General features: G+C 36.6%; 2 protein-coding genes and 1 long non-coding RNA gene across 8 annotated transcripts; 2 read left to right on the top strand and 1 right to left on the bottom strand.

Annotated features, from left to right (window-relative positions):
• The first annotated feature begins 27555 nt into the window (after positions 1–27555).
• Positions 27556–42907, top strand: SMNDC1 (survival motor neuron domain containing 1). Of its 3 annotated transcripts, none has more exons than XM_087872882.1 (7): positions 28121–28226; positions 29195–29509; positions 32321–32440; positions 35578–35720; positions 38267–38428; positions 40126–40279; positions 41031–42907. In XM_087872882.1, exons 3-7 carry the CDS (start codon positions 32321–32323, stop codon positions 41166–41168), a joined length of 717 nt encoding a protein of 238 aa, XP_087729008.1. In that variant the 5' UTR covers positions 28121–28226; positions 29195–29509; the 3' UTR covers positions 41169–42907. The 3 variants fall into 3 exon arrangements, with proteins under 3 accessions (XP_034295964.1, XP_087729008.1, XP_034295965.1); XM_034440074.3 differs by having other exon boundaries at positions 28126–28226; positions 29440–29509; XM_034440073.3 differs by lacking the exon at positions 29195–29509 and having other exon boundaries at positions 27556–28226.
• Positions 42908–47731: 4824 nt separating this feature from the next.
• On the bottom strand, positions 47732–121152 carry MXI1 (MAX interactor 1, dimerization protein). 4 transcript variants are annotated; one of them, XM_034440071.3, is made up of 6 exons: positions 120775–121152; positions 108699–108831; positions 95360–95389; positions 56570–56684; positions 54389–54560; positions 47732–51707 (listed from the first exon to the last, which is right to left on the bottom strand). In XM_034440071.3, exons 1-6 carry the CDS (start codon positions 121007–121009, stop codon positions 51547–51549), a joined length of 846 nt encoding a protein of 281 aa, XP_034295962.1. In that variant the 5' UTR covers positions 121010–121152; the 3' UTR covers positions 47732–51546. The 4 variants fall into 4 exon arrangements, with proteins under 4 accessions (XP_034295962.1, XP_034295961.1, XP_087729007.1 ...); XM_034440070.3 differs by having other exon boundaries at positions 47732–51710; positions 120775–121117; XM_087872881.1 differs by lacking the exon at positions 120775–121152 and adding an exon at positions 109464–110202.
• On the top strand, positions 119463–122417 carry LOC148113113 (uncharacterized). The gene is made up of 2 exons (XR_015728651.1): positions 119463–119638; positions 120803–122417. It is a non-coding gene; the product is annotated as an uncharacterized LOC148113113 (long non-coding RNA).
• The last annotated feature ends 6134 nt before the right edge of the window (positions 122418–128551 follow it).

Below are 128551 nucleotides of genomic sequence, written 5' to 3'. Positions count from 1 at the left end.
CTTCACCCACTACTACTTCTTTCAAGATTGATAGTGTCACTACCCCCTTGAGGAAGCATTCAACCCTCCTGTACCCATCTCTTTGCCTACTCTTTGATAGTTCTCATCTACAAGACCCATCTAAGTTGGGCCCCACAGGTTGTGGATTTCATCAAACAGACAAAGCTCCCTATTTCTGTAGAATGCAAAGTTTCAAAGGAATTCCAGGTAATTGATCAAGGCTGATTATCCCTCTCATGTTATGAGCTATGTCTAGTCTGCTGCTAACTTGAAATCAATGGGAGCAATTTTTATATGCAAAATTCCTAGCAAAAAAATCACAACAATCTCACCAAAGTGGCATTCCACTGTGCTTTGTTGTTAGTTTTTTAAAGAGCATATTCTATTCTGCAAAACATGAGCTTCTGTTGTGCACACTGGTACTGTTCTCATTTTTTTAAATATTCTGTTTGCTATACATTCACCTGCACTCATCACTCCAGCTTGCTATTAAGAATGACATTAAATGTACTCCTCTGCAATCCATTGTATTCATAAGGTGTTCTCAGTGAAGCATCAACCTAGTCCACTGATTCTACATGTCAATGTCATCTCCTGCAGTTTGCAATTCATGGGTTGGGAGGCAGACAACATAAGAAGTGATCAAGAAACAATGAGTCGGAACCATGTACCCAAAGCAGAGCAGTGACTTCATTCCTCCCAAAGCAGAGCAGTGACTATAATAACAACAGAAAAAATAGAATAGAATACCAAGCAAGTGGGACCTTTAAAATTTGCTACACGTCACCACTGCTTTGTTACCTATGACAGATGATCCACAGAAGATTTTCATCTATCCAGTTATAGACACTTAACCCAGCCTTGTGATACCTTGGTATCAACTGGCACAAGGAGGTTATTACAAGATTGGATGAGTCTTAGGGTCTTCATCTCACTGACCTAGACAATGCCCTGGGGCAATTGACAAGAGACTCAATTACATTTAGAACAGTGATACCAGTGATTTTGAGTATTTATCCTATAACAGAAAAATATTGTATCTCTATCTGCAGTGAAAAGACTGTCCCTAGGTGTTTCTTTTTAATAGGTAAGGTGAAAATTAACCCTCAGATGGAAAATGGGTTAGATAATGGTGGGTAGTTGTGTGGGTATTTGATTTAAAGAGGAGCAGGATTGATTGGCCAGTTTGATTTGTCTGAAGTGATTTGAATTATGGGGACAAGTGAGGTGAAAGATGGATGGGCAAGAGAAGGAATATATGAGTATTGGGGGTGGTGTGATCAGCAGCCATATTCTAATTATGTTGGGGCAAGGGAAATATGGCAAAATAGATTAAATATACCATTTCAGATTAAGGATAACCACTACTTGGCAACCTCCACTTGGCTCCCTCTACTGAAGAACTAGTGGCTAGGAACCAAACTTCTTGATTTGAATGATAAACACCATATCTCTCTGCAATAACAGCAAATTCACATAAGATTTAGTAGTGGATGATATGCATTCACTCCATCCACTATTGCATTATTCTGTAAGATCTGAGGCATCAAATTGCACCCCTGTGAGGAAAGCTGTGCCCCATCCTGGTGAGCAAATGCTTAACTTTGATGTTACCTCAATCCAGGGGACATTATGGAAAGTTAATATTCAGAAAGCAGCAGACCCAGATAATATGCCTGGGTGTGTTCTTAGGAAATATGCAGACGAGTTGGGTTGTGTTCTTACAGATATTTTCAATCTTTCATTGCAGGAGGCAGTGGTCCAATCGTGTTTTAAGACTGCCATTATTTTGCCAGTGCCAAAAAAGTCTATGATTAGAGGTCTTAATGATTATTGTCCGGTTGCACTTACATCCATCATTATGAAATGTTTTGAGAGGCTGATAAAGGCATTCATGTGTGAATTCTATTTATCAACTTCAGTTCGGCATTTAATACAATCATTCCTCAGCACCTAGTAGACAAACTGGGCCTTTTAGGCTTTAATATTCCTTTGTGCTACTGCATTCTTGGTTTTCTTATTGATAGGTCGCAGTAGTTTTTATTTATTTATTTATTTGTCGAGTACTTATTAGATAATATATATAAGCATGAATTGAATACATAAAATGAATACAATTAAAGGGAACATTAGGACAGGGACGATAGGCACGCTGGTGCTTGACACAGCATATAAGCACTGCTTGAGCAGGGTCTGCAGTGTTGTCTGAGACACTACACATCCTCTTCATGATCTGCATTCCTTGTTTCCTTCTGGGAGGAGGTTTTGTGGTATCTGAAGCAGAACATCTAGAGTCAGTCACAGTTTTGTCCATATAGGATCAACAACCTTGTGAACTCTTACGTTTCCTGTTTCCTCTATGTATTCATGGACAGTGATTAATACACACACACATATACACACACATGTGTGTATATATATATATATGCATATATGTATATATGTATGAATGTAAATATATATGTATGTATATAGCATGTGTATACATGTGTTATTTATGTGTATGGGTAGATATATACTTTCTTTTGAGAGCAGGTAACAGAATTTCATTTTTAATGTGTACCAGTGTTCTCACAATGAAAAATGATAATAAAGGTTATCTTATCTTATTACTGACTCATGGTGAAGTGAGGAAGACAATGTCATCCTCTCAGGGAACTGCCTCTCCAGGTTTCATGTCCATTAGCAACCTTGATGCCATGGCGTGGGTGGTGAGGCACTGTGTTTTTTATATTTTCTTTCTCCAGTAGAACTTCATATTTTTTGTCTTTTACCATATCTATGTTTGCATTAACATTTCTACTGGTTACCGTAATAGACCTCCTGTATTTCCCATTTGATTTTTTTATCAGTTTTTCACAAAGCTTATTTAGGTACAGCTCCTTTATCTTCCTTCTATTCCAGAGTTAGCTGAGTAGATTTACATCTCTTTTGTTTTTTGCTTTTCGTCTTTGACTGTTTTCAATATCTCAGCACAGAATTATTTTATCTTCCTCTGCTTTCTGCATTTCAGGATTATTTTATTTGCTTCATCTTAAATGGTATCTTCTATTTTAGTCCAGAGTTAATTAGGCAATCTGTCTAATCTACTAGTTTTTTTCCTTTACTATTTTCACATATTCATAGGAAATATTGCTAGGTTATATTCTGTTGATTTCATTATTTGTTTTATTTAGTTTTAATTATACTTTTGCAAGGAATTTGAGCAGCAATCAATGCTTCACTGACTGAATAAAATTTCTCCATTTTTGCTTATATACCCAATCTCATTTGAGTGTGATGTCTCTGTGTAGAGTGTTCTTTTGGGTTATAAGATATAACTCAAATATATATAATATAATATATAATATATATTATATTATAACTTATATTAGTTATAATATAAGGTCCAGACCACTCCCTCCATATTGGCCTTCCAAAAAGTGGTGAAGACCTGGCTTTTCTGGCAGGCCTGCGTCCGTTGATCTCGCTGTTGCGATCTTATGAGATCCAGCCATGAATGGTGTGAATGGGTTTTAATATTTTAATTTTAAATGTTTTTATAATGTTTTTTTAAATGCATTGTAAGCCGCCCTGAGTCTCTGGAGAAAGGTGGCATATAAATTGAAATAAATAAATAAATAAATAAATAAATAAATAAATAAATAAATAAATAAATAAAATCTTATAACTAATATAGGAAGATATTTGCCATAAACATTGCATTTTCATGGAAGAAATCTATGTCTTACCTTTATTAATACACAATGCTAAATTTCCCCATTGTTTCTACTTCTATAGTATTCCACTTTCAACATTAGTATTCTAGTTTCCTATAATTATTTTTGAATTATTTCAGCAAGTTGCCAAAGAACTTCCATTTTTTCTTTATCTGTAATTTAAGCAGGATAATTTAGGTCATCCAAAAATTGATACTTATTTTGTTAATAATATGGCTACTCCATTTCTTCTGTTAATTTCTCATCTGCAAAAGAAGTTCTAATATTCTTCTGATATGAAATTATCCATTCCGGTCCATTTGATTCCACTGATTCCCAGAATGTCAATAACCAGTATAAAGTTTGCTTTGGTGTGTAGTTCTACCAGTCAATAAACCTTTTAAAGGATTAAATTTTACTGGTGACATCATCAGCTAGATATCCTTGCACCTTTAATCCAGTCACATTGTAAACATCAGTGCTGTTCCCTCTTGTTTTGTGATCTTGAGAAGTTTGTGGGATATTTCCAAATCTGAGAATTCACTTGCAAGCATCATGTAGACATTGTTCTGATTGGAAATGTCCATTGAAGGTTTTTGGGCAGAATACTGGGATGAGTTGTCATTTCCTAATTCAATGGTAGAAAATGATATAACCTTGCCTCTTTATATATCAGGCTGTTACAAATATTCATTGTCCTGTTGGATTTCTTCATATCAATAACTCCGTTTTACAGTTGCATTTGTTTATTGTACCAATTTCTCTATTCAGAATGGTTGAGGAAGCTAGGTATGTCTAGCCTATTGAGGAGAAGGATTAGGGGTGATAAGGTAACTGTCTTCTTGTACTGTCACAGCAAAGAGAGAATTGACTTATTCTCCAAAGCACCAGAGGGTAGGGCAAGAATTAATGGGTGGAAGCAGGGCCGGATTTTCCTATAGGCTAACTAGGCTTCAGCCTAGGGCCTCAAGATCAAGAGGGGCCTACACAGTGGTGGGATTCTGGGGGTTCTAGGGGGTTCAGCCGAACCCTTTGTTAAATTGCTGGCTCGCCCGCCCCTCGCCTCCCACCCGCGCAGCGCCAGCCTACCGTAGCCAGGGGTGGGCAATTGTGGCTCTTTTACAACCTGTGGCCTTCAACTCCCAGAATTCCTGAGACAGCCAAGTTGAAGGCCACAGGTTGTAAAAGAGCCACAATTGCCCACCCCTTCCCTAGCCTGAGTTCCGCTGCCTGGGATCCACGTGGGCTCCGGACGCAAGAGAGCAGGATGGAGAAAGCAGCTTCCACGCCTTCACTCACCCTCACTCTCTGCTCTGTTGGTTTGCTTACCCCGCCCACTCCCAATCTATTGCTGCCTCCGATGGCTAGAGGAAAAAAAAATTCAAATTCTTGCCGCGGGGCTTCAAAGGGCCGCCCTAGAGCCAGTGGTACAGCCAAACCCTTTGTTAAATTGCTGGCTTGCCCTGCCCCTCCGCATCACTATTTATTGCCAATAAATAGTGGTGGGCGAGGGGCGGGCGAGCCAGCAATTTAACAAAGGGTTCGGTGTTTTTTTTGTAATTTTATTGGCCCCCGGAGCTTCAGCATAGGCTAATTGGCCTCCCGAGGTTGGAAAATTAGGCAGGCAGAATTCTTTTCTTTTTCTTCACCAAAAAAGGTAGGTCCAAACAATGGGAAATTTAGGGAAAAAGAGGAGAGTTCAGGATTTTAAAACACAAAAGAAAAAAAGCTCTCTTTAACTAGGGAATTGTAATAATTGAGATACTATTAATTGTATATTTCTGAAAGCAGAAATGGTTAAGTTGTGGTTTGGAGGAATATATGGGGGAAATTATTTGGTTTATTATTATTGGTAAATATAATTAATTGATTTGTAACAAATTGGATTGCATGGAAATAATTGGAATATTCATGTTCATATTGATTAATATACAAAAAAGGTAGTTATATAACTAATTGATTTATATTAAAATGTTGAATTTATATTAAACAACTAATATTACATAATTAACCAATGTGAGGATGGATATAAAAATAGATGACAATGGGAAGGGGTATAATATAGAATAGAAGGGAAAAATTGAATTTGATTAAGATTAGAGATGAGGATGAAGGGTAATATTAGTTTTTTACAAAAATAGATGAGGAATAAATAAAAAAGTAGCCTTGGTAGTACTAGGGTTTAAGGCACCCTGTTATTAAGCTGCTTAAGACCAGCTGCCTGCAATTACTGCAGGGTTCGAATCTCGCCAAGGCTCAAGGTTGACTCAGCCTTCCATCCTTTCTAAGGTAGGTGAAATGAGGACCCAGTTTGTGGGGGCAATAAGCTGACTTTGTATAAATATACAAAAGGATGAAGGCTATTGCTGAGCACATTGTAAGCCGCCCTGAGTCTTCGGAGAAGGGCGGCATATAAATCAAATAAAAAAAATAAAAAATATGGCAAAAAGGAAATATAGAAATTGTAAATTTAATTGAAATGACTAAACACTGTTTAAATTTGTGAACCAGCCAAATACTCTGTTCAAAGAAAATACATTGTATGTTTGTATCTGTGTTTCTAATTATTGTTATTTATTCATATTTGTTCTCTTTTATTCTTTAAAGTTTAACAATTCATTCTTTATCTTAATATCTTTATATTTGTTTGGGGTTGGCTTTCTTCCCTTTCATCTTTTTTATTGTACAGCAATCTTTCTCCTCAAACCTACCACCTCTCTCTTTCCTTTCCTTCTTACTTTCTCTTCCTCCCCCTCTTCTTCTCCTCCCTACTTCCTCTTCCTTTCTCCTTCTCCTCCTCTCTTCCTACCTCTCTTACCCTCACTCCTACTCTAATTTCCCTTCCCTTCCTTCATCCCTCTCTATTGCTGTATCCTTTTATGCATATGGACTATTCAGAGGGCTGAAAAAGTTATTTCTGACTGGTCCTCGCACTTTTGACCAGTCCTCGAACTTACGACTGTCCTCACATTTTACGTTTTTGCCCTATCTTGTCACCATGGTGAAGAGAAGCAGTTGTGAAATGAGTGACATGGTTGTTAAGAAAGCTGCACGGGCATAAATGTGAGGATGGTCATAAGTGTGAGGACAGGTCAAAAGTGTGAGGCCCAGTCAGAAATGACTTTTTTCAGCCCTCTGAGTAGTCCCTATGCACATAGCCATGCCCACCCGGTCACATGATGAGCTAGCCACGCCTACACAGTCACGTGACCAGCTAGCCACGCCCACCCAGTCACATGATTGCCAAGCCACACCCCCAACTAAGCCACGCCCACAGAACCTGTTGTTAAAAAAATTGAATCCCACCACTGGTGAAAGGGCCTCATAAGTGGAATAGCCTAGGGCCTCTTTTCATCTAAATCCGGCCCTGGGTGGAAGTGTGTTAAAGAGAGATCCAACCTAGAAGTAAAGAGAAATCTTCTGACAGTGAACAATTAATCAATGGAATAGTTTGCCTCCTGGGCTTGTGGGTACTATGGTACATAGCTGGAAATTTTCAAGAATAGATTGGATATTTGTCTAGCAAAGAAAATTTACATCAAAATAGAGTATCATGCTATATGGTATACTATATCAACATGACTCGGTTACAGAGGACAGAAGTAGACCATCTTTACTTTGTCAGTCCAAGAAACAAGGTTGAAAACTCTGAGGGACAAAGCCAGTTGGTAAGATTAAAAACTTTTGATTAATTTCATTTAAAATATAGTATTGGGCATCTTTCTAGACTATGGATGGTGTTTACAACAAGCTTTCTTTCTTGAATGCGGTGAGTTTAGTCTAAATGCAGTGCCAATAAACAAAATGGTATAGATATAAAACAGAAAATCATATATTTTGAATTCCAAAGAAAAATATTTTTCCTGTGGCAACATTGGTTCAAACTCATATAAGAAGATGATCAAAAGATGAGAGAATATTGTTATCAATAAATCACTTGTCCAAAATGTGACCCCACCATTTATCTGAGGCAGCAACTGATACAATTGCTGAGGAGTGAAGAATGACTTGGTTCTTTGTAGTTGAATGAGTGTAGCAATGTGTTGCATGATGGACAAAGTGCAAGTATCACTTAGTTTTTTGTGATAATGATGCAAACATTTTGCTAGCTGTTAAAATCCCATTAGGTGATCAATCATTTAACCTTTCTCCAAGGATTTAAACTTTTTATTGAAAAATATACTGTATCTCCTCAATTATAAAAAAAAAATCCAGGAACCTGAAGGTATCTGTGCATACCATCATTATTTTTCCTACTCAACATTGGTAATCCTGTTATATGTGTCATACTATCATACTGCTCTGCAGTAGTTATTTTTCATTAAGCTAATTTCTACTAAAATAATGATCTGCAATCAGATTGAATCATAGTTCAAACAGTAGACTCATTGAATTTAATTGGTCTTAAGTTCACTGCTTGAATTACATGTAGCTTTATCCAGAGTCACAAATCATTTGCATGTAAATTTTAGACAGAGGAAGTGACCCTCTTTTAGAATGCTAATTAGTCTAATGTCTCATTATTAGATTAGCCTGTCCTCTTTTGTTATATCTCAGTTTCCATGAGATCATCTTTCTTCAATTTGATGAAGAGATGCTTCATTTTCTACCACTCTAAGTTTGAAAGTGGCACAAGGTAGGAATAATGAAAAATTTAAAAGCTAAGTAGAGGAGACAGCATGTTAAGACATAAAATGACAACAGTCTGATCAAAGTACAAGGTTATTAGTTGTTTAGTACAAATGTACTGAAACAAAAACAATGTGCTCTTTTTGCTATTGCAGGATGAGTAAATGTTGCTTGGGGTAGTGATGGTTCAAGAGCCAGATTTCCTTCAGACTAATTTTTCATTCTGCTTCAGGGAAGATGCATATCTTACACCAGAGTTTCTGGGTTACTTACACACAGACTCCCCCACACAATCAACATCACTGAGGTTATTTTCATTCCCTCTACTCAAACTCCATATGACTCCAATGTTGGGAGAGTCACCGTTTTCTTGCTGTTCTTAGCAATGATCTAAGCATACTCATTTTCAAAAGATGGGAGGGAAGAAAGAAAGAAAATAAAACTTCTTTCCAAATAGTTTTATTATTTTCCCTGTTGCTAATAGTAAATTACTATATATATATTGCTTAGGCTCCACTGAAAATGTTCTGTTCAGAGGCCCAATAATGTGGCATTCAGTTCAAATGTTTGCTGTAGTCATAATAATGCATGATATTCTAATCTCTTTATGCAGGGTTCTAGCACAGTCGACTTTAAAAATATAAATGATTAAACACAAAGCATTTGCTCTTTTACTCAATTCCAGTCCTTCCTGGAGAAAATGGGCACATATCAAGTTTTCTCCGTATTATTAACTCCCTATATTTCATTACTTGAGACATTCCTCTAAGCCTGGCCATACACACATTATACTTTTAGTTGTTTGGAAGTTGATGCCTCATGTGCTGTGAAGGATTCCCAAAGTCGAACTGGTTCCGGTGACCGACCCAGATTCGTTCACCTATAAAAATACACAATTTAATTCTAAGAAGAAAGTGCTTTGCAGTACCTGTGAGTAAGAATGTTGTTTCAAAGCAGCCATAACTTTTCTAGGGATGGGGAAATTTTCAAAAATTTAGGTAACCACCATAGCGATATAGGGAACTCTTTGTTGCAATCAAATGATCATCTTGATTTTTGCAGCCCAGATCAGATAACCTCACCTCAAGGACCACCAAACATTTGATTGAATTGTAAGGAGTCTCTTTCCATTAGGCTGACCATGCTAAGAATCCATACCATTCAATACTGCAACCTGGATTTTTAAAATTTATTTTCTCCTTAGTTTATTAAGTTTTAGATTAATACCATATCCACACATTCCAGTGGCTTTCATTGGGACTTTTCAGTGCTACTATTTGAACTAAATATTGATTGGATGACAATGAACCAAATTTAAGGACACATAAATAACAAACAGAAAGAGACATTTGATTCTTGCTCACATTCCCAGTCACATACACAGATACATATACTATATTTGCAAATCTTTTAGGTCAGTAAAGCTTACTCAGAGCTTCTTTGCACGCTCACATACCTTGAAGGTATAGAATAACAAAAAAAAAGTTGCTGTCACTATATTAACCATGTTGTTTGTTAAGTTTGAAAGCTCTATGAGACGTGATTCATACTGGGAAATTTTAAAGTTTATTTACATTTCCTGTTTTGACCATCAAAGATCATTGCATGAATAGGTCATAGTCACAATACTTTATAGAAAATACTGTAATTGAAAAGGAATAGGGCAGGGTAAGAAACTTTGGACACAAATTGAGCATAACTATGGATGTATTGTTATATTCACTATTGTAAATTTCTAATGTATCTTTCCTCCATACAACTTAGGGCAGCTTACATAGTTTTCTCTTTCTATTCCTCCCATATTATTTTTACATCGTCTTTACAAAATATGAATGATCCAACATCTCTAAACTGGATTCCCGGTTAGAGATGGATTTTGAGATGTGTTTCCAGTTTTAGTTCAATTCTCTAAGAGACGGCAAAGTAATTTTTTTAGTATATGTACATAGTGACTTTTTAGATAGCCATTGGCCAAACCAGGCAAGAAGTAACATAAAGTGGATGAAATTACATCAGAAACAGCCTGGGATTTTCTTTTTCCTGCTTTACTTTTGGTTGGCAGTGGAGTTTTATCTTTCCTAAATGTTTGTAAGCATTTTAATCTATTTTAGACTTATAGTTTTCAAGTTTTTCTTAGCTGAAAATGAAAAGGAACTGAAATTTAGTTCAACAAGATTTCAGGACCCACAGAAATGATACAGGGGCCACATAATGTCCTTCTATTATAAATTATTCACCTTGCTGAAATTACAATGAATACTGACTCTGGATGTCTAGCAGGTAGCAGGTTCTCATTTTAGTAGATTCAAAATGGTTTATGCTTTATATCTTATATGCATTTTAAGAAGCTTTAATATACCGATTAAGATTCATCTATCCCCTAGGATTATTTTCAAGTAACATGTGCCATTCTGATTTTTTGGAGTGAACATTATACTTTCTCCACATTTTTCAGAATATGACAGTGATTAGGTTGACAAACAGACTGAGACAAATGGAAACACTTTGGGCCAAATGCAATCATAGAACCTCAACCCTCAGCTCACAGCACCAGATGTGGCATCTCTGCTCCTTTTTTTTTGGGCCATCTCCACAGTCATCCAAATTCATATTGACAAAGTTATACAAAAAATAAAATGTGTCACTTGGACACATTGTTCATCTATAACCTCCTATAGACTGATCAAACATGTCTTCATGGTTATTAAGCATGTTTTTGTAATTCTGGAAGTCCCAAGACAAGGAGTTCAACATGTGGGAAGAACTGGTGCCTAGTTTGGTGGTAAATATCTTTGTGCCATCACTATAATTTCCCATCTTTCTAAATTCCTCATCCACAATGTGTGAAAAAATTGGAGCTACTTCTCAAGTTCAATTTGATTTGTTCTAGCCGAAGCTCAATCACAGATTATAAAAAATTAGGTTCCTTTGTTTTGCTTGTTCCAACACAAAGAGGAAAGTAGACCTCAGATTTATTAGCAGAGGATTATTTGAATATAGAGCAGAGATAAAAGCGAAGAGATTCAATGAGTACTAATCTATGCCTGGCAACCCACACATTAATCACATGCCGATTACTTTATTAGTCATCTCTTTATCAATGCTTTCAGCCCACACTGGCTCCTTCTGCTGTAAACTTTAATTAACCAGAGAAACATTGTGTAGGAGATACTTAAACTAAGAATGGTGAAGAAAGATGGTGATGATGGGAATACAAAGACATTCAAGATACTTGGAGTATATTTAAGAGAGAGAAAATAGTGCATGTAATCAGTATTTTTCTTTTAACAGCACATAGAATCTGCAATGTAAGTTTCATATTGTATTTTTCTCATCAATATTTCACTACAATATTGGAGACTACATTTAAAAAAAAACCAGCTACAAGAATGACTCACAAGTCAATAAAATTATGGTTGTTTGCTGTTAAATATTATTTTTCTTACTCCAAAAGGACAATTGTCAGGTCAAAATCAAAACAGCATAGCATAATATACTAGAGTGTTTTGCATCTGCTTCTACATGATTGTTGACATCTTAACACAGCATCATAATTTTTCCTTTAAAAAATATAACATTATTTCACTGTTATTTGTTTAGTTGTAGGGATATTTTTATTTTGTCCTATAAAGGTAATCCTCAATGTATATCCCTTTGTTTAGGGACCATTTGAAGTTACAACAGCACTGAATAAAGTGACTTATGACTGCTTCTCACACTTATGACCATTTGCAGCATCTCCATGGTCAATGATCAAAATTCCTGGTCATGTGATCACCTTTTGGAAACGTCTGACAAGCAAAGTCAATAAGAAAGTCAGATTCATAATAACTGTGTTACTAACCTATCTACAGTGATTCACTTAACAAGTGTGGCAAGAAAGGTCATAAAAAACTAAAAACATAAAAAATTTAACAAGTGTCTTGCTTGACAAGAAAAAATTCGGGGGTCAATTGTGGTTGTAAACCAAGAATTACCTGTAATGCAAGATTTGTGATAACATTATTCACATTGTCCTTAATGACAACAATGATAAAATCTAACCAGAATAGTGGAGGATGGTTATTGTTGCTGCCTGTGAGTTGGTTTAAATTACCAAAGGAAAGTTACTTCTTTAGAATTGTCCAGGCAGGAAATCAAATAGGCAAGACAAGACAGCTAGAATTAAAAATGAATTTGCTCATGCACAGGAAAGCAATGGGCTATGCCTCTTCTGTGCCAGTGAGGGAAACCAAAAAGACATTTCATTCTCAAGATGTTGCTTTCCAGACGTTCTTGATGATGAAAGGCTTCTGGGCAGTTGCCTAAAGCATTTGCTACATTCTTGAGGAGAAATTTGCTCATATCCACTTGGAATTTGACATGTTTAGAGCAGGACCTGGAGAGGTGTGTGGCCAAGTTTTACTTTGGGACACCTGAAGTTGTGGAAATCATGTTTGCATTTATCTTGTCCACTATGTAAATAATATTGATCAAATTGGTTATTAAGATCAAATAGGTAGATTGATAGGTAGATTCAGGCAGTGATTTATCACTGTTTGGGATGGTTTCCCTTGCTTTGAATGATGGCAATAGTGCAATTCTTCTAAAGGACTCCAATGAGAGTGCCATCTTATGACAAAATTTCCTGTATGGGGCTTGAAAAGACCAACCAACTTTACATGTTCCTAGAAGTTATTCTATGGTCAAGTTTCAAACTGGGTTTCACACCAAACTATTTTGGTTGCCTGGCAACATACACTCTATGAGAAAGACAGGTGGGATGAAATTCTTTTGATTTTTCCTGGGTAACAAATAAATAAATAAATTAAAGGAAGATCTAGGCTGACCATGAGAGAAACGAGAGTTTTCCACATTTCTGGCCACACAAGCTTGTCTTTGATACTATTCCAGAGAACATCCAAGATGTCTACAGCAAATATTAAGAGATTTTGCCCCTTGTTATTTAATGCTGATGCACCGTGATGTAAAGTGGTATCATCTACAAAAAAATGAATTGACCATCTTTCTGTTTGAGATTAAATGGGAGGTATTCCCAATATATTTTCATTTGGGTGTGCGTGAGATAGCAATATGTCACTTTAAAGTGCAGCTGTGAATTTAATTACAGCACATATAAAAAGCTGTTAGCAGTTAGACTGCTCACTGTTCCAGAAATTATTGGCATTTAAAGATTTTTTTAAAATCAATTTCTAAATCAAAAAATACTTTTGGGATGGGAAGATTTATTTTTCTTCCATCTGGGTGACAGGAAGATTACAGATGACTTTTATATTAGAAAAGAAAGCTACAGAATGGGACATAAATTGAATCCTAAAATGGAACAACTTATGCTGGACCATACAACAACTTGTATGGGGCAATATTTCTCATTTTGATATTTAAACTATTACCTCCAGATTTGATTGCTTTCAAATATATCACTAAATTATGATTTTGTTAAATATAGTTTATTGAATAGACAACCAGCAGCGATGCATCAATTGTATGATTTTATAAATCATAACAAGCCACAATTGTTTGATTCACACAGCCTGCTAAAACAAATAAACCATATATAGTTTTGGTGCATCCAGAATCCAAGTATTGTTGGACAACTGTTCTTTTAATTCAAGGTAACATGACAAATGATGAAGGGAAATGAGATTTGTAGCTTAACAGTATGTGGGCCATGGGCTCCCTATTGTTGATTGAAAATGTTCCCCAACTGCCTGAGAATGTTTTAATCCATAGGTTTATAGGGAAATATTACATTAAATGTTGCATTTTCATTTATTGGAAAGAGGACTATTGGACTAAAGGAGACTGCTGAGTAAATTGTATGTATGACTGCACTGCATATCTACTCATGAGAGCAGCTGGTTACCTAAAGTGTTTCTTATGGATTTCATTTTAGCTACTGTATTTTGTGGCTGTATTTTTGGAAAAAGGCCATCACTCTCAGGTCTTTGAGAAGTCATTGAGATACATAGGACCTCCTCATGGACAAATGTCTCTGCAGGGAAAGGATAGCCAGGTTTTTTTTATTATTGTTGTTATAATTAGCACTGAGCCTATTTGAAAGGTATCTACAGTATTGCCAGAGTCAAAGTATTGATTTTATAAGGAATTGCTGAGACTCAAACATTTTCCAAACCACTTGATCAAAATGTGAGATTTTACCATCAGTATATTAAAAATATGCACATCGGTGTTTATGACATTCAGACTTGAGATTAAAAAATGGGAACAGGGGTGGAGAAATAGCATCTGATATGTAGATACATATGTATGAAACTTACTGTTTCATGCAACTGCCAGGAGGGAAATAAATTCTGGGATTCAATCAGATTGAGATTTTTTTAAAAACAGTGTGTTAACTGAAATGCTAGTTTGTCTGGGAGGTTTCTGATGATGCATCACTGGGTGAGTCACTGCGCAGTGAATTAGTCATAGCTGTAATACCCTCAATTTCTTCTGGACAGAGATTTACCTGATCTTGCTGAAAAATTATATGCTTGTGAATTCAAAATGATCAGGGGGCCATATAGCTTTGAAACCCTTGAGCTATATTAATCCAGGGTATGCCAATTACTTGCCTGGAGACTGCATAGAAATGTACTTTCTGCACAGGGATCACATCAGAGTGGCTTTGCACTGTGGAAGCAAACAGACCAGTGCAAGAAGACAGCTTGTCTACTGACACAGATGATGAATGCCACAAGGGACAAAACAAACTGTTCAAGCTTATTGCTATTTTAGATTCCAATCAGCAAACTAGAATACTGCCAGCTATTCTTCCATATAGAGAATCAGCATATGGACCATAGGGCGTTTCAGCAAAAAGATTCATTGTCTTGAGGGACACATTGTCCCTAAAACTCTTAATTGATTTTTCACAGATCAGTCAAATAAGTTTGATAATTTAATGAAGGCACAGTAAGATTACATTATTTACCCAAGTATTGAACTACTGTATTTTTTGAACTATAAGACACACATTAGCTTTAGAGAAGGAAAACAAGTGGGGTGGGGGAAATCTGCCTCCCAGCAATTTGCCTCCTTGCAGCAAACAGCAAACAGCCTGGTCAGCTTCAGCACAGCCTGATTTAGAATGAGCAGCTGATTGGCGGTTGGATCGTCCTCCTGGAATACCACCTATCAGCTGTTCCAGGTGGCGGGGATCAGCGGCAATAGGCAGGGGCGATCCCCACTGCCTGGAACGGGCCATAAATGGGGAATGCGGAGACCGAAAATGGGAGGCACAGAGACTGAAAATAGGAAGCACAGAGGCCAAAAATGGGATGCACAGAGGCTGCGATAGGTGGCGGTGATGGGTGGTGATGGCAGCAATGGACGGCGGCGATCCCTGCAGCCTGTAACACCTGATTGGTGGTATTCTGGGAGGCTGATCCAACGCCAATCAGCTGCTCGTGCTAAATCAGGCTGTGCTTCATAACAATCTCAAACAATAGTAGATGAGAGAAAGTATATTTTATTAATAAAAACCTAGTGTCTACAGAAAAAAAATACTGCATGATTTAATTATTACACAGGGATTGGTCATGCCAGTTACTTTTATTTTTCAGTGGTTGGACAACTACATCATTTTTAATATTTGTATTGTCTGTATTTTATCTTGGCTGTTCACCGCCCTGAGTCCTTCGGGAGTAGGGCGGTATAGAAATTTGATTAATAAATAATAAATAAATAAATAAATTTCTTTCAATTATTTTATGTTACTCACTGAAGGTATATATAGATATTAATGTATATAGATACATACACACAAAACGAGAATGTTTACATAAGATGGCAGAAACTGCTAGAGTAAATACAAAATAACTCAATTTTTCTTCTGCTCCGTTGCTTCTTCTGCCCATTCTCTTATGTTTATTATTAAATATCACATACTATGACTCATTCCTGGGAGTGGCTTCTTTCAGATGAATATGGCCTGTATTATCTTTGTTCCTTTTAGCTGTACAAATTGGTCATCAGTAGCTCTGTGGGAAGAAACTCCTTTATTAGTCATATAACCAGATAGGCAGTATTAGTCTATTAATATCTAAGGTAGAATAATCTCTTTTGATCAGGGGTGGGTTCTACTTATCTTTACTACCAGTTTGCAGTGGGGCTACGCGCACGCTCTCGCTTTGCTCACACGTGCACGCGCTCTTCTGTGCATGCACAGAAGCGTTTTGATGATGTCGGGGTCGGTGGGCGGAGTCTCCCTCCGGTTTTACTACCAGTTCTATAGAACCAGTGAGAACTGGGGGCCACCCACCACTGCTTTTGATCAATAACTATATCACAGAGTAGAATGAAGGAATATTTTCATCTTAATGTATGTGTGTGTTTGCCTTCAAGTTAGCCTTGATTCTGGGCAACTGAAAGTTTCTTGGCAAGATTTTCAGACATGCTTGCCATAGCCTAGGAGAAAGGGACTGGCCTGATCACCCAGCTGGCTTTGTGCCTAAGACAGGACTAGAATTCACAGCTTCTAGCTTGATGTCTTAACCATTGCATTAAACAGGCTCTTATGTATGTGTATATTCCTGATTTTCTAACCAAGTTTTATTTGTAATTTTCTGATACTTTTTTTTACTGAAAACAAAATAAACAAATAACATAACAGAAACCTACAATTTGAAAAGCATTTTCCACCTAATTAATTTTATTGTATCTAAGCAATCTAATTGCCACAACATACCTATATACCGTGATATAGACAAATATTCTCATCGCACTGCCATTTAAGATTTAATTTCCAATCTATTAATTCTTACTTTCACATTAGTCTAGTTATGCCAATTATTTGACATATATTTTCATTCATTTAACCCACACTTTTCCATACCTCACGGGTGTCAAACTCGCTGCGTCATGTTGCCATCACATGACGTTTCACAATGTTTTTCTCATTCGTGGAGCTGAGGTGGGCATGGCCTCTGTGTGATGCATCCGGCCTGCAATTTGACGCCTCTGCCATTAATGATCATGGTACCTCTAAGTGTATTCATCAATTCCATTCCTCAAGATCAGACCACCTTCATTCAGATCTACTGCATGCTTGCCCTTTAAGTTTTATGATTCATTTGTTTATTCGTTCATTGTATTCCTATTCCATAGTTGACACCAGATGGGCCCACATATTGGTATCTGCCACCTATCATAGGTTTGGTCAATTAAGAGTTTCATGCAGAGAAATATAACCTAGGCTATCATCTTCTATCATACCAGCACCATTTCCTGCTAAGAGTAAAGACAGTGCCAACATGTTTTGGCATATTTTGACTATTGTGCTGAAGTACAATCACAGACCCTTTTTTGAAGCATATTCATGCTATTCTCTGTAATCTAGAATCTTTAATTGTATAAAAACTATCTTACAGACTATTACTCACATCCCACCAATTAGGAAATATATACAAAGCACTGACACATTCAGGATATTTACTGTCTTGTGGCATTTTCCATATGGAAGGTTCATCAAACATGCAGGGTTACGTGGCCAGTCTACTATAGCATTCTTGACTAGAATGCAGTTGGTTGAGATTATGTCACAAAATAAGGGTCAGTTCCCCTGACCAATATGGAATGATTAATGAATATATTTAAATATATTAGTCATGTAGTTATTTCACCCAAAATTACCAATAAAGTTGCTTAATTCATTTGCGCTAATTGTGGTATAGGAAAACTGGATTCACAAATTGTGCAAGTCATAATGTACTTTATTGTTTTGGTTTTATGTGCTATGTAAATGTAGTCACTATTGTAAGTCATGATTTGTGGCTTGTAACCAGATGGCATAACAAATGTATATGAAGCCAGCTTAAATACAGACTGAGGTTCTAAGAAACAATCAGATTATTACTGGTATACTAAATAAACCTGGTTCTAAACTATACCATTCTATTTCCATAAAAATAAAGAAAAACACTATTCACACAATTAAATTTTGTCATGAAAGACGGTTTTCTACTAGGTTCTTCTTTAATATGCTAATTTTGAGAATTCTTTGCGTAGAATGAATTCAGTTACCTAATGTACCTCTCAGCTGCAATTCTGTCATCACGTGGCTGTAGGACAGACCAAAAACACCTCAATCACTTTCCTGGAATGTGATTTATTATTTTGAATTCATTTACATTGACTGAGTTCCATGGATTCTCTTACCCATGATCGCCTTAACTATTAACTTAAATTCAGTTAATCCATTTCTGGGTAGTAATCATGTTTCCAAAAACTATTGCAATAGTTTGCAAAAATTATTAAGCTGAAATGTGATTGGCTAGTTTGTGGTTCAGAGTATTCAGGCACAATATAACTTGAGGGTTACGATAAATGATAAATAATATTAGGCGTGGGTGGGTAAAATGGAAGAGAGCATCCACATTAGTCAGCAGGTTGATATTAAAATGACCAAATGTTGTATGATCATTAGGACAGCCACATGAAACATTTAAACCCAGCATCTAAAGGTTGGTTTTGTCTGGCTTGTTTTGGCTTAGAACGTAATGCAAACTGTTGTGATTTGTTAACCATGGTGGCAGAGCAACCTTTGTTTCTAAAGGAGCTTTTTTTATTGAACATCTCTTTGAATAAAGGGGCATATCACAAAAAAAAGGGATATTATGCATATCCCTATATATGCATAATATCATATGGATAGGGATATATTATAGCTGATAATGGAGATCAGTTTGTCTTTGTTTTCTAGTAATTGTCACCTCTGACTAGAACATCTTGTTTAAGTAACTTCACTTGAATTTTTTTTTACACTGCCAACTTTCTTCAACCAACAAAACTGCAGTCCAGAAGAAAACTAATTTCCTGTTTATATATTACGTGGATTACTTTTCTTGCTTTGTTCCTTCTATGATTCCAAAGTTCTCTTGATTGCTTAAAGTAATATTTACCAAATCTTTGTCCATCCTTCCTTTGGCCATGGTGGCTAAAAGATTATGGGACTATAATCCAACATATCTGGGTGCTCACCTTTATAAAGAAAGGTAGTTTAAAGTCATATGGTACTGTACACACTCACACAAATTAGTTTAGCAATTGAATAGAGTGGAAATCTATTTTTGATATGAGAGTCTGAGAGCGAGTGAAATCAGAATGATTGAAGAATTAAGTATTCAAGATATTTGGAGACAAAGACATTCGAAAGAAAAACTATACACCTTTTATTCAAATAGACATTTGTCATGGTCGAGGATAGATATGATATGGATTTCAACAGAACTTATAGATAATATACAAGAAGTAAACATTGAAACAAGTATTTGGGTGGACCACAATCCAATAACAATAACTTGGAAAGGACAGAAGAAAAAGACAAGATGGACATTGAATCAAGTAATATTAAATGAAAAAGAATTCCAACAGACAATGGAAAATGAATTAGAGTTTTTCTTTAAAATAAACAAAAAGGAGGATACGTCACTTCAGAATGTATGGGACACAATGAAAGCATATATTAGGGGCTTGGCATATCTGGGAAAGAAAAATAAAAAGAAAAGACAAATACAGAAGAAATTGGAAGAGGAGTATAAGAAACTAGAGGAAGATTTACAAAATGACACACAAAACAACAAAATTAAGAAACAAATGGAAATGAAAAAACATGAAATAAACTTGAACGAGCAAGAATTTTTGGCAAATAAATTAAGAGCATCTAAACAAAAATTTTTTGAAAATGCAAATAAACCGGAAAGATGGTTAGCATACAAAATAAAAAAAGAAAAAGAGAAGAAGATAATAAAATACTTACAAGATGAAAAGGGAAAAATACATTATAGAATTGAAGAAGAGAATAATTCAAAATTATTATGAAAAGCTCTATTATCAAGAGAAGATATCTGAAGAGAAGATAATACAATTTTTAGAAAAATCAGACCTACCTAAAATACCCGAACAATACAAAGGGATGTTAGAAGACAGAATAACAATGATGGAGCTAACAGAAGCAATTAAAAAACAAAAAAATGAGAAAACACCAGGTCCAGATGAACTATCAGCGGAACTATCTAAGACATTTCAAGAGGTGTTAAGCAATGTAATGCTGGAATTATTTAATGAAATTTAATTAAAAGCAAAAACTCCAGATTCCTGGATAGAGGCCTATGTAACACTTATACCTAACAAAGATTCAGATTTGCAATTTATAAAAAACTATAGACCGATTTCTTTGTTAAATGCGGATTATAAGATTTTTGCTTCAATAATGGCAAATAATAGACTAAAGAGACTATTAAATGAATTAATTCACATGGATCAAAACGGGTTTCTACCTAAAAGGCAAATTAGAGACAATATGAGGATAATTTTGAATATGTTGGGGTATTATGAGACACATCCAGAAAAACAAATGGCAATGATATTTCTAGATGCACAGAAAGCTTTTGATAATGTGAATTGGCAGTTTATGATAAAGCAACTACAGATAATGGACTTTGGGGAGAGATTTATGAATACTATAAAAACAATATATGATAACAATCAGCTAAGATAATGATGAATGGAGAGATGACAGAAAAAGTTAAGATAACAAAAGGAACAAGGCAAGGATGTCCATTATCCCATTGTTATTTGTATTGACTCTAGAAGTGCTAAATAGAAATATAAGATGAAATGAAGAAATAAAGGGATGAAAATTAAAAAAGAGGAATATAACCTACAAGCCTTTGCAGATGATTTAGTATTTATTTTGGAGGAACCCAAAAAAACAGGACCCAAATTATTAGAACAAATAGAGGAATATGGAGAGGTAGTAGGTTTAAAAATAAATAAAGAAAAAACAAAAATATTGGTAAAAAATATTACAGAAAAACAAAAAAGAGAATTAAGGGAGAAATTGGATATACAAATTGTGAAAAAAGTGAGATACTTAGGAATACAATAAACTTCAAGATGTGTAACAATAAAAGAGGATAACTATTATAAATTAAAAAGACAAATTGAGAAAGACTTGGAAAAATGAAAAACTTTGCAACTATCATTTGTGGGAAAAATAGCAATAATCAAGATGAATATATTACCGAGGTTATTGTTTTTATTCCAGACAATTCCTATAAAAATTGAAAAGATTTATTTTCAATATATAAACAAGATAATGAGGAAGTTTATATGGCGGGAAAAAAGGCAAGAATTAATATAAAGATGCTACAAGATGCAAGAATAGGGGGAGGATTTGGACTGCCGAATTGGGAATTATATTACCAGGCAGCAGCATTGACGTGGATGAAAGAATGGATTGAATTAAGAAATATAAGATTACTAACTTTGGAAGGACATGATTTGCATTTGGGATGGCATGCATTTTTATGGTATGGTAGAAATAAGATACATACATATTTTTATAGACATTATGTAAGAAATGCATTGTTATTAGTGTGGGAGAAGGTTAGAGATAAATACTATGTGAAAATTCCAATATGGTTATCAACAATGGAAGCATTGATACACCCAAATATGGTTAATTTTAGAAATATTTTTAGATATAAAGACTTACTTACAGACAAGGGGGAATTGAAAGGGAAACAAGAAATGGAAGAACAAGGGATTGTGATAGACTGGTACATGCATATGCAAATACAAGCAAGGTATGAAAAAGATGCAAAATTATAAGGTTTTTATTTAGAAATGACAGATTTAGATAAGATACTCTTGGGAACAGAGGATAAATAGTTTTTAAAATCTATAGCTTTCTGATTAGTATGGAATTAGAGGAAGAATAAGTAAAGGAAACAGTGGTTCCTTGGGCAAAAAATTGTGGATATTCAATTGAGCTCAATAGATGGCAACAGTTATGGGAAAGGAACTATAAACTAACAATGTCCACTGCATATAAAGAGAATCAATATAAAATGTTTTATAGATGGCATATGCCTCCGGAAAAATTGGCAAAAATGTTTAAAGACAAATCAGCTAAATGTTGGAAATGTCATCATATACCAGGATCTTATCATATGTGGTGGACATGCCCAGAAGCTAAAGATTATTGGAGCAGAATTAAGACATGGTTAGAAGCAGTGGTGGGTTGCCCCTGGTTCGCACCGTTCTATAGAACCGGTAGTAAAACCGGCAGGAGGCCCGCCCACTGACCCTAACGTCATGAAAATGCTTCTGTGCATGTGCAGAAGAGCACGTGCGTGGCCCCGTTGCGAACTGGTAATAAAGGTAAGTAGAACTCACCCCTGATTAGAAGAAATGATCCAACAACATATTGATTTAAAACCTGAGCTGTTCCTATTGGGTATACTACCAGCGAAAATTAGTAAAGAAAATATATACTTGATTATACATATAATAACGGCAGCGAGGATAGTATTTGCACAAAGATGGAAAGCAGGAGAAATCCCTTTGGAAGGGGAAGTAATTAAAAAAATCTTAGATTGTGCAGAAATGAACAGATTAACTTTGATGATTAAAGAGAGAGAGGATATGGACTATTATAAGATATGGGGGAAATTTTATGATTGGTTAAAAAAAAGATATAAGAGGTTCTTTTTTTAACTGGACAGTGACAATTGATTAAACCTTTAGCCGGAATTGACAGATCATATTAAGTCAAAACCAAATCTATGAATGCACTGCTTTGCCATATGACAGGGATGGAGTGGTCATATCTGCTTATCCATCAGAAAAGTGAACCTATGGCTGCCTGCATTTGAATTGTTTGTGTGGCTGGGTCACAATATTTAGCTCAAGAATTTCAAAAATAGTCAGACAATTTGGTTTTCTGAGCTCAACAGGTCAACAATTTATTAAAGAGTTACTATGCCACAATTTCTTTTCTCTATTAGTCAAACAACTTTCATTGCAACACATTCAGTAGATTCTCTGTATTATCACTACCAGTGTTTTAGAAACAAATGTCTCAAAGTGATAATGATAATAGGGATACAGGATGTATCTTCCTTCCAAATCTGCTGGTTTCCATTGTAGTTATTTTATTTTAATTAATGTACTGAAGGAATACATTAAAAACCACACCCATAGATCTACAAAAAACAAACAAACAAACAAAAAAAAAAACCAACCCACCCACAAACCCAGGTACAGAAAAACTGAGACGGTCAGATGTTGAGGTAAGAAGAGGGATTTTTTTCTTTAAAAATGCAGCACAGGTGCCATCTAGTGCCCTGAAGAAATATTTATTAAACGACAGAATCACAGAATGTAAAAACTGAATTTCTTTTAAATCATCCAGCCCAATTCCTGATACAGTACAGGGATCCACTGTGACTGCATTGCTGACAGACGAGCCTTTGATTAAAAACCTCCTTCAAAAAAGGATTTACCAGCTCTTGAGCTAGTCTATTGTACTTTTAAACAACTTTTACTGTTACAGTTTTTTTCTTGATGGCCACCCAAAACCTATTTCCTTATTATTTAAATTCATTATTTCTTGTCCTGTCTTCTGGAATAACTCCATCATCACAGCCCTGTGTTCTACATGAGAACACTTCAGATTCTTGAAAACAATTATCACGCTTCCCTGCACTTTTCTCTTTTCCAACACTACCAACCATTCCTTTGTTTTCCTTCCTATCTATTATCATCTTGGTTGCTCTCTTTTGAACAAGCTCTCTTTTGTCAGTGTTATTCCTAAAATGTGGCATCCAGAATGCAATACAATACTGTAGATATGATCTGACTAATGCAGAACAGAGAGGAATGTCATTTCTCTTGATGAATATTTTGTTGAATTCTGTTGGCTTTTTTTGCAGTTATCTCATACTATGGACCCATGTTCACCTTGTGACTGACCAAGACAAGCAGACCCTTTTTACATGTACTGTTTTCCAATATGGTCTTCCCATCATGCCTTTGAGTCTTCCTATCGAAATAAAGGATTTTGCTTTGCTCCCTGTGAAATTTGTTGTTCTGGTTTCTGCCCATTCTTCCGGCTTGTTAAGATCCACCCATATCTTGGTATCATTCACTAGGTTGTTTGTTCCTCTCTCTCTTTCTAGTAAACTGCAGAACTGATAATCAAATTTTTAACTTTTCATTCATATTTTCTAACCTCTCATCTAAAATGTTATAAATATGAAAACAGAATGGGCTAAAAATAGAAGCTTCCAGTATATTCCCTTACACTCCTTCCATGTTCATTCAGTTCCACTGATGTACCTTTGTTCAATCAGCTTTGTACTGTATGTATCTGATGATAGCAGAGCCCAGCCTAGATTTTTTTCGTTTTCTTCACTTGGATCTCAGGAAGACTTGGTTGAAAGTTTTGTTGAAGTCAATGTACATCATGCCTATCATATTACCATGGTCAACTATATTGGCTATTCATCATCCATTTCCCCAACTTTAATAAACATAATCTAATTTCTAATGTACAGAAATTCATCTATTTGCTCTACTTTTTCGCCATTTAGGCATAATTACTGTGTTTCCCCAAAATTAAGACCCAGTCTTATATTTTTTGGAGCTCCAAAATAAGCAGTAGGGCTTATTTCAGGGAAACATGATATCAGGGTGATCAGCCCGGCTGGGCGCCCCACCCCCGTGCACACACAAGAGGTGGCGAGTGGCAGGGACTGACAGTGTTAGTCTGCTGCCAGTGCCACCACACCAAGACGACCCTCCCATGGTTGCTTGCCCGCTCCAACCCACTGACTCTCGTTTTTCCCGCATCCCATGGCATGTCTGGATTGCCTGCCTTCCCCCCCCCCGGGCCTCTGCATCTGTCTGCTGCCAGTGCCGCTGCACAAAGCCTCCCACGGCCACCTGCCTGGTCCAGCCCACCAGACTCTATGCTTCCACCTGCTGCCTGGGCACCTGCATTGTGTGGGCTGTGGCTGGACACCGTCGGCCTCACCACCTCTGGTGCTGGCCATGCCCGCCCACCCACACACCCGGCTGATGACAACCTTAACTGGGGTTATTTTGGGGGGTAGGTACGGCTTATATTAGCAGCATGCTAAAAATCAGGCTAGGGCTTATTTTCCGGTTAGGTCTTATTTTCATGGAAACACGTTATTACATCATTCAATTTATCATAACATGTAATTACTTTGGTCTTTGATACATTAATTTTCAGATCCTTCTCACTGTATCATTCAGTGTACTTAACATTTGTTGCAAATTGTTCAGTTCTCAGTCACCAATATAGCATAATCTGTAAACAAAGGTATATATTCAGTCAATACATCTCATCACCCTAATTCCTTGTATATTTATCATAAATATGTTAAAAAACCAACAGGGCATTACACATCCCTAGCTTAATCTTCCATCAATGATGAATCATTCACTAAGTATTCTATTTATTCTTATGCATGTTTACTTCCATAAAGTACTCATAATGCATTCAGTAACCAACTTTCAACTCCATTTTTGCACAAAAATTTCATAACCAAACTTATTCAATACAAGAGGATAATCGAATCTATTCACTTTACAATATGCTTCCTCTGAATCAAAGCATACAATAAACCTTCATGTCTATACTTTTTTCAATGACATGTTGAAGAGCAAAGACCTGGTTTTTACATCCCCTGTTAAAACAACAGTATATCCCCAGATTTGCTCATTATTAACTTTTCCATTCTTTCATCAGAATTCTGCCAGATACTCGCCCAAGTGCATATTAGTTATTGCATTTATTCATGCTATTTTCCCTTTTAATATGAGAATACATTCTTCAATATTTAGCATTAGAAACAGCCTTCAAGCAAGTTAAAAGACACACAGGTACTCTGTAAGTAAACTTCATCCATATTTTAACATTTTTCCTATAGCTTTACTATTTTTCAACATTTTTACAGCGTTTAGGACTTATTTTTCATATATTTCAATTTCAAATTCTATCCATTATTTTTTCAACCATAGCTTTTAGATCATATCTTTGAATTCAATTTTTCAATTATTAAATTATCTAAAAGTTTCACTATTATTTTATTAAAGCTTGGGTGGCCAAGAGTAATGTATACATTCTTTATTAATAAGCTTGGCTTTATCTCCCTCATATATGTGTAATAACCTCAATTCAAGAGTACTCTTTATTCATGTTCTTGTAATTAAATATATATATTCATTTCTCTGCATACATTCTATTTATGAAATCTGATCTGTAAGATCAGGTTTCTCTCTTCAATTTTTATGCCCTGTTAGCTTCAGAGAGACTTAGTGTATCTGTTGCGGGAGTGTAATTTCCTTGCCATCTCGCAGAACTTAAAGACATTCCCAATATACATCCTCTCAGGCAGATTTCAAAACTGACATCATCCTGAGGGAGAGATGCTGTGTGAATTAGGAAACTGAATTTTTAATGTGAATGTTGGTACATGTTCTTGTTGATGATGATAGTGATAATAATAATGAAAAATACTTATCTTTTCACAGATGGAAATAGAGAAAGTCTATTTATATTAGACAAAACCTCCTATGATCTACTTTGAGTACTACTTTGTCCTGTTGCAGTTTTCTTTTTTAATCAAACTGCTATTCACCTTAATTTAAGCAGCTCTATAACTCCTCATCAGCACTGAATATTTTCACTTTAATAGTTCAAATTAAACATTTATTTTTACACTTTTAACTTCCTTTATTTAAAATTAAGTTTGGTTTTATTTATCTGTTGGGAGATTAGTCTAACTCCCAAGAAGAGAAGGACAGAAAGTTGATTTCCTTAGTCACCTGCCTCAGTGCCATATGACCAGGAGGTGATACTGTAATAGATATTTACCTTTCAGCTTTTTGACTTTTTATCACAATAAAAGCACTACAGATTGTGAGGGCCTACTTCTGTCACACAACTGGGTTAGAAGATCAGGGGTGAAATCCAAAATTTTTCCCTACTGGTTCTGTGGGCGTGGCTTGGTGGGCATGGCAGGGGAAGGATACTGCAGAATCTCCATTCCCACCCCACTCTGGGCCAGCCAGTGGTGGTATTTGCCAGTTCTCCGAACTACTCAAAATTTCCACTACCGGTTCTCCAGAATCTGTTAGAACCTGATTTCACCCCTGGAGAGGATGGCAGAGGGGACACCCTGTGAAAGATGGATGGTGGCTCTGGAAGAAGCTGGTGTCCCACAGCAATTCAACCTCGAAGCTCATCCAGTCCACTGCAAACTTATTTCATTCGTTAATTCATCCTCCTGCATTTCAAATCAGTGCAATGCATTTAGGGCAGAGCTGTCAAACTCCCGGCCCATAGGGCGGATGCGTCACGCCCTGGCCACGCGCATGCGCGGTTTAGCGAAGGGGAAAAAGGTCCGATACGTCACGTGATGCTGACGTAACGTGAGTTTGACACTAGATTTAGAGGAATAACGTTAAAATGCCTTTTCTTTTTTCAACGGTAGAATGATCTTTTGACAATATTAAAATTTCGAATCAGCACAGTTTAATCCAATCCACAAAGCTTTTAGCACCCCATCAAGGCGGCCATAATAATTTATTAAATATAAATTTATTAATTTATATCCCGCCCGATTCCCACGATTGGACGGACATGTGACATCCTAGCAGACATAAACAACGTACTGATCCTGTCTCCCTCCCTCCCATTACTTTTCTATTTCTGGATGTCTAAAAACACCGCAAAGGGACCGGGGTGCTTTTATTGGGCACATCGCGTATAGTTGTTTCTTTTGGGCATTCGCCACCCCTCACAGGAAGCGCTCGACAAATGGCGACCTGAATACCCGAAATACATTGGGACGGAGCGGAGAGGGACACCCCCCCCCCAATTTGCACTTCCGCCGAGTCACGTGACCCGAGCTCCATTTGAACGCCGATTTCTTGGCCTCGCTTGCTCTCGCGAGCGTTGGCTTCCGTCCTCCGGTTTGTGGTGCGCGGTCGCTAGGAGCCGCAGGAAGGCAAGCGCGCGCAGTTTCCGTGAGGCCTGCCGGGAGTGAGGAGAGAAGCCCGTCTGCGTGCGAAGCCAAGGTGAGAGGCCTGCCCTTCTTCTCCGTCCGCTTCCCCCGATTTTGGCGCAAAGGGAAGGGGACGAGGGGGAGGGACTAGCTCTGAATGCCTGTCTTTCTGAGAGCGGGAAGCCGTCTTTGTTCTTCCCCAGTTTTCAGGCCGTTCCTTCTCCTTCTCTGCCTGTATTCGGTGCTTGGCGCGTTCCCTCTTCTGCCTAGGCCCACCCGTTGGGCTCCCATCCGTGACGGCTAGCCCTCAAGTTTAGCTCAGGAGTAACACTATCCAGGGGCAGAAGCTTCCGACCCTGTTCTTGGTTTTTAGGTTTATGGGGGGAAATAGGCGTCTTTTCTCCATCCTTAATCCCTTCCCCCGTGTTAAGCAGCTCCTCCAAGGCGGTTTTTATTCTCCGAAAGATGCCTTTGGTTCCCTCTCCCTTGTTTTCTTCTTTCTCCCACTGTGTTCTCGGTGAAATCTTAGTTGTCACAGCTCCTGGTGTTCTGCTTTGGTTACATAAATTTGTAACTGGCTGTACTAGAAATAATGAAGGGCCTTTAATGCACTCACCTAGGGCGACACGTTTGTTTTCTATGGAATACGATTCCGGCATATAGCGTTTAAAATGGGTGCGTTGTTTTTTGCCCTCTCCAGAAAAAAAGCAGTAATCCTGGCTTAAATAAACTGCAGGTTTATGTGTTTCAGAAAATAAACAGCTAGGTTTGCTGTAAAGCCAAATCTGTGTAAATGAGAATTGTACAGTTATTTTTTTCACAGGCAAATCCCCTTTTAAATGATTAATATTAGCTATATTAATTAATTGTTAACTATATATTAACTATATATTAATATTAATTTAACTATATGTAATAACACTTTAGATGCTGACACAATTAACTGTGCAGCCTCTCTTATCAGTACATAATAATTCAGCTGGTTTTTACTGATTTTTTATTTCTAATAATTCTATATTTTATTCTTGTCATTACTATAAGGACTATTACTACTACATTCCTGTCGGACATCCGGGTTGAAAGGAAGGAGTGCTACGTTTTTGTGTTATCTTATAAAAGATTGATGAATTTGAATTGCTACTGGGTTTTATGTTTTCAAAGTGGGCAGTGCTTTTTGAAACAGGTGTCTCAGTCCCATCTATTACCTACATGCTAGTAGAAGATTTTGTTGAAAATGAAACATTCCTAGAGACAGAATGCCAGCTTTTTTATCTTTTACTTATCAGCAACATCAGGAAGACATAGGTTCCCCACATCTATGCTTGGGAAATAAGATTTCTGTGGATTGCACAAAATGTAAGAGTTTCTTCCTTCTGAAGTACTTTCTAGAAATTTAACATTGGAAGAGTGGGGGAATAAAAAACTCCAGTACTGTATATTTAGGATTTCTTACTGTATCTTTGACAAATGACTATACACTGTTTTTAATAATGAAAAGCAGACAATCCAGTGTCTGTATAAACTTGTGATAGATAGCTTTATTTCTCCAGAGGTTTAGAACTCCTATAACACCTATGACCCCAGAAAAATTATATTGTTATATAAAGGTACTTTCAACTAATGTAGGAAAACATGAAGTATCATTTTACTATGTACAATGGAGTTGTGAAACAGCCAAAAAATTGGATACAAATACATATATTTGTATATATTTGTATATGTATTTGATGCAAGGAATATTAAAGATTAACATTGAAATGAAACCAGACTTTATGGATAGCCAATTAGAAAAGACTTGTGAGAGATTAGATTTTTACCTGGCAACTGCAGCAAGATTATGAGCAAAGTTTGAAAAATACTGAAATATGTAGAGTGGAGAAATGGATTGTCAAGATAATGGAGTTAGCAGAAATGGTAAAATTGATCTGTTTCATTGGGGTGAGACCAGGGGTGAAATGCTCCCCGTTCGGATCGGACTGCCCGATCCGGTAGCGATGGTGGGTGGTTCGGAGAACCGGTAGCAAAAATCCTTGCGTCTCCCCATGCCCAGCTGAGCCGCGCGATCATCAGAGGCTCTTTTTTAAAATTTTAAAAGCATTTTTTCTACAACCTCTTTGTCCGAAAAAATGCTTTTAAAAGTAAAAAAAAAAAAAAAAAGCCTCTGATGATCGCGTGGCTCAGCTGGGATCGTCAGAGGCTTTTAAAAGCATTTTTTCTACAACGTCTTCGGCCAAAGCGGGTGCAGAAAAATATGCTTTTAAAAGCCTCTGACAATCCCAGCTGAGTTGCCTGATCATCAGAGACTTTTAAAAGCGTTTTTTTCTGCTCCCTCTTCGGCCGAAGAAGTTGTAGAAAAAATGCTTTTAAAAGTAAAAAAGTAAAATAAAAAAAAAAAGTTGGCCACGCCTTCCCAGTCACATTACCCACCACCACCAAGCCGCGCCCACAGAACTGGTAGTAACAAATTTTACATTTCACCACTGAGTGAAACTAATATTTTTGGACTTTTTGTTCAAAATGGTGATTTCCTGATTTCAAAGAGTTAAATATGGGAAGAAAGGAAGTATGATGCAACCTTATAGAGGTAGGAAAAATAACGTTTATTAGTGACTGCTCCAAAGAAAATGGGAAGTTACTTATTTATATATCTTCTTTTTCCTTTATTTAACCTACTTTTCACACATTTTTCTCTTTTCTTTTTCTTATCTTTACTTCATAAATCTTTAATAGCATGTAGCCTTTCGTCATATTTATAAGTGTAGTCTAAATCATTTGGAGAATATTAGGTTGTAACTTGTGCTATTCGAAGTACATTCATTGCAAAATTACATTCTGCTCAATATTGTAGTTCATTGTTTCTCTTTTCAAGTTTCTGTTAATATTAAAAATAGTAGCCTATCAAGCAGCACTGTTTTCATTTCTAGGCAGAAAATGTTTGTGTAGGCAAAAGGCTTTTTATAGATCTACAAATTGGTAGTAGAAAGGTAATTCTAGGTTTTGTTTTTGTGGTTATTACTAAAATTAAAAGAATTGCTCTCTTGTAGCCTAGTAAATCTGTGTCTCAAATCTACGTCATATGAAACTTGAGTCTAATTAATATACAAATGGATTTTTCTAATATCTTCTGAAACAAATGTCTGCTTTACCTATATTTTTCTCTTAATTGTTTTTTTTTAAGAAGATAAGTTTGCATGTCAAACTTTTGATCATCTGTATAGTGCTAATAAAACTTATTTCTATTGGGATTTTTAATAGCCTATATTTATAGATTTGGTTTAAATGAAAGATGGGCAAGTCATACATTAACATTACAGTTCTGCACCTTTTTAAAATTTGATACAACATTAACAAATCATGATAGCAAAAATGGTAAAGAGGCCTTATATTTTTATTAATGCAATTTGAGACTGCCTTTGTAAACTTCAACTCTAAGATAATATGACTGCTGGGTAGTTTTTCAAAATTTCAATGTGGCAGTTTTCATTTCTTCTGTATGTAAGCTTTGGTGGTCATAATCTTTTTTGTACTTTGTTAATCTACATGAAACATATTTTTGACAGGACAGTGTAAGATCCACTAGGTATAGGTCTTCTTGAACTTTAAGAAACTACTCAAGACAATTATATTTTCTTGTTTTAATTTGTTGTCCAGTTTCTTTGTTTACCCTTAAATCTATGGATATTTTATATTGTTGCTTAAAATATTTACAGTTGTTTGGCTTACCTTTAATATAGCCTGATGAAGTAATACAAAGTATATGCCCAAAATGTTAAATGTTATGACTAGGAAACCATTAAGAATCTTTTCAAAGATTAGTTTTGAAAGTGGAGATTGAGATTAGACCAAAATAAATGTATATTTAAGACCAAAAAGAAAAAAAAAACATTTTAATCACGTCCAGTTGTAGTTCAATATCAACATGCTGAGGTTGATGTATAAATAACCATACAATAATATATAAATTTATATTACTCTTTCATGATTTCTTGGGTCATGCTTGCATCTTGCTAACTGAAGATTTATAGTATTCTCAATTCATTTTATCTTATGGTCTCAAATACAAAAAGATGGGCTTAAAATAAAATTCTTAATAAATGAATAATCTGGCCATTAAATTGTACATACAATTAATTTGGTTTTTATTATAGCTTCTTTTTATTTTTGTAGATGTCAGAAGACCTGGCAAAACAATTAGCTAGTTATAAAGCTCAGTTACAGCAAGTTGAAGCTGCTTTGACAGGAAATGGAGATAATGAAGATTTATTAAAACTCAAGAAAGATTTGCAGGTGAGAACTGAGAAGAAATAAATTTGCTAATTGAATGTTTCCTATATAGAGAACAGCTCTGCAGAATTGCATTTGACTGCTTCTGAAGATCATCTGCTAGGAGACTAGTGGATGTCTTTGTGAAGTTGGTTAGCCACTATGAGAACAGACTGCTGGACTAGATTGTCCAGGGGTCCAAACTAACAGGGAACTGCTTATGTTTTTATGTTTGTTATAGTAGTATCTTAATCAGAATGTGTTCCAAAATAAGATTAAGGCTTAAGTATAAAGTAGTAAATTATTATGTAAATATTAATAAGTTTTTTCTTATGGATTAAATTAGCTTCAGAAGAACTAGGGCTATCATCTGTTTAAAGGGATTGTAGTCTACAATCACATAAGTATGGTTATAAATAAAAATATTTTGAAGTCTGGTTTAGTATATATACGTTATATAAAGTCATTTTAAAGTAATTTTCTGTGTAAGAGCATATTGAAAACACATTTTAAGCTAGTATTTGCCATCTTTCTGATCTATTTTTAATGAGTCATTTTTCACATTTTCTTTCTTTTTTTTTTTTATATGCCGCCTTTCTCCGGAGACTCAGGGCGGCTTACAATGCGTTAAGCAATAGCCTTCATACTTTTGTATATTTTTATACAAGATATTTTTATACAAAGTCAGCTTATTGTCCCCACAACCGGGTCCTCATTTTACCCACCTTAGAAAGGATGGAAGGCTGAGTCAACCTTGAGCCTGGTGAGAATTGAACTCGTAGTAATTGCAGGCAGCTGGATGTTAAATGCTGCCTTAGTAGGAGGCATTAGCCTCCTACACCACTCAGGCTCCTTGTTAAAATATCCCCAGTACTATCCTACAGCAGTCATTTAAGCAGGGACTGTTTAATGTATGATGTATTCACTAAGGGAAATATATTCAAATGGTAGGGTTCTGAAACTACATAGGCTTTGTGAGTTCTTTACAAATTGTTTTTTTAAATGCTCTGTAGCTTGTAATTCAACGATGACTAACATTTGAATTAATTGTAGTTCAACTTCTGTGTGCATAAAAACAGCAGGGTGAGAGTCATAATAGAGTAATTTTTTTTAAAAAAATGAGTAATAATGAAGACAAAATAACTTAAATATTTTTCTTTAAAAATATTCTGTTTATATCCATTTTTGCATCACAACCTATTCCTTTTTTTCTTTTTTTCATTGGGTCAGATTTAGTCAATATTTCAAAAACAGCTATTTGATGTTTAATTTTTTTCATACACTATAGCCTTCCCCAAATTGTTATCTTTTAGGAAAAAGGTACACAAATCTTGTGATATTCTTCATTCTTTAAAATAATAACAGGAATCTCTGTGATCCCTGCTGAAAGAAAACTCATTATTTCATTTGAGTTAAAGCTTGGCAAAATATACCACTTTTAATCATTACAGTTTAACCAATACATCAAATAAAACAACTTCAATTGAAACCATTGCATTGGAAATAAGCAAAAGGATCCAATAAAATTTAAAGCCTTATTTTTGACGAGAAGGGTGACCTGTTTGTTTCATAATTGGTAAAAGCTGGGTTTCATTTTGAAAGCAGTCATTCTAACTCAAAAATTGGGGAAAGGAAGAAAGAAATAGGTTTGTATTGCCTTAAATCAGTTCTGCTACATTGCTGTTATTAATGTTTCGATTTTCAGAAAGCTGGCAAGTTACAAGTTTCTTTTTATATTCTCTCCCAACCCAATGACAGTGAGATAAGACCAATATTGATATTTCCTTTTTGTATTGATTCTTGTAAATATCTCCCCCACTCCTGTAATAGGTCAGAGTTTTGAATAGAAGTCTTGGATCTTCAGACCTGGTCAATCCTCCTTTTTTAAAAAACAAATGAACAAATGCAGTGGGTCATTCACAACCTCTGGGTTGCAACCCACACTTTAAGAAACACTGGTGTAGATAAGTAGCCCCAACATAGCCGCACCCCACTAGTTGTGGAAAGGTTATGTTGTGTACCTTCAGTAGATAATGATAATCTCTTAAAAATGCAGGTACAATAGTTTTTTACAGATGTTCTATTTAAAATTATATTTTAAAACTTTTTTTTATGTGACATATACACACACATATACATACACATACAAACTGTTTTTTTTCGCTCATAAGACGCACTCCCCCCCCCCCCAAAAAAAGGTAGACGGTGCTGGTCCTTTGGTGAATAGCAGCCGGGTGGTGGCGGCAGGGTCCTTTTACAGTGCTGAACCCTGCCTCTTCTGTCTTTGTCATTGCCCGCCTCTTCTGTCTCTTTTCCACAGTGCAGGAGTCAATAGGCAGAGTTGGCTCATGAGAGGACACCTATCTGTGGTCCTCTCAGGCTCCACCTGATTTTTTTTTCTTGTTTTCCTCCTCTAAATCTAGGTGCATCTTATGGTCAGGTGCATCTTATAGTGTGTGTGTGTTTGTATGTATGTATATATGTATGTACATATGTATGCGTGTGTGATGTACTAATTTAGGCAGTTGTGTTTTTAAGTTTCCATTTTTTAGCCTTGTAGTGTTACTAAAAGTTCATTTATGCAGATTTATACAGTCCAAAATACTCTGGCTAACATGGTTGGTATCATAATTCATCTTGCAGAGATTGTGTTCATTTGAAAATTTACAAATATTTTTAAAATCTTGCATTTAAAAGTTTGATTATTCCTGCTTTAGCACAGAATCTGGAAATCCCAGTTTTTTTACCTATTTTATTGAAGTATGTTTTGCATATATTAAAATTGTATTTTGCTGCTTCCTGGAATACATAGATATTTTGCGCCAGTAATTATTTTTAATAAAAAATGTAAAAAAAAAATCAACCAGGAAAATGTTTCTTATTTTTATTTCTTATTCTTTCTGCTTCTATTATGTTATCTGAAATAAAGTCCTTAAAGAGATGCGGCTACTTTAAGGGCTGCAGGCGAGGGCTGTATTTGCTATCTTACTGACTTTGGGGTACCTTTTAGGGATGACTTCGAAATATTGTACTGTAAATAAAGTTTTTGTGTGCTTCTCAGACTGTTACTGTATACATTGCAATTGGTAAATACTTTTCAAAAGTTATGGGAATAGGGGGAGATACTTAATGTTTAAATTGTTGCTTTTTTCTGCCATCAGGAAGTTATAGAACTAACTAAAGACCTCCTTTCAACACAACCATCAGAAACTCTTGCAAATTCTGATAGTTCTGCGTCTGCCCTCCCCAGTCACACTTGGAAAGTTGGAGACAGATGTATGGCAATATGGAGTGAAGATGGACAGTAAGTGTAGAAAACAAACTTCTGTACAGTTACATGAAATAATACAATTTCATGGTAAGATACTTCCCTTTGGTTTATATTCTCCCCGTCTCCATAATGGTAAACACCAGCTTGGCAAAAATAGTAACGTGCAGTAGTCAGTCTTGGTGACTTTTAAATTATAATGTGTAATCAGCCAGCATAATGACCAAAGTATGGAGAGTACCAAGATGAGGATGGCTAGTTAAAGGGAGTGCAGGTATAAATATGTATCTTAAACAAATATGTTATTTGGGAATATATAATGTTAGTAAACTCCAATTTTGCTTAGTCTATAGTCTATTTTAGTACAATCTCTAATAACTTAAAATTTGGAATACAGTAATCAAAATGGAGTGAGAATGCTTTTCATTACTAATTGAGAGGAAAATGCTAAGAATATCATTTGGAGAAAAAAATGGAGCCTTGGGAAAAGAGTAATATCAGAAGGGAAGAAGCCAAAGAAGAATCTGCTGTCCATACCAATCTTTCTTTCTTTATAACAAACACATTTTTAAAGATGAGAGGATTGGGCTCAGAAATGGCAGATTACTTTGTTTACTGTTATGTTCATATAGAAGACTGTTACTTTGGTAAATGTCTTCTCTCTGTGTTGCTTTGGAGTCATAACGGCTCAGTCCTTCTGCGACTCCCAGGTAGTCCTAAACTTACAACCATTCATTTATAACCATTCAAAATTACAACGGCACTGAAAACAGTGACTTACAACCAGTTCTCATGCTTACAATTGATGTAGCATCCCTATAGACATGTGATCAAAATTTGGATCCTTGGCATCTGGTATGCTACAGTTGCAGTAACCCAGGATCATAAAACAGTTGCAGTGTCGTGGAACCATGTTATCCCCCACCTGCAATCTTCCCAATTGGCCTCTGACAAAGTCAATTGCAGAAGTCTGATTCACTTAACAACCACATGATTCAGTTAACAACTAAGTGATTTACCATGTCAAAAAGTTGTAAAATTGGGTGTGACTCATTTAACAATTGCCATGTTTAACAAGGGAAATTCTGGTCTCAATTGTGGTCATAAGTTGAGGACTATCTACATTGTAGGGAGCAGACATATTTAAAAGCATCAAACCAGATCTCTGACAGGATTATTTATGTCCTTCAAAATAATTAGGGAAGGGAATACTGCAGCTGGAGAGTATTCTTTTTACAATAATAGACTGGCCTTATGATGGACTAGCAAAAGGCAAGCTTTATTCCTGAGCTTAATGCTAATGTTAATGAGCTGCCTTTTTAGTGGTATATGGAATTCTTCCATCTGAAGGAAATTACTGTTTATTCATTTTATTTATTAAATATAATATGCCACCCATTTTGCATGCTTTTCTCTCAACAGTAACAATTCTATTATGTGTTGGTTTCCATTTTTGTTGCTTAGATGCTTGTGATGCTAAACACAGTTTCACTGTTCAGTTTTCTTATGGCCACTGAAGCATAGACAGCATTTGCAGTTTCCAAAAGCTGCAGAGAGTGGAGTATCAAGTGTTACTCTAGCGTGTTGAATTAAACTGTTTAGACTTTTGAAATGGCTTAGTGGAGTAGGAGAGAAAAATTGGTGCTTTGCGGAGTTTAAAATGAGAATGACTTGATTTGGGAGCAGCCAAGATTTTTCTGGGGCTGAAGTGGGCTGAATTTTTTTGAAGCTAGAGTCCATTTTGACCAGGACAATTTCTGCAACCTTAACTAAGACCAGATAGACTACAATTCCTCAGGTACTCCTGAGACCAAAAAAATTGGTATTATAGCCAGTTAATCTAGTGGTTAAGGCACCACACTAGAAACCAGGAGGTTGGATTATAGTCCTGTTTTAAGCATAAAAACTGTCTGGGTGACTGTGGACCAGTCACAGACTCTCAGTCTAATTCACCTCACAAAGTTGTTGTGAGGAGGAAGATAGGAGGAAGGAATATTAGTATGTTTGCCACCTTGAGTTATTTATAAAGTAATAAAATAGGATATAAATAAAATAGGGAATCAGTATGCAGTTTGGAGTATGAATTGTACACTTACAAAATATGTGTATACATATTTTAATGTATGATTATATTAGATTATTTTGAGTCTCAGGTGATGTAACTAAAAAAAACTGGATAACCACCTTTATAATCTATATTATTGCCACTAATAGATCACAATTATTGTCATGATTTTCTTAAGTATGTTCTTTGAATATCGATAATTCTGTCTTTATTTTTAGAAAGAGATATGTCATTGGGATAGTTGTTAATTTAGAGTTTAACAGTGCAATCATATATATATAACTGCTCAGAAATAAATCCTATTTTATTCAATAGGGTTAAATTCAATATGAGTTAACCATGCTGAGAAAATAAGTGTAAAGAAATGCCATAAAATAATAACTCTCAGAATTACATTGTCAATTTCAATCCACTGTTAATCAGAAATATATTGAAATGTAATCATTGCATGTTTAAGTTTTGCAGGGTTGAGTCTTAAACCTTTACTCACATGCTTACAGCCATGATATCTTTACAGGTGTTATGAAGCTGAAATTGAAGAGATAGATGAAGAGAATGGTACAGCTGCAATCACGTTCTCAGGATATGGTAATGCTGAAGTCACGCCTCTACTCAATTTGAAGCCTGTGGAAGAGGGAAGAAAAGCAAAGGAAGATAGTGGCAACAAGCCTATGTCCAAGTAAGTGATGGAAATTGTTTCTATTGTTTAATGTGTGATATCAATCTAAAAAAAAGTACTGTAATTGAAATATTGTTGATGGGTATTCTTATTCAGAGATTACATGTAGATAAGGATAAGTGTTGAAGACATATTTTTTTAAAAAAAAAAATCCAAACCCATGTAGGTATTCAGGCTATATATGTAGCAGACTGTGCTGAGTCTTGAATAATTAAGCAGGATAATTTGGACTGAATTTATGGCTGCATGAGGCAAAGTAGAATCCCCATGAATCACCTTCAAATGAACAGGGAAATTTGTGAATTGTTTGCAGAACTGCAAAAGGGCTGCATTGCTTCCATGTCTTTGTAATATACAGTTTCCACCCAGAAACTATTGACACTATAGAGGCCTGCAGTGTGTTGTAAGTTAATCATTATGTAACATTAGTCTGTTCTTTTTGCCACCTTCTCTATTCTGCCATAGTGCCAGGTAGACATTGAGACCTGTTGAAGGCATTCCCTTTGGAAGCTGGTTGCAGCCACCCAAGCAAACATGGGGAACAACTATACAGTTGTTGCCCACTGCAGTGCGTTAATCTTCTCCAAAGAGCCATGAGGTTTCCCCTTAGAAAACTCCACTCTTAAATCACCAGTTCCTGATATAGGAATCCATTAGCTTTGTCAAGAATATGAGTGTGGATTGGGAAGAGAAAATCCTTATTGTCATCACATCACTTCCATCTCCTTCTTTTTGTAAATATTTCTTTTTTATCAAATACCCTAACATAAATAGAAGTTGGCAAAATTTAACCAAATAGTAAGCTGCTATTATTATAATCACTTTTTTTAAATAAAATAAATCAGTATTTAAGGAACCTACCTGTAAATTTCCTACATGTTTCTTTAAAATTAGTTTTCATTATTTCAGTAAACATATGTAACTGTGAACAAATCCCATGCCATCCTGTAGAGGTAAAAAGAAGTTTCAGCCATTTGTGATTTTTTCTCCAGTGGATGGCATATGTTTTACATTAAATCAAAACAGACTTCTTCTACTTTGGTACTGTGAATGTGCAGCACCTAAATACAGGATTATGTTGACTGTTTAAATCAGCCTTCTGTAATCTGATTCTGCCTGAGGATAATGGAACTTATTCCAGGTTCAGAAAGATTGGACTATAACATATACTATTAAATGTAAGGCTTGTGTTTGCTCTATGACTGAATTTTTTAATATGAATTTGATGAATAAAATAAATCCTGTAATGCTCAACCAGGATCAAGTATTTTCTATACAAAAGTGCTTTAGGCTTGTGAAAAAAATTACTTATCTTGGAATAAATTTTGAATTAGTTCTAGAGTTATTCCATTTGCAAGAAGCAAGCTAATTTCAGCTGACTTCTAAAAGAGCTGTGTTAGTAGTGTATGAAAGTAGGATTGCTGTGCTTTATTGAAACTTGCAATGCACAGATTGCTTTACAGAAGGAATGACAGCACTCTCTGCAGCTGGAGAATGAAATAGGCGTGGACAGCTGAAGCCCATTGTACTGAGAGTTTGTCTTTACATTCACCTAGTTCAAGGTGAGACTCTCTTAATCAGTGTATCCTTGCTTTTGTCTACATGTTCTGAGAATAAAAGTGAATTTATAACAAATTAGGTTAGGTAACTAGGTTATGAACTACCTAAGTAACCTTCAATGACATTTTACTTTTTAGAAAAGAAATGATTGCTCAGCAAAGAGAATATAAAAAGAAGAAAGCTTTGAAAAAGGCCCAGCGTATCAAAGAACTAGAACAGGAACGAGAAGATCAGAAAGTCAAATGGCAGCAGTTCAACAATAGAGCATATTCAAAAAACAAAAAAGGCCAGGTGCGTATATGATGCATCTTAGTGTATTGGAGATACAGAGTTATGACAACCAAGTTGCTGTGATGGTCACCAGGCTGGAAACCGGAGCGTGGCCCCTAGTTCTTACCTTAGGCACAAAGAGCCAATTAGGTTACTTTGGGCCAGCCGTTCTCTCTCAGCCTTATAAGAAAGGAATGGTAAACCATTTCCTGAAAATCTTTCCAGAAGAAATATGAGGGATTTCGTAATAGTATTTTTCATACTTTTAACAGTTTGGGGTAATTTGCAATTTTACAAGATAAATTAATAGAAAACTTAAAGATGCAGATTTATAAAGCTTTAGGGCAAAAAGGTAGGCAAAATATTTTGAATTCCAGTAGTTCTGAGACTAAAATAGATGTAGTGATCACCCCAGAGTTGTTTGGTGTTTAGAATAGCTCTATAGTTTGAATTTGAACCCTGTTATTTTGAGTACAGAATATTTCCAAAATAATCAAAGCAACCTGTTCACAGAATATTTTGAATTTGAAATAACAAGGTTTTATGCTGTTATAAACCATAATGATGTTTTGTGTATCTCAGATTGTTAAGTTTTTTGTGGCCCAGTTAAATATAATTTAATCAATCTCTTTGTATGGAAATAAGCCAAATAGATAAAATTTATATGATTCAGGAATGCTTAATCACTGATAAACTGCATTATTGATATAGTAATTTATTATTTGTTGCATTTCAAAAGTAATTAAAATTGAATTTTTAATTTGTTCCATAGGTAAAGCGGAGCATCTTTGCTTCTCCTGAGAGCGTTACAGGGAAGGTTGGCGTTGGGACATGTGGAATTGCAGACAAACCTATGACACAGTATCAAGATACATCAAAGTATAATGTCAGACATTTGATGCCCCAGTAATTAAGGGGGATATTGTCATATTTGCAGGGCTTTACATTTATCTTTTTATTGTTATATTTTTCTAACAGTAAACAATTGGTGCGTAATGAAAATGGTGTTGCCATCACTTGGCTTTTGCTGGTACAAGCCTTAATTATTACAAATATTCAGATGACCCCGTTATTGTTTTAAAATTTTGTATAGATATGCACAAGTTAGAGTGTTGAAGAAATGCCCTTTGCAATATTTTGAAGCCTTCAATCTGATACAGTGTCTTTACTCAGGCACATACTGAGAATACTGCCAAGCAAAGAAGTAATAAAATAATTATCCCATATTTTTGCTCTGTTTGATATCTAACAGTCCTGTTACCTTCCTACAAGAGCACTATTGTTTTTTATTTGTTCAGAAATAATTCAGTTGAAATATTTATTGGGATTTTACTCTGATTAAATACAGACTGGAATGTGCTGATAGGAAGGATTTGTCATCTGAAAAAGCAGAACCCTAGACATACAATCTTGGAAAAGATAGCTAAACAGAATTTATGCTTAACAATGACTGTTTCCTCAAGATGAGGGTTTGTTCCCAAATCACACATCCTTTCATTAATGCTGTGTGATTCTATATCCAGTGGTTTAGCTAGCATCGAAATGTATCATAACTTCCTAAGTCAGTCCAAACCTGGTACAAGAATTTGGAGATTCCCCCGCCCTAACTACATATGAGACCTTAATATTTCAGTATGGAGTAGCTTAGAAACCTGCCAAACGTTTTGTTATAGTTAAAAAAAACCTCATGAGTGAAAGTGAGTTTTCTTTTCTCTCTCTGGAGTGAAAAAATATTAGGAACTGGCTGATTTTATTGCGTTTCTAAATACCAAATTTTATAAGTCTGGAAAAAAGCAGGATATCTCATCAGAAAAAAACATGTTTAGCACTGGCAAACTGGAAAGTGTATTTATAGAAGTTAAAGTTAATAAGGATTTAGTTATGAGCTGCATAAGTTTTTCTCAGTAATTTTCAAGGATGGACTAGCACTTTAAAACTGGGAAATATTAATTATATTGGAAGTTATTTCCAAAACTTAATGGCTTATTATGATGCAGTTACTTAACATACTGCAAAGAGTCATTTAGTGCTTACGCAGTTTTACAGTTGATCCAGCTATACTTAAGTATAGTTGGTGTTGTTTCCCAATAATGCCACAATCCAACTGTATTACTTTAGCTGAACATTCTTGATTTTATTTGGAAAACCATGTGTAAATGTTCTGGCATTCTTGTCTCTTCTGGATGAAATTGCTTCCCTTCGCTGTGTGTAATGCTTAGGGTAGTAATGACATATTTTAATCTTGCAAATGTGTTTGAGAGAAAAAGTTAATGTATAGCCCTGTATACAGTGTAGATAAATATTTTTGTAAAATATGGTGTTAATGAACAAGAGTGAATTTAGTTATTACTCTTATTAAATAATTCAGAAGTAATTCTTGCTCATTAATCTGACCGCCATTGCTTATGTCTGTTACATTGTAGTTCCCTTTTGTAATTTGTTTTCTGAATTAAAATCAGGTAACATCAATACTTGTTGATACATTCATTAGTGAAAGTCTGCCAGTTTATCTGCATTTAAATCCATAACTAGTAGATTATAATCCACCTGTAGATTCTTCCCATCAACAAAAAGGCAAAATAATTTTTATTACTGTGTTGATCTCAGTTTTGTATGTAACTTTTATTAAAATAAAGTGTTTAAAATCTGTTTGCTATGTCCCTAAAACCTTGTTAAAATGATTTGATATAAGTTGATATAGCATTACTAAAGAGGAGGAGAAATGGGTAATCCGGGTAGAAATGTGCTAGTTTTTCCATTTATGAGGAAAATGCTCATATAAAGGTATGTCCTGGACATAATATGATTATATTTTGAACCTTTGGGTACTAACTGAACAACCTAGTTGCAAACTTTGTGTTATATTATTTTATGGATAAATAAGTACCTTCTTTATTTGGGAAAAGTTTTTAAAATACATAAAGCTAGAATTGTTGGAAAAGAACAAACACAAACTGAATTCACTAAAGGAGCTTAGGATCTGAGTCTGTAACTAATTCTTGTATCCAGAATAGGTCTTGAGCTATTGCTTCTTTACAAAATTTTATTATATCTTGGAAACCACTTCAAAAGCAACTTGTGATTCATCATGAAATTTGCTCCTCTGAGAATGCTGAACAAACAACAACTTGTAATTAATCTGTGTTATAGGTATTGAGCATGCAACCCAACATGGGCAGGAACGTCCAGCACAGATGCTGCTGCACCCATTTGAAATGCTAGGATGTAATTCTCAAAGTATGTGAGCACTGGAGTTAAGCACTGTTGATTGTGTTTTGGAAACTTCTATTAATATAGGTCCATGATGCCGAACCTATGGCACGCGTGCCAGAGGTGGCATGCAGCACCCTCTCTGATAGCACGTGAGCCGTCGCCCTAGTTCAGCTCCGCTGCGCAAGCGCGCACGCTTCCTGCCAGCCATCTGGTCTTCGGGTCTCTGCCGTGCATGCCGGGGTAGGCGCATGCATAGGGGGCAGAGTGTGTGCGGGGAGGCAGTGCGGGCATGAGCAAGGTGCATATGGGAGCCGCATGTGCATTGCATTTTGGGGGTTTGCGCACGCTTTGGGCACTTGGTCCGGAAAATGTTAGCCATCACTGATATAGGTGATACCAGAAAGTAGAAAAGTAACAAACTTATTTGAAAAAAAAGTCATAAAATTTATTTATATATTTAAACAAGTTAATATAGATGGCCACAAACAAAAGAATTATGTTTACAATGATGAAAATGCAATAATGTTGTCAGCACCATCCCTGCACCATTACAGATAGAGAGATGCAATCAGCATTTCGGTATTGTTTTATAGACTAGCACTGGTCAAACTGCGTATTAAATATTTATTGGGATGTCTTGTAGCATTCAAATCCTCAAAAAATACCAGTTGGCTATAAAGTCAATATATAACTGCCATAGTTCAGGCAAGTTCAAAGGAATTGAAACAATGATAGAAGACATCTTAAAAGTGAGCTTGCACTGAAGTTCTTACGTGGTCAAAATAGACAGTATTTGTTCAGATACATTTATTTAAGATTGGAATTGCATTCTCAGACTAGTGCAATATCATAGTACTATGTAGAATCACAGCACCATGTGATTTCCCCCTTTAAAGATTGCAAAAGAATTCCATGATTTATTAAAAACTGAAAAAATTTCCTGATTTTTTTCTTCTGATAAATATCTGAGTAACATTATAGTGGCACAACCCTAATTTTTGCATTAGATACTGTCTAACATGATAGAAGATAAAATGAGTGCATAAGGTCCTGCATTGTATTTACTTTCCTTCATAATAGCTACAAACTTAAATGCTAGTAAGATTCATTGCAATTTCATTAGCTTGTTTAAGTAGCAAAACAGTAAAAGCTCGGGGTTTTCCAACTAAGATGTCATACTAGAATTATATCCTTTCTATGAGTAGGTTTGAAAATCACAAGCAGGGTTTATATACTTCGGTTTAGTAAGAATAATCTTTACAAATCCAAGATCTACATGGTGTGGTACTTAAGGAAAATAATACATGGAAAGTAATTTCTAGCAATTGTGATTTTAAAAAGCAAGTTAATGCAAGTAATATGATAGTAGTGCAGAATTGTGCACCAGATAATTTTAATAAAAGCACTGTCAGCACTGCCAGAGTAGTTTTGTCTGTAAAAATAACTATCTTGCTATTTATTTGAATTATATATTTATTGTAATAGATAACATTTTATACATACATGATGCTAGCTTGCATCTCCTTGAAATGTACTCCAAATGGAGCTTAATAAGCAATTTAAAACAGCCAGCAAGCTACTATAGAGAAAAAAATGCCTGCATATATTCCCCTCATTATGACCAATTGCAGCTTTGTATACTCTCCCTTAATAAATTAGCTGAAATTGGTAGTGTTGGATCCAGTAAATTGGCTTTCATCTTCCTGACTTGTTTGCTATGTGTATTTAAGTACTATTAGGAAGTAGCCTAATGAAGCTCCTTCATGGGGGTTTAATAATTTTATTATTCTATGACTATATTTTTAGGGATCATTGTATTTGGTTTCTTAAGTTTCTTTTGCTGATAGAAATAAAATATACAGTGGTTAGAGTTAAGGATGTTCAAGTTATTTGTAGTCATAGGATCTTACCCTGTTGGTATTTATTTGCTTTATTGTTTCAACATTTATACCCTAAATAAAAATACAGATTGAGTGAGCTGACCAGTGCATGCCATAGACTCATAGTAATAACCACTAGAAAATCCTGCCAGACTATTTCTTCAGACTATTTCTGCCAGACTGTTAATAAATTCAACCTTTGGCATAGCACAGGATAGTAATTATTTTTGAAAGCTTCTAAAGGCAGAACCATTGGCTCATATCTTGAAAAATTGATCAGTGTATTTTTTTAGTCACGTTGTCCAGTGCTATTGTGAACTGGCCCTGAGATACAAACTCCTGCTTATTTTGCAGACAAGATTTACTGTTTGCAGTTGCTGTTAAATTCCTAGAAGAACATTTCAAAACAAAACCCTGTATTCTACATGTTATTACAGGATGGAGAAGAATACCAAAGATGATAGCAATATCTGAAGCATAATAATAATAATAATAATAATAATTTTATTTCTATACCGCCCTTCTCCCGAAGGACTCAGGGCGGTGTACAGCCAATTTAAAAACACAAGACACAACAATAATTAAAAATTAAAATAATTAAATAGATTTGGCCGATTTAAAACCCCAAAAATTTAAAATACCCCAATTTAAAATTATCATGTCGATAGCCCGGCCTGGCGGAACAATAGGGTCTTCAATGCGCAACGAAACACCCAGAGGTCGGAGATGTTGCGTATTTCCGGGGGCAGTTCATTCCACAGGGCTGGGGCTCCCACAGAGAAGGCCCTCCCCCTGGGTGTCGCCAGCCGACATAACTTGGCTGATGGCACCCTGAGGAGACCCTCTCTGTGGGAGCGGAGGAAGCATTTACATAATAAAGTGAGGTACTTCCAACTGATATTATCTAGAACTACTTCAGTATACTGTGTCTTAGCTATTTTTGAAAAGATGTGCACAATGTTTAAGGGATCTTTAGAATCCCTTAAAAAAACTTTTTAGCATATGTCAAGCATTCTTTATATGTTTTCTGATTTGACCAGCTAAATAATACAATCAAGATTCTAATTAGTAAAACAGCTGCAAAAATAAAATAAAATTCTAGTAATGCTGACAAATCTTTTTTTTTAATATTCCTTTTTTTGTAAGGAAATGTCAGCCAGTATACACAAGGAAATAAACTCTTCCAAATTATTTTTTGTAATTTGGATACCGGTGGATATTATATTTACCAACTGATGTAGGACAGGTACTCCTCAATTTACGAGCACAATTGGGAACAGAACTTTAATCACTAAGCAATGTAGTCATTAGTGAGTTGCATATGATTTTATAATCTTTTTGCTGTGGTAATTAAGCAAATATGTCTTCCATCTTGACTTTGCTTGCTGGAACCCCCTGGGAAGGTTGCAAAGGACAATCGCATGGCCCCAGAATACTATAGTTGTCCTATATAAGTGCTGGTTGCCAAGTGTCCAAATTTTGCTCACATGACTGCATGAACACTGCAATGGTAAGTGTGAGGGCCAGGTGTAAGTCACTTTTTTCAATGCCAGTGTGACTTTGCTTAGTCTTTAAATAAATAGTCATAAGGTTAAAAACTACCTGTACAGAGTGAGATAAATAGAATGGATATGTCAGAATGAAAAGTGATTTAACTATTGCTTCCAGTAAGTCTGTTTAATAAACTCCTAAAAAGTATTGACCCGATTAAGATATACCAAATGTTTCTGCTTTCTGAAGCTTTTACTTCCTTACTTGTCTTTGCTTCTTTTATTTCACATAAGTATATAGCCCTATTTCCACCTTTTTGGTATATGCCCAACTGAATTGGTAAATGGGTATAACTGAATTCCCCAATTCTTCTGTACAAGATGACTAAAGAGAAAAAAAATAAAATAAAAGCCAAGACAGGTTTCAGGATTCTAAAAATCAGAATTTTTAAATAATTAAACTTGTTGGTAAAACAAGTTACAATATCCTAGAATTTAGCATTAAAAACTTTTTAAAAAGTTAAAATTTAGCCACTAGTTTGATCCAAGATATCATGAAAGAAAAAGTACCCAATAGCCTGCATTACATAGTAAACCCTTCCTTTGACTCATTTTTGAAGTAACAGACAAAATTTTTCATTTGGACTCTTATAATTTATCTAATAAACTGAAGTTTTTACTGCAAATTATACCATTCACTTAAATTGACACAAATGATGTAAATTTGGATACAGAGGACACCTCTCCAAATAATCCATAAAAAACATCCAAAATACATATTTAAATAAAATGTATATAAATTCTGTTTCAGTCTTGGAAATTTTCTCTTAGTAGAACTAAGAAATACAAAACATCTCAGTCTGAAGCAGTGTAAGCCATATGGACAACAATTTTACTTGCCATAAGTGAAAATTTAATAACTTTATAGGAATCCTGGTTTTCTTTTTGAATGTAACAAGTATAAATGCCCTCTTGCATCTTTATTTTTCATTAAAATACAGAATCATTCTTCTCATACACACAGTATTGCCAAGTAGAAGATAAGGGCACAGATTTGGAATGATGTATCAGTGAATGTGACTTTTTCAGATCATACTAGAATGGCTGTCTGAACTGCTTATTATAAAAGCATAGCATGTTAGAGAATAGCATTTCTTATTCAGCCTTTTGAGGTGGCTAACATCAAGATGCATAGATGATTTTGAACTGGTGACATTTTTTTCTCTCCAAAGCTAATGCCACCTTCAGAAGAGATTTTCCAAAGCAGAAAAATAGGGTTTGCCTCAGACTGCCCTGCTTGGATGCTGATACAACCACTCCCATTATATAAAAAAATTACCCTGCATTTTAAATGCAAAAGTGTATACAACCTCATGTCTGAATCTAAGGCTTAATTTGATGCAGATACAAATGGGAGTAAGTCCCATGGAACATAGCGGGATTTATCTCTAAGTAAACTTGCATAGGATTATATTCCAAACCAGAATCCAATTTTTGTATGGTGGAAAAAAAAATATACAAGGTTGTGAATTGAAGATAAGGAACAAGTATAACATCCCAAAACGTAAAAGGCTAATGAAGGATATGGTTTCACATTTATGAAAAATATATAGTATGTCCTCGCAATAGATTATGACAGGCTGGCTGCAGTACACCCTACTCAATAAATGACCTAACACTTTTTTTCCACTTTGTAAAATGGAAGGAATATTATCACCAGAGATGTCTATCCTGATTATAGTTTCTTATTTACCAAGTCAAATACACCAAAGAAGGTTATGAACAGAATAGAACAGAACAACAGAGTTGGAAGGGACTTTGGAGGTCTTCTACTCCAACCCCCTACTCAGGCAGGAACCCCTATACCATTTCAGACAAATGGTGGTCCAATAACATAAGGTGAATGATTAAATGTTTTTGCATTAGGACTAAACATAATTTATTGGGAATGAATTGGTGCAGAATCATTTTTACACAATCTTAATTTAAGATAGTATTAATCAAAGCTGAGCATTCTTTTGAGGCAAACTTTCCAGACTTTAAGTCAAGGCTGTTTCTTCAGTCTTTTCCTGAAATGATTTTCTCATGCAAGCCACTATATCAGGCTTCTCATCAGGTTCCTGCCTGTCCCCTGTATTGATAGTGTGTTAGAACTGATTATCCAGCCCTGCCTTTCTAGTTCTAACACACTAAGACCCAGTGGGCTGGTGAAGACATCATTAAAATTTGAAGTCAGGCTGCTCTGCTTAGAGAAAACACACTCTTTTAAGTAAGTTTCTGCAGCTGAATTCACAGAAACAAGTTTTTTGCTGGGATAAGAAATCGTAGATTGGGAGTGACATCTCATTTGAGTTTCCAGTGATCATTCTTGCAATCTCACCAAATTGCACTAAGACACTAGTCAAATTAACAGGCTTCAGAATTTTAAAAAGTTCTTACTGAAATCTTTACTCTCATTAACTAAAACTAACAATTCCTATTTCAGCCACAAGAGGGAGAGGTTACCATATAAACTGGTGTTACTTAGTTTTAGTTCCATAGGAGAGAGATGTGTAACTGCAACCAGATTTTAATGAACAGAAGAATTAAAACCCCAGCTATGAACACACTATAAAACCTGGCAGCATGATGTCTCTAATACATGACACAGGTCCTAAAGTGGTACGTTATACAATATAATAATAGCTCTGGGGTAAATGCCTAACACATTGGAGTTAAATCACACAACATAACAGTACTGAGACAAGATCTACAGGAGAAGTCATTTGGGGTATCTAATCACATGGCCAATGGAGGGGTTTTTTTTTCAGGCACAAACAACATGAGTATTCTAAAGTCTCATGAGTGACCAACATGGCAGAACAAACGTATTTCAGATACAGAAATGTTTAATGGTATTAAAGTGCTACTATTAAGCAGAAACATATGCTAACATTTAAACACAATTTCACTGTACTGCTAAATGAGGTTATTTTGTTTTATTTTTTTTGTCACCCAGTCCTATCTAAACAATAAAATTAAAGATCTACAGGACTGAAATTAACAACCAGTAATTATAATCAGCAATAAGTTATGAGTTTATAAAGCATTTTTTTTTTACTTTTCAGTTTTTTCCCTTAGTAATTGGGGGACAGGCAAATTACTACCCCTCCCAAACAAAATCCTCAAATAAGTGTCATAAATGAAGTCTCAAAATAAAGAATAAAGTTTAAACTTGGTAAAGGAACAGTAATAAGTATCTCTGTGGTTAAAAAGCTTAAAGAAAAGCAAAGACCTCAAAGTGCAGGTTAGAAAGTTCAAAATAAAAACAATGATAAAAACATTGGATACAATCTTATTCTTTAACTGCAAAACAACAACAGTTTCTGCTCAGGAGATACTGAAATCAACCTAGCAGATTGTTAAGTTGAGATGCTTCTTAGCTATGGATCCAAGATTATATTAGGAATCCAGGTGCCAAAGTCTGCAAAGGGAATCCAAAAGGTAGAGCCATCAAACCCAAGGAGTCCCTGTTCCTCTTGTGCATGGCAACAGGAAACAAGTCCCTTTCAACTGGTGTTAATTATAAAAGAGATTTGCAGGATCATGCCTAGGAGATCTAAAAATACATTGTCACGTATAGGTTATCTCACCCAAACAACTTTTAAAAATGTTCATCAAAATAATTTGCAAAAGAAAAAAAAATAGGTAACTGTGGCTCAGAATGGAGACTTGTGTCTTTTCTGCACATCATCGCTTGTTTTACAGGTTGGTCTGTCTCTCACCCTCTATCAGGAGAATCATTCTAGCTCAGCCACTGAATCCAGAGCATGGTTGCACCTGTGGTGGCCTGCTACAACTCAATAATCTAGTGGTAAAATCGTACAGCCCAGTTTCTTGCCTTGAAACCAAGTCCAGCTGAAACATTGAGCTATAAGCAGAACATTTTGCTATTATTACATTTCTCAGATGATAATGATCAAAGATGGCTAGAGATACCCAGTTAATAAAAGATGCTGACTGGACTAACTTTTGCTGGTGAGGCTACAGGAAAATTGTTTAACTGCTTAGTTATATTGAAGAAAAACAAAATTTAAAAAAATTGAGGGAATTTAAAGAAATTTAAAATGGAGCTTTAAAAAAAACCAAACTTCAAAGTATTGTGCAAATGCATTGGAAGTGGTTCATCCAATGAACTACTTTATCCCATTATTTGGGAAAAACATACAGCTATTCCAGATATGCTAGATTATCATAGATATTGGACATACCTTATATTATTTATTATTAGCACCACAAGGGTCTTGTAACAAGTTTGTTTAAGTTTGAACATGAGGAGGGAAAAAAACCCAATGGTGACAAATTAAAAAGCAAGCACCTGAACAGCCAAGTTTCCCATCCAAGCCATCTTTCAATATAGGTATCCATTACTGATGGGAAAATCTCAGTCCAGCTATGTGTAACTGGAATGGTGTCCTGGATTTGAAATTAACTGAAGTTTAACACTAAGTCAAAAATTTTGGGTTATGGTCAGTTAAAGACTAATTGGTTCCTCTGCTAGGTCCTCACTCTTCCATGGACCCATGGAGCTATTCTAAAGTTGTGTCTGTCCAAGCTTAGCTGTTGAAGGGTGGGTTGGGTAAGAAAAATACTGTATCTTAAGAGCTCTGCCATATGAAACTCAGTTGCCCCAAAGAAACCAGTTGCTCTGCTCTAGCACCAGGCTCTAGGAAGTGAAGGAGAGCTTGACACTAGCGCTGGAGTAACCCTCATCACTCCCAATGCTCTGCAAGCTGCTGTGATCATCAATGTCACTTGTACTGGTTGTGCTGATATCATCCACGTCTCCATGGGAGAACTCTGTGCTTTCCACATCCACTTCAATTTCTTCTGGGGAAAAAAAAAGAGTCCCAAGTTAGTATCAGAGCAAATTTATTTAAAACCATCCCTGCCTGAAGAATCTAGATCAAGGGTGTCAAACCCGCTCACATTGCAGGCCTTATTGTTTTTTGCCTTCGTGGAGCTGGGGTGGGCGTGACCTGCATGGGTCATATCCAGCCCACGGGCTGCCAGTTTGACAGGCCTGATCTAGGTTCATTCCAACCATGTCCTGAGGAGTTATTGTAAAGTTGTGCGGTGAAATCTTTGAAAAAATGAAGAACAAAAGAGAGAAAAGTGCATTGTGATAGTGATAAGAATTTTGAAAGAATTACAAGAGATTGGACTCGACTCATTTTTACAAATTTGTATTAATAGCCAGCTATCATTTGATTGCTAATTCAATATTTATATCTAGTCACTGTGCCTTGGATTAAAATGATAGATACTAATTCAATATTCTATACATGAATAGACCTCTCATCTACCCACTCAAACAGATTTCTCAGTCTACATTAAGGAGCATTACCGCACACCAAGATAGATTTGCTGTTCATATAATAAAACCGCTTTGAGTAGTTGAAGTTTTAAAGTTCCACATTAAGGATTTGAAGAAGTAATGCAAAATAACAGAAGATTATAGAAGGAAATCATGGATCATTGGGATTGTTTGTGAAACAGGAAGGGTAGTGTTGCCTAAATTCTCTTGATTAACTGAGTTTTCTATTCCAGTAAAGCTTTAAACTCTGTTGTTGCAGTGTCGTCTAGCTCTCTCAAAAATATTCTGGATCTATGTAGTCTCAGATGTATTTTAGGCCAAGAGAGAAGAATGGCTACAGGCCCAAGTATCAGTTTATCAGTTGCTCAAAGTAATTAGAAATACTTTCTGAGCAGATTTTTAAAAAAAATGTTTTTAAGGTGGTTAGGGCAGATGGCCTTGACAAAATCTGTAAAAATGCAGTGGCATCTGGACCCAGGTAAGCCCAAATGTATACTGTATTAAAAAAAAAACACCCCACATTCTTTTGGTTTATCGAGCATGGTGTCTCAACACTCTCAGAGGATAACAAAAACTTCAAGGGGAAACACTTACTAATATGCATTTAATTCCTGAATCAAACATTCATCTAAAAAGCAGCAGCAATATGTCTTTCTGAGAAATTTGTGTAAATGAATCAACGTTAAAATCAAATATTATAAGACAGGGATATCATCTCACATAATTGTTGACTTCTCTTTTCTCTATTATCTCAGTTTGAGTATACCACCTGAAAGCAAGGTATTTTATTATCCTAATTTCATAAAGCAAGAATCCCAATATACTGTATAATTGTTAAGCTAAGAGAGGCCTCTAGCCCTATTCAGAAAGAGAAAGGGGAAAAAAACCCTACACATGTAAAAAAGTTCTCTCCTCACCCCAAAGGTAATCCTCTCCATGTATTCATAGTAGGGGAAAGTCTTTGCCTATAGAATTATGAGCACTTTCTTTCTTGTACTACCATATTTTTGCCAGTGCAGAGCTAAGTATTCATACATAAAGACTTTTCCTACAGACATTTGCCTATTTGCATGAACATTTTGAGTCCATGCCATTGATTTGAATAGCTTTTGATGGGTGTAATGTTTACCATAAGCACTCTTTCATTTGAATGCCTAAGTTGAACTAAAGAGAATTGTATTTATATCAGTCCCATAATTCTAGTGAAAGCTGTTTCTGGATGATGTGCAAATAATCTTCTGATGTCTTAGCATTTATGCCTTTCCTGTCAAAAAAATCATGATAGTATCATGATAGACAAGAAAATAAACTGTATCCAAATAGGTTTCTACTACATAATAATTTGAAAGCTCTGCTAGAATATCATTAGTGTTGTTTTTAACTATCAAGAAAATCGAATTTATATCTTGGCAAATTTGGAGGATTAAACAGAGGAGATGAGTACAAATGACAATTAACCAAGCAATAATATTCCAGGGTGTAACTACTTTGTAAGATAGTTTGTCCATTTCAGGTCTACCACATACGTTTTTAATCAAGTACAGATACAGAGTCTTCATACTTATGAAATACATATGATTAAATTATTTTAAGTAGGTATACTGTAGACCTGGAAGTTGCTGATACTTTTTTTTTTTTAATTTGATTTATATGCCGCCCTTCTCCGGAGACTCAGGGCGGCTTACAATGCGTTAAGCAATAGCCTTCATACTTTTGTATATTTTATACAAAGTCAGCTTATTGACCCCACAAACTGGGTCCTCATTTCACCTACCTTAGAAAGGATGGAAGGCTGAGTCAACCTTGAGCCTTGGAGAGATTCGAACCAGCAGTAATTGCAGGCAGCTGTGTTAATAACAGGGTGCTTAGACCACTGTACCATCAAGGCTCCTACGAGCCTTGTACGAATTCAACCCAAATGGGCAAACATATCAAATATATTTTAGACAGAGAGCAAAATTAAACAACTTTAAGATCTGTTAAATCTAATAGGGATATTAAAGACTCCTAAGCATCTATGAAAAATTTAGATGACATATGTTTCCAAACAAGAGTCACTCAAGTTGTGCCTCCTTCGTGGATCTGAATGAAAGTACGGTTACTCATAGATTGAAGCAAAGAAATTGTACGGAGCAAAGAGAATTGAACATTTTGTGTCTTTAATCAACATATGGAGGGATCAAATACTGACCTCGCTCTGAATCAGAGCGATCTGAGGACATGGTTGATCCAGTGCTGTCCATTCGTATTCGCTCAATGTCCTGAGGGCTTTGCAACTGCTCCAATCGTCGCTTTAGGAACCTTTGCTCTCTTTCCAGGTTCTCAAGCTGATGCTGGCTTCTCCTGTCGGCTTCTTCAAGTTTCTGCCATGATAAAAGATTGTTTTTCATTGTCTGGATTTCCCCAGCACTTTTCCCATTTTATTTACTAATATTCTCTTCGGATCTTATTCTGAGAGCTTTGTCAGAAGGTCTCTTTATGACTATAGAGAAAATTGGAAATACGTTTTGGCAAAGTTGGAGGATCAGAGATGAAGAATATGAATGATACATCATAGAATAATGTGTTGCTGTGTAATTATGTGTGAGATATATGCCCTTAAATGGCATCCTTGCAAGTAAGGAAAAATAGTGTCCTTACTCCCTACAAAAACAAGCAATTTGTTTCTCAGTCCAATCTTAGAGTAATGAAGAGGAAAGGATCAAGTAGAGCATGGCTAGTTCTTTTCCATCACTGCCCTCTCTCCATTCAGATAATTTAATAGGAAAAGGCATCACAAGTAAAGAAGCGTATGTACCTTCACCACTTAATTTATCAGCTATTTCTTTGAAGCAGTTCCCCATTTGACCAGTCATTTATGTAATCTACTGCAGACTCCTTTCATTACAGCTGGGAAATCTTACCAGGCCAATGCACAGGGTTTCTTGATGGCCAGCAAGTTGCATAACTCCAAGTCATCTCAGGCTAATACCATCCATTTAAGTAAGCAGGGTTTCCCTCCCTGCTAAGCTTGAGCTGTTCCAAAGTGTTTAAGCACATCCTGATCCCTGTGAGCCTGGCACTACTCTATTTAAAAAAAAAAAAAATCAGGAAAGGGTCAGAAACACTGTAGCCAGGGCACCTGCTGTGCTCTTTTTAAACTTTCTTTCTTTTTTGTTTGTTATTAGGTACTGTATTTATTTTCCAAATGCAGTTCCCATATATTGTAAATGGAATGCAAAGAGAATATGTAGATTTAAATAATTAACACATGCTACTAATGACTCTTGGTCATTAATAGTTTCTTCCTGATGTATTTGGCCTGCTCATGGCACATGGAGCTGTGCAGAGAATGATTTGAATAACTGACTCTCTGGATGAAGCTCCATATGGTTTAGATTTTATTGCTTGACGTTTCACTAGTAATAAGCATAACCTAAAATCTGGAACATTCTTTCTTTAACATGGCCTTTCTGAAGTTCAGGCCCTCTAATTAAACTGAGGACAGTAACATTAGTAGGTTGAAGAAAGATGGTACAGTACGGCTGCTAGTCAATTAATAATATTTTCAGCAAATCTACCAATCATTAAGGCACGATAGAACTCTTGCACAGTATGTTTTATATGATTTCAGACACATATTTACCATTTCGCTTCTATTATTATTTCACAATGGTACTGTATAATATATTTAGGATTAACATTTTCTGAATAATGCTAATACTATCATATCTTTTGTATTTAAAAAATTAATCTACGATCATAAAGTCATGAATAACATGAATGAAAAACGTAACACTTCAAATCCTGGTATGTATTTGTCAGATGCTTGAATACAGTTTAGGAAAGAAACAGAGAAGTAAAACTTCTTTTAATTTAGGAATTATCTTGATAGCTGTGCCATAAAATTTGGGCATTCAAATATAGATACATCTATCTATTCAAAAGTTATTTCAATAAACAATATTGAACTTCAAGAAAACATTTTGTTAGATGAAGCCCAATGACAATTTATACTATCAATGATATAATATAAATTCCTATTAATATTTCTTAATTGTATTTTGTGGAACTATACTATTCTGGAATTTTAAATAATTTGTTGACATTTAAAAGATGGTATTTAAGCAACGATGTGTTGAACGTTAAGTCAATGATTTCTATACCAGATTTCTGATTTCTATCATTTCTATACCAGACTTTCTTATAGAGCAAACAAATTCTGCAAATTTACCAAGAAAAATAATGCCACAAAAATGCTGGGACATGCTTTTAAAGACACTATATCAACATCATGTATGAACCTTCTGAGGAAGATAATAATCTTATCTGCAACTATGATTGGTGGGCTAACTGAAACATTATTATAAATGGAAAGTGATGCTCCTCTTACCTTAATGTGTGCTTTGGCTTTGTTAAGCAGCCCAAGGGTTGTGTGTCTGGTGCAGTCAGGTCCTAATGGTATCAGAACTTTTAAGCGCTCTAAACACAGGCGGAGGTGGGCTCGTCTGGGAGGAAAAGGTGTACAGATACATTGTGAACTGGAACTCGCCTTTTCAAATAGCTTCCTAAATAATATCACACTGACTTCTACTGTAAAAGGTGGAAACACTTTGAGGTTGGTGTTCTAACAAGCATAGCTGGTGAGTCAGTTAATAACTCTGACAGGTATTTGAAAAAAAATGTAGCATATTGAATTATTTCACCATTGATATTCCACATCATTCAGCTTAACTGGCAATTTCTGATAGTTCCATAATACTCCAGTGGACACTGCAATGCTCAAAGAAAAATAAATTTTGCCTATCATGCATTCCTTTCTTTTTTATTTTACACTGCAAATTAAAATGGTTGACAATCTCGGTTCCACTTTGTTCTCACCCACATACTGTACTTGAACTCATTATTACTTTAACAAAAAAGGGAAGGTTGAAGCAACTTGCCACTCCACATTTTTAATACAACCCACTTTTCCTAAATTGACAGTCCCCAGAATAATTTGAACTAGAATTCCCACTTCCACCAGCCATCTTGGCCAACGGATCTGTGAGTTAACAAATTTGAGCAAAGCTGCTGCATCTTTTTATGCTTTCTTCATTTCTAACCATACAGTGAAAGAACTGTGATGTAATCTATCTATCTATCTATCTATCTATCTATCTATCTATCTATCTATCTATCTATCTATTAGTTTGATTTATATGCCGCCCTTTTCCAGAGACTCAGGGCGGCTTACAATGCGTTAAGTAATTAAAACATTTCAGCAAGATGAGTGCAAAACAATTGTTAAATTATTTGGCTTCTTATTTATTTAGGCTATTCCATGCATAGAACTATGCAACTACCCAAAAACATGCTAGCTAGCAATCCTCCCCGCCCTCCCAACTGATTTCCAAAATCCCAGCTGCCCAACTGATTCATACTCAGCTGCATCCTTGTGCCCCCATATTTGGAGCTGATAATTAGGATATGGTGTGTCTCTGAATTGATAGCTACAGTTTTTACATGTTAACTATAGTTAGAGGACAGAATGATCTGTCATTTAATTGGTTCATGTAATTTGGTGTGAGGGGCAAAAATACAAAAACTAGAATCTTGTGTTTCAACACATAAACATAGAAGATAGGGAATTCTTTTTCATGTTGCAGAGAACCATCTATAAAATACATTGTTCTACATTGACTAAGAAAATAATATACTTAATTAGAGACATCCATTCAAATAAAGCAACAGATTTGCTCCATATATTTGGAGAATATTAACCTGCCAGCTTCCTACAATTATGGTACTATCCTGAATCAAAGGAACATCCTCTTTCATTGTAAATGTCATTATTTGTGCTAGTTAAGCAAGAGATAGCCATTGTATAAAACTGTTGCGAGAATTTCTATTATTTCCAACTTTAATTCTTAGTTAAAGTATAAAGAAACCTAAACACGCAAGAATTTTTAAAAAGTTAGTATAGGCCAGCCCTATTTTCTCTACATCCTCTCGCTAACTTGTAACATCCAATTATTGTTTTAGAGAACCAGTAGAAGATGTTTCCTTTTAGAAATAATAAGGAGTCTGGATATTGTATGTTAATATTGTCATGCAGTGAGTAAAAGGCATACATTAACTGCAGACTGGCTTTTCAATGTGCATATAAATTATGTTAATTATGTGTGTCATATGCCCATCTTTCAGAATTAATTTCCACTAGTGGTTTCTTTGCTTTGATCATCAGCTGACACATTTAATCAGGTCCTGACGATAACTGAGCAGAAATGAACACTTTCCCATATCCATATCAGAAAATCCAAAACACAATTTCAGATTAGAAGTCTAATGCATTCTTCATATGGAAAATAAAGTGAGTTTGAACTCTTAATATAGGAAGGGAAATACGACTTTACACATATAATTCAGTGTGTCTCAGCCTAACCTACCTCACAGGGTTACTATCATTCAAAAATGAGGATGAAGCAATGGGTTGCTTTAAGCTGCTTTGAGCCCCGAAAGAAAGGCAGCATATACATTTAATAAAAGAGTAAATAAACTGACATTTGGAAGAATGAGTCTCCCATGACTAGAATATAGCAACTGAAAAATACCATTTGCTTTAAAGGAGAATAAGCAATAAAAAGGGAAGAGTTCTAAAAAGTGTTTAAAAATATACACAGCTGTTCAGAAATTAACAGATTAACAGAGTTGGAAGGAACCTTATAGGTCATCCAGTCCAACCCCCTGCTCAAGCAGGGGACTCTATACCATTTCTGACAAATGGCAGTCCAATATTTTCTTGAAAGTCTCAAGTGATGAAGCTCCCACAACTTCCAAACGCAAGGTGTTCCATTGGTTGATTGTTCTCACTATCAGAAAGTTCCTCCTTATTTCTAGGTTGAATCTCTCCTTGATCAGTTTCCATCCATTATTCCTTGTCTGGCCTTCAGGTGCTTTGGAAAAGAGCTTGACCCCCTCCTCTCTATGGCAACCCCTTAAGTATTGGAAGACGGCTATCATGTCTCCCCTGGTCCTTCTCTTCACTAGACTAGCCATGCCCAGTTCATGTAACCATTCTTCATATGTTTTAGTCTCCAGTCCCCTAATCATCCTGGTTGCTCTTCTCTGCACTCTTTCTAGTCTCTCAACATCTTTTTTATAGTGTGGTGACCAAAACTGGATGTAGTACTCTAGATGTGGTCTTACTAGGGCTTTATAGAGTGGTATTAGTACCTCACTTGATCTTGATTGTATCCCTCTGTTAATGCGATTTAGGATTGCGTTGGCTTTTTTAGCTACAGCTACACACTGCTGGCTCATATTTAGCTGATTGTCCATTAAGACTCCAAGATCCCTCTCACAGTCACTGCTATTAAGCCTGGTTTCCCTCAGTTTATATGTGTGCTTTTGGTTTTTCTTACCTAAGAGAAAAGACTTTACTTTTCTCTACATTGAATTTCATTTTGTTAGATAGGGCCCAGTGTTCAAGTCTTTCAAGATCCATCTGGATCTTGAGCCTATCTTCTAGGGTGTTAGCTATTCCTGCCAGCTTAGTATCATCTGCAAATTTGGTGAGTTCTCCTTCTATACCCTCATCTAACTCTTTTTTTAAGATATTGAAGAGTACTGGGCCTAAAACGGAACCTTGTGGCATCCTACTGCTTACTTTTCTCCATGTAGACTTAGACTCATTAAGGACTACTCGTTGAGTATGGTTTGTCAGCCAGTTGTGAATCCATCTAGTGTGAAGCTATCTATCCCACTTTTTTCTAGCTTACGAAGAAGTAGGTTCTACTTCTACTTTGTTGAATGCCTTGCTGAAGTCTAAGTATATTATGTCCACAGTATTTCGCTGGTCTACTAATTTAGTCACTATGTTGAAGAATGAAATAAGATTGGTTTGGGATTATCTGTTTTTAACAAACCCGTGCTGACTGCTAGTATTACTTGTTTCTAGGTGTTGGCAGATCTGGTTTTTTATTATCTTTTCCAGTATCTTCCTGGTTATTGATGTTAGGCTGATTGGTCTGTAGTTTCCTGGATCTGTTTTTCCCCCCTTTTTGAAGATGGGAACCACATCAGCTCTTTTCCAGTCCTCTGGTAGTTCCCCAGTGTTCCAGGATTTTTGAAAGATGTGGTGCAATGGTTCTGAGATGACATCTGCCAGCTCCTTTAGAACTCTGGGATATAAACCATCAGGTCCTGGTGATTTGTATTCATCAAGATCAGACAGGTGTTCTCTTACTATTTTTTTTGCTTATTTTAACTTTTATTTCCAAGTCTGTTTTTTATAGTTATGTTTCTGGTAGGTTTGACTATAGTTTCTTTTTGCGTCTAAGAATGAATTAAATCTAAGAATGAATTTTGTAATATTGTTTGAATAATTTTTATTAAACAATATTGTGATAGGTTCTATTACTGATGACCTAATTAATAGAAATTGCAAGAGAGATTTCTCAAATGCAAACTGCAGATTTTTCAAACCAGTATGAAAACATAAAGATGGAATAGCTGAATAATTATAACTGTTCAGTTCAGGACATTCCTGACATATCCTGCTCACAAATTTCTTATTTAGGGAGAAGCAACATTCATATTCAGAAGGTGAAGAAAGGTACAAAAGAATTAGCTATTCTGGACTAGGTTTAAATAAAAGGGAAGACTTAATCAGCAAAGAGGACGGATCACAATCCTTGGGGGAAACTGACTACATATTCTTTATACGCACGCATATTGGCAAAGTGCAGGCAAATATACATTTTGAACTTCATAAAAGTGGATTTTAATATGTAAAGTCACATGTTTAATGTTAAATAATTTCCTATAGCAGAAGAAACAAATAAGAAAATGAAGCAAAGATGGGAAGTGAGATGTTTCCCAAAATAAGAGGCACTAAAAAATTGTTATTCCAGCAAGAGAGAAAACAACTGGCAAAAATCTAGTGACATTGCACAAACCTTGTGATGTTCTGCCAATAACATAAAATGGCTCTCTTACCATTGAACAAGTCACCAGTGAGGAACCCATACTGTTAGCTTGGAATTGCAAATATGGTATCAGAAAGACTGAAGCTTACAATCATCTAAGTTGGGTAAAGGATGTTAGGAATAACAATGTTTTTTTTTCGGGTAGTATTTTTTTAAGGAATAGAAAAAGTGTACCACTTGCACAATAAAGACAGCAAAATACTAAGACACAAATAAAAATAATTCAATTCCTATTTTCATTCCTAGTGAGATTTGTTTTCTACCATAAAGTTGAATATAGCAAAATGAAGAGATTGCTTTGAATTTCAGTGAAACTAGGAATGATGTGATCAGGGAAATACCTGTTTGAATCCCTGTAGAGTTCAAATCCCTAAAATTATATTGTTCAAGAACAAATGTTACCAAACTAAGATCATCTAGTTTTCCGATTCAGTAATTTTTTTTCTATAAACTACAGGAATGTTATGGTCATAATATATTTTCATTTCAACCAAGTGTTTGGCAAAATACTTGATGATATTCGAGAATGGGCTGGGTGGCTCAAACATCATAACTAAAATGCTCAGATAATCTGTCAAAATAGAGAAAGTAAAAGTGACACCCCAAGATTCAACATTTCAATATGTTAATGGCTTGGATGACAAGATAGATGGAATGTATGTTCAAATTTAAAGATGACACAAACAATAGAAGGTAGAAAAATAATTCAAAATGATCTGGATAATTAAGAAATAGGCTGAAAATAAAATAATGAAATTTAGTTGGAACAAATGAAAAGTCCTTAAGAAAAAAGTAACTAAATGTATAGGTAGGCAATATAAAAATGAGGGTGGCAACCAGGCATCTGATCTGGGCTTAGGAGCCTACTGGCAACAAATGCATTGACTTTGAAATCTATTTTATCCAACAAAATTGAGTTTGGCTTCCAAGCAGTCTGGTTGCTACATTCTGCACCAATTCATCTTCAGAGGCAGATTCATATGAAAGTGTGTTAGAGATAATAAAGGTCATATCTCTTTCCAGAAACAGATCTTTATAACTATCATACAACCAAGTTAGTAACCACTGATATCTTAACTATGTTCACATGCAAGTTAGAACTGAAAACATGCCAAAATGAGAGGAAAACAAATTCACTCCCAGTTTATGTTAATTGATGCACTCTTGTCCTGGATCTCTGCAGCATAAGAAATTTTAGTTATTATGCCCCTTTTCATTTCTGTTTTTCATGTAAAAAAAACTCCTAAAACAATACAGCCAAATATGTATGTATGTATGTATGTATGTATGTATGTATGTATGTATAAAAACAAGCATTCCTTTAATGCTCACATTGCAAATAGGGAAGCCCAGGTTCAGTCAGTCTAAAAGGCTATCTGGTTAAGAAGCCTGCAAAACAATGTGACTTTAGCCTTCTATGCAAATCAAATTACTGCATCAAGACACACAAACAAGAGCGGGTCACATAGCCTCCTCATAAAATGTTCTCTTAAACCAGTTACACAATCCATCTCCATCTGACATTTGTCACATTTTCCAAAAGCAAATAATGTAAAACCTTAGGTTAAAATAATGCCCTTCCTCAGTACTGAATACTGAGATTCCATAATGAACTGGAGAACATATAAACTGAAATTCATTTTGATTTCAATGAGGTGATTTGCTTTTTAACTGACAATTAATGAAAGTATTTAATACACTTTTAACCAGCTGCATGGTACTTCAGAGTAAGGGCAAAGGCTTAATCCTTCTGTTGAAGAATTTACTACACGAATTTCTATTTCAACCCTGAGGAGGAAAAGACAGGGGAAAATAGCTCCTTCCCCACTCTCTCCCGAGTGTGGACTGTTATCCTTGGGATTCATTCTGGTATCAGCTAATCCAGATGTTCCACGCTGATCTACGTGAAGTTTAAAACTATTCCTTCCTTCAGCTTTCTTCCTTCCGTCTTCCGAAGAAATCTCCCCAGGACTCATTCACAAACTACAGCTGAAACTGAATCCTCCAAATCAATAACACAAAATGATGTCAGTCTCTGTTTATGTTCCTAAAAGCCTTCATCGGTCTTGTCCACAGACAAAGGAGAGGAATATGAGAGCTCCATCTACCCAAATGAAGGCTGAAAAATTAATCTGGCTCCTTCACTTACATGTGGCATTTAACAACTGCTATTGTTAATAAACTGAAGAGTTGGAAGGGGGGAAGGGACAAGAATTGTAATTATACCACTGACAAGCAAGAATGATTAAGAGTTTTAGGGTCAGAGGCTTGGCAGTGGACTGTCAGAAAAAAGGCAACACTACAAGGGAGACCAGCTTATCAGTATTTCCATTCTAAATGCCCCTCTATTATAAAAGGGCCGTTAGTCATTTTTTTTAAAAAAACCCCAAACCTTTGGTAAACAATACTTTATGGTATATTAAAGACTACCAAATTGATTATCATATACCTTTTTTGTGGTTGTTGGGACATTTCATTAGATGCTCAGGAATATCTTTGTATAATTTTTAAATGTAACTTTTTAAAAAAGGAAAATTCTATTAAAAGTGTAACTTGATTATTTTTCTGAACCGAAGAGATTCAGGCCATTTAATCCATATTGCTGTGAAGAAAGCCTCTTCTCATGTAACACATTTAAATTGATCTGAAAACTAGTGACCTCAATAAATCATATAGTTGCAAGCCAACATACCGGATAAGGATCCTTACTCAACACAGAAATCCGCATTACAGCATCCTGACAGATGGATGGATATCCAGCTTCTGCTTCAATTTCCAATAAAGGAAAAGTTACTACCTCTCCTGATGACAGGTCCCACCATCCAACTCCTTTCCTTTAGGTAGATTTCCCTAACATTTAACTGGAACCTGCTTTCCTAAAATAATCATTCCATGTTTTGCATTCCCGGACAACCAAATCAGACTCTGGATATTCTGTATGAACAACATTTTAGGTACCATGTTTCCTTGCGGTCTTCTCTTCTTAAAGCTAAATATATCAAGTTCCCTCAGTTTCTCCTCTTAATAATTAGTTTTTATCTGATCATCCATGTTGCTCTTCTTTGAATCTGTTCCACTTTCTCTTTCTTTTTGAATCAGTGTGAAGAAATGCATACAGGTCCTTCAAGTGGGATTTGACCAATACAGAAAAAAAGCAACATGATTGGTTTGCATGATTTGGAAATTATACTTCAATTGATGCTGTTTTAATATTCACATTGCTGGCTCATAGCTAGATCAAATACTTTTTCAAGGCTTTTTTTGGAGGAGCCCAAGATGGCTCAAGCAGGTCTCGCTGCTTTAGCAGACTAAGAAAGATACTTAGAGAGGATTCACACCCTGGTCAGTATGTCTTCGCATTTCAACCATCGGGCAGAAGACATCAAAGCATAGCCAGCCGAACAAATAGGTTTAAAGATAGTTTCTACCCTTAGGCTGTCAGACTCTTAAACACAACCACAATCACTCCACACACACACAGAAACGTATGACTAGTTTATTCTTTATACTATTTATGTTGTTTATATTTTTTGTCATGGATTGCACCAGTGAGGCTAAAACCAATTTTGTTGTATACATGATGTACAATGACAATAAAGGCTATACTATGGTGATAGTGAGCAGCAGCTTTGAGCTTTGCTCTCCTTTTCTCTATTTTTACTCTTTTTTTAAAATACTCTTTCTACTTTTAAATCAATTTTTAACTTTTAAGTTTAAAAAGTTTTAATTTCACCACTTGAGAGATTCAGCTTTTATTCCAGCTTTTATTCCAGCTTTTTACTTCAGTTAGTAAAACATTTAGTGAATGAGAGGAAAGTTTTCTCTACTAAGCAAACAAAACCAGCTAAACATGGCTGCGACAACACCTAGACAACCCAAGACTTTTTTCAGATTCCCCCCTTGCAACCCTGGCAAACAAACCTAGCCCCCTTCTAGATTGGGAAGAGGACGACTGCTTCTCTGTGGAGGAGGGAGTTGCAATTCCAGTAGGAGTTGGAGGGGAGAACAAGAATAATATTAGGAACAATTTTAAAGGAGACTTGGATTTGGTTGCTAAGAATTGCCTACTAACAGCACAAACAGTCTCTGCTATATTTGACCAGCTCCTGGAAGCAAATGGAGGGATTAAAGAATTAAAGTCTCTAATGAGAAAACACATCAATAAGCTATCTGAAGAAGTAAACAGCAAAGCTCACATTCCAAAGCTTACCCATGATGTTTGGCCAGCCTATGTGGACTGGGGGTCTCGGGGCGAAGAGGATGCTGTGGAGAGGCTGGTCTTGCAGAGAGACAGGATCCTACTCCAAGTTGCTAACACTTCTCTGAACAGGGGCAGGTGGCATAACAGGAGAGTGGTTTTGATCTCTCTATCCCAATTCTTACGCTGTAGGGTTTACGCTAACGAGCTAATAGAGATATCTTGGCTCCTCGACAAACAAGACTGCAAACCTTTGCTAACCTTTGGGCAGATTGTTCTGCCATCAATGTTATTCAGACTTGAGGTCTCACTAAAGAAACTCTGTATTTGACCAAGACGGGTATTTTAATAGTAACAGAGTTGGAAGGGATCTTGGAGGTCATCTAGTCCAATCCCCTGCTCACGCAAGAGACCTGTACTAAGGATTCGAACCACTGAACTGTCGATTTTTCTGATCGACAAGCTCAGTGGCTAAGACACTGAGCCACCTAGTCAGGCTTCACACAACCCAAATTCAGTCCCTGTTGAAGTCTGAGCAGAGAGCCAAGACAGTGAGGGAGGTCAACATTAATCTTGGGAATATACCAATGGCCAGACAAATAAGCCCTCAACTAACAAGGTTAGGAAAAGATAAGGACAATAAAAAAGAATATTTAACTCTACACAACGGAAAGCTTCAGTTCATGGATGACGAGGAACAGCTAGTCCACCACTTTGCTATCCTTTGCCCAGGAGCCCAAGAGATGATACTGGAGAAGACTGAGGTAATTGGTCAAGTGTTGAGGTTGGCAGCTGGTGCAACAGAAACCTTGAATATTTTGCTTCCTTCTGGCAGCTCCTCCATGGAATTGTTATCAAGTCCGGCTTCTGAAAGCACCCAAGCCCCAACAAATGAAAAGAGAAGGTGTACCAGTCCAAAACAAAAAGAGGAGGAAAGGGACGTCCAATGGGACTTGGTAGTACAAGTTCAAATTGACCATCCAGTAGGACAACTAGACAAGGAGAGGGAAAGACGGAGTGCCCGCCCACCTGAAGAAATGTCAATATTAGAGCAAAAACAGAGGCACATTGGCAATCAAGTTAAAGAGGAGCAACAACAAGTTCTGCAACTCACAAGGAGAAATATCAAACCTCACAATAACTGTGTTTATATGGGAAGCATTGTTAATATGGACCCAGCTCCAACATCAAGTTGACATCCAGCATTCTTACCACCTAGCCAATCAACGAACCCAGACCACCTTGTCCCTGGGAATCCCATACAGATGCAGACCTGAACCATGGCTGGCTGGAAAGGGATGGTTGATAGTGGACTAATGAACTTCCTCCCTAGATTTGATTTAATAGCCATTCAGGTAACCTGGTTAACCGAAGTGGATGAACCAGTACAACTGCCAGGCTTTCAGGGATGGGCTTCCCCAGCCCAAAAACCAAAAACCAAAGGGAGACTTTCTGGTGGGTTATGCATTCTTATAAAGCAAGAATTGCAATGGCAGGGGGAGAAACTATATAACGAAGACAAGTATTCGTATTTTCTAGCTGTTAAATTTGGATATACTGGTAAATGTGTATATCCCTTCAAACACATCCTGATATTATAACTCTGAATACTGGATAGGTTTGGAAATTATCCTAGATAATATATCTGTATTGTACCCTCAGTCCATAGTAGTAGAACTAGGAGATTTTAACGCTAGGTTGGGCTCCCCTTTGTATGAGTTTGCCCAGAAGAAGGGAGTACCAGGGGAGTTTTTTGATAACCATCCTCAATGGCGCTCAAGAGACCGCAAAAATAACGCTGCTGGCCTGCTCCTAGTCTCTTTAATATTTAAGGGTAATCTCCAAATTCGGGAAGTAAGGGTAAGAATTACACGTATCCTTACACATACCACTCAGCCCATTCAAGCAGTGTACTGGATCTCTTTTGTGTGTCTATAGAGATAAAGTCGATCTCTTCTCAGAGGTCACGGTACACTTTAGCAACGAGAGCGATCATCAGCCTGTAAGCGTGACATTGCGAGGCCACTCAGATTTAAGACCATATAACATGGCTGACCGATGGGCTCACAAAACATGTAGAGGTGACCCAATATAAAAGATTAATTTGGGCCAAAGGGGATACCAAGGCAATATCAGACTGACTTAAAGCAGAAAATGCTACCAACTGGGTTAGAACAATCTAGTCATCTACTACTGACTGGCTGTCAGCCTTCATGCATTCTCTAATCTCTGTAATACCCTGAAGAAACACCTAACAACTAAACCTGCTACATAAAGAGCCCAAGTGGATAGACCCTGTTGGTTTGATCCTGAATGCCAGTGGCTGAAAAAGAAATTGAAGGCAGCCATGAGGCTCACCCAGAGGAATCCTACTGCTCATATACAAGCTGAGATGTTGCATACAAGAAGGGAATATTTAATATTTTATAATTTTAAATTATAAAATTAAAGAAAAAAAGTTTTGCCATTTCAATCTGTTCAGAACTCAAGTTGGCTGCCAAAAGTTATAACTCAGTAATATTTTGGCACTCTGTAGCAAGTATCCTAAAGGAACGGAGATTTGTATTTGATATACCAATCTCTGCTGAGGACTGGGAGAATCATTATCAGTGTTTGTTTGCTTCCATGGATCCTGCAGAGAAACTGTCTTTAAGCAGTGATTTAGTAAACCCTATAACTCCTCCCCCTTGGCCATACAACCCATCATTAAAAGCTTAAAGAGCAATAAAGTCCCAGGTGAGAATTTTTTACCAGCAGAATTATTTAAGAAATTTCCCAATTGGTGGGGTCCAGTATTGGCAGGTCTTTTTCACACATATAAATAACACCTGTCATATACCAGATGGGTGGAAGATGGCAATAGTTGTCCCGTATATATAAAAAGAAATAAAAAGGATCCTAGTAATTATACGCCCATCAGTCTGATTGACATTGCAGCAAAAATATATGCTAGGTTCCTTTTAAATAGATTTGAAATCTGTGTAGAGGAAAACCATATCATTGCAGAAGAACAAGCAGGTTTTAGACAAAGCCGATCCACTATTGATAATTTTGTCTTGAACCATCTAATTGCCAAATATGCCTATACGAGGAGACCTGTTTGCTGCTTTTATGGACCTTACAGCAGCATTTGATATGGTAAACAGAGAAGTACTATGGACTAAACTGACATCTCTTAAAATAGAACCTAGACTTCTGGCTTTGATTAAAGCCCTTTATACAAGTACCTGTTTGAGGGTGCAGTATGAGTTAATGGGGCTCTGACTAACAGGATTCACACAAATAAAGGGGTAAGGCAAGGGTGTATCCTGGTCCCATTATTATTTAGTTTATATATCAATGACTTGCCAGGGTTTGTTTGTTTTTTTAATTTGATTTATATGCCGCCCTTCTCCGGAGACTCAGGGCAGCTTACAATGCGTTAAGCAATAGCCTTCATACTTTTGTATATTTATACAAAGTCAGCTTATTGCCCCCACAAACTGGGTCCTCATTTAACCTATCTTAGAAAGGATGGAAGGCTGAGTCAACCTTGAGCCTGGTAAGATTCGAACCTGCAGTAATTGCAGGCAGCTTTGTTAATAACAGGGTGCTTTAGACCACTGTGCTACCAAGGCCCTTAATGAAAGATCCCATGGTACACATGTCAATGATCCTAAATATATACTGTAACAACTTGCTCTATGCTGATATGATTTTATTATCGTATTCACAAGTAGGATTACGTAGGCTATTAAGAAGATTCAGCTCTTATTGCCAATATAACTCCCTAATCATTAGTAAATCTAAATAAAAATCATGGTGTTTGGAAAATATCATCCAAGACATAGATGGCAATTAGACGGTGAATCAATTGAACAGGTTAACACCTTTGTATATTTAGGTGTAACTTTTTCCAAGACTGGATCTTGGACTTGCCATCATCAACGGAGTACACTTAGAGCAAAAGCTCATCTGAATTTACTGCTTAAAGAATCATAGTTACCCAGGGTCCCTAGCTCCATTAATTAAAGTATATAAAGCTAAGGTTACCCCTATGCTCTTGTATGGAGCAGAAGTTTGGGGTCTGCACTCAACCACAGTCCTAGAACAAACACAGTCCCAGCATTTGAGATGTATTTTGGGTGTAGAGCTAAGAACATCTGCTGCAGCAGTTACAGCTGAATTGGGAATTCATACAATTCATGCACCATCCAAAATTAGAGCATATAACTACTGGCATAAAGTCAATGAAATGGAGACTGATAGACTCCCCAAGTTATGTCTACTAGAGCAAATAAAATCACAATCACAAATCTCCTGGATCACCAAACTAACACATTTTGCCAGAAGCTGTGGCCTTCCTGTCTCTTGTATAACAAGAGAACAATTTAAAAAAAGACCTTCCCAAAGAATTAAGGATATAGAAACACAAAATGACATAGCTATCCTTAATAAGGTGGGTAACTTGAAATGGCAGCAAATACAAAGGTACTTTTCAAAGAGACAGCTATTTGAAGTTACAACTGCTAAAACATCTAAGGGAGATATTTATGCGAGCGAGATTTGAACAGCTTGACAATGGTCAGATATGGGAGATTCCATTCTATATCCTACAATGAACGTCTCTGCATTTGCGGAGCAGCAGAGGTAGAAGACTTGGTTCACATCCTATTTGATTGTTGCCTGTACAAGAGGGTGAGAGACAGGTACCTCTGTCTATATACCAAACAAATGACCCATTGGGATCCCCATATCAAAACAACTTACTGTATTATTTGGAGTATAAGATGCACTTTTCCCCCCCTGAAAATTTGGGCGTCTTATACTCCAAATGTAACTTTTTCGAAACTTTTTTTCAGCCCTAACGCGGTGCTAGCGAGTGAAGCGATTTCCGTGCTTTGTCTGCACCCTCCAACTCTCAGCTGTGCTTTAGAAACTTTTTTCAGCCCTAATGAGGTGCTAGCAAGTGAAACAATCTCCGTGCTTTGCCTGCTTTTCTCATTGCTGTTCCCTCTCAGTTGTGCTTTACGAGCTGTTTTTCAGTCCTAACGAGGCGCTAGCAAGTGAAACGATCTTCCGAGCATTGCCTGCTTTTCTCATTGCTTCTCTCTCCAAAGATCAGCTGTGCTGATGTGAAAGGCATGAGAAAAGTGAAATGCCAAAAATCTAACAGAACAAGTAGTCATATATTCAAAAGCATCACACTACTGTAATTGATATCCAGTTCATAGTACATGAAAGAAATCACAAATAAATGCTGTGTTTAGCAATATTACCTTCCAGATGGGAATAAGGAGTCAAACATACTTTACCCCCATTATCCAAATCACTACTCAGTGTAACTGCCTGGTATTTAAAAATACTGATATTAATATCTTTCCAAATTTTCCTTTAAAAAATTAAATACTTGATTGATCCTATCACAGGTGGGATCTGTTCCACTGCTACTAATACTGTATCATTAACTTTTGCGTATTGTGCTATGCACTTAATTTGTGAACTTTTTCTAAGATGATATCAACCCCACATGCATATACTTCGTCTTTCTTTGCTGAATGTATCTACTTGTATTCCCTTTTCGAAAGTCTGAACAATATAAAAGTTGGGTGGATTCCTTCTAAATGGATAATGTGCAAATTTGGGACCTACCATGTCTTAGGCTGATGAACATGGTCTACTCAACTCAAAAGAAATCACGAGTATCTTTACAACCTTCTGATCATCTGTGGAAGCATGAGAAAACAAATACAATAATCCTTTCAATCAAAGTACCATCAGAACATCACTTGACAGAGCTTGTTAACATGGAAACCTGTACAAATGGAGGCAACTGTTTTTCAAGGAAGCAGAGTCCCTCTCTAAGGGAGATGGGTGGTTCAGAAATGTGAAATAAAGAGAACCATCACTGGTTCCCTCAAATGTCTTCCTATTATTCAGAAAAACCTCAGCTCCAGTTTCAACTGTGGCTACAAATAATTCTCCAGTTCATCCAGTTTGCCCCCATGCTCAAGCGATCTTACAAAGGGCCCGCCTTCATTTTATCTGAACAATCAACCTGTTTAAAATGCTTTAGTAGATCATACACTGAATAGATTGGATTAGATGACCTCTGAGTTCCCTTCCATCTTTATAATTCTATGATCTCCCTCTAAGCCTTTCTAAGCAGGTTTGTTGAGAGGAAAGGTGAAGTGATGAGGTCTTCTCCTTCCTACTGACCTGCTATGGGAAGGAAAAGTAAACTTACTTCTTCTCCTTTCCTAAAGATCTTAATGAGAAGCAACAGGGTTCTCATTTCCTTCAGTGATCTGTTTGTCATTGATCCTCTGATCACACTGATCACAATTTTCTTCAGATCAACAGGCCAGATTGCCCTTCCCTTTTTAAGAGGAAGCACTTCACATCCCTCAATAATGATTAAACTGTATTGTGACAAGATAAGAAATTATATGACTTCTGCATCATGGGTCAAATTCAACTCCAAATGTAAAGTCATAGAATCTGGAACTCAGTAATGTCTATATTTCCATGTAGGATATTTCTAGGAACCACGAAACCTTCTTGCATAAGAAAGATTTAATTAGAAGATCCATTTGAAATGGAGAATATAAGACAGCATAACAGGATCACTATATACCAAGGAAAACTAGCTATTTGATTTTATTAATTGTACAAAACAAATAATTTTGTGAGATTCATCTTGATAGGAAGGTTGAAGAAAACCTACTGCCGGAAAACCTACTAACCGAAATCCTTGGTTAGATTAACACAGATGCCCTTTTTAAATTTTCCTTGTACAAAGAGGTCGTGTGTGTGCTTGTATGTTGAAAAGGCATTGTTCTCTCTGCCAGTCTGTGTTACCTCCTTCCTTTAAAGCATAAAACTCCACACTGCAGTTTATCACAAATTCAGAGAAGCCTCCTCTTCACATTTGGCAAGCAGTTGCCCGTCTGCAGAAACCTGCAATTTCAGAGATACTCTCCACAGTTACAAGTGACATCACTCCCTCTGATTATATAATGCTTTGGGAGAAAGCCTATTTTTATGAACACTTACTGCATTGCTTCAGTCTCCTACTGTAGCTTGTGTGCTTACAGCAAGATGCAGCTTCTTCTTTGAGGCATTACTGAAGACAGAAATTCTGCCCAAACCAATGGTTTATTAATATTGTGTAGATCTGATAAAGATTCAGAATAAAATATAAGGGGAAATTCAGTGATTCCTCTGAAAGTATTTAGAACAAAATATTACTGGATACAAATTACAACCAATTTCTACATTAGGACTGCCTAAATGTTTCTTTATGGTAGCAACTTCATAAGCAGCTGTAATTTACAAGAACCAATCATAAAATGAATTGTCTCCCTTCTTTATGGCCCCCCAAATTCCTATTGGTGACTGTTGTTGATGCAAAGATATCAGGTAGTTCTCATGCTTTTATAATGATTGTTACATTGCATTACGGTTCCCCAGATAAGTGGTTAAGGAAATATCCTTATACCGATATAAGGCAAATGTCACATTATGAATGTTCCATTTATAGTTATTGCTGTGTGAAACCATTCCCATAGTGTTTTATCTGATAATAGTAGTTTTAAGAATTGTATCTCATATAATAGTATCTTTCCCAGTAATTGGTCTGAGTTTGGCATGGAAACTAAGCAGACTTAATATTTGAAATTTGCTAGATACATATACATGAATCCAGATGCATCCAATGTGTCAGACCACTCACTTTGCAAATCATTTTGTATATTGAAAGCATATCAAGTTAGAGATTTCAAAAAATTGGTCCAAAGTGATAACCCCTGGTGTATTTTATCAGAACTTCATGTGCATTCTGCTGAAAAGTGGCAAAAACTTTTTTCGCCCCAGAAGTGTAATAAGTTCAAGTCCTAAAATAGAATATGAGATATTTGGCATCCCACTTCCATTATTTTTTTTGCCATTATTTTTGTTTTGCCATTATTATTATGGTTCATCGCAGAGTCAGCCAGATGTTTAGAAAGGATTTGGCATTTTAATTCACCTATCGAATCCTCCCCAAGGACTTGGGATAGACAGATGTTGATGCTTGATGGTGTTACAGGTATTGCCACAGGATGTTAGGCTGTTCCAAATAAAACTGTCTTTTCCAATTGGACTGATGGTGAATTTGTCAATGCCGATGGTGATCCAGAGGTTTTGGGATTGCACCCAAGGCGCCTATTACTATTGGCACTACCTTTGATTTATTTTGCCACAATCATTCTATTTCTATTTGCAGGTCTTTGCATTTTGTAATTGTTATTATTAGACTTTTATCCTGCCTTTTTATATACATTTGATAATTATTATTAGTGAATCAAAAGAGATGGAGAGAAGGCTTTAAATCAACTAGCCTCTTGTTTTAAAATTCAGAGAAAATTCCAAGTAAGTTTACAAGCTTTGTTTTTCCTATTAGCTAATCTACTTTACAAAAACTATTAATTTAAATATATGCAGCCTAATCTAATCAACTTACTGTACATTTAAAAACAAGAGGTTTGAATTAGGGATCACTTGCACATACACCAGTCAATATAAAGTTTCAAGACAGTATATTAATCCCAATATTTATTGCAAAGTTCTAAATATCAAAAAAATATAAAAATAAAAGCCATGTGTTCAACCCAATTCTGACTTTTCCTCAATATTCTCTATAGAATCTAGATCAGCCACACAGAACTTGCAATGCCATTGATTTTCAAGCAGAAATATAACATTTACAATAGTACTATGTGGTTGTGGTTGAATACTGCAGAAAGATCTTACCTTTATCAAGAAAGTGGGGGGAACATCCTTGACGGGTGGGGGGAAACAACCTTTTCTGTTCAAATCAATCCTTAAACTAGAAGCAATGCATTTTTATTTACATACAGAGAGAAAAATATTGTATAGCCACTGCATAACAAAATCAGCTCCCTTCCTGTCCCCATACAAAAATATGTTCAAGAAATAGTAAGTTTTACAAATGGCTAGTTAAATTTCACACACACACACAAAATGCACAGGGTAGGAAAGTACTTTTAAAAGAACTTACAGCTGCTGTAAGCAGCCAAGCCAATTCAAGAGAATATTTTAAGACTATAACATCATCTGCTTAAAATCTGCACGTTTACAGAGATTGCAAAAACATATCTGGGGGCTCCCTTTCACAATATGCTTATCTTGTAAAGCCATCGTGTATGAGTTGAATAAGGTTTGCTTCTCTAACCCAAAAGACAACTTCTCCCTCCCCCACAACCATCCTTTCACTGGCTGCTGCTGCTTTAATGCTGTTTCCTATTGGGCAAACTGCTCTCTAGCAGAAAAAGGACAAAAAGATTTTGCTAAGTAATAAAAACCAGAAATGGAAAGCCAGAGAACTGCTGGGGATGGAGGGAGCCTGTATTTTCTTGCTGTAGAATGTCATGAGTGCTGCAAACTGAGCTGTGCACAGTGAAAGAATTGGGGCATTTGCCAATTTTTTGCATTCTTTCAGAAATGTGGTTCCTTTGAATCAGTCTTAACTCCTGGCAACTGTCTGGACAAGTCCCTGCAGTTCTCTTGGCAAGGTTTTCTAGAAGTAGTTTGCCACTGCCTGCTTCCTAGGACTGAGAAAAAGTGACTGGCCCAAGGTCATCCAGTTGGCTTTGTGCCTAAAGCAGAACTAGAACTAATGGTCTCCCGGGTTCTAGCCTGGTGCCTTAACCACCACACCAAACTGGCTTGAATGATACCATGATCTGAATTCACACACAGCAAGGTCAATAATAGACCTGAGAGATAACAGTAATAGAGTTGGAAGGGACCTTGGAGGTCATCTAGTCCAACCCCCTGCTCACGCAGAAGACCTATACTAGGGATTCGAACCGCCGAACTGCTGACCTTTCTGATCGACAAGTTCAGCATCTTAACCACTGAGCCACCTAGCCAGGCATAATTAATGCTTACTGTTTGGAGCTTTTTTGCAACTTTATGCCAAAGCAAGGAAGGAAAGACCATTCAAGAAATGGAAAGGCAAATTTTTTTTTAAAAAATCTTGGTGCACAGTATAGGGAACAAAACCAGAATAATTAATGCGGTTTGCAAAAGTGTTGCAGAACACATATGTGTACATTTATCAACCAATCCCCTGAACATGTATTTCTACACATGCTATGTTCTCAATGTTTCACAGAAATATGTCCCACGTAGGATACACCGCTTCAGACAGCTGGCTGAGATAGCAAGACGCTTCCACTTTAGTGCATTGTAGTGGTATATGCATAGGCCTACTTATACTATATAGCTTGACTCACTTATTAAAGCTGCATGTACCTCAGATAATTTCTATGAAGTGACTGCTCTCTTTTATGGATTACTGCAATATAGATTATGCAGGCTGACTTAATGGATGAAAACAACTGATGTAACCTTGTCTTATAAAAAGGACCAGATTATCCTTTTTTATATAGGAAAAGGCTTTCCAGTGTTCCAGTGCAGTGGTGATAAAATCAGTATATGGCCAAAAAAAAAAAAAAAACCTTTTTACATAGATGTACAGTATATATAAGATATTTTTCTGAATTCTTTGCCCATCTAATATATGGTGTTCTAAAGTTTGGAAAGACATTTTTGGATACTGCAGTGACATTGCTATTAACAAAGTATTTTTTTTTCCTTTAAAAAGATATACAATAAAAGTCTTACTTAAAATTGTCTAGTTAGACCTGTAGGGAACTTTTTCTTTTTAAATACAACACAACCTATAAATGAAGATTTTAAAAATCCACTGAATTTGCCATAAATTTCCATCAACATGTTCTTTTATAGATGTCTATTTTTGGCTCAAACTTTCTCTCTCTCCCTGCCCCCACTAACTTTAAGGCTTTCTGCTCAGAAGCATGGGGGGAGGGTTCTAATTCATCAAAATTATACTTTTTTAGTTTAGTTTCAACCAATATGGTTATTTATGCAAACCGATATCATGATTCTTTCAGCTAACAAAACTTAAGAACAGGTCGAGGGAACAGATCTGCTATACAATTCCTAAAAGGGGCTTGTGACCCAGAATATCCTAAGGGACAAATTGTTCTTCAGATCTGCTTTAAGGGAACAAAGTTGTTTGCCTTGGGAAGGGCTTCATGTTTGCAATCATTTCCCGAGAACACTGTTTTGGACTTTCTCATCATTTAGCCAGAATGCAGCCAGCAGTTTTCACAAAAACTTCTTTAGAGTAGGATTATTTCATTAGGTTTTGATTCTATGCAATTGTTTCCCAGCAATTCACTTTTACAAATATGGAATAGGCTTGTACATTATTAAGTCACAATATCAATGGCTAACAAAATAACCAGAGGGACTCGGTTTGCGTAACATGCTAAACAAACCAAACATAATGTGAACTTGTTTTAAACCACATCGTGGTTTATTGCCTTATGTAAATCTGGCATTTTACAAAGCTAACTATACGTGGTTGCCCTTGAACACCATCCAGAAGTTACAATTTGGTTTGACCATGTTATACCTTTGTTGAGCAAGCTGCATTGGCTCCCAATTTCCTGACTCGCTGCTCCGACAATCCTACTAATGGGTTCCTTCAGTTGTGATTGGTTGTACTGAGTGCTCATAATATTTTCCTCTGCACTCCTTGTCCTGCCCACTCTGCCTGCTCCTGTCAGTCTTTTTCACTCAGTGGATTGGATCGCCCAGCTGAGAGGCGCGTCTTCTATTTCTTGCCTTTGCTGTGCTGCAGGTGGCGGAGCTGGTTTCCCGGCGTGCCAATATAACCGCCCCCACCCTCGCAGCTTCTCCTGGGTATTTTAGCGGCTCCAGGGTCCCTGCCCGTTAGAGACATACCCTGATGTTGGGAGACAGCTTCGCGGTGGTTGAGGCTTCCTGCCATTTTGCTTTGACAGCCTAAATAGGTTTCGGGTGAGCAAGGACAGTAATTGCTTCCTTTGGACTGGCCGATTGCCTTCGTATTGGTTTTACCAGCCCTTTTAAGTGGCGCTTGCGACTCCGCTGGAGCGGTTGTCATTCTGCCGCCATTTCCTGCCGCCCCTTTCTCCTGGTAGCCATTTTGACACGGAGATTTCTCTTGACAGATTGAGAGTGCAATGAAGCGTGGCGTTGTTGACTGTGTTCCTGCAGCCATCTGTCTCCCTGACTTCTATTGCTGGGCCGAAATCTGCTTACCTAAAGGGAAGTGTGTTGTTATATTTCTATTTCGCCATTTTAAAATATAATTTTTTTTAAAAAATGGCAGACTCTCCTCTGTCATCTGATATTGAGCAGGATGTCTCCCCGGCCAGGGCCCCATCCCCCAAACCCGCTGGGAAAAGAAAGGCTAAGACCAAGGGTGTACCCAAGGCAGGTTCCAAATCTGCACAGCATGTTGGGACAATGGACAAAGATGCCATGAGACGCCATAACGCCTTGGAAAGGCAGTTTAACAAGGCTAAGACTGCTAACCAAACTGCTGGTCTTCCTGCCTTACTTGTTGAGGACAATGCGGACCAGCCACCTGCCCCTCCTGTATCTAACCCTCAAGAGCCTAATATTCTTGCTTGGCGACAGGGGGATATTATACTTGTCCCTCAGGGCCATGATCTAGGCTGTATTCAAAGGGACAATATACTTCAGGGTTCTGTGCCTCTGCAAGTCCCAAATAGTGCTCCACAGATCTTAATGGCTCCCGCTGTGGCGGACTTAAAAGATGGGGGGGCCCTTAGTTCTGCTCAGATACTGGACCTTCAATCCATTTTGTCCCAGGCATTTGCCAGTATTTTCCAGACCGGGCTACAACAACAGGCCCTCTTAACCACTTCAGGGGGTACATCCAGTACGCTTCCTGCTGCACCCAGGGTTCAGCCCTCCTCAAGTCATTCATACAACCTGTCTGAGGGTTCTGTTCAAGACAGGGATTGTTTCGAAGACTTTGAACTGTCTGAAGATGAGGAGGATATGCCAGATAAACCGGCCTTTCCTGGGCTTTTCAGACCTGCCCTCTTTAAATCACTCTTGCATAAGGCAAAGGTGGCTACCAATATGGGCAAAATTCTTGACCCTGCTTCATCGTCGCAGGATCAGCCCAACCCTAATGAGTCCTTATTCAAGTTGCCTCAACCTGACATTGACTTTGACCGTGCCCAGTTTTATGATTCAACGGCCATGGGAATGCCCTGGGTCTCTTTCTGGACCAACCGGACATGACAAAAGGATGTATTGCGCTGCCCCAGAACTAGACACTTGATTGCAATTGCCTTCTGTGGATGAGCCTGTCTCTGGCCTCATTTCTCCTTCGGTTCTTGCAGGGGATGTAGGAGATGGTCTTAAGATGGAGGATAAAAGAGCAGAGATGTTTTTTAGGAAAACTCACCAGGCGGCTGCCTGGGCCATCCAGGCCACCACTTCTGCCTCGTTTTTTAATAGGGCGTTGCTTATCTGGCTTCGCCAGCTTCGAGACAGGTTGCCTCCAGAAGAGGCCTATATTCATCAGGATGTGACTAAGTTGATAGCTGCTGCCGAATATTTGGCTGATGCCTCCTTAGACGCTGCTAAGTTTGCATCCAGAGCCCTTGCCTCCACGGTGGTTTCTTGTCGCCTTCTATGGCTTCGTCATTGGAGGGCCGACTTGCAGTCCAAATGGAGGCTTACTGTGGCCCCTTATAAAGGATCGGCTCTTTTTGGACTGGTTCTGGAGCCAGTTTTGGTGGAAGGTCGTGATAAAAGAAAAGTACTATCTACATCGTATAGATGACCGGATCGCAGATACGCTCCTAATACCCGGCTGCCATTTTGTGTTGACCCAGGACCCAGCGGGTCCTATTTTCAAAGATCGTCCGCCCAGGGCCGGTACTTGTCATCTGATCGTTCCTTCTTTTGAGACCGGGGAAGACGCCAACCCGGCTTTAAGTGACCATTCGGTCACTCCGGATTCCACTCCTTCCGTCGGGGCAAGTGACTCACCATCCCCTCTTTCTATTGGCGGAAGGTTCCAGTTATTTTACCACCAGTGGGACAACGCTTCTACAGACGCATGGCTTCTCCGCACTATCCCCACCGGCTTACTCTGGAATTCACCTCCACCCCTCCGAACCGATTCATTCAGTGCCCCTTGTCAGGCTCCCCTCAGATGTGTCATCTCATGGATCTAGAAATCCAACACCTGTTGGACGTAAAGGCCATCGAGCCGGTTCTGGAAGATCAGGTACGGACCGGATTTTATTCAATATTGTTTCTTGTTCCCAAGAGTTCGGGGGGTTGGAGAGGAATTCTGAAACTCAAACAACTCAACCTTCACGTGCTGTATCGGCGTTTCAAAATGCATTCGCTCCACTCCATTTTCGGCTGCATCTGGCGTGGGGATCTCATGCAATCAATCAACATCAAAGAAGCCTATCTCCACGTGCCGATACACCCATTTCACAGATGCTTCCTCCGCTTCGCTTACAACAAAGCGATTTTACAATTTTCAATACAAGGCCATGCCGTTTGGACTATCGTCGGTGCCATGGACGTTCACAAAGATTCTGGCGGCCTTGGCAGCTTCGTTACAGGAGCGCTCCGTCTGCATAGTTTGTTACCTGGACAATATTCTGCTTCTATAGGCCTCCCTGCCCAAGGCACATCGGGACAGACAGACAGTACTTCATGTCTTGCAGAGTCACGGTTTCGTTCTCAATCTAGACAAGAGCCATCTTTCTCCAACAACAAACATTCTGCACCTGGGGGCCATAATAGATTCTTTTCACGGCCATGTTTTTCTCTTTCCGGACCGCCAATCCAGTATCAGGGACCTTGTAAACCAAGTTCTATCAAAGACCTCTGTTCCGGTTCTATTGTTATCCCAACTTTTGGGAATTCATCTCTTGCATACAGATTGTGCCGTGGGCATGCCGCCACTCCCGCCAACTGCAGTGGTTCTTGCTCCCTTTTCAACGGACAGGACGAGCAGAGGCAATTACCAAAGTTGTAGTTCCTCGTCGGGTGCGGGAGTCCCTTCGCTGGTGGGTCTCCCCAGCTCTTCAATCCGGGACTCTTTTTCTCGAGCCTCAGCGAGTCACAATTACCATGGATGCCAGCCTATATAGCTGGGGCACCCACCTGGATTTGCTTCTTGCACAAGGAACTTGGTCACCTCTGGAAAGACAACACAGTATCAACTGGTTGGAACTCCGTGCAGTGAGGTTGGCATTGAGTCACTTTCTTTCTCAGATTTGGAACAAACATATCCTCATTCTAACAGACAATATGGCCACAAAGGCCCATCTCAATCGACAAGGAGGCACGAGCTCCAAGGAGATGATGGCGGAGACGGAGAGATTGATGGGTGGAACAGAATATCCTCTCCCTAAAAGCGGAGCACATTTCAGGCAAGTCCAATCTCCAAGCAGACTACCTCAGCAGGGGTCGCTTGGACCCGTCAGAGTGGCGCCTGAGTCCCCAACCATTTCAAGACATTTCAGTCAGATTCGGGACACCAACCATCGATCTATTTGCGACATTGCAAAACGCGCATCTTCCTCGATACTTCACCCGCTTTCCTTTGCCAGGTGCAGAAGGGCATGACACTCTCTGCTCCCAGTGGCCCATAGGTCTCCTCTACGCATTTCCCCCGATTCCAGTCATTCCGAGATTGATCAGGAAGGTGCTTCTAGAACAGGCAGACCTTCTACTGATGGCGCCTCATTGGCCACGGAGAGCGTGGTTCGCCGACTTGATGGACTTATCTGTGGAGACCCCATGGCACATTCCTCACGACCGAATGTCCCTGAGCCAAGGCGTCGTTCTTCACCCAGATCCAGACTGGCTCCAGTTGACCGTCTGGCGCTTGAAAGGATCATCTTAAGGATAACATTCCATCTGAAGTCATCTCTACCATTCAAGTGGCCAGGCGGTCCTCCACTGTTCGCATTTACAATGTTTCCTGGAGAATATTTGCACGCTGGTGCGTTTCTAACCATGTCGATCCGACCTCGGCTTCTGTCTCTGACGTCCTCCAATTTCTGCAGATGGGGTTCGACAAGGGGTTATTCCCACCAACTCTTTGGCGCCAATTTGCGGCTTTAGCTACAGTATTGTCTACAGATGGTCAACAATCTCTGTCTCATGATCGACGGATTCGTTCCTTTTTGCACGGGGCCGCAAATTTACGACCACCTGTGATACATCATTATCCTACTTGGGACCTTACCATCGTCTTGCAAGCCCTCACATCCATTCCTTTTGAACCATTGGGATCGGCTTCCTTGTGCTACTTGTCCTTAAAGGTGGCATTTCTGTTAGCGGTGACATCAGCCCGTAGAGTTTCCGAGATCGTAGCACTCTCTATTCGACAGGAACTTTGTATTTTCTTCCCCGATTGTGTGGTTCTTCGACTCAATCTGGCGTTTATGCCTAAAATTAATTCTAGATTTCACTGGACTCAAGAAATTGTACTTCCAAATTTTTGCCCAGACCCTCATCATCCGCTGGAAAAGAAATGGCATACTCTAGACGTCCGCAGGGCACTCCGGCGTTATATCAGACGTACCCCATCCTTTTGGAAGACGGAGGCTTTGCTGGTTTCCTTTTTGCCATCATCCATAGGACAGAAAGTTTCTTCTGCCACTGTGGGTCGATGGCTTAAGGCCTGTATCTCTAAAGCTTATGAGTTACAAGGGGGTTCTATTCCGGGTGGCATCTTACCACACTCAACAAGGAGCACGGCCACCTCCGCAGCCTGAGCTACACAGGCTTCTATAGATGAAATTTGCCGGGCGGCTACCTGGTCTTCCTTTTCTTCCTTTGTTCGTCATTATCATTTAGATATGTCTGCTTCTGCCAATGCTTCTTTTGGCAGACGTGTATTACAATCCGTAATTTCTCCCCCTGTCCAGGGGATGGCTGCAGTTCCCTCCCAGAATTCATGAGCTTGGGCATGTCCCATTAGTAGGATTGTCGGAGCAGCAAGTCAGGAAAATGGATGTTGTCCTACCTGAACGTCCCTTTTATGCTCGCTGCGACGACAATCCGGCCCGCCCGTCAGCTAGCCATCCCCTGCCATGGGGGGGGGTCCTTTTTTCTTCTCTGCAGGATGTCGGTATAATGGACTGTGGTTTGCTAACATTCTGCTTCGATTTGGTGAGGCTTTGTGAAAAAGACTGACAGGAGCAGGCAGAGTGGGCGGGACAAGGACTGCAGAGGAAAATATTATGAGCACTCAGTACAACCAATCACAACTGAAGGAACCCATTAGTAGGATTGTCGTTGCAGCGAGCATAAAAGGGACGTTCAGGTAGGACAACGTCCAGTTTCTTTTCCAGGTTGCATTTCAAGGTGATAGTTATTAACTTTAAAGCAGGGGTGAAATCCATTTATCCCAGTTTGCAAATGGGAGGCCGTGTGCAACACCTGTGCGCATGACCTTCTGCGCATGCAAAAAGCATAAAAAACTGGACGTGATGATGTCTGGGCGGGTGGGCAGAGCCTCCCGCTGCCGCCGGTTCATCCGAGCTGGATAGAACCGGCTACCTTTCACCACTGCTTTAAAGCCCTATATAGCATAGGTTACTTGTGGGACTGAGGACATTTGCCCATTTCCACCATATCAAGTAGACTAGATATGCACAGGTCCCTTCCAATGCTCTCATCTAGTGAGACTTAGGAAGTACATCTTTTCCAATGAAGCCCCTGCCATGTAGAACCCCTTCCCCTTGAGATACAGGAGCATGCTACCATCCTTTTAATCTTCCAGAAGGTTACAAAGAGATGATTGTTCCCCAGGCTGAACACTGAAGATAGTAGCGTCAGCTGCAGTAGAGAAGAAGGGTTGTGATATATTTTTGTTTGTATTGGTTTTATAGTGGTTTTGGTTTTGTAGTGTTATTTTGCTTCTTCAAGTGGCCATATGTGATATAATGTTTATTATATGTATGGATTTTATTCTCCTACTTTTCAGACACAGGCAGTTTATGTTCCACTTTTTTTCCTAAATCAATTAAGGTGTTATCTCTGGTTTCTACTTGTTTAAGCTTTAAAATAAGTTTGAAAACATATGAGGATGAAAGGTACTGACTGGCCAAAGGTTACATGATAAATTTCATTTGAAATGTTTTCTTCCTAGTCTAACTTTCTGACGGAAGGCAAAATTACTCTATGAATACACCCAATTCATATTAAGTTCTCCCACTTATAATTCAACTCTGGTCAGGAGTATTTTGTTGAGTTGTAATAGATGAACCATTCCTAGCTTTGCCAGGCTTGACTTTTGGGCCTACATCTTACAATATAAGCTTATCAAATTTAACACCGGACTTCATCTTAAAAAGTATTTTTCATGATGAAGGAAGTTATATTTCACTTGGATTATCACAATGTTTTCTACACAGCAACACTTTTAAAATCTCTATAATTTCAGATAGGTTACAATGTTTTAGCCAAAGTACTGATCGAGGCCAATTATAAAGAATATACAATATGATGTTTGGCTACCCACATCTAGATATTCTTTAAAAAATCCTTCTTATGATACATAAAACCCAGTATGATTTGGAATCAAACTCCTTCCTACACATCTATCAAGCACTGAAGAAGTCATCTGCCTAAAAGTCTGTAGAGATTCTCAGTCATCCAGGTCATGGTTGTCCCAAAGGTGCTTTTTCAGGAGGCAACTGGACTTTCTTGTTTTTTTTTTGAAGATGTTTCGTTTCTCATCCAAGAAGCTTCTTCAGCTCTGACAGGATAGTCCTTCCATTGCCCACTGACCTGTCAGAGCTGAAGAAGCTTGTTGGATAAGAAGTGAAACGTCTTCAAAGAAAAAAATGAGAAAGTCCCATTGCGTCCTGAAAAAGCATCTTTGGGAAAGTCATCTGTCTGCCTAAGTACCTTCTAAGGAGGAAGGTACTTACTCACATCTGCTATATTTACAAAGTGTTTTTAAAAGGGTTTTCAGAAGCTCTATCCACACTTTGGATCTCTTATATATAAGATACATTTTGTAGCATTATTTTGTTTAGAACTTTTATATAACCAGCTCTCAATCAAGAATTAAAACAACATGAAAACCACAGAAAACTATTACAACCATGAACATTAGAAACAGAAGATAAAGCCTTTTCCAAATGAAGTTCAAATCTTAGTGTTTAAAGAACACTAGTTCTTTAGTTGTTTGGAAATTATATTTCCATTGTCTTCTGGATTGTTTTTACACCTTTTATATTTTCTGGTGAAGTCCTATCGAAGAACTAACCAGATCCAACGCTATTTAACTTTCTTATATCAGTTATGGTTAGCCAGATTCTACCTAATTCAAAAAAGAATACAGACTCTGCCTAAAAATTTCTACCTGAAGAAACACTTTTACTTAAAGAGGTAAGAAAAATATCTCAAAGAAGCAAAAATTCAGATTGAATAAGTTATCAGAATACATTCTGAATCAACAGGAGAGAAAGCTCTAATAATATAACAAGCTTTTATAGATAACCTTTCTCAAGAACAGTTTTGATTTCCTCCATTTCCTTCCTTAGACTGACTCAAAATAGCTTCTATTAAAACCTTTTCCTTTTGTGAACAAAAGTAACAGGACTATCTTCAAAAATTTACATTCTTCATTCACTACCACCTCAGCAAAACATCCTTATACACTATGCTTAAGCTTTGGAGAGATGGTAGAAATATCCAAATACTTAAGTATGAAAGGTAAGATCCAAACATGAAAACACAAAAGTGGCATGAAATTTAGCATCCCCATAAATTTCCAGGTTTTCAAATATTTCCAGGCCTTAGCAAATACACATCAACCAATAGCATGAACTTATAAAATAAACATCCATACAAATATTTTATATTATCCAGTGTTATATTCAATAAAAGAAATAGAATGCACACACAAATCCTATTTGGGCAAGGTTTTGTCACTTTTATAGCATTTTGTAAAAGAAATCTGTTACATTGTGTAGGATCCCCAAATTAGAATCTTAGTAAGAATTGCCCCTGACTGAAAGGAGAAAGACAACCAGAGACAAGTTTTTCTCAATCTAAGGCTCTCCAGGTAGGTTGAGTTAAAACTTGGTAGGAACCATGCAAGGATTTTTTAAAAAAATATATTTTTTTAATCCTGTATTTATTAAAAGCTACTGCAGTTAGCAACAAAAGGCTGCATTTAGGACTTGTTTGCTACCTGTAAAATCCAAGGCCTCTCACTGATGGCAGTCAAGAAGTTGGGGGTAGGATGTAAATTGTTCATGAGAAGGACTTGGCAAAGTCACCCAAGAATCTTCAATCTCTCAGGGATAGAAAGTTTCAGAAAAATGCCAAGGTTTTTTTCCCTTACTCTAGATAAGAGAAAGTCAGAGAGTTTTTTCCAAGGGATGAGAAGGATGTTCTTTCTTGTTCTGCCTTTTCACCAGGAAAAGTGCTAATCTTTTAGCTCCATCATTCTGTTGACAGAATATGGTTAATTTACAGATGTCCTAACAATAAGGCTTATATTCAGCATCATTTTGACTGTGTTAAAATAATCAAATACAAGTGCAGAATGTAGCCTCCTTAAAATTGCAAATAAGTTAACCTGGAAATTTCTGAATGGGAGAATACAGTATATTCATATTGCTTGGAGGCACTGAACTTCTGCAGTATGAAAGTAAAACTCCCCTGAATATTAAGGCCTTACTATTAATCTATAATTCCCAGTTACCAAATAGCTGGCTCACTGCACTTTTTACCTTGCCATAGGCAATGACAAAATTCATCTTGTGAGGAAAAAGAATAAAAAATGCATTGTCAACATTTTTTTTTTTTACAAAAAGTTTACATATTTCCCCCCCCTTCCCTACCTCAACCTCCCCCCTCCCCCCTCCCCTTCCCAGAACAAATTACAGGGTATAAACTTCAACAATCATAATCAATCCTAATCTAAACAATTATGACATTTCACATCTCTTGTTTCTTCAATTCCCTAATTACCCGCCTAGCTTTATTACTTAAAGACACACTAAATATCTATATAATCATTCATAACCTATCTGCAATTTCTTATTCCGATATTTATTTTGAATATAATCTATCCACCTTCTCCAGTCTCTTAAATATCTTTCATTTGAATGATCCTTCAGGTACGCCGAGATTTTTGCCATTTCCGCTAGATTTATAACTTTCATTGTCCACTCTTGGATTGTAGGTAAACCTTGCTTCTTCCAATATTGTGCCACCAACAGTCTTGCTTCAGTTATTAAATTCAAAATCAATTTAGTCTCTATAACTGTACAATCCGTAACTATACCCAAAAGAAACAGCTGTGGTGTAAATTTCAACCTCTTTTTAAGAATATTTTGTAAAATCCACCAGATTTTAATCCAAAACGCTTTAACCTTTTTACATGTCCACCAAATGTGAAAATAAGTAGCATCCTCACAATTACATCTCCAACATTTTGGTTGTACATTCGGATACATACGAGATAACTTTTTTGGATCTAGATGCCATCTATAAAACATTTTATAAAAGTTCTCCCTTAAATTTTGCGCTTTGGTAAATTTCACATTTGTTACCCATATTTTCTCCCACGTTTCCATCATTATTGGCTGTTCAAAATTCTGCGCCCATTTTATCATACAGTCCTTAACTAGCTCTGTTTCCGAGTCCATCTCTATCAGTATATTATACAATCTTTTTATATGCATTGGGCTTTGATCTCTAATTTGTTTAATTAAATTTTCGTCACTTTGTATAACACCAGTTTTCTGGTCTTTTCTCCATCTGGCTTGTAACTGTACATATTGAAACCATGTTTGAATTATTTTCTCCTCTTTCAACACATTCACAGATTTTAATTTTAATATACCTCCCTCCATAATGAGAATATCTTTATACGTAATTACATCCTGTCTACATTCTATACTCGTATTCTCTATTGCGTGCCTGTGTGCTGTCCATATAGGTATTTTTTCATTTAACTTATATTGATATTTCTTCCAGACACGCAATAAAGCATTTCTCAGTATATGACTCTTAAATGCTCTGTCCACCCTTTTTTCATACACTAAATAAGCATGCCAACCATAGACCAGATCATACCCTTCAATATTCAATATCCTTCCATTTGTTAAATTAATCCAATCACTAATTGCTGATAAAACAGCTGCTTCATAGTACAATTTTAAATTTGGCATTTTCAGTCAACATTTTGAAGATGACATTTGAATGCAAAAACATGCACACTAATACATGTTTTAAGAGAATATACAAGTTTTAAGTAGATGCAAAGCAATTACAAGATTTATTTCAAACATCACATGCACAGATTCTCCATGGTTAATACGATGGTTACAGATGCACGTTATCTTGGGGGATTAGACCTCAATCTCCGCCCCCTTTTTAAAAAAAATTACAGCATTACAAACTATTTCATAATGACATGTTAAACTTTTAGTCCTCTGCACTCTGTTTTCCAAATGTTCTCTGGAAGGTTGAAACAGATGAGGGGCAGAGAACAAGAACTGAGAAGAAAATCTAATCATGGGACATTTACTTTATCCAAAATAATTATTTTCTCAATCTAGATGTATCTCTCTCACAATCTGAGAGTTTAGGCAGAAAAATAAGTTGACTGAAACACAGATATTTAACTGAAGACAACTTAAAACCTGATCTCTCAGAAAAAAAACATCAATTATTTAAATAATGGATGATAATATGTTCTAAACACAAAGAGGGAGACACAGTAAATTCTGGAGACCGAACTTTTTAACAATACTTTTTAAAAAACACAGTGTTGAATAAAAGCTATACTAATTCAAGAAATAAATTACCTTGTTATTTGTGTGCATTTGTCTGTATCACATCACCATCACAATCTGATTAATATTCTATCTTTCTATAAGCACATCAATCCTATATCCTTAAATATTTTTATTCAATTTCCTTAAAAATGACTTTCAAACCTCATTAGGAAAACTTAATTTTTAGGTATGGAAACTATCATATTTAGTTTGATTCAAATAAATAGAGGGGTTTTTTTGTGATGAAATCATAAAAAAGGAACCGAGGTAGAAGATTATTCAAATTATCTGATCATGAATGAATGGTAGATAGTGAATGAACAGTACAACAGCAATTAAAAAGGCATTGAGAAAATTTTCTTGAAAGCAATAAACTTATGTCCCAAATAAAATTTATGCTTTTAAGCCAAAGAAGACTTAGTAGAATGTGAAAGGGTTGTGGCACAGCACAGAAGATTAAAAGAGCCATGTCATTTTGTTATTCAATCTTTGGTAAAATGCTAATATTAATGAACAATGCTACAGTAAATAATCAATTTCAAAAATCTCTACTTCCATGATTTTGGAAACTTTACTTCCATGATTTTGGTCATTGACTGAATAATACCTGTATGAAAACAATTCATGTATTATGTAATTAAAGATGTCTCAATTAACTGGATAGCATTTTTTTAAAAAAAAACTGTTGACAACTTTTTCTGACACAAATACCATTTTCCCCTCTAACATAGGAGAATTTATGTCAGTCTAAATAGTACCTTAAACATATACTAGAAAACCTCAGCCAATTTCAAAACATGTTTCCAAAACTAGTTTGTTTCTATTAATCACAGATGATTTATCACAGAACAGGATTCAAATATAATGCTAAATTAATAAGGCTCTGCAAAACATTAAAAAGAGATGTTCTTCAGGTATGTAGACAATTGGGAACAGTCTTCTAAAGCAGTCACATAAATCTTGAAAAAAAATGCCACTCACTTTAATTATTCAAAGAGAACTGCTTTCAGGGTTATGGCTGTGCTAGAGAAATATAAGTGGTTATTTCTATAGTCTGTTCCAGCCATGTTAAACTATATTTAGTATTATGTCAACTACTACCAATGCTTTATCCAATAATGACCATACCAACACATACACGTTATTTGAACAAATGAAGAATATTTTTTTTCTCTAGTACTGCTCTTCATAGAGACACGCATTTATGAAGATTTGGTTTATGAATATTTAGTTAGTGAAGTTCAGTATAATAATTTGGCTTGGTATTCTTTAAATCTTCTCACAGCAACATGAACTTCCCCCCCACTGAATCACTATAATATACTGTATAATGGCTGAAGGCCTACAAGGATGTAAATAAAGCAAATTTAGCAACTTTTTACCATAAAATAATGTTTTTGAAATAATGCCCTTTATAGTTAGTGATATTCTTAGAATAAGTTGCAGCAGCATGAAAAATGATTTCCATGTATTCCTATTATACTTCAAGGATATTCCTTTCAGACCCATTGCTGGGAAACTGCACACTTTTATACATATCTTGCTCATGGGCTTTTCAGAGGCTAGTCATCGTTAAAATGCTCAAAACAGGACATTGGTACTATTCCATCAAGGCTGTTCATAATCAAAATGTAAAGGTTTTCTGGTCAAGGCTTTAAGGACAGCCTTGATCATATAGGTTTTAAAAGATCAATATTAACAATAGCATCTTGTTTTCAAAGATGAAATTCTTTACAAGAAGAATGGCTATTATTATTTTTTTCCTACATATTATAGGAATACCCTGTTTCCCTGAAAATAAAACCCTTATATTTTTTTTGAACCCTGAAATAAGTGCTTGGCCTTATTGCCGTGCACACAAAAGCCCGATTGGGCTTATTATCAGGGGATGTCTTATTTTGGGGGAAACAGGGTATTATTTTTCATGACAAGCTATGAGCTGATTCTGTGGGTATCAAAATCATCTTGGGAGTCATGAGGAGCTATTCTAATAATTCAGTTTAAAAAATTATTCAGAAGACAAGGAATAAGTACACAATGCATGAAATGTAAATAGTGAGTATGCAGATGTCTTTAAATTCAATCTACAATTTAAATTTTCCAGACATGCAAAATATAACTTTCTCCTTAAGCATCAAGGATGATATAAGTTCAGTTTCAGTTTATTAAACTGAGTATATATACACTTAAATTTGTCCCTCCCATGAGGTAGCTTTCTAAAGAGGGATTAGCATGTGAATAGAAAAACTAGAAGTGAAAAGAACAACAAAGGAAAAACCTATGTCATTAGTAAGAGCAGCTAACTAACAGAAGGAGTTGAGAAAATCTCCTCAATAGGAAACAGACAAGACTGGACAATTACAAAGAGCAAGCAACAGGGATACAAACGTACACATTGAGTTTGTAAGACAGAAAATAGCTGCAAACTTTGGTTAAAGTCAAGCACAATTACTGTTTTCCTTAATTTAATAAGACAACCGTGTGGTTAAGCAAATGATGAAATCAGAAGGCATTGGTAAACAGATTTTGATCACATGAAAAAGGGCTACAGGGAATTTCTCATGTTTTTAAATTGTAATAATTTTATTTGTGAAATATTAATGGTTTACTTACACTATGTATACCCCTTCAATGTGTTTTTAATATAAGAATCTGATATAAAAATTAAGATTTTTATTCAGCCAAGGTATAATAAATTGGCATATATATATATATATATATGTTAATTAGCACTATGCTATATTTGCATAGGGGGGAGAAAAGCCACACTTGGAAGGAAAAGTACACAGACACTGAAGGTTTGACCATGGGGGGGAGAAAAGGTACAGTGAGTTTCTCAAAATAAACACAGAACAGAAATGAATTGTCAGGGTTGTACACTGCAATAAAGAATTAAGAAAGCTAAGGCATAATTCAGAAGAAGGCTCAGCTCTGGAGATAGTCTTACAGATTACAAATCTAAAAAAGACTGAATCTGAGCTCCTTATTTTATAAAGGCTACATCCTTTCGATCTAAAAGAATTAAAATATAATTCAAATATCATATCAGACAAGGAACTACTTACAGATAAGGGGAGGAGCAGATTGAATCAGATACCTAATACTCTAATAGACAATTTGAACATTACATACTATGTCAATAATGGAGATAACAATGAGCCTCTTATAAAAAATGTTATTTCTACTTCTATTTCCCACCCACCCATTAAAAAAATCCCAAATAAACAATTGTCTGAAAAATGCCATTAGGTGCGATTTTTCCCCCCACAGTTAAGTTTGGATATAGTGGCAGACATAAAGATATTACAGCTGGAAAGCAATGAAAACCTGATGAAGGAATCCTTTTGTTTTCCCAAAGGTCCAGAGGTAGATTCCTCCAAAATATACATATAGTCCTCAACTTAAGACTACAATTGAGCCCAAAGGTTTGGTTGCTAAGTGAGACATTTAAGTGAATTTTGCCCCATTTTATTACCTTTCTTGCCACAGTTATTGTGAATCACCTCAGTTGTTAAATTAGTAACACAATTGCTAAGTGAATCTGGCTTCCCTTTTGGCTTTGTTTGTCAGAAGTTTGCAAAAGATGGTCACATGACCCCAAGACATGGCAATCATCATAAATATGAATATGAATAAATATGAATTTTAATCATGTGACCCTCAGAATGCAGCAATGGTCATAAGTGTGAAAAACTCATAAATCACTTTTTTCAGTGCTGTTGTAACTGAATGGTCACTAAATGAATGTAAATATATACCAATAGATTCTCAAAAAACGATGTTAATGTTTTGGCTTGTAAGCTGAGTATCTATAAAAAGTTACTTTCAGAAATGGATGGAGAATGGGCCCAGAAAAAAAGGAAAAACCTTGCCACCTCCCTCTTAATACAGCACTGCTTATATGCCTCATTCCATTGAAACAAGTGTCAGAGGAACGATGCACAAGTGCTAACTCTTTGCCTGTTTCTGTAACATCCTACTGGATCCTCTAAAATATTTAATATATAATAATAAGGCTTTTTTAAAAGTAGCAAAATTCTTTTAACCATCTTCCATCAGATTCAACTCCCAGAATTTCCAGCCAAGGAACTGATCTTGCTCTATCACATATATAGACTGGTGAAAATTCTTGGAGTTATTCTTGAGAAAATTCTTGAGAAAATATGCAGTAAACTATGCTCTAAGTTTAAGCTTTAATAAATTGACCACTTTTGCCAATACTCTTACAATCCAAATGGGCAGAACGCAGCAAATGGGTTGATATCATTTTGAAAGCTTTGGGTAAATCGAGCATGAAGAAGCAGAGACTCAACCAAAATAAAATGTGAGAAGATGGAAGATCGTTCTGAATTTTAGAATGGACATTTGAACTCAATTTTGACCAGTTGCAATCAATAATAAATTATTAGGCAGCTGAAATTCCAAATCAGAGTTCTCTGAAAAAAGGTACAAATTTCCATAAGAAACTTCAGAAAGAAGGGAAAGGGGACAGAACAAAAACATTACTTATCACTAATAAGCTATTCATTAGAAAACGACTTAAGGGATTGGAAAGATCTAGGAAGAGTTATCCCTATTTACATGGTTGCAAAGAGAAATGGAGCCACACCAAAGAAAAACATTCCAACTGTTCTTGCTCCACCACATATACATGCTAATTGACTCATCAACCTACACCATAATATTATGTGACTGATTTTGAAGCTAATTAGGAACCCAGCATTATAATTTACTCAGCAAACTATTAAACCTTAGTATGATGTATAGTATCACTTATAGTTATAGTATATAACTATAGTTATATAGTATATAACTAAACACTATATAGTTATATAGTATATAACTAAAGTTATAGTATAACTTATAGTATAACTTAGTATAACCAATCAGTCTGAGTTTACCAGTGAGCTAAACCATAATATGGGTGATTTAGATTGGACTTGGTAAATCATATTTATGAAAGAGGTAAATAATCTAACACTCCAAGGCTATAGGCTGTCCTTAAAAAATTAGCATGGTTCCTAGAAACCAAGTGTTGATATCAAATTCTAAACTTTGATATGAAAAAAAGTAAATAATTATAAAATTGACTTGGGAGTAATAGTATTATTTAATTTGATTACACTTTTTGTCCTGGTGTGCCGAAAACATTTTGCAGAGGGCCTTGGTGCTATATTCAAAAACACTATCAGAGCAGAAAAATATATATATATAACCTTCATTTTGATTATTTAACATTATGAAAGCAGACCAGTTTGCTTTGTTCAACAGTTCAATAGTTACAACAAACCATATCTTAGAAGTGTTCAAATCAGCTACTGATTGAGGGACATGGGGGAAGTGTAGCCAAAACCAAACCTAATGCTCCTCTAAAAAAAAGATCTTAAATGTTTTTCCCATCTCTAGTTAAAACACAGAATGGTAACATGCTAATCTTTATAGCTGTGCTAGTATGACAGCTGCACAAATATTAAGGCCTTCATTATACTACAAATCTTGCACTCCACATAGTCTGTTTCTGACACTTCCCTTTTTTCACCCATGCTGTGTTTTACAATGTAATACCTTCCCCATGATAGGAATTATACTGCACTCTACCTACAATTTAGCTTATGGTAATGTTGGTAGATGAATAAGGCGAAGTCCAACACGTCAAAAGGGCACTAGGTTGGAGAAGGCCATCTTAGATCATTTGCTAAAGATCATTTTGCTAATATTACCTACTCATATATTCCTAATATCTATTATGAATACCTTATAGCACTTAAATTTCAAAAAAGTCTTGTTTAAATTTCCTGAGTTTCTTCACATGATATCAGTGTGCAAATATGGAAGTATTCACTCAAATCTTTCTTGTGATTTTTTTTAACTTACTGGTGATCATTAGCATCACTTTTACTCTCTATCCAAGACCCAACTTTTTGTCACCAGTAATTTATGACTGGTAATTTCCTTTCTCCATCTTTTCTCCCTAGCCCTACAGTACTTTGCCTTTTTTGCATTTCAAAACTACCTCAATTTTTCACAAAATTCCGTTTTCCCTGAAAATCACACTAGACTTAATTCCCTGTTTTCTCTCATTATTATACACACACTAAATTTAAAACAATAATAATCTTAAGGCTGAGTTAAAAGAACAACTCACCCAGCCCACAGAGCTGAAAAAAGGAAGTAAACATACACAGGAAATATACAAAGTACACTTTTTGTCAAACAGCAAATCAGTAACAAACCAAACAAAGCTAGAGCTACAAAACCCTGCAGGGATTCTGGCCTTTTGACTGAATGCAGGTATGTAACTTCTCCTATTCCAGTCTGGTTTTATCTGCCATGCTAAATCAAGGTAATCCTGCAGTCTTCTCTTCTAAATAAATTCCAAATAATCTGTTCTTCTATGAAACACATTTCCTTTTCCATAGAACCAGTAATGAGTCTGAGACTATTGATTCAACCAACCTATCTCCTCTCCAGTCTTGAAGATAACTACATAAATAGGATCCTGATACAATGATAGCATCCTGAAAGCAATGCTTTAACCTGATATGTGTGTGAACTAACTCCCTGCTCTCCCAATAGTATTTCCATTCTGTTGCAAAGGTGATGAGTCATAGGGTAGAATTAGTGAAGCAACAAAAATACAGGTGTTACGATAGTGTGGCTCAAGGATGTCTGTCCTAAAGCATGTTACCAGAAGACTGTTCCTCAAAACAAGGAACAGCAGGAAACGAGAGTCCATTGGTCAATGAAAGTTTTCTGTAATGGGGCAGATATTATGACAGGTCTGAGAGGGAGAATAGAATAGAATGCAATACAAAAACAAACATACAAGCTCTTTAGCTAATATGTACCAGTATTTGGAAATCTGATACCTTAGCAACCTTCTGTATGGACACTGACTCAATCAGATTTCAGCTTGCACAAGGAGAAACAGTATTTTCTCTGAATACAGATTAGCTGTAAAAATAGGTCACTTCTTTGCATTTTAAGGAGGACGGACACCAGTTCAACATTTTAAGATCTGTGTTTTAAACAATCACGTAGTAGTGTGATGTGGCATTTCAGGTTTCCAAAACTTATAAAACAATATTTTCCAATAACTGATTTGGAGATATTTGGGACAACAATTTTCATCTTTCTAGCCAGTTGCTATTTGTAGATGTTGATAATCATAGCTCAATCTATCTAGTAAACACTAAATTGAGTGTCTTAAAATTATCATAGGATGATTTAGATGTTTTAACAATTAAAATATTAATGAGGTTTGCAGTTCAGTTTGTTCATTAATGACTCACCTATTCTTTTCTAGTTCGTTGTGCGTAGACCTGAAAGATAAACCAAGAAAAAGAAATTATTAGGTATCTCTAGTCTACCTCATAAACCCATTTTCATTAACACCTTTCTTTATACTAGTGTCTTGCAGATATATTAGTAGATAATTCCCATCTTTCAAAGCAATTTGGAAAAGACCAAATTGAATGACAGCTGTCATAAATCTTGAGCAGCTTTTCTTTCCCAGTTATAAGATTCATATTCAAAAACATAGCCAACTATACTACTATGTAAGTAATTTAATATCTACAACTGTATATCTTACTGCAAAATTCTAAGCTTAACAATTTATCTTCAGCTCAATATCAATTTGCTTATTGCTTTAGTCACCATTATTCTCTAGTATGAAGCAGTCCTGTCGAAATCATTCTATAAATAAGATGCTGTTTATAGTGATTAAAATAATTAAACAAGAAAGAACAGAAATAAATGAGAAAGCCCCTCATTATCTAAGATCTTTCCTTACATTTAACTACTATATGTATTCATGTTAATAGGTCAATCATGAATTTTTTTAAAAAAAATTATGATTTTGTTTAAGCCAATTTACTAAACTTTGCAAGCAATCTGCAAGTTTCCAAATATGTTTGCAGAATTTATCTTTTTATAATAACATAGTATATAACAACTGAAGTACATAGACTTTGCCAAGCATCAATTATAAATTACTAGAATTAATTAAAAATATTTTACTGCTTTAAAAATGCTATAAAGTTAAATTGATCCCAGAATATCTATTTTGTTTTTTAAATTCAAAGCCTATAATTTTAAGATTTGACAGCATATTTTTATGGATTATCATCACATTTTCCTGAAGCTCAAATACTGCCTTCTATCATCAATTGAAAGAACCTTGAATGAAAACCATAACATTTAATTAATAAAGAATTCCAGGCTCAATAAGAATTTTCTGTCACTCAATAATTTCTAAAAATTGCAGTCACAAAAGTGATGAAGGAATGCTAACACAAGTAAAACAAAAACAAAAAGAAACTTCAAAAAAATAGTTAGAATTATTTTAATCTCAGCACAGAGCTAGATTGACAGTCAAATGTATCAGATACTCTAACAATGATGGAGAAATCTGGAAAGTGGTATTTAAATGGAATAACTAATATTCTGATTTTATTCTTTAAATACACATAACTACATGCATTACTAAGAGAATAAAACCAGATTTTAAACACAATTATCCATCCACCACAACAGCAAGCAGCAATTTAAAAATACAAGCAGAAGGGACAAGATATTATGTCACTGAGGACATAGCAAGGAGAAAAAGAGCATTTCTCTGTGTTGGGTTAGACTTATCAATCTCAAAAATATCTTTCCCAGTTTATTGGCCTGTCACAGTAACTTTCCTATTTAGTTCTAGTTCTGACTTGAAATTCTTGAGACCCATTAATTACCACAATATTACATATGTTATGTTTTGTGCTACGAAACAATGGTAACATTGTAAATTTAATAAAGCATAACCATTTATTGTATTCTTTATCATGCATGTGTATATTTTATGCATTTGGATTTTTACATGTTTTGAAGCAGTGACTTCTTTTAAATCTGATAAATTTAAATGAAATTATTTTGAATGATCCATCAAGTAATAGTATTTAAAGCCAAGAAAAACCTTCAGTGTTACCACATGTGCAGTGGAACCAATCCATATATAAATCACAACTGTGTATTAATAATTTTATTTACTCTTCATTCCTGCAGAAAACATCTCCCCTTTCTAGAGATTCCATTAAGGGCTACAACTCCTAGGCAAAGGATTGAATTCCTAGATTATAATCAAACCAGTCATCAAGGTTGGAGCTGAAAGAACAAAGTTTGGCCTACCACTGGGAACAAAATTAAAACAGCAGGCTCTCCTTTACTTCTCACATATGGGAGATTCTGTTACTTATCTTCCTTCCATCAAAACACCATAAATGAAGAGGGATGCCATCTTGTCATGAAGTTTGTTAATTTATACTGTGATTTAAAACAATACTAGCATAAAATAAAATAGTATGAACTTTCCACGTAGGAGGAGTGAAAAAGAAAAACTTCTGCAGCTGCTAAATATATCCTGTCAGACTACTACAAGGAACAATCCTTAAAATAGAAAACATTTTGAAATACATGTAGTGTTCTCCTTGGTAACTCAAGAGATAATCAGTGTTCTCTCCTCAGAAAATATGCTGTTTTTGTCTCTTGCATCTTTGTAATACATTTCTAACTAAAACTAAAATTAGAAGTCAACAATCTCACTAAGTTATCTGTTTAATAATCATCAGACTAGTCTCTTCTTTTTCTCAAGAAAGTACATCAACCATCTCTAATCTGATGATGGTCTAATCTTCTCATAATAGCTCATGTCAGTTGAAGATGATGGAAATCCAGCACCCACATGGGTGCTAGCTTGTAATATACAAGAAGACAATATTTCACTTGTAAACTGTATTATATTCCAAGCAGAAAAATCAGTGTTTCCATTTCATCAACCATGCCAAGCTTCAGTGTTGTCATTACAATTCCTTCCTGTTTTATTCCAAGTAGCTACAAATTCAAAAGCAAAGCTTCATTAAGTAAATTGTAAACCATCAACTTAAAATTAAGTAAGCCATCAGCACAAAGAGATCTTTCAAGTAAGCCAGTCCCTGAAAATAAGATTCCTAATCTTTGGGCGTAATACTAACATGCTTCATGTTAAAGATGGAATTCTAAAGAATATGGTGGAAGCATTGGACAGTACCCAAAAAAAAGCATATCTGAATCAACAGGAATTATCTGTAAGAAAATATAGTTTAGGTAAACTATTAACCTAAGGATTGCTCCATGAAATAAATAATAACAACATCTGAAGTTCTGCTATAGCCGAAGAGAAGAAAGAAATAAAACTCCATAAGAATTCCTATGTCCTCTCTCAAGTGTAGCCTTAAGCATTCTTTTTTTTTTAAAGTTCCCAATTACATATATAGTGCTGTGTCTTGGATCCCAAAATAGGACTTTTTGGCTAATGAAAAGACAGTTTTTGACTTAGCTGAAGAGTACAGTAGATCTAGTGAAATAAAAGATGTTCCTTTACCTGAAATCTGTATGTTGTTTATAATTTAAACTGAACCTTGCCATTGAATGGTAAATCTGTTATGCGGAGTCAATTTCCAACAAGTCCAATTAGTTATTCATCCGAGTTTCAGAATACTCCACTAATCTCTTTTGTTAAATATATATTTTTAATAATTCTAGAAATATCAGAGTTCCCACAAGCATACTAACACTTTGTCATTTTTGTGAATCATGATATTCAAAGTACTGAGAGTGTTACACTCATTCAACTATGCAATAAAAACTACTCTTCAATGGAGGGAAATATGTTTAGTTTTGCTTTGAAAATGCAGGGATTTTGCTTAATGGTGGGCAATATTCCTTCTGCCAAGGTTTGTCTTTCAAAAGTGGAAAGCAGCTTAATATTTTTGCATATCAGGTAGTTGACAGAAAAATATTTGTCAAAGGTATTAAAATTAAATTAACTTTTCCTCTCTTCCCATATTTAGCATTCAGAATGGTGAATAAAGTTTTATTCTTGGCACATATGGAGTAATTAATAATGTTACAGAAGAATTCTGTCCTACCACCGTACACATTACAGAGAAGCAGGAAGTTTGGAATTCTAAATCCTAAAGCATGATGAAGGTGTAATACCAGGTACAAATAAAATACAAAATAACATGTATAATATATCCCTATAGACTGACTGCATCATCAGTCAGTTGGTCCTAGAGTTATATTAGGATTTCTTGAATAGTTGTGCCAGCTTATCTATCTCTTTAACAACAAATTATTGAAATATTAAGCAACATTATGATTCTCAGCACAAGTAAGTCACTGTAAATAATACATATATTTAACCCAGTTTTCTTATTTAAATAAAATATGTTGTTTCTAGGGATGGAAAAATGACCTTTAGAAACACAGGTTCATGAATATCAAAGTTAAGCCCTACAGAAGCTCAGAAAGTAATGCTTGGTGAATAAGTAAATTGGTAAGTGGTTGTAAGTCATAGGGATCTTCTTAATTATCCTGAAATTCACTTAACTTTCCCAGATGATCGGGTAAAACCGATATTAAGCTAAAAATTAGAGTGGCAAAGAAAGTAGTTGGGGAGATTTGAATGCCTTTCTTTATTTTTTGAAATGTGCAAGAGGGTTACTGTTTTAGCCATTTACTTCCAAGCAGCTTCTCTATAAGAACCTCTTCAAATAAGGAAAAAGAACCTACAGGAGAAAGCTTTGGATAGAATAAGAATTCTATAAATTCCTCACCTTTAGTGGTTAAAAATCCTTCTACTGATATGTCAGGAACATATTTATATTCAAATGCACTTCCAAAAATTTCTAGTTTATCTCTATAGCACAATAGCTTAGAGGACTTAGATTTTTAAAGTACTCTTTCTGAGACCTTCTTGTCGGGAATAGAAGGCAAACCCAAGCTAAGATATTATTTATAAGACACTCCTAAAAAAAAGACAAAGAATACTTTCAAGTATCTCAACATTAAGCAAAGAATCAAATGCCAGATATGTTACACATCTGATCTAATGCTTGAAAGCAAACTTTGATCTTGTGTATTGTATCTCATTTTCATACTGATATAGAGTTACAATTCTGAATATGAGGATATTAAAATATTGCTAATAGATACACTTTGCCTGTGGTGACATTTTTAAAGCTTTGAGTAAAATATATGAAAAAGAGCATGGGAAAGAGGGATTGAAGGTCTAAGACATGTAAACATACTTAGGCTTTGACTTGTTGTATGTGAGCTATATGTACAAAATGGAAAGATTTGAATATGAGGGATGACAGTAACTAATTTAGAATTCAGTACATGGCTTCATACCCTGCCCAGTTGAGGCTTATATAAAAGCCTTCTGGGTTCAATAGTGCTCTGCTTGTCATACCTTATTTCTGGATTTTCCTTCAATATAACAAGGTTCCCTATTTCATTACAAATTAGGTTTCTTCAGCTTTAATGATCTGTTATAGTATATCTTTATATGATCTAGTATAGTATACTTTTTATATAGGAAAGGATATAGTACTTGGCTATGTCAGCACTACACAAGAAGATCCATCAATACTTTAGCAATTATAGATAGTTTCCATGGAAAAAGTACATAGAAAATGTCAACCAAGCCATCTTACTACTTCTGTCCTTGAAACCTAGCAATAGCAGCATTCGCATTCTAAGAGTCAGAAGCAGTCTAGTTGTGATAACAAAGGGTGGATACTGCAGTTGGTCTCACATGAGTACTCTGATAGGAATTATCAGGTTGCCTACAGATGTTCAAAAAAGCTATGCTATCTGCAATTATCCAACCTCCAATGGAGGCCATTACAACAGAATGCATCGCAACCTGTCTTTCTTGCTTATACCTGGCACTTATTTAAACAAGATATTTCTTCTTCAATTTTCTACTTTCCCAACAGAGCTGTAAGTTTGTTGAGACTGAAAACTACTCACCTAATTTGTAGATAAACAGTAACATGATGTTAGACGGGTTCCTTGTTTTCTATACCATGGGACTGCATCTGTTCTACCCACCCCCAAGGGTGGATTATACATCAAATTATCTTCTGCAAGTTAGCAACACTGAACTGTTTTCCAAAGCTCCCTGGATTAAAAGCAGTCACTAAACTCTCGGCATTGAAATAACAGGAAGGTCAACTAATTTTTACTGCCTAACCAAAATATTCATCCTGTTTGGTTATACAACAACCAGAATTTGAGCACTTAAAGCTAGTTTTCACTTGGATTAGAAAACAAGCAAAAGGAGCCAAAATATATCTGTAAAATATATACCATTCCTATTTTTTTGGCCAACAGAAAGAAAAATATACAGAAGTTAGTAGCTCAAGCAGCCTAGTTCTATGAAGAATATTGCCTATTACATGGTTCTCTGTGTCATAGGTATCTTGAATAAAAACTGAAATAGAAAAGGTAGTTTGAATTTGGCACATTTAGGGCTCAAAATGGAATTCTCCTAATACTTGTACACACCAGACATTATCCATATAGTTTGTGGGTTGCAAACTGTGTAAGTGTAAATCCAGATTTTAAAAGCTGATAACTCCCTTAATTTAGCATAGATCTAAACTGGCAGAAACAGTTAGGGTCAGTGTACATTTTTATAATCAGGGACAATCCTGAACAGAATTATCTGAGGCTTACACTACACCTGACATCAGAGAGCTGTTTATAACTTAAAACCAATAACTATCTTCATGGTCTGATAAAATAATACACTTGTAATTAACATCCATATTTTGCTTTTTAGATGCATGGATAAATTACCATGTTTGGAAAAATGCAAAATATATTTGCAATGTTAGCAATTGCTAAAAAGATTTCTCTGATTTATACCTGGAAGTGGTAAGTAGAAAGGACATATTGTTTGTTTATTGCAGGGAAATTCAGTCAAACAGCTATTTATATAAATTCTGGAGTTGTTTTTTTTTTTACTAGCACTAGGCTAAGCAAAGAGTTCTCAACGTGTTTCAAGAACAATGAAATCAAAGTGTTACCAAAAATCAAATGCTAAAACTTTAAACATCTTTAAAATCTTTAAAGAGGTTTAAAGAAACAGCTATGCTCTTCTTTTATGAAGAAAAAGTAATTATTGAAACAAAACATACACACCAATAATGTCTTTATTTTCTCTTAGATACACAACACTGATTATACTACTTAGATGTATGACTTTGAATTCAATGGCACATTTCATCAATATCCAGAATGAGACTTATTAAAGAAAAGACTTAAAAAAATACCAACTCCAGTCTAAACATCTGGCTGACTGTGCAACAAACCATAATAATATATTAAATTTATATGCCAAGTGTCTCTAGATTCTTTCCAACAAAAGGAAATAGAACTTTTGTACCTACTGTGCCACCAAAATTTCCATTAAGTTCTATTTCAGATATGCAAGTAACTCTTTTCAGAGGAAGGAAATGTATTTGAGTAAGTTCTACTCACTACCATTCCATGCCTAATTTTCAGCCATTGATTCCTTTGCTTCAATTGGGTATTTTTATTTTAAAAAATATACTTCACTGTATAGTTCTTACCAAGAATCAAGGATCAGGCCAATGGCAGGGCTTGTTTTTATAACATCATCTCAAGGGGGAAATAAAATCCTTTCCCTCCCTTTCTTCCTTCCTTCCTTTCTTCCTTCCTCCCTCCCTTCCTTCCATTAGTTTAAGAAATTAATGGAAAGAGGAATGTACCCAGTTATTAGCCATGTGTACTATGTTATTTTCAATGGAATTCATTTAATTATTTATTTACAGCAACCAGAAATATCAAGAAGTTATCCAGAGGAAAGTACATTTCATGAAATAAAGCCTTCACCTGACATTTTGGCTTAGTACTATTTATTAAGCTTGATAACAAGTACCCATTTTATATGCCTGGAAACAAATGGAATTTACAAATACCAGACATAGAAATCTTCACTATGAGCAACAACAATTTTTGGATATTATTTGGAAAAGTAGAATAAGGAAAATAGAATAGTCTCAGTGGCAGATTATATTTGTCAGTGTAATAATGTTCCTCCTCAGGGTTGATAGAACTTGTCTTTGAAATTATGCAGCCATACATATTCCTCAGCAAGCTTTGTCATTCATATTCATACTAGTCTTTCCATATTCTGATATGCATATACAGTAATGTCACTGGTATAATTTTGCGTGCAGTCATATTTTGAGTCTGCCTTCTATAGTAGAGCCGTTTACTGTCTTAATGCCTCTCTTAATATGCTGTCTGTTGGATCTACATTTAATATATTGTATCTATTTTTGCAAAGGACATCAGCTTCTAACATTCCAGTTTTACATAAGTCTACTTATGGTTATTTTTTTCTGATTTCAATAGATCTTACATCCAGGTAAGAAATGAAATCAATCAACAGGACTCAGATGCCGTACTTTAAAATGTTTCATCTGCAGAAGTATATTTAACACAATAAGTATCATTTCTACCTCTGTCCTTTTAAAAATATTTGCTAGTCCTGGGCTGGCAAAAGGTGTCACAGCCTCGCTGGGTAATAAAAGAGACGTTGTCCACTTCCCAAATTATCTTTAACCCCCAAAGCAATCTGGAATTCAAAGCTGATGTTTACATTGAAATCCAGGGCATTTAATGTTCTCAGATTTCTGGGCATATCTGGATTTTACAAATACCTCCCTCATACTCAAAATTGCTCTATTTTCACTAATGGCAACCAAACACAGCAGTTTTGATTCTTTTTTCAGACAGAAGTGAGAGCCATAAGCATGCATCCCCACCACCAAGAGGAGAAAATCACTCCAATTTTTGGTGCCATTAGCAGCAAAACCAGAGTAATTTTGACCCCTTTTGCTGGGAAGAAAGGAGTAATGAAAGAACTTGCCTTTCTCTCCTCCTGCTAAGAGATAGGAAACCTTTTCTGTCATTAATGGCTCTTTGCCTTTTTTGCTTCTAACTCCTTCTATATCACCAGCAACTCTTCTTTTTCTTTTTCTGCTTCTGCTTCTGTTTCCTCTTCCACAGACCAACTACCTCTATCTCTCCCAGACCAACTAAAGGAGTAACTAATCCTTTAGTTACTAAAGGGTCTACTTATTGGCCCACCATTTAGAGGGATATCAGAGAGGGAGCTGTGTTTGAAATTATCACTAGTCTAAGAAATTCCCTTCCAAGAGATATGTGGTTAGTTAAAACTGGACTTATTTTAATATATGCTTATTTATTGTCTTTGGTTTTTAATTGAATAGATTCTATGGTCTTATTTTTTATTAGTTTGTTTTTAAATATTATACATTTTAAGATATAGCTTAATTTCTGAATGATGTTACAATTTTATATTGTAGTTTGCTTTAAGACTATTATTTTGAAAGGCAAATAAGAAATGCATAAATAAACTATTAAACTTTAAGCTGCTTTGAATATTAGAAACAGTCACAGTAAGAATTAAGACATACACCCACACACAAAAAAATCCTTCTATTCTTCTTTCCCAGTCTTTTTTTGCCATTCTTGAAAAACATCTATGGACTCAACCACTAGAAATTATTGGCAAAAATTAAAACAAGACACATTTAGCACATGATTGGTCAAAATTATTATCTCAAATATTATAACGCTACATTGATTTAGCACTTCACTATTAAGATGTTTGGATGAAATTTTACAACCATCCCAGATTTGCAGAAAGCAATTCACTCTGAGTTGCACGCTTCCATTTTTTGTATACAAGCTGGGCATGAGGTTGTACCTCCTGTTTCTGTCAGTGTTCTTATCTTCAATTTGTTGTGCCCTTTTCTGAATCCAGTTAGATTGTTGGATTACACAACAGCCCATTTAAATTTCATTAACCCTGATTATACATTGGAAAAAGCATCAGTTTGCATTCATGTAGAGTTTTGTTTTGTTTTTATTTCCTGCGATGCAACAATTCTTTGACTATGGAAGAACTACTGAGATTGCAATTTACCAGCCTTTACTCCCATATAAATCCAATTGAAGCAATTAAAAATTGAGCAAGAAAAGGAGATTACGGTGCTTTACACTACGAGGCTAAAAATATCTTGTATGCCCCTTGCCTATTTTATATCACTTCAAAAACCGGTTCCTATGTATACTGTGTTCAGTTTTAGTATCAGAGATTAGCTAGTGGAAACTACTTGAAGTGATTTAGAATAAAAAAGTTAAAATAAGAATAGTAAGAAAATTTCAAGTGCCCTCAGCAATGTGCAAATTATGATGGGGGGGGGGGAGAATTTCTGAGAAAAAAAATTCTTTCTTTTCAACTCATGTAGTCATAGTAAGCCAGAGACAAACAGCAAAAGAGCAACTAAGACAACAATAGCTGTTAATTCCAAAACCATAAATAGTTTATTTCACCATTTGTTGTTGTCTTCCCTGTCAACAAAAAAAGATTCAACAGAAATGATAAAATGTATTCTTATCTTATCTAAATGAAGTTCTGAATTTTCCTTGGTTCTGTTTTGTGGTACATTAATAAGTATATTACCACTATTTTAGTTGTTGATGCTTTTAATTGATTGTTTTATTGTTTGCTTCTATTTACTATAATAGTGTATTATTACATGTAACTAAAAGCTGCTGCTATTAAGGGATAAATATTTTTTAAAAAGAAATAAAAAATAAATATGGGTCAGTGCTGCTAGTCCCAGAATTCAGCTGTTGCTGCTGGGATCCATTAGTTTTATTCTAAATTTAATCAAATATTAATGCAATTGTGTATCAAATTCTTTGAAGCATATATTTTGCAAACCAAACTGTACAGACCACATATTTGTCTCACCATTACACTTAGCACCGGCAGACCAGACAGTGGAAAAATATATTGAAAGAACAAACTTCCATGTGTCATCATGAATGGCAGGGACACACATCCTATTATAAATGAGCTCTGTAAAAGTTTATTTCCTGCTAAGATACCAACCAAAGTTGGGCCAAAGATAGCAATTCTACCCAGTTACCTGAAATACTTTTCCTGGATGATTGTTATAAGAATGATAATTTTTGAGAACAGAGCCCTAATTTTTCTTTTGTTTGCCCTATATATGTTTCCTTGTCTCTTGCTTTTAAAACACTTAAATATCAGAACTGTTACATATGTAATACTTCATAAACTCCCATGTGAGACTTTTTGGCTAAAGAATGAATACTATTTATATACATAAATGTATACAAAATAAATAATGTAGCAGTTATACTACCCTATTAATAGGAGTATTTATTTAAACCTTCACTCAGCCTAGACTGATGCACTAGTTTTAATTTTGTTTTAAAAGAGATCAGGAAGCTCTGATGGAAGTAACTCATGCAAGTATGACCACATGGAATGACTATGCAGTGTACTCTAGATGGGGTGGCTTTTGAAGACAACTCAGAAATTAACAGCAGCATGCAGGAAGCAAGCTAATGGCAAATGAGATTCACTACTACAACGTAACACCAACTTTTGATGGCTACACTAGTTACCAATAGACTTCCAAATGCTACTTTTTACCTGTAAAACCTTTTACAGAATGGCTCTGAATTATATCAGGGTCCATCTTTTCTCAGATGATTCAGCCTGTTATGTTAGGGACTCCTTAAACTCCTGCAAGGAAGGTACAAATGTTGTGGAACAGAAAGATGACTTTCTGTGTAATAGCCCCAATGATTTTAAAACAATGTAGCTCCAGGGCTACGCTTGGTCCTCCCTCATTACATCTCACAAGGCAGGAAGTTTGATGAGTGGTGACTTGGCTGCCATTATTATTATTGTCATATGCCTTTACACATTTCTGTATGTACTTTGGGGTCACATTGTATTGTGTCAAGCTCTTTGATATATGTTTTAATTATATTTTGCTTTTGCACACTACCCTGAGCCTGGTGATTTAGCCAGTATAAAAAATGTTTTAATAAATAAATAAAAATTAATTTTATTGATGGCTTTATGGATGGCACTTCAAATTTTGCTTCTTTTATCCTCATTTGTTTATTTACAATACTTGTTTATTGTTAAAACAGTCACTGCAAGATATGCACACAAAAAAGGAAAAGAATAAAAACAAGGGAAATCTTTACTTTGCGCATTCTTACATTTTCCCATACCCATATTATTAAGGGGGAAAATTCCTTGAGGTCCTTTTTCCTTGATTAGCAACACCTAAGGCAGAATTCCTATCTGTGGAAGTATAGTAGTCCTCGATTTACAACCACGATGGAGCCCAAAATTTATGTTCTTAAGCAAGACATTTGTTAAGTGAACCTTGTTCCAACAGTGACCTTGTCACTGTTGTTAGGTGAATCCCTGCATGGAACATGGTTGTTAAATGAACCTGGCTTCCCCATTGATTTTGCTTATCAGAAGGTTGCAAAAGGGGATCACGTGACCTTGGGACACAGCAAAGGTCATAAGTATGAATCAGTTGCTAACTGTCTGAATTTTGATCAGGTGACCATAGGGATGCTACAAATGTCGTAGCATCTCTGTGGTCACATGATCGTAGTGTGAAAAACAACAATAAGTCACTTTTTTCAGGGCCATTGTAACTTTGAACAGTCACTAAATGAACTGTTGTAAGTTGAGGACTACCTGTACATGAAGCTGTGTGACTTTTTGTTTTGTTTCATTTCACATAGGATGCAGCTGAAATGTCATCACTACAGATACTACACATATGGCACTGCAGTATTAGAAAGGACTAATTTTGAAGGCATCATTTAGTTTTAATGTTATTGTGTTTCTGCAGCAATGATTTTTAGTAAATTCTCCAAATCACATATTTAAATAAGTAAACAAGTGCCTTTTGTTCAGAAGGTAGAGTCATATTTGATTAAAATGGCTAATATATCACCAACAGAGAGCACTAGAAAGGTTATATTTTTGGAAAATATTGTTGCTATAATAGTGAGTGAGTGAGCCTTTGGCATAAAGCACTCTGCAAATCTACAAAATATATTTATCCCCTGGAACACAACTCTATTATATTATAATTGTTTTGTTCACACTTTCCATCAATTGGTTTGTTAGCCTGATATTATTACATACACAGAACACACCACACGAGGGACAGAAAAGCAGGTTCTATTATCAGACTAATACACTATTCAATGTGAGGTTTCATAATCCATCAGATTATAAATTGCATTTTACCAAAAATGAAAAAGTCTGCACCAAAATAATACATTATCAAATAACATCTTCAAATGGTGTTCAAGCAAATATGACTTGAACTAAAACTCCAAGTCTGTTTTTGCTCTCTAAGTGAAAATATTTAAACTACAGATTTAACATACATACCTGGGCAGAGGGGTGTGGAATCCCCATACCTCCACTGAATACAGTGGGATACATTTCAGAATAAAAATGCAAAGGATTTCCCCCTAGATTAATATTAGTCTCTCTGGAGTAAAATCAGCTACTTGGGAAAGCTTTCAATGATTATGCAAGTTACATAAAATGAGCGTGGGGAACCTGCAGGAACAAGGCATTACATACTCAGCTAACAAGCTGGTTCTGCAAGATTTAAAGAGGCAGCTAACACAATACCACATTGGTCAATTCTTCTATTAAAAGCCACAAACTTGCAGATCATCAAGGGCTGGGGAAGCAAGATTATGAGGAAAGGGGAACTCTAGCAAAAGTGCCAAATAAAATATAATCTATTCTCCCTGATGGATGCATGAAATATTTGTGCCTATATATTGTAACAATTTCTCCTTTTCAAGTCCTTTTCAGACTGTTACCTGTTTGTGGTGCCTGTGCTGTTGCCTCCGCTGCTATGCTTTCTTGACCGGCTCAGTCTCTGCAGTGGCTTTGGGTCCTGCAGCCCAAGACTTGTCATGGAAGGGAAGGCTGAGGCATACCCATGTTCACACTCTGCATAAATTATGATCAAATGGAAACAGAAGGAAGAGTGAGTAAGAAACAGTATTTTCCAAAGACAACACTAGCCGAGCCTGAATGACTTCTCAGGCAGCACTCTCAGCTTTAAACAAACGTGAGAACACTCAAACATAAAAACCACAGGCAATGCACCTGTTCAGATAAGGCTGATTAGCTTAGAGTCCAAATCCCTTTGAGTCAGTCCTGGTGACTGCATGCAGTTTTCTCTCTTTTTCAGAAGTGGTTTCCCATTGCCTTCTTCCTAAGGCTGAGAAAGAGTGAATGGCCCAAAGTCAGCAAACTGATTTCATTGCTAAGACAGCACTAGAAGTTACAGTCTCCCACTTTGTATATACTACTGACATTAATCACTATCCCAAACTGGCTCTCCAGTGTATGTCCAAGACAACTTTAATGTCTGTATCAAAACTTCTTGATCAAATCCAGAACACATTAAAAGACATTCTGACACTGCTCACAATTCTCCATCTATTACACGTGAATCACTTTGGCCCCACTTTTCCCCCTCTCCCCAAGCAACTGCTTCTTTCAAAACAAATTAAGTTGGACTTATTTCCAGGCGGATGGGCCACCTCAATTCCTGCCCCTTCCTCAAAAGGTGTTACCTCGGTCTCTGCGATCCAGATATTCGGCTGCCTCCAAAAGGCGCTGGATGTTGATCATCTCTACCCGCTCCATAGCCCTTGAGATGGATGAAACCTTTCCCCGAACAATTGTGAAGGAGGACTTTGCTGCTTTGCCCCTGGCACTATGGGTGAAATAGACCTTAGTTCTCTGATCTTTCCAAGAGAGAAAAAGAATAAGGTAGGAAACGAGTAACTTGGAGAAAGGGTGCCTCTTGTCCTGCTTTTACGAAGTTAATCAGTGAGGCGTAAAAAAGAACTGAACAACTACTGCAGCAGTTACCCTGACTCATGGCCACATCCTACTTCAGAAAGATCTCATTTCTTTACCTCTAGGCAATAACAGAGACCCTTCCCACAACTCCTAGTCCCTAGACTGTCTCCCCCTTTGGTCTTGGCTATTCGTCTTCTTCTCCTTTAAATCTCTAGCACTGAGCCCGATCCAGCTTCATACCCTTTTCTCAGTGCCCCAAACATTTAATCTGTCCTCTAACCTCTTCTTAATCTACTCCTGCATTCTGCCCCCTATTGCCCCTTTCCTTCGTGGCCCCACACTTTTCGCCTCCTCTATCTCGATGCTGCCCCTGCATCCATCGTGCAAGCCCTCTCCCCCAAAGATCTATCGCTTTCTCCGCCTTCTGCAGCAGATACTGTACGTCCCTGCCTCTTTCACAGTTTGTTTACCTCCGCTTAGAAATCATGGAGGGGGAGGGGACGCACATGAGACTTTCAGCCCCAATGCCATTTGGGAAATGTAGTTCTCAGCTTTCTCTCCCTGCAAGTGCGGCGCGTGTGCACGTTTGCATTATGGGAAGCTTCGTTTTTCCACGTTGCGCATGTTGCCCGGACCGAAGAAAGCTTACGCAGCCCTCTCCTCGGTATGGTTACGGGCACGGAGATAAGATGGGAAAATCCCTTCCTTGTTTACAGAAAAGAGCGGCCATGAAGGTTGGTCTAGTAATAAACAGAATACCAGGATTAATGGACAGCTTGTCTTGCGCCTTCCCCTCTAAATAATCAGTTTGGGGATTTGTTAAGCCTTAAACCGTTAATTGCATAAACTACTCGGAAAGAAGTTCCACTGATATCGAAGGGTTGCTCCATTTGCGCAGTTTAAGTCGTCAAGTCACAAAGGCATCACAAAGCTGCATTTTAATTGTTATAATAGCCATAATAAATCCATCAATTAAACAATCTATTCTACATGCCTGTTTTGTTTTATATCTGCAATTATTTCAAAAAACTTTATAATCAAATCATCTTTTAGAAATTTAAGTAAGTCTACAACTGAAAATATTTTTGCTTGAAACTTAAATTCCATCAAATATAATTAAAAGTACATATTGGATATTAGTTTTAATGTGAAATAACAGTTACTTCAAATCAAATGTTTATTACGGTTACAGACAGCAAAAATAATTATTTCTGTTCTGAGTCCTATGAGATTCATCCTATAGAATGAACCCTATGTCTAAAATATTCCCTTTTCTCAAAATAATAATAATAATCCTTGAGTAATGTACTGGAGCAAACAGATCCTCTGATGTGATTAGTATAGTTATAAACCTAACAAAATAGCAAACTTAAGTTATCAAGAAAACCAGTAAGCATAGTTTCTGGTCTTAAAAACAAATAATATACAGATATCCTTCAAATCATTAATAGAATCATACTTTAAACTAGGAAAAAAATAGAATCCACCAGAAAAATAAATGTTTCCCCCTGTATAGAGAAACTGAATTTTAATTGAAACAGACTGCTAGGCAAACTGAATTTTAATTGAAACACAGAGAAATGTAAAAAGTTGGAATATGATGATGTGCCAACTGGTCAGAATGAAAAGCTGAACTGAGCAGTTTGTAATATTTTTATAATTGAATACAGAAAGTATTTTGCAGATACCAAATAAAGAGTCCCCTATGTTCAGTTTTATCCTTAGCAAGAAAACTGCATCATATTGTTTCAACAAGAATCACTGTAAAGCAGCATAATTTTTATTCCTGAAATAAATAAGTAAACACACATCCATATTAAGCACATATGAAAATAATTCAGAAGCGCTTAAGACTTGCAGATGTGCAACATAGCAGTTCCTTTCTATGAGAGCAGTCTGATCGTTTTCAGATTTCCATAAGAGCCTTTAAAAGGGGTTACTGATTAAAGCAATCCATTCATTAAAACTAATATAATCCTTAAAACAGTGGTCCTTTTTCAGGTTTGTCTCAAAGCTATAAAAAAACCTGGAGTACTTTAGAGGAATAGCAGAATATGTAGCATTTGCCTGAAATCCAAACCACTTCTTACTAATAATTTTCAAAGTTTATATATAAGAGCTTTTACTGGCCAGATGCCCGGGCCAGTAAATACTCAGCTCCATCCAGTTGTCGCAACTACCCCAAATTAGGGGATTACAGGGTCATAAACAGAGCTACATGTAAGAGGGTTAGTGGTTAAAGTATTAGGCTAGAAACCACAAAGTCATGACTTCCAGTCTTGCATTAGACATGAAGTCAGCTGGGTAACTTGGTCAAGTCACTCTGTCTCAGCCCTTGGAAAAGGGCAATGGTAACCACTTCCAAAAATGTAGCAGGCACTTGTAAGTCACCAGAAGTGAAGACTACTCCAAGGTACATTCAGATCTATTTCCATAATTATCGTTAAGACAGAATCCTATGTAAACAAAATGTGATTATTTTTACACAGTATTAGTAAATTTGAACATTATTTTTATGAAGTTCAATAATGCTTGTTCTAGATGGAGCTTTTACATAATCATTCAGCCTTATTCACTGACTTGTAAAAAGGATCCAGAGGCACACTCCACTTAATCTGTCTTTTCCCATCAACTTCTCCATTGTTTTTCTTTCCAAAATGCAGTACTGTATTTAGGTTTTTTTTTTAAGTTACATGGTAACTTTTGATTGATAGTGCTAGTAGCTCTGTCTGGAAGCACCTTATGCATCAAGTCAATAGAAGCCAAATTAAGTCATATTACTTAGTGGTTTAAAGATTTTGCATAGGCAAGTTTCATCATGATGTGATAGATCATTTGGTTCTAGCATTTCATAGGAATACATAAAGGAATATCCCCTATAAATCATAAAAGGTTTGTGAAATAGAATGGCATTACTCTAAAATAAGTTCTTATTGTGGTTTATTGTTATCATACTTCCAAAACTGATTAGACCACATGATATATATCTCTTAATTAATTTTCCTGAATAATTCTTATTTAATGTAGTCACAGAAGTTTTAAGATTTTTTTTTGCCTGCCTGCACTTCAGTATCTCATATTATAAGAATAAATATTCCTATAGGAATTTCATGCAAAAGATATGGATTCAAATTACATGGATCTAACCTGATAGGCAGCATATGATAGATGTTGGTTGGAGAGAATAAGAATTGTGATGTGATAGAGCTAGAAGGCTATTGACCCAGGGAAGGTCATTCTACAGGAAGTATCACTTTATTCACTGTAGAGAGCAGAGGTGGTACAGTGGTTATAGAATGCAGTACTGCAGGCTACTTCAGCTGATCTGCTAGCTGCAGTTCAGGAGATTGAGTCTCACTGGCTCAAGGTTGACTCAGCCTTCCATTCTTCTGAGGTGGGTAAAATGAGGACCCAGATTGTTGGGAGCAATATGCTGACTCTGTAAACTGCTTAGAGAGGATTGTAAAAGCACTATAAGCAGTATATAAATGCTATTGCTATTAGAGCTCATAATTAGCAATGACAATCCAACACCCAATCCCAAAAACCTCACCACTCCTCAGTCCCAACTATTCTGGGAAACTATATTCAGTGGTTATATTCTACGCACATCCCGGATCTACGCACCTTCCGCCGTGCCCTCAAAACTTTTCTATTCCAGCAAGCCGGGCTGGCGTAGCTCTTTTAATTGTTTTTAATTCATTTTTTTAAAAAAGGGTTTTTTTAATCAATATGGGCCAAATTTGTTTAATATACTTTTAAATTGTTTTAAATTTGTATGTTTTTATTTTTGGCTGTACACCGCTCTGAGTCCTTCGGGAGAAGGGCGGTATATAAATTTAAATAATAAATAAATAAATAAATAAATAAATAAATAAATAAATAAATAAATAAATAAATATTCAATCTGATATAACAATAATATATGGTAGTAAGGCAATAGGTTTATTTATATTGAAATCCTATCCGTGTCAATTTAATAGTAAAGATGAGTGAGTGAGATTACTGGGATTATCAAATCTGAACTGCAAACAGCTAGACAACTCCTAGATGGTAGCAAAGAGGACAGAAAACTCATTAGTGTCATCTAGTGGTACCCTAACTTGCTACTTCACAATCCAGCGGTTAGCCTATATTAATTCTCTTGTTTATACAGGTGTAGCTTGTTATGTTCCATAGCTTTTCGGAGAAAGCAGATCAAAAATCTGGAAAGAAATTTTGGAAAAGTTCTTTAAGGGATCTTCCAAAGATACTGTTAGCGGCAGCACAAAGAGCATTAACTTTACTGATATTCTTACAAGTTAGCATGAGTAAACCATATTTCACTTCCAAATTCAGCAATAATTACTGATCAAATATCATTTTAACTAATATTTTCCCTTTGGTTACTTCCCTTTGTTCTTCAGTTATATTCAGTAACATTACTTGGCAGGCTATCAGGATTATAGAGGAAGAAAATGAAACATAAAATATAAATTATAATTTAAAAAGCATTATAATGTACTTGCTGCCAATGATTACCACAGATAGGACCATGTATGACCTAATCAAACATTTTTATTCCCTAAAGAATACTATTTTATTCTTCAAAATAGTTCAAATGGATCAGACCCTTGCAAGCATCACATTTATTCCATACCAGATGCAATTCAAGAATAACATACGATTTCCAGTAGTTTAATAATTTTGCTCCTGTCAGCTCTGTCTTCTAAATAACTAAGTAAATAAATAAATAATTTATATTATCATCAAGTTACTCTGCTTTTAGGCTACACTACAATCAACTTTAACAAAAACTGCAAGATTTTAGCCTATGAATTAAGAAAAGGTGATTATGAAGAAAGAACTTAAACTACAATCTTCTATTTTATTTCAACAATATCAAAGCATATATAAGCAATAAAGTAAGTACATGAACTAAATTTTAATTCTTTTCCTGATGCATTGGGGATAAGAAGTTTCCTTCCTAGTTATCCAGGTGCTAAAATTCAAAGGTTTACAAGCAAGAGCATCTCTTTTATTCTGAATAAATTGTTATTATTGTCTGTGTAAATAGTAAATTCTCTATATCAGTGGCATATGGAAAAAGCAAGTAAGGTTACCCTTCATGGCTAGCACTGTAATTGAAGCCACAAATTATTTTGCTATACTTCTGGACAATCTTTATTAGTGAAATGCTTCTACTTGAAGATAAACAATGCCATTCTTTGTACAAACCTCTAAGCTGTATAAAAATTGTTAGTGGCCTAGAAAGAATTTGATGACTGCAAAGTAACATTAAAACAGCCCTGTTTTCTGCAAACAGTTGAGTCCACATATTACCATCATAAAAATAAAAGTCATGAAGCTTATAATAGATTTTATGTCAATTTCCAAGAAATCAGGAGGAAAGGTAAACAGCATCAAAATGGTGGCAGTCTGGACTGAACAACTGAATCACCCCCTTTTTTTCATGAATTCATTGAATACATGTAAAAAGGGGCGAAGCTTGGATCATTTGGCAATGGCTGCCATGTTGACCCTTGTGGACATCCCTACCAGTGAGCACTCTTCGTAAACAATCCTTTGCAGTTCTTTCCTCAGGGCCATTTCACCAGTCATGCTTTCAAAGATTTCTGTATGAAGTGAATATGGCTATGCAACATTTCATGTTCTAAGACAAAAAACGTTTCACAGCATGTAGGAATTCTCACACAGAACCCCCCAGAAAAATCAGTATGTTTTCCCCACAGGATTTTGAGGCTATCTCCTACCACTGCAGCTTCAGTCAGACAGCTGCAGCATAATTCTGGGGAAGGATTTGAAAGAATTGAAGACAAATTGCTTTGTGCATACCTACACACTCTGAACACAGTCTTAAATTCAAAAGCATTACACAACCATATTGATAATGAAGTTTTTATATAGCAGTTTTTTTCATTTTTAAGCATTTGTTAAATGGATGATTAATTTCTCAGTTGTTTTGGGTTTTGCTCATTTGTAGTTATTAATGAAGAGCATTTCCATAACAGAAATTTAATGTGGATTTGCTGTTTCACTCCTGTTTTTGTGGGGCATTCATTTTCTATTGTCACCTAATTACTACCCTGTGTTTTTTTCTTAGTTCGTCTTTTTACTCAGACTTCTAGAAGAACAACTTTTTTTAAAAGAGTCATTCAATTTCACAGCTAGATGCCTCTAGCTACAAAGTGAGATTTTGACAATGATATAAAAAAATCACCAGAGTTTAATATTTATTACAAAACTTGTTACCTTATCATGCCAGTTTGAAAAATCAATATTTAAGCAGAACTCAAATACTTTTCATTTATATATTTTATATATTTATATATTTTATATATTCATTTATATATTTTCATTTATATATTTTAATGAAAGAGCCGAGTAGCACTTCTAAAACCACATGTTTTAAAGCTTTGATATTTTACAACTCACTGTAATTGCAGGATTGGAGTACAAAATTTAACAGTAATGTATTATGCTGTTATTACACATGTGTGTAATGGTACACACATGCATACTTTAATATATAAAATACTTCCTTGTAATGAATTTATCAGTATCCATCAGAAAAAAATGCAGTATTGTCAATGTTATGGAAAGCCAATTGCGGTATTAATGTTAATAATAAGACTAGGCAAGTTTAGGCCTGTAGTGTAATATAAAATTTCTGAAGTTATTTTCTGCATTATTTGCAATCAGTCTTTCTCAATCTGCTGCCCTCCAGAACAACTGGAAATTCAACTCCTAAAAATCACCTCTCTTAATCAATTGTGGATGTCCCAAAATTTGAAGTATAGCCCTGGTGCATCACATACACATACACAGTTGCAGTAGCTTGTGTTATATACTTAAAAATAATTGTTAAAATCATGTTATGATTCTCTTTATAACCTCCCAAATGAACAACTAAAAGCTTTTATAGATAGCTTTGGGCATATTGATTAGTGAAATCTGGAGAAAATAATTATTCTTGCATAGATCCTATGTAACAAAACATTTTTTGCATGAGTAAATTGTTCCGTAATGAATCCAGACACATTTTTCCTGATTTTTACTGTAGCCAATACAGCTTTTTTCTTTGCTGAATATAGAAATCTCTTTCACCTTTCCCTTTGGATATACAAACATAACTCTTACACTAAAACTAAAGTTATACTAAATAGAACTATGTGAAATACAACTTCAATCAGCACAAATGTTTAATATTAAACCATTGTCAAATGGATTTATGAAGCTGTGATTATGCCTGCAATTGTTACATTTTGGTCTTATAAGCATTAGGTGCTTGAAATCAAGTAGCAGAATAATAGTTATTGATATTACTATTTTTTCCCCCTCTTGCCCTTTTGCACAGAATTTTGCTCAACTTTCTAGTACAATGAAAGGTTTTGCTGTTCACGGAGATGTAATACCCAACATTTACATGCCAGGTAATCCAATTTACACTACAGCAAAGAATAAGCAACATAAAAGAGTTGCAGGTTTCCCTTAAACGCCAGGTCGACTGTGTTTTCGTTCGCTATAGGAAAAAAACGATACTAAATCGGCAACTGGTAAACAAGGGGCGACTGCAAGTTAGCCTGTCCTTTCCACACCAGCAGTTACAATAATGGCCTGGACTCATAAGCCTATGACATTGCACTAAATTAAAAGCAAAGCGTGCTCTAAGACTGAAAACATCCTGGAAACTTTTAGAGAGCCATATTCGTTTCTGATAGTTTAACTTGGAAGGATATAAATCTTGCTTAAGGAAAAGTAATTACAGAAGTGAAAATAACACCCCACGCCTTTCAAACAAATAATTTATATTCCTTAACAAAGCACAAATGTATCTCTATATGCATAAACACATCGGGGGCAAATATTTTAGGAACAACTTCGCTGATACAGGCTAAGTGAAAGACGCTTAATCCCTTGTTTTGCAATCTCGTACGAATCTGCCACTGCCAGGATCGCTACCCAAGCAAGAAAGGATCGGAATTCGTGGCACCCGTTCAGGCCCTTATTGTTATTGTGAATCTTCAACTTGGAAACGCTGTGAGCGCAAAGCAGAGCATTGTCGCTTTAAGCCTGAAACTATGACATCATCTGACCATAACTCCCAACAAGGACACTCCGCTCCATTCTAGACTCCTCCCATTGATCTTCAGGCTCAGCAACGCGTGACATCATAGGGATAAGAGAGCGCCTCATTGGCGGAATGGCTTGAATTAACCACGCCCCCCGGGTTAGAGTAGAGCCAATGGAAAGAGAGGAGTTTGTCTCCATGTGGAAACCATGTGGTTCTAAGAAGGAGGAGGAGCCGAGACTGATTATACTGTAAGCTAGCCAGGCAGATCAGAGTGCAGCCGAGGCAGCGCCGTTTGTTTTTGCCTCGGTGAAACTTTAAGAAGGATGTGGGGGTTGGGATTTCGAGAGGCTGTTAAATGTGCCTGCCTTGTTTACGTTTTTTAAAGAAAGACTTGCCCTGGCCGCTCCCACGGAAGAAAAAAAAAAAGTTTTACGGAAAATTCAAACGCGTGGGTTGCCCTTAAAGCTAAGTCACTGCAACTCTGAAACGCACAGATGTGGAGCAATACCAATCAGCCTGCCGATTTGTAAAACGTGCAAAATCTCCGCCAGGCCCGTTCCTCGATGGGGAGGGGGAGGGACGCGGACATAGAAATACACACGTTGGCAGCCCGACGGAGTTGTGTTTTCCACCGACCTGTTTATTGCTAAAACCAAGACGAGGCCGCCACCTCGCTCCAGTTTTATTCAAACAATCTGGAGAGCATCCAAAAACTTAACAGATCCGAGATGACATTGGTGTTCATCAGGATCTCGGATTTCTGAAGCATAGAAATATTTCTGGAGGGGACACAGGGTGAATTCAGATCAATGAGGCGGCTGCGGAGGAGACCCGGTGTCTTGTATTTTTCCCATTTTTTTAAATAAAAAAATTAACACCTGAAGTAACAAAAAACGCACGTTCTTGGAAACATTTACGACCGAGTTCACCTCTCCTCCGCCCCGCAACCCGTGTTCAAAATTATTGGGGGTGGGGGGCGAGTTTCCTACCGAAAGTAGGCAAGGAGATGCGCTGTAGTTTTTTTGTGGCTTTTGACTTGGCTTGAAGTGGGGGGGGGATCGCGAACGCCGCGCGCACTTTTGTTTTTCTTCTCTTTCTCTTTGTTTTCTGCAGCAGCAAAAACGGGGCAGCTTGTGGCGAAGTCAGAAAAAAAAGGGAAAACGCCTAAAGACCCGACTGAGCTCTCTTTGGTGGGGGTGGGGGAAGAGGGATGCTTTTGTGCACGTCTAGCTTCAGGGAGCTGGGAAAACAACGGAGGCCAAGCTTGACCTAGTTCTATCCGCACCATCTCCGGTTCTGAGGAAACGAGATGGCCGGTATAAACTGATTATAGTCCCACTTTGGCCGAGTTGCAGCTGGAGGACTACTCGACGCCGCCTCCCCGCCCCCTTTCGCTTGGCTACCTGGCTAGTTCGCTCTTTGCCTACGTGACTTCCCAAGAGCTGGGGGGTGGGGGGGGAGGACGGATACCTCCATTAACTTGGCAGCCGGTCTTTTCCTTGAGCGATCGCGTTGCGTGGAAGCCAAAAGGCCCTTGCACCTCAATCCTAAAAAAAAAACAAAACCAGGGTGCCGCGGCAAGAACCGGATTGACCAGAAAGCCCAAAGGGCGCTGTTTAAAAATAATAATACTCCCATTGATGACAAGCGAGCGTGTTAGCCATTGCAAAACTGGAAGGGGGGGGTGCAGGGAGAGAGAAAAGGCTTTGTGAAGTCTTCGCACCGACTACCCCGGCCTCCCGGAAACAATGCCTACATCTCCACTTATTCATGAAAAAGATGGGGAAGAGCAAGGGGAGAAAGAAAGAGGGCGGTCAACAAAAGGCTAAGCTACTTGAACTGCAATGGAAATTTACACTCCGGAGAAGGGTGACAGGAGGACGGGGGTGGGGGGGGGGACGGGGGGAGACCCATATTTGTACAGCCGATTTGTAAAGCAAAGCATCGCGGGGGGGGGAGATTTACACATACAAATAATAAACTCAAAGCCAAAGGAGAGTTAGATTCTCCCCTTTCTCTCCCCCCCCTTCCCACTGCAGGGGTTGACGCGATGCAACGCTTTCTTTATTTTTCTTCCTCCTGACCTTCGCTGTTGCTAAATTACTAGATGAAACGCCAGCCCTGCTGGTTAAAAATTGTTCCTGGCTTGTTTATTGTTCTATCCAGGAGGCTGCTCAAAAAGACGCTGCAAACGAGCGTTTCTGTATGGATTATTCTTTTTCGCTGACGGCAACATTAGCAAGGAGGGGGAGGGGTGTTGGGAAAACCCTTTTCCACAAGGGGGGGGGAAAATATGCGTGTATGTGTGTGTGTGTTTTTATTTCCCCTTTTGTTCTTTTCACAGAATACTCGGCGAGGTTTTCTTTAAGGAGGAGAGAATCACGATCTCTTGGGTTTGCAGGGAGGGGGGAGGAGAAGGAAGCGAGAGTTGAAAATGAAAAACAAGCCTTTTTTCCCCTCTGCCATTCCTTCTAAAAAACCTGAAAGTATTTTCTATTTGTCTATCCAGAGGATCATAAAGTTTGCTTTGCGTGGTCTCCTCTCCCCCATCTCCTAGTTTGGTCAGTTTTTGACACCCCCCACCCCCTCTTTTGACACATTAAGAGCCTTTTATGGGGACATGACACTTCACAAACACACAAACACACATATCCATAAATCGAAATGTACTTCTAACATGACAGCGTTGTTCTGGATCACTTTATAACTAAAGTTGTGGTGGTTATGTTTTTGTTTTGCTTTTAAGAAAACCGAACAAAAACAAACTAAGAATATTTTCTAATGAAATCCCTTGGCACGCACATAAATTCCACTGGACCTAGGACAGGGTTAAAAGATTGAAACAGTCTCATCTGCAGGTTCAGCTCTATAGTCTGTCTTGTTGCATCTTCATAAACATTTTTCTTTATTTTCCGTTGTTGTTGTTGTACATGCCTAGCTTTTAATACATGTTTGCGTGTAAAGAAGCAGCAGAAGGAGCCAATGAAAATCAAAACTCCACTTACTTTTGTTTTCTTTCTCGATTTGCTCCAGGTAGCTGGCTGCTTCCAGCAAAATCTGCACATTCTGTAGGAAAGTGTTGATCTTCTCCATGGAGTCCTCACTGCTGGTATTGAAAATGTCACTGAACGGGCACCTGGACGTATTATCTATCACTGGCAGTTGCTGCTGCCCTAGAACAGCTTCCCCAGCATCACCTTCACATCTGAGTTCTTTCCTTGGCCTGCCACGTTTCCCCATTGCTTCTGCAAATGGAAACTTTGAAATGTTTAAAGCCCTTTTGGCCGACTTTCCTCCTCTTGTTGCAGTTTGTGTGTATGTGTGTGAATGTCTAAGAGAGATTGAATGAATCAAGAGACCTCTTGATTCAAAGACTCCGCGCAGGTCCTAATGCTAGCATTTTTTTGTATACATTTTTTTTTAAAGTGGCAATGGAAGAGTCTGGTTTATTTACAGTACAATAGTCAGGGTAGAGTATACTGTACGTCACTTTCCACACCATAAGAAACGAGAAGCAGAAGCAAGCCCAATTGGGATGAAACCCATAAAATTACAGTTGATCATTATGCATTCAGAAATATAGAACCTCAGAAATATAGAATCATATGAAAAAAGCTAAATGTCTCCCTATGCAAAGGAAGTTACAGTTTGCTTCAAAATCAGTCAATGGGGTAAACAGAAGGGGAATGATGGATAAGAAGAAAATACTGTAACTGCCATATATCTTGCTGACAATTGAGAAAATCCATGGGAAAAGAAAAAGCTGAAAAATGAACAAGTTAGACTACATTTTAAAAATTGATTACATTTTTTAATCACTTAATCACTTAAACTCCATGTGCATTGTTTAAAAAAGATAAACACCATATTTAAAATCCTATTTGTATCTGGCATAGGTGTTACGATTATTGTGAATGTCACCTGCTTGTCAGCACCTCATGCTGGACAATAAAACCCCATCCTCATGAGGAGGAAAGTCTCTTCTGTCAAACAGAATGGACAGCTCCTGGAATGAAGCATGGCTCAGGGTCAGATACTGTGTAGAGGCATACTCCTCCTCCACCTCTCTCTGCTGGAAACAGAAAAGGGAAGAGGCTGGGGAACAGGAACAGGCATGATCACAGCCACTGATTGGTTGGGAATCTCCAAAATCCTGGAAAACTCAGGGAAAAGAAATGTTGTTTGTGAAATATTGTTTTGGAAAATGGCTTTTTCTGTAGAAATAAGAAAGCCCTTTAGTCTGGAATCACATTTTTTTAAAAAATCTATGTTTATTGTTTAATGGTCTTATTTCCCAGTACAAATTAGATATGTTAGCTGCATCTCTATCTCAGTTATACCCAGAAAAATATACCTGGTATCTTTTGCCTTAAAGAAGTATTTTTTTTGTGCAGAAAAATGCATTGATGTTTGAGGTAAGTAGAATATAACTTCAGTGGACAAGCTTCAAAAAGGTCTTTCTGTTTTCATTTTTTGCCTGGAAATTTTAGCCAAATGTCTCATTACAGGACATGTGCCACTGATTGGATTGTTTGAAGCACAGTTTACTTAACTATGGTTTATTGAGTAAGCTGAATGGGCTGGAGTCACACAATGCACTAAATACTAAACTATGATATCTTAAATCACAAATAAAGCTAAAAAGAAACAAGCATGATTTTGCGCAAAATGTGAACCTAGACTACTTTTAAATATATGGCATGATACTATGAAAACTAGGTCTTATAAACTGAAGCACCTGAGGAACATCCAAAGTTGATAGCATTCCCAACCTTTCTTTTAATTGGTTCTGATAGCTGGGCTGCATAAAGGCTTTCTTGAGAGAATCTGAGTTCCCATCTCTGTTTTAATATTCATGTGGAAGGAAACAATCATTTTAGTTGCCTGCAATTCCAGACTTGATTTTCTGAATAAAAGATTGGCTTCCTCCCCCATATTTCCTTATTAGGCCAGAGAAAAAAAGAAAATCTTTCACTAAAATTTTAAGCCTAGGGAAAGAGAGATTTGCATCTGATAGATATGAACTTCATTTTGAGACCATTCGTTTATGGGCTGAAAAAGAAAAAAGGCCTGTGATGAATACAACATACAGTCATATGAATATAATTGGCATTGTGTTATGGTTTGTTTGTTAAAGTGATAAAACCTAATCCAGAAATATACAGGTACTCCTCAGCTTATAACCACAATTGTGATCAGAATTATCTGTCATAAGTCAGTGGTGGTCGTAAGTCAAATCATGTGAACGGATCAGATTTGACTGCCACTTTTAGGGTGGTTGTAAAGCAAATCATATGTTCTTTAAGTCAATCCAGCCTTCGCAATTGACTTGTTTTGCTGGAAGTGGATGGGCAGAACATAGGTGGCAATTACTGGCTTAACGATACTAACAGCTCATAAATGCAAGCTGTTTGCCAAGCTCCCAAATTGTGATCACGTGATTATGAGGGTGGTGTGATGGTTATAAGTGCAAGGACAGGTTATAAATCACTTTTTCTTATTGCACCTTTGAATCATTTTAAAATGAGTAGTCATAAGTTGAGGACTACCAATAGTTGCAAAGAATCTGATGAAGCATTAGAAAAGTGGCCAAATATGAGGAAAAAGGAAATATCACTATGTTTGGCAGTTACTTTTTCAGGTATGCTTTTGATTCCATTCGGGTTATTTGAAAGACAATAACCATGCTAATTTTGGGGTTTTATTCTGTAAATCTGTCACCCTGTCCAGAAAGAAAGATGAAGATAAGTTGGTTTAATATGGAGCATTTTTGAAGTATTAGAGAAGATGGCAAAGAGCAACACCTATTTTATTTGTCATAATTTTGTGGTTCTAAGTTGATACAGCTAAGATAATTGAATCAGGGCTGCAAAAATCAGGACAACCACTGGATGGGAAGAAAGAGTTTAAATGTTCAATATGTTTTATGCCGTTGATGGGTCACCTGTGTGCAGCCAAAGTCTGTTACAGTAAAAGTTAGTACATTTATTATAGGAAGATATTTTTGCCATTTTGTGAATAGGCAAGACCTCTTTGGCAATCATTTTGAGTACTCACAACCTCCCTCTCCCATATCAGGTTTATACAATTTTCCAAAAGGGCTGGGTTGCCTATTGCCAACATTAAAAGACTACCAAATGCTTCTGCTTTAGTACCACCAAGAATGTCAGGGCATTTCCCTACTGCTTTTTCCACTCCCTAATGCTTCAAATGTGGTTTGAAGAAGATTCACACTCATCTTGAAACTCAAAACAAGAAGTAAAAATCATTGCCTTTCTCCTGCCCCAATTTATACTAAAGGAAAACAAATGTACTTTTGCACATATTCCAGTCCATGTCTTTATTTCACACTGTGTATTTGATTATTTGCCAAAACATCTAAAGAGTGTCTATGTGGGATATAAAATAAGATCTAAGGCCCTTTCCTCTTATAATACTTAAAGCTTAATGATGAAGCAGGAATTCTTTTAAATGGGGAAAGAACTACTCACACCTTCCAGGCTGCTGCAGCATAAAAACACTTGAATTATTTTGGTTTCAAATTCAACTTGTCCTCACTTAACGATGGTGGTTGGAATCAGATTTTCAATCACTAAGCAATGGGGTTGCAATGTGTGACTGCATCATTTAATAATGGCAATCCTGGCAGTTCCTGTTGCTGTTGTTAAGCAGGGACTTCCTTGAATTTCTTGCCAGCTTCTCACAAGCAAAGTCAATGAGGAAGACAGGAAGAAGTCACATGTCCCAGCTGGATCTCAAACAGCCTGGGAGGTAGATAAATGGTTGCTGCGTCCAGGTGTCAGATAGGTATTCTGGAGGGAGGAGGGTGGCTACCACACCCTTGTGTGAGAGTAGCTGAGTACTGGTAAGTGCTCTGGAATGCAGGAGGATGTGCAGAAAACTGGGCATGATTTACAGGTGCAACTTGTGACCTTCCCTGATGGCTTCCCTATTGTCTTTGTTTCTTGGAAGCTGGCAGGGAAGTTTTCAAATGGCAATCACATGACCATGGAATGATAAGTGCAAGTCAGTTTCCAAGTTCCTGAACTGTAATCATATGGCTTGGGGTGCCAGAACTTTAAGGACTCATCGTAAGTACCACTCAGGCAGCACCATTGTAACTTCAAATGGTCGGTGAATGAGTGGTCATAACCAGTGGTGGGTTTCAAAATTTTTTACTACCAGTTCTGTGGAGGTGGCTTGGTGGTCATGTGACTCAGTGGGCATGGCCAACTTGACATCACTCACAGCCACAGCCACTCAGTCACATGACCACCCCACCTAGCCACGCCCACAGAAAAAGGTAGGAAAATTTTTGGAATTTCTACCTATCTACTTATTTTCTGCCTGGGCCTGGCCTAATCTATAAAGGCCGCGTCCTGCATGCTGCCCCGCCCTCCCTTCATCAGTCACATGCATTGCCCTGTTTCCCATCCTTCAGCGGCCCTGGCCCTAGTCCCGCTTCCTCCCCCACCACCCCCTCTTTCTTCAGGCTGCTTACCTTCCTCCTGTGGCGGCTGGTCCGGAGTCCGGAAGGCAAGCTGACCTCCAGTAGTTTTCGGCGGCCTCCAGCCAGCCACCGCTGCCGGGAAGCAGCTCTCAAAGAAGCAGCGGCTGGGAGGCTTCTCGCAGTCACATTGAAAAAGAAAAAGCCTCCCTCTTTGAGAGCCACTAAGTGGCTGTGTTGGCTGGCCACAGGCCACCAAAAACTACCAGAGGTTGCCGAAAAAGCTGCTGCCGTCGCCACCCTGTTCTTTGCGCCAACCACGCATGAGCATCCCACTACCTGCTGCATCGTGCTCAGACTGACGCAGAAGGCAATGGGATGCGATGGCAGCAGTTTTTTCGGCGACCCCTGGCAGTTTTTGGCAGCCTGTGACCTGCAGCCAGTCGTCACAGCTGCTTAGCGGCTCTCAAAGAGGTAATGGCTGGGAGGCTTTTTCTTTTTCAATGCGACTGCGAGAAGCCTCCCAGCTGCCACCTCTTTGAGATCTGCTTCCCGGCAGGCAGGTGAGCGGGTGGGACAAGAGCAGCGACCGGGCTACCAGTTCAGGGGTGTGGGCAGCCAGCAGTCACTAACAGTTCGACAACCTAGGCCAAATTACCACTACCGGGTTCACCTGAACCGGTGCAAACCGGTAGAAACCCACCACTGGTCATAACTCCAGGAGGGCTTATAATTACAGTACATTCAGTTCATGAATATGTCTGATATGAATATTCATGTGATCCACATGAATATGTGGATCACAGAACTCCAAAGCTACTTTCAAAGTGTCAGAGAGTACACCATTGACAGATTTTTCTTCTTCTAATCAATCATGTATGATCCTCAGAAATTGTCTGAACAAATTCCTGCAGTTTTCTTGGTAAGTTTTTTTTTCTTCAGAAGTGGTTTGTCATTGCCTCCTTCCTAGTGCTGAGAGAATGTGGCTGGCCCAAGGTTATCCACTTGGTTTCATACCTAAGGCAGGATTAGAACACACTGTCTCCTAGTCTTAGCCTAACCACTATATCAAACTGGCTTCCATACTATCAGATACCAAAAAGCAAAAATTACATATAAATGCTTTAAACAACCAAGCAAATATGACATAGGAGGGGAGAATATTTTGATAATGTTTCTAGCAATACCTAAGTGATTACTCCTGATATCACAGAATAGAATAGTATCATACTAGCAATAGAGTGTGTATGTCCAAATATCACACTTTTAAAGTACTCTAAGAAGTCTTCTATTTGATTTCTGAGGAAATGCTGCTTTTGCACAATAAAGATTAACATAGAGAATGATACTTCATTCCCCCTTCTACTGAACAATGAAGAAGAAAGACATATTAAAGTTACATAGGTAAAGAGACATTTCACATATTATAGGTGTAACTTTTTAAGATACATATTCTTCCTTGTTTTCCCCTGTCTTCTCTACTCAGAGGTTTAACCAGTTTTTGATGTGCTGTCATCACCTCAAATACAGCAAAATCTATAAATAAAAATAGTATCAGGATAGATATGGACTGTTTCCAGTTATGTGTCTATGATGTCATTTGCAGTCCTAAAGAAATAATTATTTTTCCAAAAATTTGAAATAATTATCTCAGGAGTTTCCAACTTTATTTTATTAATGGCTGCGCTTGGAATCTTAAAATTAAATTATTGGTACAGTTAGTCCTTGACTTACAACATTTAGTGACCAAAGTTACAGCAGTACTGAAAAGAGTGATTTATGACTGTTTTTTACACTTATAACTGTTGCAATATCCCCATAGTAAAGTGATCAAAATTTGTATGCTTGGCAACTGGCTCATATTTATGATGGTTGCAGTGTCCCAGGGTCATATGATCAACTTGTGTCACCCTCTGACAAACAAAATTAATTGGGAAGCATCTTTAATGCTGTTGACCAATACATATTACAATATACAATAATTCAGTTATGTATACAACTTTGAAAATAGATCATAATTATAAATGTAGCCTGGAAGGCTAAATCACTAAGCCAAAGAAATTAAACCCTCAAGATAAAAACAGGGGGAACAATTAGTAAATGTGCTTCCAACTTCTCTACTCACCACTTTATATAGTGCTTTTTCCTTCTCATCTTTCTGAAGTTATTGTAAGACATTCAGAGTTGTTTAGAGTCAGGCAACACCTACATTTAATAAAACAGGCAAACAAATAAATGTCAACTCCATCCATTTCCCAATCTTGTAACCTATTCATTTTTCTGTCATATATTTTTCTATTTGATTCTTATTTCTTCTTGCTTTATCCATCACCATATAATTCTTTTATGCTTATATACCACTTCACAGGGCTTTACAGCTGTCTCTTAAGTGACTTACAATGTCAGCATATTGCCCCCAACAATCTGGCTGTTCATTTTACTGACCTTGGAAGGATGTAAGGCTGAATCAAACTTGAACCTGGTGAGATTCGAACTGCCAAACGGATGGCAATCGTCAGTCAGCAGAATTAGCCTGCAATATTGCATTCTAATCACTGAGTCACCATGGCCTTTTAGAGATGGAGTGAAAGGGGGAAAAAGCAAGAGAGTTAGATTAAACCTGACCCTGGGTGAACACTAGGGTTGCATTGTATATACCTGTTGTAAATATTTGTTGTAAATATCTTCACTGTATATAGTAAAGCATAAAAGCCCCCCACTGTCTTGTTTTTCTGTGTCATGCTTGTCTACTTGCAAAGCAAAGTATATCCCATTGTACAGTGACAAACATAATACAGGTAGTCCTCAACTTTGAGGCCAATATTTCTTTTGCTAAGTTAAATATTTGTTAAGTGAATGTGCCCGATTTTATGACTTGCCATAATTATTAAGTGAATCACTCCAGTTGTTAAGCTAATAACACAGTTATTAAGTGAATCAGGTTTTCCCATTGACTTTGCTGATAAGAAGGTCTCAAAAGGTGATTACATGACCCCGGCACACTGCAACTGTCATAAATATGAGTCAGTTACCAAACGATCACATGACCATGGGGATGCTGCAATGGTCGTAAGTGTGAAAAACAGTCATAAGTCACTTTTTTCAGTGCTGTTGTAACTTTGAATGGTCACTAAATGAACTGTTGTAAGTTGAGGTCCACCTTACTTTCATTCTGATCCTACAGCTTCTACATTCTTTTTTCTTTAATGATTCATTCCATTGGGAGATTAAACTGTTTCATATTTTTTAATCCAAGAATCACACTTTCTTTTCTTACAATTATTCTGCTTCTTTTCATTCACTTGTTCCTTTTTGTGTCCATGTTCAGTTTTTCT

The sequence above is a fragment of the Pantherophis guttatus genome, chromosome 6 (genome assembly GCF_059756535.1).
Source record: "Pantherophis guttatus breed Tessera chromosome 6, ASM5975653v1, whole genome shotgun sequence".
Classification (NCBI taxonomy): Eukaryota; Metazoa; Chordata; class Lepidosauria; order Squamata; family Colubridae; genus Pantherophis; species Pantherophis guttatus.
Note: the sequence above shows the minus strand (reverse complement) of the source record. Positions and strands in the feature narration are given on the sequence as shown.

Coding starts and splice junctions, on each gene's coding strand:
- SMNDC1 (XM_034440073.3), top strand. CDS start 32,321: ATGTCAGAAGACCTGGCAAAACAATTAGCTAGTTATAAAGCTCAGTTA. Junction 35,721..38,266: donor ATATGGAGTGAAGATGGACA/GTAAGTGTAGAA, acceptor ATATCTTTACAG/GTGTTATGAAGCTGAAATTG. Junction 38,429..40,125: donor GGCAACAAGCCTATGTCCAA/GTAAGTGATGGA, acceptor TTTACTTTTTAG/AAAAGAAATGATTGCTCAGC.
- MXI1 (XM_034440070.3), bottom strand. CDS start 121,009: ATGGGGAAACGTGGCAGGCCAAGGAAAGAACTCAGATGTGAAGGTGAT. Junction 54,561..56,569: donor AAGCCAAAGCACACATTAAG/GTAAGAGGAGCA, acceptor TTATCATGGCAG/AAACTTGAAGAAGCCGACAG. Junction 51,711..54,388: donor TCGCTCTGATTCAGAGCGAG/GTCAGTATTTGA, acceptor TTTTTTCCCCAG/AAGAAATTGAAGTGGATGTG.